Consider the following 144,179-nt stretch of genomic DNA (forward strand, 5'->3'; position numbering starts at 1 on the left):
TATATAAAATGTGGTACATTTACATAATGGAGTACTACCCTATGGTAAAAAAACAATGACATCTTGAAATTTGCAGGCAAATGGACAGATCTAGAAAAATCCATCCTGAGTGAGGTAACCCAGAAAGACAAATATGTTATGTACCCCCTCATAAGTGGAGTTTGGACTGTTTAAGAGACAGTATTGTTGTTTTTCAAGAGAACTTTGACTTTTAAAGTGTTGAAGTCTTTATAAAGTTATGCTTTGTCTTGTGTTGTGACATTAATATTAACATGGATCCTTGGGGACAAACAAGAAAGGAAAGTTTATGGTGTAATAGTGATGTGGTGGGTGTTAAGCTGAGAAAGAAGGAGTCAATTGTGTTGGTTAATATTTTGTCAGTTCCACACAAAGTCATCTGGAAAGAAATCTTAACTGAGAAAATGCATCCATCAGACTGGCCTATAGACAACTAGGTGGGGCATTTTCTTGATTGATGTGGACGATGCCATCCATGGGCAAGTGGTCCTAGAGTGTGTAAGACAGCAAACTGAGCAAGCTAGGAGGAGCAAGCAAGTAAGCAGTGCTCCTCCATGGCTTTTGATTCAGTTCCTGCCCTGGTTTCCCTTTATAGTGGAGGACTACAGTTGTGTACAAACACTGCAGGTGACAACATCCACTTTGGGTGTGTGATTGGGGTAGGCTATGGAGGAGCACATGGATGGGCACCATCAGAGCCCTCATGTGAGGGCTGAGGACAGTGATGGTAGAGTACATCATGTGCATGCCTGGTGCCCGAGGATGCTAGAAAAGGGCATCAGATTCCCTGGAACTGGAGTTAACAGGCGGTTGTGAGCTGTCATGTGAATGTTGGGAACCAAACTGGAGGAACGGCTAGTGCTCTTAATTGCTGAGCATTCTTTATAGCCCCCTCAGTCTCTTAGTACATTTCTACAGTGACTACACAGAAAGCCCCAGAGTTCTGCCTTTCCCTCTCTGCCACTGGGAATACAAGTGTGGGTCACTACTGGCTTTTCTGTGCATTCTGAGGATGGAACCCATATTTTTTTTTATCTTGTGTGGCAACCATTTTTTCCAACTGAGTCATTTCTCCAGCCCAGGCCTGTGATTTGTTTTCTTGTGTGTGTGGTGGGGAGGGACAGGATGAGCAGGATGAGGTTGGTAAGGTTGTCCTGGTACAACTGAGCAGGCCCTGAATCCTGCCTGACTTTATCACAGGTACTGGGGATCTAAAATCTGGTGTCTTGCATTCACAGCAAGCACTCTTAACCCACTGAGCCACCCACCCCAAGCCCAGTGTTTAGTCGGAGGCGTAAATAAAGAAACAGGAGAAAATGAAGAACACTGTATTAATGTTTATTTCTAATAACAAGAAACAGAACATCAGTCCCTTATTTGTACAAAAATACCTGAAAGTTTACAATTAGGTTCACGAGCCAAAGAGCTATTGTAGCACAGAGTGAAGCAAAGCACGCGGAATAAAGGTTTTGTCTGTCAATCAACACCCTCTGCATTCCCTGAAAACGTTTACAAGTCAGGTTGTTTTTCCGGTCACTGCGGTTTGCACTATGACATCACAAATCTACGATGAGCTAGTTGCGCTCTCGGAGGCGCAGTGATCGGACAGACTTCAGGTATTTAAGTGCACAAAGGGGAGACAAAACATCTAAGCTGAGGCACATTATTTCTTCAAAGTTTAAGCAAACAAAAAATAAAAGAGAACACGTTCAGAAACTCTTAACACCTAATAATATAACAGAGCCTACTTATTAAAACTCTAAAAACCCAAAGCATTTGGCATTTTCCTTCTCAACTTAGTCCAGGTGGCTATGGAGTTTTCATTTGGAAAAGAAAATCACAGGCAGAGATTACAAAGTCAAACAGGCTCCAAAACAACCCTGAGCTGTCCCCTTTACATTCATGTCAATTAAATACAAAAATAAAAGTCAAATGTCCTTCAGTCTCTGGCTAGGGGGGCTGGGTACCCACTACCCCAGGGACTAGCTGTTTCTGGTGGAATTCCCAGCTGCCTGTGCAAAGGCTGGCGAGCTCGGGGCCACTGAAGTCTGCTACACTCAAGGCGGGTTGCAGCCTTCAACAATTCACTTCGGCTAGGGAAGTACAAAATCTACGTCAAACCAGCTACGTACAAAATTGTGAACCAGAGTCAAGCCTATACTTCCTTTTAAATAAAATGCGTACTCATAAATATGAGATATACTTCCTAGCTGTCTACTGTAGAGGCAAAAGAAAATGATTATGCGTTGTGGGGACTGGTCTGTGTAAACTGGAGAAAGAAACCCTAGAGTTGCTTGTTGTCTGTTTTAAAAAGGTCTGACCTTAAGTCAGCAAAGATAAATGAATATGGTAAAACTGAAAATGTCCGTTATCTGTCCCTAAGGGGAAGATCAGTGGAAACCTGCTGCCAGGCATGAACTTGAGAATTATCTCATTGTCAACTGAATGATTAACTAGCTGCGAAAGAAAGAGAAATGCAATTGAGCATTTATGCTTAAGAAAAATGTTTACTAAAAAAAACGATAAAAGATAAAAAGATAAAAAGATAAAAAGAAAAAAAAATTCTTCATTTGCTGTAATAAACATCTCGTGGAAACACGGTTGCGTGGTCTGTGAACTACAGTGTTTCTATACTGTGGACCAGCTTGCAGCTGACCTGTTTACAAAGCGCTGTTACATCTATCTTCCACTATGCCGTCAACCGCAGGCAATCAGAAGTGCTCCCTGGGGAGCACTTCGGTAAATCGGGACTGGCAATCTAGTGGCTAGCTCAGGTTCAAAGGGCCAGTCAGGTGTGGTGTCAGGAAAGGATACCTGTCCACCACGGTTGTCTGTGTGTTTCTCAAGGGAGTCCTGCCTGCCACCCTCATGCCTGATAAAAATCATTAAGGGGACAACAGAGGGTCCTCCATGGGGGCTCAGGGGAGCCAATGACAACTCCAGCCACCTTCCATCTCCTCTCTTGGAGGAGGAAGCAAATATCATGCTGCTAAAAAAAAAAAATCTGTCCAATGTTCACAACCACTGTGAGGTACTTCTCACCCGAAGCCAGCAGAGGCAGAACCTCTGCATACCCTGCTCCTGCTGGCTTAGGGGGTTTTCAGTAGGGTGCAGAGGCCACCAAGCAAAGACTCAAAGCCAGCCTATGCTGTTGCCCTCTACAGTGTTTCCATATCTTTATCACCATAGATGCTCAGGGTGACAGAGCACAAGGCCAACAAGTTGACATTTTCTCTTTAGATCGCTTCACCCCACTACCCCACCCCGCCCCACCCCTGTGGGAGAACTGAAATGACTGAGGCTACTGCAGAGGGTAAAGGCAGCAATTATTCTACAACAGTGGGTGGCTATGAAAATGTGAGGCACAGGGCACCCCAGATGGACTATGTGGCATCCACAATGAATGCCAATGTGTTCCAAGAAGGCTTGCTGACATCAGTCTACAGCTGAGGTCATGCAGTTGTGCTGTGCTGGGGAACAGTGAGTTTTCCAAAGTAATGAGGTCTCCGGCACTGTGGAGAACGAGACACACTAATAATAAATGACCAAACGTCAGCACAACAACGATTATGACCAGACTGTGGTAGCTTGACTGAGTCCACAAAACATGCTTGGTGTCAACTGCGGTTGACACCTTTTATTTCATAATTTTTTTCTTTTTTTTTTGAAGAAAGCTTTTCAAGTATAATGGGAAGGACTGGGGTGTCTATAATGTAGGAGCCAAACCCACACTGTGGCAACCTGTGGAAAGCAGGATGCCCGAGAAAGCTTTGGGGATTCATTTTTCAGGCTGAAGTCTGCCAATTCAAAATTCTTTGTCTCATCTGGGTTGCAAAGCCACATCCTCTCCTACCATATAGGCTGAGTACAACATTGACAACGAAGAAGGAGTGCAAAAGTGATCAATACAAAAAGTAAACATCGCGGTTTTAATTGTCAAGATTATTCCAGGGCAAGAGTTCATTTCCAATCATTTCTCTGCGGTTTTCACCCTACGTGGCCTAATCAAAATCGTCATTCCAGTTTCTTCCCACACTTGCACTGGATCTCATCCCTCCCCCAATTTAAATGACTGATGCAGAGGGAGGTGGTCCTGCTTGATCCGCAGCGGCAAATCTTTGTGAAGTCCAATAACTAATTGATGTTGGTCGGTTGGCACCGATCAAAAAGACATGATGTTGAGTCCTTGGGTGGGAGTAGGTGTGTGTTCTCACCCTCATGCAGGCCTCTCTTCTCCGTTCCAGTGTTGCTGCCTCCAGCCTCTGTGATAGGGCAAGGAGGTCATAAGGCCACACGGATGCAGTGGTGCTTCAGCTTGCAGGGCAGAACACCTTTGTTGAGCTGGTAGAAGTCGACCAGCTGGATCAGATCGGAGAACTTGGTGTTCCCATCATCCAGAGTGAAGAAGGTCTGCCCATCATCCTCGCACTGCAGAGACATAGAAAGTACTTGCCGAATTAGAAAGTGTGACTTTGGGGGACACCCCACAGCCTGTGGTCAGGAGCAAATTTGCCTGCTCATGATTCTGTTCCTGAGAGCCATACATAAAGTTGGCAAAGTCAGTCAGAAGACACGGTGGTGGGTTAAGGAGCCATTATCTGTGCCCGGTGCTGGAACCACACCATATGATATTGGGAGGGGGACAAAGGCCACTTGGCATGGCTTTCTGAGGTTCAGTCACATTTTAAAACTACTCCTAGCTCACCAGATTTGGGAAGCTAAGTTCACCAAACCCACTTGGGTTATCTACTACACATAGCACACTCCAGTTATTCTTGTCAAAGGGTTGAGTCAATCTCCGTAACAGCCTATTATAAGAGCCTAAGGATCATTGGGTGGCTGTTTCTATGAAATTAGATGATATCATAGTTAAGTTTCATTGAGAAAGAACTAAACACCTGACATCTTTTGTAATTCACTGAGTCCAGTGACAGCAGTACAGGGAAGAATGGTAAAGCCACACTGCCTGGTTCATATGGATGACAGAAACTGTAAACCTTGGCTGATGAACAAACACAGCCACTTCTGACACAGTGTGATGGGCCTATGGTAGAACTGTTTCATGATCCGATGACCAAGTGGACACAGGAGCACAAGTTCTCAGGGGTCACTTAACTCTCATTGATTTCCTCTGTAATTCTGAGTGGTCAGGAGATATACTGGCTCAATTCAGACTATTCCTTCACTGGAAACAGCCAAGGTCAAACTTGTTGGAAGTGTCTAGTAGACCCAGAATCTCCTGGTTAGTTACATATAAGCTGGGAGGTCTCAAGGCAACAGCACCATGCTCAGCACCATTCCTTCTAGACTCTTGAGAGCTGCTTTCTGGGACTGGAAGCTGTCTGCTACTATCTATAGTTATGTTTAAGTTGGGAATTGCATTAGGAATGGAAGGACTGGTTAGAAGGTATTGGCACTTACGGGTAAGATCTGGAAGTTTTTAATCTTCTGGTGATGGCACAGTGTCAGTACGAACGCCTTTGGATTGCTCTGGCTGTCACGAAGGAGGAACAGCCTGTAGAGTGGGAAACCAGCAATTTATTATCAATTCTTTTTCAAATCCAAATTTCCCATGTATACATTTGCACACCACGTATACATTTGCACACCAGCTAGACCTGCCTGATAAAAATGGGCTTATAGACATGATACTTTCGTGTTTGGGAACCTGAGCGGCTTCTGGTGGCAATACCATTCAGAAGGTAGTTTAGGATGGCATTTGGCATTGGAAGGAACCAGGGGCCCTTGAGAACATGGCTGACTCTGGTAAGGCATGGAAACTACTAAGATGATGCTGAAATGGTCTGTGTTAGAGGGTCAGAGAGTGCTCACAGGCCAGATTTATAAGGAGAACATTATATTGGTTGCAAGATGTCACATGTTTCTCTCATGTGGGAATCCAGACTTAACAATATTATCTTTATCTGTATCTACAGTGATCCCATGAAATCAGTGTAAGCAGTAGGAGACCAATTTGGGGCAAGGAGAGGGGCCAGTGGAAGACCAAGGACAAGGGAAGGTAAGAAGTGAAAGATATAGAAAAAGTACCATGGCAGGTATGTATTAACAATCCATAATGAAGCCCATTGTTTTGTAAATCACATTTTGTTTTTTGAAGAGGGGGTGGAAGGACATCACCATGGATGCCACTGCAGGCAGGATGACATGGTGCCCTGGAAAGAACATGGTCACTCACTCACAGAAACCTGGGAGCTTCAAGTGTTCCTGTCTGATCAGGGGCAAGAAGGCTGACCCTGTGTCAGTCATTTATCTATCATTTCTTTTTGTAGATAGGGCGCTAGCGCAAGATGAAGGCAAAGGTGAACACTTGTCCTGGGCTGCTAGAGGTCACTGTGATAATAACAGCTGCTGTGACACAGCTTGTACTCCTGAGATCCAAACTCTCTTGCTGGCTCTGGTTACCATGTGATGTGAATGCTTGAAGGTCAACCTGCCACCAACATGCTTCCAGTCACTCTGGCCAATGGTTGCCATCATCCACTATACACGTATCAGTGAAGCCATCCTCTGTTGTCTGGCTCAGCCTAGCAGTGAGACAATCTACTTGAGCAGTCACAACTGTGAGAAGAAAGCCTCTTGTGGTATAACCCATAACAACCTGTTCTTAGTAAAAGACAAATTTTATAAGGTGTATAAATTAAGAGGTGTTCGTGATTTTTTTTTTCTTCCCTATTTGCTTACTGCCTTAGAAAGTAAAAGTAACTAGCCTTGTTCTTTTTTTATTTAAATTTCACTTAAGGGGTAAAGGGCACATCTGGACACATCCAGAACAGGAGAGTTCAGAATCGTCTCTGGCCTTAACTCAAAGGCAAGGCCAGCATACTTTGCCTTTGAGCTGGCTTATGCAGGACCCCATGAGCAGTGAGGTAGGAGCATGTGCTCAGCACAGTGAGCCTTCAATAGATGACAGCTTCAATTAGTGGAGTTTCCTTACCCGTCCACGAGACCTTGTTGTTTGATGATCCTGTGAGACTCCTCACGGGAGATACGTCCATGAAACCAATGCTGAGTCCTGTGAATCACTGTAGGGAAGATGGAGAAGAGGGTAAGACCTGGCTCCTCTGTAGAGACCCAAGAGCCCAGACAACAACACTTGACAACTTGGATCTCAGCTCCAGGCGCACTGTGCGCAGCTCAGTGAGGTTGTGGTTCCAGAGCAGGGCTCTGTTTTGCCATTACATACCACACAAAGCCATTAGCTGTGCTCACCTGAATTCAGGGTAGAAGGATGAAGGGGGCTTTGGCTGCTCAGAATATTCATGCGAGTGCTTCTCTTCTGCAAATGAAGTGCCCATGTTAGCAATGAGAAACTGATGTGCCAAGCCAACCACTGTCTAGGACAGGGTGGATAAGCAGTGTCCCCAAACCCTTAGACTTTGATGGCACTACCTGACTATGGAGAACACAGAGTTTCTTGGCAAAAATGGTAAAGAAAATGAAGTAATTGCATTTTGGTTATTTCTAGCCAACCCAGTACACTGAGGCAGCAATGTGTTTCTTACTCAGACTACCTATGAAGCAAACCCTGGAGTCTCAGCTTAAACTCTGGCAGTTCTCAGAACCCTGTTCTCCAGAGTCCTTGTGCTGAAGACTTTTGCCCTTTTCCCACACTGTGGCTACAGGACTGGGAATGTCTTCTAAGCAGAGCCCTGGGCAGGTGTTCTGCACATGGTCTTTAAATCTCAGGGAAACCTGAGCTGGGAGATAATCTTCCCATCTGCAGATTCAGCACTTGAGCTTTAGTGAGAGAACCGGTCCCTGTGGAGTCCTCATACGAATGTCTGGCCCCGTGCCCTCCACAAACAGCCACTAGTAATTTATCAGCAGGAACAGCTCAGGACAGAGTGCTGTGGAAGCCTGACAGCAAGGAGGGCTCCTGGGGCCAGCTGCTTCCTGTAGTTACTCCCATAACTCCCTCTCACCAACACCAGCAGAGCCCTTTTGGCAAAACCTGGGTGTTTGTGTGTAACTAGTTTCAACCAGAATGGGGCTAGAGCCTTACACGCCAGGCATGGCCTTCTTCCAGAGCAGCACTCTGGGCTTCAGCCGGATTATCGATCACTCTTCCGGTTTGTCCAGAAAAATCCATGGCCACCAGAGAATTCTCAGAGACACTGCGCTGTAAAGCAAAGGCCACAAATTCTAAGATGCAGAGAAATCAGCCAGGGTAGCATTACCCTATGGGACAATCATAAAGATGGTGCTACAGAGTTCCCTGTTTCAGGTTGAAAACTCAGTGATTTAAATGAAACCACACAAAAAATGGTAAAAATGACTTTGGGTTTTGCTCAAAAATAAAGGAAGGAGGGGGAAAAAAAGGGAGAATGGTTGGTCTATCTCCAATTCCTCATTGTGGACCATGTTTGGGGGCATTAGTTCAGGAAAGCAAACACTGGACTCTTCTATGACATGGCTTGCTCTCTCCTGGGAATAGATACCAGAGGATCTTTAAGATCACATTGATAATACAGTACATTTGTGTACTTTTGGGGAGCAGAGGTGGTTATACTCTCAATATCCTGACCAGGGAATGACTTCAACATTCATGGGTCCCATGACTTAACGGAACAAAAGCCAATGATGAGAAAGATGGCTTCTGGAGAGCTACAAGTGGCTGTTGCTATTTTTGGAATAGGTAAGGCATGCTGCAATGACGTTCCCACAAGACTTGACTGTCGAGGGTCCTCTACTTACCACGGGTGTATTGAAAGGAGAGAGCAAAGCCTTTCTCTGCTGTGGGATGCGATAGTTTTGGTACAGGAGCATTCCGTACTGGAGAGGAAAGACTAGAGTCAGTACCAGCACCCAAGAGCCCCCACAGCCCCAGCCCACAGCAAACCCCACAGCTGGGAGGGCAGGGCCGATACACAAGAGGCAACTACTCTTTGCCAAAGGCCCCCTGTGAGATGGCATGCTTCTGTTCAGTTCTGCCTCAGAACTTCTATCCTGGAAGAGAGGGGGTGCTGACTGGTCTGGGACTGTTGGAGAGGGAAACAAAGAGAGAGGGCAACAACACATATCACAATACCAAGGTCAAGAATAATTAGCTTTCCTGAGTTCTGCATGAGTCAAGTACTGTACTAAGTCATTTACCACTCCCCGTTTTTTATGATCTATGCACTATCATTAGTCCCATTTTACAGATAACAGAACTAAAACACAAAGAAACGAAGCAAGTATTCCAAAGTCACGAGAAGGTAAGAATTCACGACTCAAGTGCATATAGCTGGTTCTAAAGCCAGTCTCCAGAAGACAGAGGTCTCACACACTTTGAATAGCCAAAAACAAACAAACAAACTATTGATTCAAAACACCAAGTTGGAACAATATGTATGTATGTATGAGAGAGAGAGAGAGAGAGAGACAGAGAGACAGAGACAGAGAGAGAGGATATAAGAGTGAACACCAGGAAGAGGATAAAGTTCTGGAGTGGCTGCATCATCCTCATGTCCTTGCTTCACAATGTGAACTCTCTTGTAGCTCTTGGTCCTATAAACCACACTCCTTCCTAAAGTACAAACATGTACAACATGACAGGACTGTTTTCCATGAGTGTAAGTGCTCTCCTGTAAGAGGAGACGACAGATCAGGACAACTGTCTGAAATGAAAAATCAAAGAATTCCCCCATATTGAGAAGACATCAAACTGCACAGTCAAGAATACACAAAGCAGACACATTATGAGAAAACTGCTAAATAAAAATAAAAAAGAGACAAGGAGAAAACATCAAAAAGTTTCTTGGGTCCACGTGGCAAAGACTGCTAAGAGCTGAGTTCTTTTAGTCCCCCAGAGAAGAATGCATGTTTGGGAAAAATTATAGGGCAAATAAGCGGATGATTAAAATAAGCTTTGAGTATATGAAGCACAGCAGCAGCGCACTTTAGGGGGTTTTAATACACAGAGAATGATTATCCACAACAAGAACATGTCAGATAGGTGGGGAGGGAAACGAAGAAAGTCCTCTGTTAGACTGACTGTGGTGAAAGGACTGAATTACACGGCTTTTTAATACGTTAAAAAGATGCATGTTGTGGTGCTGTGGCAGCTACTGAAAAACAGAAAAATCAATGTATACAGGAAAATGTAAATGCTTCATGTGAAAGAGAAATTATGCAAACACTAATCTGATCATCTGAGGCAGCGATGATGTCTAGCATTAGACAGAGGAATTAAGACCTTAGGGCAAGAAACATCACTGGAAACAATGAACCATGTTTCACTATGACACAGACTGAGAAACCTGTTAGATATTAAGTATGCTACCTAATGCATACACTTAAAGTCAGTCATATATGTATGGTTTGTATATAGTCCTTCCTCAGTAGCTGTCAGGGGAACTGGTTCTGGGACACACTACAAGTAACAAAACAGTATTGGCATAGAACTTATGTACACCTTCCTGTAAACTGTACTAAGTCAAGGGTCTTCTATCATTGTCCACCTTATCTTTGGAGGTAGAGCCTCTCACTGAACCTGGACATTGCCATTTGGGCTAGAGCAGCTAGCTAGCAAGCCCCAGCTCATTATGTGGGTGCCAGGGCAAGGAAACTTAGTCCCTTAGAGTTGAATAACAAGTACTTTACCTACTGAGTATCTTCCCAATTCTCACATATAATTTTATTAAAGAGCATTTCTGATCTGTTTTGGTTGGTTCTGAGAATGTGGGGCCTGTGGCTAAGCCAGGCTGGCCGTACACATACAGGTATATGCTTGTGTGTGGTGTGTGGTCTCTGGGTGTCTATGTACATGTATGGGGAAGTCAGAAATCAATGTTGGGTGGTGTCTTCCTGCAACAGGGTTTCCAATTGACCAGCCAGGAGCCCCAGGGATCTTCTTCCCCCCACCCCACAGCACACTGGGGTTACAGAAACGTACTGCCACATCTAGCTGGTCCTGGTAATGGAGATTTGAATTCAGGTCCTTATGTTTTCATGGCAAGGACTTTACAACTAAGCCATCTTGCCAGTCAGACACATATGGGTTTTGGGTATGTAGATACATGGAGAGGTGGACATAATGGCTTAAGCTTGCCTGGGCTTCTGAAAGATGACCTCTCTGAGTCATTAGAATGGCCTGCCTGATATAAGCGCTGGCCAGACCACAGAGCCTATGTTAAGAGTGTGATTCGTGCTGGGCCTGGGGCCATGCTAGGGACTAAAGCCAGCCACGTAAATGACAGTTCTATATGGCCAACGATGCACGGAAATTGGGGTCCACACTAAGGCTTGGGTGAGCTTCCCTGGTCAGTAATGCTCTGGGTGTGTTACTGTACGTTTTTTGTTAGCAGATTCAAGTATGGTATACCTGACTCCTCTCTTCTGGATTACCTTCAGGCTATTCATTCACACCTCTCCCTTTTACTGTAAGAGTTTATAGCCCTAGTTCATGGGAGGGGGGGGGGAGAAGCTAAAGGGTCTCCCAAACTTGCCTGCATGCCTCTTCCCACTACACATAATGACACACCTAATAAATCTGAACTCTACAGTGTTCTAAAATCAAATCTTTTGATCAACAATGTAGCATCTCAAGTAGAAAATCCAACATTTGACTTTATATGATCTGTCACAGTTAAAACCCGGGCAAATGTATAAAATTACTTCAGGTTATGTGTAAAACATGTATATGAAACAAATGCATTGCATGTTTAGATATAGGTCCTGTCCCCATGACATCTCATTATGTTTACACAAATATTCCTGTGTCACAAAATGCCAAAATCCATAGTGCTTCTTATCCCCAGTGCTTTTGAGAAGGGTCACTGAATCTGGAATTAAACAAAGTTAGGAGTATATTACCCCTATATGCTCTTTTCCCTTTCAGTACCTCTGCTCTGTATTTGGCTCAACCTGAGTGCCTTTCTAGAATGTCTTTAAGTAGACACTTAGGTCACCGACTTTAAGCTTTACTTATTTTTTTTTTAACATGTATTTAACATTTTCCTTTGAAGTTCTCCTGTAACTTGTGGTACTTTTATAATTACTCAATTGGCATATCTTCTGATTTTGTTTTGCATTCTCTCCTTGGTCTATGAATTATTTTAAATAGATCATTTCTATAAGTAGGTATTTTGTACAACATTATACTTTATTTGCATAGTGTTTTAAATGATTTTTTTTTTAAGATCTCAGTTACTAAGGAAGTTGGCTGCTTTCATACTGTTTGTAGTTTAAAGACTAAAAGTTCACATGGTTTCTACTTAAAAATATGGGGACCTACATGGTAGTTACTTGTATTCATACAAAGTCTTGAAATTGTTAAGCCATTAGCCATTTATGTACCAGCTGGCTATAGAATTACTTTCTTTCATTTCTCTTTTTATTTTAGTTGACTGGGCTTTAAAGATACATGTATAGTCCAATTAATGTTATTTCCTTTGTAATTCCTTCTATTGCTTCAGAAAAAGAAAGTATGACCTAACGATGTTTCCTGCTTTACTGCAGTGTAGACTCTCACTTCCTATTCACATCAAATTAAATGTGGCTCTTCTAAACAGTAAAGGATTAAGGTAACAGTGGACTGTTTTGTTTCTTTGTGTAAAGAGACAACAGCATGTCTCCACATTCAGAACTTGTCATGTTAAGAAATATCCTTCTGGACTGGTGAAATGCCTCAGTGAGTAAAGGTGCTTGTCACTAAGCCTGAATTTGGTCCTTAGAGCCCACATGGAAGGAGAGAACTGACTCCCCCAAGCTGTCCTCTGACCTCTATACACATGCCCACACACATTCCCCTAAAGAAACTAATTAATAAATTAACATAATAAAGAACCATAAGCACATCAATAAAGTTCACAGGAGTTTAACATTACAAATGAGGTTGAGTTTGGGGATCTAATGAAAGGAATCCATTTGCTTTGTGAACCCATTGTGCATTGACAGATTTCCTTTATTACCTAGTTTTCATTCTGGCCATTAACCCTGGAAGACCCAACACGTTGAATAAAAGGACAGATCTTTCCCTAGTAACTTAGGGAGACATGTAAGTTCTTAAGTGAGGTAGTAAGCAAGTTTACTACTGTTTTGTGCGAAGATAGCAAAAAGGTTTAGAGTTATGGTGGAAGAATGCTTCAAAGACTATAGCTCAACTCCAGGAATACAAGACAAACTTAAAGAGATTTTCTTTCTTTTTTTTTTTTTTAAACAGGAAGGGAGCCGTAATCACATGGGAGCATACCCCATTTAGCACAGATGTTAATGAAAAGGAATCTATTAAGCCCAACTAGGCTGAACCTTCCAGAGGCCCAGTGATTTGATGGGCCATGTTCCTGGTTCAGAAGTGGCATAGGCCATTACAGTCTTGAGCATCTAACTGGGAAATGAGACTCTCCCTGCAAAATTCTAGCAGAAGTAAGTCTCTGCCATTATAACACTACAAGCTCCTGAGACTGTGGGATGTCTGCTAATCTAGAATACTCTAATATACTACATTTAAAAGAAAATCAAGTCCCCCCCCCCCCCCCCCCGGTCTGTCATACTGGGGAGTTACAGATTTTGTTATGAAACAGGGAAGAATTTTGCTATGAAAATCTTTGAAAACCACTTGATTTGACTTTAGGGAAAGACTGCAAGAAGTGTAAATCCACAATGCTTACATTTTAGATAGGACAAAGAAATAGATTTGGGGGAGGAGCAAAAAAAAAAAAAAAAAAAAAAAAAAAGTTCCAATTGCCTAAGGTTTGACATCTTTATCGAATTAGATTTTTTGCCATGAACAGGAGATGCCTCCTTCCAGTAACTGAGGACTGGCTGTGTGGAACCCTAGGTCTAAGTCTTGGTACCTAAAGTAGAACTTGGGAGGGAGTATTTGCACAGGGGTACATCTGTAGAGGAAAGGCTAAGAACACTGAGCCACCACCCAAGTCATTCCATGATTCCCAATCTGTTGCCCTCTCTGGCATGCCTAGGATCCATGAGGCGAAGCTTCTCTGACCTCATTACACCGGGTGCAGCCTTTTGTTCTGCATACCCTTCTCACTGCTGAGATGGCTTTGATCCCTGCATTTAGCTGCTTCACAGAACTGCAGTGAATTTCTTCTTTGTTTCCAATATGCTGGTCCTACTGTCAAAGTGCTTTTGCAGAGGAGGCTCCTCATGCCTCTTGGTGGTCTGCTGTCTTGCTGAACATGAACCTAATTGCCTTTTCAGGGTGGGGTAATTTAAAACCAAAGCAACCACAATGACAGGCTCTTGTGCTGACACAGCAAGACATTTTGTGGAGGGAATTTTTACATCAGTTTAAGAAATGTTTAGAAAAGCAGGGAGAATATGAGAAGTAGGTAACCGTTACGACTCTCTAACCCTTTGGCACAGCCCTGTGTCCAAGAATGACTCAATGATGCAATAGGAAAGGATGAAGACCACAGACTGACCCCATGTCCTGCACTGTCCACACTAGGTTAAGTCTGTAGCTGAACACAGCCATGCCTTTAGCAATCGTGCTTTTTTCCTCTTTCAAAGGCAGGCATACGTATGCAAGCACTTCATGGCCCTTGGTTATTTTTAAATAACAAAGTTTTCCTTCCCCAAAGCCCTAGGATAGCAACGTGACATAAATTACTGTTTCAACACTGCTGACGCCAAGTTCATGTTCACTAATCAGAATGGTAATGAGACAGGCTTAGGAATGCTGGGAGGTGACTTTTCAGGGTGATTTAGGATTCCAGGGTCTCTATGTTGACAGTTGTAATAAAGCAAGGAAACCTCTATGCTGAATTCACTTTTTCCAGATTCAAATCCAAACAAAACCCCAGCCCATTTCTGGCGGGTAAGAGTATCTGAGAGGATGAAGCTCAAGGACTTGCATTACAGACCAAGGCCTACTAATCCTGAGAAGACACAACTTGATATTTGGTTATCTGTGCTACTGTGAGCCTGCCATCTTTAGTTCAAACTCCCCATTTGGTGACTTTTCCCAGCAGCCTGAGGGAGACTTTGGCAATACCACAATACACAGATGCCATAGGCAAGGCATCAAGAAAGGGGAGCGTATACATGCGTGTAACCCCAGCTGAGGCAGGAGGATCAGTCAAGTCCTTCTTGAGTTACAGAGAAAGTTTAGGCAATCTACCCATACTGTGCCTAAAAATGTGTAAAGAGGCCTAGGGTTAGTGCTCAGTAGTACGGTGCTTGTCTAGCATGTGGGAGACCCTGGGCTTAATCCCTAACTCTGCAAAAGACAGACAGACAGACAGACAGACAGACAGACAGAAGGAATGGACAGACAGGCAAACGTACACACAGAGGCAGAAACATGAGTGTAAGATGGCATTTGCATGAGCCTTTATTATATCCTGAGGGCCTAGAAGTCCCTATCCTCAATGGGGATTTGGGAGGAGAGCCTGGAAAACATGGAAAACAAGCCCAGGAAGGTTGGGTCCATGGGTCCTGCCTAGTCTTGCTTTCTGCAGCCTGCAGGGATAAGAAACAGGAGAGGTTCTAGGTTTCCTGTGGCTCTGAACTTCCTATTCTGAAGGTAGTATGAAGCCGCACTACCACATGACCAGCCGAATCTTGTCTTCCAACTTTAACTAAGATGACTTCTACCAGGAGAATGTATGGAGGGGAGAAACAGCTTGGTGTATGGTAGGTAGTAATCACATAGCTGCTTAGGAATGACAATGATCTCGAAGCACAAGGAATTATGGCAGAAACAGAAAAATTCTACTGTAACCTCGTTGGAGACTGGCAACTCAGTAGGCTGTACCAAGGTATGGCACTGCCTCCTGTAAGAAGTGCCCTTCAAGATGTATCCTGAGACCTTTGGAATCAAATGATACCTGCACAGTAGCTGGGACACTAGAACTCAATGCAGAATCAGATCTATTCCAAAATACTGGGGAGGCTGAAGCAGGAAGATTTTGAGTTTGAGGCCAGCATGGCCCACATACAAACCCTCTATCAAAACAATAAATCAAACCAAACCAAAACAGGAAGTGGACATGCAACTGCCCAGGGCTCTCAGGGAGGGCGGCAAAGCACAGTACTTAGGAAGTGAGCTCAGGAGCCAGAATGCTGCTCTCAACCTGGCTCTGCCACACCCCAGCGGCCAGACCTCCAGCCTCAGTGTGGTTACCTGTGAATGAGACAATCATGACACAAAGCAGCCGTGAGGAGAACATGAGGTTGGGCACCGAGGCATGGATGTTCAGAACAGGCTAATGGTGTCATGTTAGCATTAATATGGTATAAGATCTCATGTATTTGCACTTCACGATAAAGCCAATTAGTGTTGTCACAACAGTTCTGCCCATTTCCTTTCCTGCAATTGTGTTACAGTTTTTACTCATGGTACAGTGGCTGAGAACTGGAGCCTACTAACTGGACTACATATCAACAGCTTAATAAAATGTATTGTTTTATAGTGTACAATGCTATTTTTTCTATTTCTTTTGTTGCCTTTTAAAAATACATTTTCAGATTAAAAAAAAAAAAATCAGACCTATATAGAAATGTAAAGGTCTGTGTCTAGCATGCGCCCCTCCTTGCATAGTGGGGCTATCTATCTCTCAGCAACCTTTCCTTTTCTGGTACCATAAAGTCAAATATAAATTTTGACTTTTGCCTCTCTCCCACACAAAAATGGAAGACATCCTAATATTGATATACACTTAATTTTTAATTAGTAGGTTTTCTAAAACATAGATCATCCTTTTATTTATTTATTATTATTTTTTACTCATTTATTTTTAACAAAGGGTCTCTGTATAAAGTCTAAGCTGGCCTCAAACTCAACAATCTTCTTGCCTCCATTTCCAGTTGCTAGGATTCTAGGTATGTGCACCACACCTAGAAATCTCATTATTTTAACATACAGAAAGTATTCCTTTCATGGCTGGCTTACATCCTGTCACTTGGATGATAGACTGCACAGGCTTAGAACTAGGAGTTGTCTACTGTGGGGAAATTCCTTATCCCTTGATGCTCAGGGATAGACATTTGGAAACGTCTAGAGGCATTTTTGGCTGATTCCACTGACTGGGGGCATCTGTGGGCAGATATCTATAATGCACAGGGCCTCCCCTTCTAGCTCACAAAGAATCAATTTCCACCAACCATTGGTGGTGCTCAGCTAGAAAACCTTGCTCTACCCCTTTCTCATGCTCTGAGATCTTATGTAGAAGAATGGACACTTGAGATCTTACACAGAAGAATGGACAACTACACGAGAAATAAATTCTGACAATAGTACAAACATCATAGCATTTTTGTGCCAGAATGGCCCCACATCCAGTTTGCTCTGTGTGAGAAACAGCCATTGCTACCACGAGTCACATACCTTGAGGAGTCTGAAGGCTGTCATCCAGCAAGTACGGATCTGGTCATCCTCGGCACAGAGCAGACGCAGTTCCTTTGTCTCGACTTTCGCTTTGTTTGGCTAGAAATGAAAACCCCACCAGTGCAACAGTGAGCAAGTATACACCCAGTGTTAGGGAAGGCTGCCCTCAAACCAGAGGCCATTTGCTGGATGTCACCTGAGCAAAGCAGAGCAAGAGGCACATGTGTCCCCTGTCCAGTTTACCCACCATCAGTCTGATGAGCCCTTATTTTATTAAGGACTAGTCATGGGCCAGTGTTCCCATATACACACAGAGGGTAGGCATAGTGTGGTCAATCCTTATGACCAGAAGCCCACACAAACAGTGTCAGTTCACTCAGTGTTACAGACAATTGGGTGTAAGGTTAGGAGTCCCCCCTCCTAGCCAGCTTCTGACTCTACCATGACCAGGTAAAAGCTTCACCCAGAGCAGGAGGCCAAGAGCTACCCCCCTTTTAAGCTGAGTCTACTGAGTGCTCCATTAGAGCATGTGCGATGATTTAAAGCCCACTAAGTCCTACGCACACAGTAAAGCCAGTGTAAAAACCATTTCTGTTTGAAGCAAAAGGATCCATGACCAAATACTGGGCAGAAGAAGAAAACCTGTGCACAGTTCTCAGCCCCAGGCCATGGGATGGGCAGCATCCTATGGAGTACCTTGATGCACATTCCATGGTCATTGGGTGCATTGTACTTCTTTCCAGAAATCAGATAGAAGATGCTGCTTTCCTCCAGGTCAGCCAGCAGCTGCAGGTGTCTGGGTTCCTGCAAAACAGCAGCCAAGCAAAGTGTGGGGTCATATTTACTGGAAAAAGTCTGCAGTGCTAAAAGCTCATTTTGAGGTCTGTAGTCACTCTGCAGCTCTCATCTTTCTACTGGTCCTACATGAAACTGAAATGAAAGCATGGAATTCTCACAACAGCATGAGCTAAAAATGTCAGCTACATGTTATCACAGATTTCACTTTGTTTTTATATGATCTGCGCAATTTTTAAAATTTGCTCCAGCAGAGCCAAAACTATACAGCTTGCTCATGAATACAGGACAACAACAATCCAGCACCTATCCTACAGCCAGCTTGGATTCAAGTTCCAAATTATGAAAACCAAACGTGTGTCTGCCTTGACTGAATCAGCCAGGAGGGTGTGTGCTCAACCCACAGTAGGGACCCAGGGCTGGGCATTCCAGAGGTGCAGGAGAGATGTGACAAGGGTGTTGCTGTGTGTGTGTGTGTGTGTGTGTGTACTGCCATTCAGTTTATGACAGACTAGTAGTCTACTGGTCCCTTTGGGTAGAGCCATTATACAAGTTGCTCATTAATAAGTTAATACTAGAATAAAAGAGGTTAAGGCACATTTAAAAATTAAGCTCAAGTTCACAGTAAGCATACCTAGGTCAGGGAGAAGTGAAATATTTTAAAACTTACCTTTGAAGTCCCCTTGGTGGAGTAATAAAGGCCAGATCTGCGCAGGCACACATACAGTTTCTTCCAGGACTTTCTTCCAACTTCCTTCACCTGCAGGAATCCTTGAATCTCAGGGCAGCTGCTTGTGTTCAGAAAATTCTATGAAGGAACACATTTTTAAAATTAGGAAATGTGCACATAATAAAATAATGGAAGCAGTTATGTTATTACACATAGCTGATATTTCCTGGATTATTAAAAATACTTTGGGGCAGGTTCTTAGGCAAAACTTTCTTCCTTTGAACACCTTGAAATCCCAGCAAAATTGGTATTGTTAATATTAAATTAACAATTTAATTAATATTAAAACAAAGAGCAGCAAATGGCTCCTACGACAAGGTGGACATAATATTGTAAATTTCCCCAGAAGATGGAGCATTTCGGGAATCTGCTCCTCACTTCAAATTTCCAGCAAGTCTATTTCAGCAAGAACTCAGTTTTTGCTTGGTACCTGCAGGAGCTGAGCCTGATTGCCATTGGGCTGCTGGCACCAAGTAACCATCTGATCCGGGAAGAAGTTCTGAGAGAGGAGAAAAAAAAAGCTTATTACATACAGCACACCTGCCAATATTAACAGTTCTCCAGATATGATTATGATTTGTATTTTAAACAACAGTCCTTCTCATTTTTTTTGTCAAAACCTATACAACCCCAGTACCAAAAGAAAAGCACAACCAATAATACAAGGAGTTGATGTCAGCATGCCAATCACTGACTGCTGTTCATATTCCAACATATAATCAAGAGAGTATCTGCTATTTGCAAAGATTAATGAGTAGCTCTTCTGTTGAATATTGGCTCAGTATGTTCCAGTGTGAATATCTTTACTCTCTGAGCAGAGAGACAGCCTCCTTCCCCAGTCTCAATGACATGTATGATGGTATTGTGTGTGAAGCCTGTTTCACTGACTGTTGACCCAGCTTCTTAAGCCCATGTATGCACAAGTCTCAGCTTGTCGGTCTGATAGGTTCTATTCAACCCAAGTACATATTCCAAGATTTCGAGAGGCCCCAGTGCTAATCCCAAGAGGATACTTACCACCGGATTTTTAAAGAACTCGTACTTCGCATAATTCTTTCTGAATAAGAATTTACTCTCACTTGGCATGGTGCTCTCCACTTGGACCACGATCTCATGGTCCTCCAGGCACCTCTCTGTAGGGAGAAGCATCACATGTGAGTGGGGACAGAAACATCGGGGCAACTATGCAAGGTCAATACTGTTCTTTAAGCACTGAGAATAAAAAATATATCAGGAACACTGAATTTAAGTCCTTTGTACACACTGATGGCTATCTAAAAAGGGACCTTAAAATTCAATATAATTCAACATTCAGGTTAGTGCTGATGAGTATGTGTTTCTTTTGCACTTGGTATCAATGCAACATTAATGAAAGGGTTGCAAATGATTTTGCCCTTATACTACAAAATTTCAACTCCTGCAGTGAATATACTCTTACAACTTGGAAAACACTCAAAAGCAAAGGAAAGGCAAAGATCCCAGGCAAGGAGGACTCACAACAGGCAGGGTATAAGAGCAGAGGGCATACAGGTACGAAGACCAGGGGAGCTGTGGACAGGACACTATAAGTCATGGGATGTACAAAGCACTCACCATTCACACCTAGCTAGTTAGCCACATCATGGGATGTATGCACCAGCTGCATTATATGTGAAGACAAAGAAAAGACCATTCTCCACAGAGCATTCACTGTGCATGGCATACTGGTGGGCACTCATGTGTACATACACACACACACCTCTTAGCACACCTTATGTAAGGACCTCTCCTTCGGTGTAGAGCATGGAGAACTCCTCGCTGATAGAAATAACATGCCCAGAGGGGCTGTGCTTTTCTGCCGTGGAATAGAGATCATAGCTCCTACCACAAAGCTCAGGAAAAGTCACATTGGAGGTGGTAGTGACAGAGAACTAACCACATCAGACAAGTAAGTCCACCCCAGGCTTAGTGTGAGACCTGATGCCAGCCAGGCATTAACTGGACACAGGGGCTGTATCCTAAATCCCTTGCATCTCTCATGCTGCCAGAGCTGAGTCCCGCCTGGGAAGGAAGGGAGACACTTAGGAAAAGCCACTTTAAGTTAAAAGGGTCACAGAATTGGGAGAAGGAATTTCTCCATATAGGAGAACTGTGGCCATGGGCACTTCTCTGTGAGGAACACCTCTGTTACCAAGAGCACATTCTGGGTTGACACATCCTTGGCCTCCATTTTGATACTGTAAGAAGGGGACATCTTGGTAAAAATATTTAAAACCAGAATTTGTTCTCATGGCAAATACAAAGCTCACAGACCATGAAAAGCCATGCTTGGTGCAAACATAGAATAGTTTCCATTTACCTCTATCTGGGAGAATTCTCCCCGTAACACACGAACGCTTATGTTTACACAAGGGTTATATTTCCTTGAGACACATGTGAACAACCACATACAAGCTGAGCATTGACTAAAACTGTGATGCATGGTTTGAAAAAACAGCCATGCTTAAGTTCATTCATTTTAAACAGACTTTCTAGTCTAAAAACAGATCAGCGAGTTCCATTAGGAGTTTTACTCGGAGAAAATATTCTAAACAAACTTAAAAACAAAACTCAACAACCCCATAGCCTGTGGGTGGCTGTTTTACAGAATAAATTATTTTTCCATTTAAAATACAGAGTAGAAAAGGGAGTGTAAGCCGTCTGAGTAAGGATGAAATGGCTAGCTCTTAAATCAAAGTATTCTGCTTCCCAGAGAACTTTAAGGAGCATGAAGGGCCCTGTGGGGAGCTCCCCAGCTAAGACTCATGCTATGTATGGTCTGCACAGCTCTGACCCACAACAGTAGCTGTCTGGGAGAGCTCCTGGCGAAGTTGCACACATACTGCACGTACACAAAGGGGAGGGCATGGTGCCTGGGGAAGGAGCAGGGGAAACTGGGCCTCACTGTGGTTTCAGGTAACCAGGGACTACCAAGCTGGCCCCTGCAGTCCTTAAAGGTTCACACTTTCTCCCCCCCACCCCCCGCCAGTCAGGTGACCCTAGAGGGGCCTCACTGTGGTTCTTCAGACATACAAACCAGCTGCAGTGTTAGCTTCTGTTCCCCCGCTAAACCTTTCTTCAGGCTGCCGTGGGATGACTCTAGGCACAGCCGTTGCCTACAACTTTTACCCTCAAGTGCCTGCTGTTCCTGAGTTCTGAGTAAACCTAGAGCAAGGCTGCTCTTCAGGACATGCCTAAAGTACCATGTGCTCATGAGGAAGAAGCAGGGACTCCTCAAATGCCATTTGTTATTTTTCAAATGTCTGCAACTATGGTCAGCATCTGTGTCAATATCTCACTTGGTGACTGAAAGGATTGACCGTCAGAAAACTCACAAAGGAAATTGTACCTCTTTGTTTTTTAAAGTACACAGCTACTTAGAGCCTCAGCAGAGACTTGACCAGCCCAGGTAGCAATTGTGGAGAGGTCATGCAGAACAGAGGGCAGAAGGAGGCTCAGTGCAGCCTTTCAGCGGGCTCAACCATCCTTCCCTAGCCCCTCCCACCCACTAGAAAGTCTCAGGCCTACATGTTGACTGCTGGAAATCATGGCGCTGGGCGAGAAAGCGTGTCCAACCCACCTCGACGACAAACCAGCCAGCATTTTTCCATCTATCCATCCATTTTAATGAGAAAAAGATATCACTCGGCGATTTCAAATTAACACTAATGGACTGCAGGCTCCTTCTGGGCAGCGAGGATTAAAGGGGGCTCTGTAGGTGTCAGTGTCTAAGGCACTGTGGCATTTGACTGTAAACTGCGCCTAGAAAGCCACTGCTCTTTCCTGGGGTGCCTGCCTAATTCCGACAAGCCACAGTACTCACTCCTCAGTCACTGAACTGTGTAGGACCCTCTCTTTCCTGTGCTTGCTGTCCCAGCTCTCCAGCTCTGGCACCAAGTGACCCCACACTGAATCCTATTTTCAAGTGCAGGGCAGGGAGCACCAAAATGCACCTTTGTACATTTAAAAGTGTGTTTTGAAAAATTTCTTTTTTAGTCATCCGTTTCTCTGTCACATGTGTGGGGGAACCATGTTCTGTCACCGTGTCCTCTTTGCAGGAAACTTTCCTGGTGGAGGAAGGGAGTCTAGAGACTTGTAGCTCACATGCCTGCAAAGATGGGACGTCTCCATCCAACCTATGCTAGCGCACTAGCCAGGATTTATCACCGACTACCCTCACCCACAAAGGCAAATACAGAATTCCCAGTAGGGAGGCCTTATGGAAAGTGCTCACCAGGAAGTTTCCAGCATTTTGGCTGCTAATATCAGCGCAGTTAGCGTTGCTTAAAAAACAAAACAAAACGAAAAAAAAAAAAAAAAAATCTTAATCTGAGCTCACATAGAAACCAAACATACCAGAGTGCTATCTGCACTGCAATTGTAACAGTTTTGTGTCGTAATCGGTTTTAGAATCTGCCTGAAAGACTTGCACATACAGTTTCCCTTTTGTGTGTCCTCCTCCCTAATAAGAAGACTCAATAGAGAATTGCCTCAGAGAGTCATTTCCATGGAGACAGCGATACCCAGGAATGTGGGGCAGGGTGGCTCCACACTGAGCATAGGTGAGGCCCCACTCTTCAGGCCAGGACCCAAAATACACACCCTAGAGCAACATCCATTACAAAGAGCCTCCCACAGGTCTGTGGTTCACTCATCCACAGCAGGGCAGGTTAATGCCCAGATGTGAACAGGGCTTTCTGAGAGAAACCACACAGCACCACAGTTTTCCAACAGTGGGACTCTGACAAGAGACCGCTGTGGAACCGTGGCAGAAACAGGATTTCCTTTTAAAGAGTTACAAAGCTGTGTTTTATCTTCCTCGTCTTTTTTTTTTTTTTTTAATTAAATGGTAGGTTTGAATAAAACAAAACACCGCGCGCGCACACACACACGCACGCGCACACACGCACACACAGTCTCCTCACAGGGAGGGAGGTGAAAGAACTGGAAGGAAGAGACTGAGCTTGTGTTGGGGTCGCCCACTTAAAGATGGTGAATCTTAAAAACTTTAAAAACTCACACAATCCTCTCTAAAACCTAGCCCGCTTGGAAAATGTGTTTCACTTCTCCCTACTAAGGGAGAAACTGGCGTTGAAAAGACACCTTTAACCAAAAATCTGGCAGGCTTCTTTACCTGAGATGAACCAGCTGAGCAAACATATATACAACACACTCATAGAGTTCTAGAAATAGTACGTGTTTTCAAATATTCTCTTGTGTAAAATTCGCTCTCGCTCCTTAGGCAGGGTACAGACACATACACAGCTGTGTGCATATGCACACGCAGTGTAGGCATCACCCCAGAAAGATGCCACACAGGCACTGTATTCCCACGAGACCCCTTTATAATGTATCCTGACTCCCTGTCCTTACCACAAGGGAACCATGGCCCCCTTCTTCTACTAGCAGGCTTGAGCTGCTTTGAGATGGGTAGCTGTAACTCAGTGGGTAAATAGAGCCTGGGGGGCTCAGAGCCCATTTATCACCAAGGATGAGCCTTTGGGAAGTTACTGTGCTTTGAGCGCCCGAGGTGGGATTCTCAGAGGGAGAGGACTGGGAAGGAAGGAGAGTGAAATTTAGGAGGAAGCATGGCCACAAGGCGTGAGGAACCTGCTCATGTGGCAGGAGATAGTGATGCATTTATAGCATTTACATTTGACTGTGGCATAGCCATCTGGTCACAAACTGAGGTCCCCAGGTGCTATTCCCAAGCCAGGTAACCAGTCCCCTACCTAATCCCAGTTGTGGGTGGTGCTCCACCAGAGTCCAGCTGTTGTCATCCACACAGTGACTTTTGTAAACCAGCAACTGGCACAGGTCCCTGGCAGTCATGTCAGTCAGAATCTCCACCACTTTGCTTGTACCATCTTCACTAAAGACTTTGACATCCTGCAACATACAAAAAGGCACAAGTACAGATGAAACAACTTTGCATTTACAAGAAAGAAAAGCAGACAAGATAAAACAAAAGTGAACACTTTAAGTGTCTCAACACATGGACAAGTGGTTTCTTGGGCTCCACAGACATAGGTCAGTGGCTATGGGACTCCCTTTCCTCTCTTCCGAGGGACCAGGGAACCTCATGGCGCAGACAGCACACAGCCAAGCCACCGGCCTGGATTAGGGAGTCACAGAACTCACTAAAACTCTGCGGTGGTTCCCCGTTAGACAGTTTACACTTGCACAAATGCAGCAAATGTCTGAGCTGACACTCTTCTTCCTCTAAACTGTGATGACCCCATTGTTTCTACTCCCCGAGTCCACAGGGCCTGCAGCGCCTGTTCCCTTGACGTTCTCCACAGTTCCCGAGGCACAGGAGGAAGCAGAGGTAAATATTTAGACCAAAGGAGAAGGGTACAGAAGAATATTCTCCTACAATACTGAAAACAAGCTACAGTTTCCAGGTCCCATTCGAATCTATGGGAACCAAACAGTTCCTAGGGAAAAGACATAGTAGAAATTTCTGAGATTAAAAATGCTACCTGCTCCAGTTGATGGGGATGCTGTTTGTAGGGGACGGTAAGATGTATTTAAACAGAAACAACAACTATAACAAAACCCCTCAACAACAAAACTCTACCCAGAATCTCACCTCAACGGCAGTCAGAGGGACATGGTGGCATTTTAAATTGTGATTGCCTCCTGCTTGGTAGTTTGTTCCTGGTGTTTCCCTACCTTCCCTGGGAGTTCAGGCTCACCATCCAGCAAGCACTACAGTCCTCAGCAGCTTTGGCCTGATCAAAGCTGCCTTTGTCTGCCTTCCTGCCATCTTACTCGTCCCTGAGGTAGGAATCCAAACACCCCAGCAACCCATTGTGCCCTTCTTAGGACTGATGTAACCACCCCACGGGCTCTTCAGGCTGATGACAATGGTGACAACATCAACAACACACAACATGATCGGCTGTAAAAAATCCCCAGGCAGTGAAACACCAACAGGCCACTCAGGCTGGGGCTCATGTGTGCTCTGGGTTCAGACCAGCCTCTTGCTAATCTTTGTCCAACTGCTGCCATCAGTGGCAACTTCAGTGCTGAGTCTGCCATCAGGCTCAACTGACCACTAGCTTGTTTTAACAAACTGTTTCTAGTGGCCCGGTTCTCTGCTCCTTTTCTAGCTCATGTGCTTAGGAGGGTGGCTCTAAGGAGGGGAGTCAATGCCAGTGCTGGGGAAGGCACTGTGGCCCTGGGGGTAGGAGCTATGCCCACAGCATCTTGTAGAGAAGGCTCCTGGTAATGAAGGACAAAGTAGCCCTGAGGCTGGGGGGGGGGGGGAGAGAGAGAGAGAGAGAGAGAGAGAGAGAGAGAGAGAGAGAGAGAGAGAGAGAGAGATTGATTATATTCCTCTGGTCTTTGAACTCCCAGATGGGGGCGGGGATGCTTCAGGGGTATCAGAAAGGATACTTCTTTATTCTAGACAAGTTGGGGGAACCCAAAGGGCCTTTCTACCCCTGATACTCCCCGACTCAGAAAAATATCAGGATTTGCTTTCAAACCCCGCTTTCACTTTTAAAGAAAAATACCCCTCCCTTTTCTGGAATTTATGTCTCACTCAGAGAAAGTTTGCCTCTACCAGCAAAGCAGATGCCTACACACGGCTCACTCACATGACTGACTCAGTCTAGGAACTAACACTTAATTCAAATCAAGAAAATATGTCTGTGGTCTCTAGGCAAGAACATTCTTTCTAAAACACTTTAACATAAAAGAAACAGAAATTTGGAAAGTATAAATGCATTTGATATTCTGGTTTTCAGTGTGCTGGGCCTCCTAAGTCTGTGAAGCTTTCCACTGCCCAGATCAGCCTCCTAACGCTCTTCCTTTCCTAAGCTTTGAAACATTTATGTGGTTACAGCAAACACTGTCTCCTCCAGGAAAGTTATGTGGCGGTGAAGTATGTGTTTCATGTCTCCCCAAGTCCACTCGCCACTCTTCCTGCCCAGATCAGCCATGGCTCCACGTTTCAAAGTCTGTTTTCAGCCCACTGCATTTTTCTTTAAACTCCCTCTTTTTCCCCTCAGATGCTCCAACAACCACCCCCCTCCCGCCCTGGCCTCCATCTATATATAGTCTGGGCAGTACCAGCTAACACGTACTCTGTCACAGGTTTATCTCCACTTCTTTGAGATTCCCACAAAAAGCCAGGTTGGCAGGACAGGGCAGTACGTGATGGGCAAAAGGCCTCCCCCCCCTCCCTGAACCCCAAAGCCTGTGAGACAGAACAGACAGAAAAGCACACACACCTCCCGTTATAGACTGTAACTGACACACCATTCTTTGGCTATTTCCCCAAACTCCACAGGGCCTGCTGCCCGCAAGCCAAACAACCTCCAAGACAGAACTCTGGAAAAACCATTACACATACCAGCAGTGTTGATCTGGGTAAATGTTGGAAACGACAGAAGGGACGTTTTGTAGCAAATATATAAGGCACAAAGCGAATACTGTGTGCAGCTCCAACCTCCTTCCACAGAATCTTTCAAAGGAGGGTTCTAGATGGAGCGTTTTATGCCACGCTGTCATCTGCCCCCTTAGCAGACCCCTCAGCTATGCGGGCCCCCATTAAGGAATCAAGGAAGGGTTGTATATTTCATAGGTCTGTGCAAGAACCTGGGCCAAGAGCTCCTGGGGGCAGCCTGGGCCTCCAAAGCACACTGAATGCTCTCATTTCTTTAGCAGGGTGGACACAGAAGGTTCTCTCAAGCACACCAGGGTTCTGGGCCCCCAGCAACCGACATTTCAGCAGGGTGAGACCAACGAACGGGCAGTTATTTTCCATGGGTGAACTGTGCAGGCACATACGAATCTGTGCCATACTGGAGGGAGACAGGGAAGCTGGAGACCCACAGTCCCACCCTGACACAGCAAGGTAGCTGCCCAAAGCTCATTCTCCTCATCTGAACCGTGTGGCCCTGTTTTGTCAATGGGAGGAATATACAAAGCCTGATGCTCCATGTACGTAACTTTGGCATTGGCTAGAAGATTTGACATGGCAGTTAGGGCTAGTTCTGGGAGGCAACTCTGGAATCAGAGGGAGCCATAACTCCCTTCATGATTTACCCGACTTTTCTGAGCCCGAGTTTCTCCATCTGTGAAGTGGGAACCCATGAGCGACAGTGGCCTCACAGTGTTGGTATGAAACCGGTTCTTGAGATGCCTCTGAAAATCTTTTCAGGCATCTTTGTGCACAGACCCAGGATGGGTGGGTTGGGTCAGCTGAATGCCTGGAGGCAACTTAGTAGACAGATGGGGAGGACTCTAAATGCCTGTTCACCAGCACTCCCAATTCTTAGAAAGCAGACCTCAACTGGTTAAGATGCAATGGGAAAGCATCACAAACCAACCAACCAAATAGCTAATTGCTTTAAAAATAAAACCGTAATATGAAAGAGAACAGGCACAATTACGTCAACAACATGAAACTCTCCTTCAGAGGGTAGGGGAGGGAGTGCTTTTTTTGCTGGACTGGACCATTACACACTCTGCTGTAAGGGCTCTGATGAGGTAATAAAATGTTCCATTGTTCCCAGACTTTCTGTTGTCATTTCCTATACATTCACCATATAGAGGAAGGAACAAAAGCCCCTTTCTTTGTAGCAAAAAGGAAGGTGTTTAAGAACAAGTGGTGCTGAGGCACATCTGCTCTGTGGCCCCAAGCTACGATCTGGGATGCCTGCCTTTTTGTCTTCATGGTCCCCGACAGGTGGACAGTATGGGGTCTTTGGGCCTCCCTGCTCCCAGCCTTGGCACACACACTCTTACCACAGCTTCCTGTAACAGTCAGACCTTGCTGCTGCTGGCTGGGGACTAAGGAATCTTGTTACTGAATTCAAAAGATCTTCTGACTCTGGCAGTGAAACTGTGCCAGAGGCTCACCTTATAAAAATAGAAAACGGGACACTCGAAGCTCTGTGCTTCCCTGGCCCCCCTCACCAGCTGTCTGCAGTGCAAGATTTGCCCATGTAGACTGCCTGGTCCCTGGGGTGCCCAGGCTGACGGCCCAGCATCACTAAGGTCTGCTCTTCCCAGACATTGCACAGTAACTGCGATGGTGGTGGGCGTCTGAAAGCAGAAGCCCCGGGACACTGAGTTGTCCTCATTCTTCATCCCTGTCTAAATAACTCCTTAGATCAAAGGATCTTGTAGGTGTAAGCTAGACTTTTTGCCGCTCTAGAGGCCTCACTTCTGGAGAGGCTGGCTACAATAACAGGACCAGAAGAGGCATGCGCTCGGGAAAGGCATGCATGGGATACTTAAGGGGTCCCACACCAAGTATCTCAGCAGGGATGTTTTATTCTGAAACTACAGGACCTAAACGGGCAAAGGCAGAAAAGTGATGCTGAGGGAGAAGGAGAGCTAGCCTCAAGGCAGACATTACATTAGCCCCATCAGCATAATGTCTGGAGGCAGCAGAACTTTCCCAGTTATAAGAACAGTCAGTCTTGGGGTGAGGGTTTGAGCCCAGGGCTCTCAGACCTAGCTGGCTCTTCCTCCTCTCCCCCCACCAACCAGCTGCCCCTCAGCACCTTGAATCCTTCCTGCCACAGAGGCTCCAATATTTTTGAGCTGAGAGGGTCCTCAAATAGAGGAATGGTGGGGTGCTTGAAGTCTAGGAGTTTCAGGATAAGTAAGATGGGCTAAATTAATTTTAGTAAAAACGAGTGAAATCCCACCAAGTCTTCTAAGCTTTGTTCTAAGTCATGGCACTGCTTTGTCTCTGACGAAGCATAGGACTCAACGCCATGACGTGGCTCTCCAACCATACGAATACACCACCCTGCTAAACCGACTTTGAAAAGTCTATAATTCAAAGTTCTATCAATTTCACTTTTCAGTTAGATTTTAAGCCCTTGAAAACTCCTTACAAACAAGGCTGTTCTATCACTAAAAACAGTTCTCAAAACTTGAACAGGGATCTGGAGCTGTGGCTAAGACTTCTCTACAGTGAAGGGTCCCTCACCAGCTGAAGCTGCCCCTAAACTATTTAAACAGAAAGGCTTATCTGGATGAGTGGATATTGTTTTACATATCTGTGCATGCATGTTTAACTAATCTGAGATGCATAAATTCTGTTATTTTGACAAAACTTATTTCTATAAATTGGCACCCCGTCATAGCAAATAAAATTGGAAGTTACTTAAAGAAAAAAAAAAAAACTGTTAGTGAATCAAAGAGGATTTAAAAAAATAAGGCCCCCTTACTCTTGGTGGGGGATTTGTTCAAGGACCCCAGAGCTGCCTGGAACAAAGGATAGTACTATACTCGACATGTGTTTTTCTATAACTGTGTGCCTATGATGAAGTTTAGTTTCAGACATGGCCGAAATTAACAGCTTATAATAACAAATTATAGTAACTCCTAATAAAATAAAAACAATTCTGAGGATGTACTGTGGTAAAAGTTACTCAAATAAGGCACTGCTTTCAAAACATTTGATTTACTCTTTACCCTTTTGGTTAAGTAACGTATTTTACAGCTTCATATTATTTCCAAGTGGCCATCATCACTGTTATTGAGTTTTAGAGCTCTTACTAAGTATCAAGGGCTGCTTGAACACAAGCATCGTGATATAATATACAATACCACATGTATGAAGATACACATAGGAACATGCCTATACAGTACCAACATGTACACATGCATCCAAATAAATACATCTGTATGTAGATGGTGTCTGAAGACACATACATATGTGAGCTTTATATAGAGATGATGTGATTCTCCTATCAAACTGGAAAAATACAGTAAGGAACAACGGGGACACAAACTGCTAATCACTGACAGTTCACAGACTCACTGTGACAGCATTCTTCTGTACAGATATATAGAAATAGAAACCCTGACAGAGCTGTAATCATACTGCACACACACTTCTAAGCTGGGCCGCGCTGCCTCACATTACATCATAAACACCTTACCATGTCATCGTGCTTCTCTGTTGTTTTAGAGCTTACAAGGCACCAAAGATGAAGGATTCTCCCACGCTGCCCACTGCCCCCCTTTCATTCTTATTATAGAATTATTTAAGATTATCTTCAAATATATATCTTAGTGCATATGTTTATTTTCTTAAGATGAATTGCTAGATACCATGCCTTTTTAAAATAACCCTCTACTAGGTTTAAACATTTCCCAAGAATGTAGTCTGCCAGACATTTCGGGAAAAATGCTCAAGTTGTTGAGGAACAAGAAAAAATCATGGACAAATGCAATCTGTCGTCTCCAGATTTTCAGGTCCCCCAATTTTCTGGGTAGATATTTCCCTGGTGTCCATTCCTTACACCCATAACTCTAGGGATAAATTGGGGTAGATAGCATAGACTTTTTAGTCCACATGTCCTAGGCTGGATGTTCCCAGCAGGAAAACAGGAGAGTTCTACAGGCTGAAGTGCCATGCACGGCAGTGTGTGAAAGTATCTAACCAAGAGTCTGTACTCAGGAAATAATTTCTGACAGACTCACTTTGCAGCTGAGTGTCAACAGGACATCATACACCTAGAGACAACTTGGAATACATCCATCAATTACCCCCCCCCATCTCCATACCACCGTGTTTCCAGTACTAAAAAATAAATAAATAAATAAATAAAAATCAGGCAACCCGAGCAACGAGCAAAACTTGCCAATGAGAACACCAATGGCAACTTGTGGCCTGCCGGGCAGAGATGTCCAATGTGTGTGCTAAGTCCTTTAAACCGAGGGAACAACGTTCTGTTGAGCAGAAGCTTAGAAAGGGATGAGGATCTGAAACTGATGGTATACATCCACCCCCTTTCTAACTGTGTGGTGCCCTCGAAGTCAAAGAGCTTCCCGGGACAGATATGAAAGCAGGCGACACTGCCTAAAATCTCTTGGTTTGTCCCTCTGTTCCAGTCAGGCTCAGTAAACATCTTCTAGGGTTTCTTGAAACTACAGACCCAACTAATCAACATGATGGATTGTCTGGTCCTCTGCCTTCACATCCTGGGCCACTGTCGCCCCAGAGTCCCAGTGATGTGAGGCCAGTGGTAGGAATCTAAAACCAGACTGCAACAAATCACAGAGCCAGGCCAGGGGCCAGTCCCACCAAACCACATGCCTTCACATTTCATTCCAAGGGACAGACTGTATTTGACACTATTTATAAAATGACTTTTTATATATATGTATGTATACTCATAAAACCATAAATAGTTTAGCACTGCACTGACACTATTAGGAATCTTTCCACCCCATCTATTAAGTGACCAGAGACATATGTAAAAGAATAGTCACTCAGCTTTGTTTATTACAGTAATAAGGATGGGATTACAAACAACAAAAATGTTAATCAGCAGGGCACTCAGTTAACATGAATCCTGATACCTCTGTGTGGCAGAACATATCAAAATGTGTTATCTATTCTATGAACACTACATGTGGATACAGCCCATACTGCTCACCTCTGGAAATGAGATTATACTTAGGAATTTATGGAGAGAATAATCTCATTTAACAATTGTGATAAAATACCTACAAAAGCAACTTAAGTGAGTAAGGGCTTATGTTGGCTCCCAGTTCCAGATTACAATACAGTGGCAGGAGCCTGAGGGAGCGGGTCATGCTACATCCATAAGCAGAAATAGACAGCAGTGATGAATGCAACCTAGAGTTTAGCTCACACACACCCTCTACTTTATACAGCACACGATTCCTTGCTCAGCAGATGGGCTTTCCCACCTCAGTGAAGAGTGAGATAAGACGATCCCCAGAGGCCCTAGGTGATTCTAGATTTTGTAAGCTAAAAAAGGTCCCATGTAGCCCATGCTGACCTTAAACTAACCAGGATGGCCATGAACTTTCTGATTCTTCTGGTTCTACCTCCCGAGAGCTGAATGACAGGCATATGCCACACACATGGGTTTTATGTAATGCTCAAACCCAGGGTTTCGCACACACTAGGCAAGCATTCTGTCAACTGAGCTACATCCCCATATCCCCATATACCCAATATACCCATATACCCAATATACCCTGTTGTAGTGTTTGATTTACCCCTCACATTTGTTGTGAACATTTATTATTTTTGTAATTTTAAAAAGTCTACTGTATTGCTGTTCCTTTTTTTTTTTTTTTTTGGTCGTCTATTGGCTGTACATAGATAGAAGCTATATGAAAAGAGCTAGACTCTATCGGAATTCTTTTATCGGAGGTTCTTTTTCTGTGAATAGGTGGCTCTTAAAAGACCCACAGATCATTCCTAAGTGTCATGTACAAATCCTTATCACATTGGGCTGCCGTGGGTTCCATTCCCACCCTGCTAGGGCACAGAGGGGCGGGTACTTTGGCTGAAGCAGGGCCTGGCCAATGTCAGCAGCACAGACATTTCTACAAAGGTGACAGGGTGGGGAAAGGGTGAATACGTCTGTGACTGGAAGACAGCTCTTTGCAACGAACAGTACAATTTAATACAGCTGCCTTTATTAATCTCAGCAAAAGAAAGGTAGTAAGAAATCATCTGATAACTTTCAACTGCTCACAATGCTTTTATAACTCAGGGATTCCAAAGTAATCAGCAATACGCAACTACAAGCAGGACTAACATTTTTTTTTTCTTCAAAAAGGGGTATTTTTTAAAATTGTATTTATCAGACCAAACCTAGAATGTAATTTATAATTTTATAAAACTTTAAGAAAATAATATAGAGACTATCTAGTTCTGGTGTGGAATGTGAAAACATTCAAAGATGCGGTCTTTAGAGAACTTTGGTGGTGTGCTCTGATGATTTCTGCCCCTCGTCACCTTGTGTGTACATAGGGCATATTTTTGGTTTTAGACAGAAGGCCTCTTGTTGTTTTTGGTTTAGCATCTTATTTTGTAATAATTTCACACTTGTACAAAATTTTTAAGTAGTACAGATTTTCTGTATGTTCTTCATCAGGGCTCCCCAAATAGCAACATCTGGCCCCATTTACTTGCTCATATTTCCATTCTCTGCTCTGTCTACTTGGGACTGCTAGACAAACTATGTGATTTTTCTTTTTTTTTCCCCTAAAAACTGAGAACATTCTTACATAACTGTAGTTCAATGATCAGAAGCAGGAAATTAACAGTGGCCCATGCCACTATGTGATTTATACACCCCACTTGGACTGAGCTGCACTCCCCATCACGGCTTGTACGCCCTAAAGGGGAGGTTTTGTTTTTTGGGACTTTTCTACAAACTGGAAAGCTCTGAAGGTTCTGGCTGTTCCGTAGAACATGCCCGGGACCTAGTTCAGGGCAGGAGTACCAGGTCACCAGGTCTGCAGGGTCAGTATGCTGTTCTGTGCCCCATTCCTGGAGATGTCTGCTGAGACTACTTGCCAGAAGCTTCCTGCTCTGCATCTCCCCCCACTCAAGTTACAATTTTAATTTTTTCTCTTCAAGCTGCCCCTACCTTGTAGTATGTCCCCTTTACTCTTTAGCCTTTTTGTTGGGGGACAGATATGTTAGAAACTGAAAGCCAAGACATACATGTTCCACCCTGGATAGCGGCACCTCCACCCCAACGAGGGCCACCTGATCCCTGATCTTGGACTGGCACCTCCGCAACTCCCAGGCAAAATAACCTTTTTTCTCTTTACAAGTTGGCACCTCAGGTATATTTTGCTGTATGGCAAGCTAACACATTTGTTGTTACATTCAATACTGTGACGGCTTGACAGTCAGGACTCAGATCACAGTCATATTTATATTCCAAAGTTGAATGAAAAAGAAAATAATGTTGCTTCTATTTTCTTCAAGTTATTTACGATATTCCTGCCACCGATCTGGTTCCTTTCCAGGGCTCGGAGGAGAAACCAGGGATGGTGTGAACAGAAACACTTCTAGGGAACAGAAGCCGAGGAATGCACTACTCATAAATGAATCTGAAATTCCAGGACACCATAGAGTCCTTAGAACCCACTGCTTTGATTGAGCACAGAATGTCTGCTGATGAAATCACAAGAAGGAAACTACTCTGAGGGAAGGTGAAAGATAAACAACTGGTCATTTGCATGTAGTTCGAGAGAACCAGGAGATATGTAATTATTAACCTTTCTAGACGAGGTCAACATCTGTGTTCTCTTTCCTAGAAACGTGGGGACTTGGCACCCATGGCCACGGGAGGATGTTTACCACATTCCCCCTGTTGAAGGCCCTCAAAACACCCTTGCTTGCTTCCCTCCAGGGATTCTTTATCATTTTTACATTTGTTAGGACTCCACTTGGGAGACTGAGGTGAAAGTCTGGGAGATGAGTACAAAGATGTGGAGGAAAGGAGGAGGTAGGAGCTATGTGATGGGCAGCTGCACTTAGGTAGGGCAAAAAAGAAGCCTCCCAGGGCAGGCGCAGAAATGAAGAAGGGAGACTCTCAGCCCAGCAATGCAGTTTTATATGTAGATTAATGTTCCCCACAAGAATGAAAAGGCTAAGATTTAACACTTGGTAATGGTGGAAGTGTCTCAGCCAAGACAAAAAGCAATGAGACTTTTCAACTTTGTTATTTCATGGGATACCTTTGTTCTAAACCAGGAGGAACCACCAGAGGCGCAGACTGTCTGAAGAGAAGCCTCTCTCAGTTGCTCATAGGCCAAGTGTGGCCTACCTGAAATGTTTATGACTTTGAGTTACTTCAATTGGGGGAATATTTGCCTATACATAATGAGGTTACCTGGAGAGGACACCCAAGCCTAAATGTAAAATTTATGTCTCAGGAGTAGACTAATCCTTAGGTTGAAGGTTACTTTTTATAATAAAACAATCACTTTAACATGTCAATAGCTTAATGAAGTAGCCCAGGTAGAATCTGGCACATTTCAGATTTCACTTTGGGATAAGAGATGCTCAGCCTGTATCTCTGAAGAGCAGGCTGCTTCTCTGCAGGAGAAACTGTGGGTTCTAATACAAACACAAGGAAGACGACAAGCCAAGCCATCACATAAGGTAAGCTTGCTTGTTTTCTGATGCGTGATAAAACACTGGCCAACAGCAACTCAGTGGGGGGAAAGGGCTACCCTACCGTTATGGAAGGTTAGGGCAGGAGTTCAATATAGGAACAGTAGAGGAAAACAGCTAGTTTACTCAGCTAGCTGTCCTTTTACAATTCAGACTCATTTGCTTAGGGACACGGCTGCTCAACCATGGGCTGGGCCCTTCTACATCAATCATCAGTCAGGACTATCTCTCACAGACATGGCTGCAGGCCAATCTGATGCAGGCAATCACTGAACTGAGCCTCCCTTCAGATGACTCTGGGCTCTGTCAAGTTGACAGCTGAGGCTAACTAGGACAGAAGCTAATCAGGTAAGAAGTTCACTAGCTGGCGACTTTCCCGTTTTCTAATGAAATTTAAAGTCAAAACATCAAGTAAGAATTCGCAAATCAATTTTCCCAGGAAAAGGATTTCTGGTTCCTAGCAGACCAAGAGGCTCTTTTTGGATTCACCAGCATGCGTTCCATTTGCTGGACCGTACGCAATTCTGCAGTAGGATCTTATCACATTGGTCCATATGCAGGCAAGGCATAGACTCATTCCTGTGGCTGAAGTGTGGTGGTTCTTTCCACAAAAAGATAAAATTTAAAGGCTCATGTTTGCAGTACTCTTTCACGATAAGAGAGATCTGAGGCTGGAGCAATCAGTCAGGCTTCTCAAATTTATAGAATTTATATAAGATATTTATAGTGAGGGAGAGACTAGGCTGGGATTTCACATGAGATTCCTGGGATGATTTCCTGTCTCATTTTTAGCCAAGCACATGGTCTGCTCCAGGTCATGACTCCCTGCTGTGATTGCATCATTTGTTCAGAGGCGAACAGAGACATGAAGGTACCTCACGTCGTCCAAGCAGTAGGGATTATTCTCTGGCTCCAGGGGCTGTAATGCTCAGGGCTCTGAGGCCTTAGCAACATCACCAATCAACTGTGACAGTTAGGGCAGCCCTCACCATTTTATCTTGGGCAATTCAGCACCATATCTAGAATAGGCTCAGTGAGAACTATTTTTATGTAAGTATTTTTAAAATATAGAATATTTAATAAATATTTTAAATATGTAAAGTGCTTTTGTTTGTTTTTTTTTTTTTAACCTCAAAAAGCTCTAGATTAACTTGAAGTTTCCCCTGATAAGGGCAGGAAATGTGGGAGAAAATATAAAATTCCCTAACTATGGAGTTACGTGTTTTCCAACCTAGAACCCTGCATTTACTAGATAAATGCTGTACCACAAAGTTAAATCCTTAGCCTGAGATGGCAGTTTCTGCCTGGTTGCTTTTGGTAAATTCGCACGGACACTCCTAATAAAACACTTTATTATGTTTAGTTTGCTCAGAGGTGTTTTTGCTACATGGGACCTGTTGTGGCACCTTGCTCTCACAAAGGTTTACATGTGAGTGGTCTTAGATATGAATTCTATTCTTTTGACGCTTTAGTTACTGACTATCCAAGGTGGCCTTGCCCTTTGTGGACCTTAGCTGACATTTGAGCATGGTTTTGGTGATCTGTTCTATTCCATAAGAGGAGATCAGGATGAAATAAGCACCCATAGTGGCAGCTGTGGTGTTAGGTATTTCTTAAATGCAGGAAGCAGCTGCACTGTGGTTACATTTTCCTATGTGTTGAATTAATGTCACGACTGGTCTGAGAGTCTAGGGTCAAGGACATCAGCCTCCCTTCAGAGGTGATGCTGCTCAGAAGGGGCCACCAGCCCTGTCCTAATGCACGAGCTAGGGCTCACCCTCCACGCACTGGACCTACAGAGAAGACAGGCCTTCAGGCAGAGCCTCCCTGGAGAGGTGTCAGAGGAAAGAGGAATGGGTGTGCCAAACAGAGAATTTTATCTTTGAACATGGGATGAGCTGATGTGTCTTATGCTAGGCTGTCATGTGATGTTAGCATTGTCTGTGTCACTTGGGATGGGCATCCCTGTCTCTGTTCCAAACCTGCTACAGACCATGGACTTCTTTAAGCAGCCACAATCTGCCTCAGGCAGGGGTCCCAGAACTAAAACTAAACTTAGAAGTCCTGACACTCCTGACCTCAGAAGGTACTAGACAAGATGACACTAAGACAGGAACACTAGTGAATGTATGGTCAAGTCCCTCAGGGAGTGACAGCTTACTCTTCACATGGTGGCCAGGGTTAGATTTAGCCTCAAAAGACCCCACTTTTTTGGTCATAAGTAAATGCAGAAGTGGAATCCTATGTAAGGCCATTAATTTAGTTCCAGAAAATTAATTTTTAAACTTAAGTAAAGAGAAAAGAACTGATTGGAGTTGAGACAATATTTATGCCCCATTAATGATGGGGCACAATATGAGACTAATTGTGTTTAAACAGCAAATGGAAAAACATGCTTGAACGAGTCATTATGTGGTCACAGGAAACTCTATTGGACTGAAGAAAGAGAAGCCTGCCATTGCTGAGCCTGTTATGAATTCAGCAAAGCTCCTGTCTACAGCACTAATTGGAACTAGCATGAATCAGATCTCATCCTCTGAGTTCCTGTGATCCCCCTATTGTTCATGTCCTTTATTCATTGGGGCACACTATATAGTAGATCTCAGTTTCCCCTTTCACCACTACATGTGTCAAAGCACTTGGTTCACTGACTGTGGTGGAAAAGGTTGTTGTTGAACGACAGTCTCAACTTTGGTCACACCAGTTCCAGCTGCAGAGACACTGTGCAAGTTCTACAACACGGAACATGGCCAAGGCAGCTTCGGCTTTCTGCCCCAGATATCCTATCCCAGGAAAGTTGTGTCCTCAAGAAGGAAGCCAGCCAGGTTTGGTTTTCTGTAGCTAAATATATCCTGACAGTGGCTCACACAGCTTGGAAATCCATAAACCCAGCAGCCATGTCACTACCACTATGATCTGTAACTATGGAAGTCCTCAGTGATATGGGTAGGAAGAATGTAAGAGAAGGAGGATGAGGGTCATCAGGATGCATTACAATACACGTATTTAGAGTGTAAAGAACAAAGTTAGCTAATAAAACAACAGAAGCCAAGCGAAGGTGAGGTAAGCATGCCACTTTCTTCAGTGGTGTAGACACTACTAAGTTGCCCATGCTCAGTGAATAACCTTGACCCTTAATAAAACTCAATGGGGGCAGAATGAAAACAAGAAGGCTCATGAGATGGCTCCATTGTAGGTAAAGGCACCTGTGGTCCAGTCTGAGGGGTGGGGTTTGAGCCATGGAATCTATACAAAGGAAGAGAACTGAGTCCTTCAAGTTGCCCTTTGATGCCTACACTCACTGAATTGTATAGTACATGTGTGCCCACCACTAACAAAATAAATGTAATAAAAAAAAATAACATCAATGAAAAGTCACGAAAGTAGAATGGGGCTTTGGGGGAAGGAGAGACTCAGAAAAGGTAGGAGGGATAATGATCAAAATACACAATTTACACGCATGGGGTTATCAAAGAATAAATACAAAATAAAAATGAAAACAGCCATGAAGAACAACGGCCTTCCACAAGTGAGAACCACCCTCCCTGCTCTGGCTGGTCCCAGTCGGCTTGAGGAATCTGACGACAAACACGCCAGCACACTGTTCTCATGAGGAGCCAACTCTGATCCCAAGAAAAACACAAGCAGGCAAAATTCCCGGGTTTCCTTATTCTTACAAATTTGGACAATCGGTGGGGAGGAGGCTCATTTTCTTGCCAGCCAAGGCGAGGGCCAGACAGTACTTTTGTGGTCTACTTCAGGACAGGAAACTTGTAAACAACCTCGGGGACAAACCATACACGCTCATCAGGATCCTTACTCAAGGCAGAAGGTCACCAGGGAGGTAGACAGCCCAGATGCACTTCAGCATGTGACCATGTGCGGAAGCCAGGACAGTGCTGGCTCCCAGACAAGGGACACTGACCTCACCTTCTAAGTCTGACAGTGCTGTAATGTGGGCGGCTTGAGAGGCGCTCGGGGGAGCAGTGTTCCAAAGCCAGTGAGTATTAGAAAAGAGCCTGGTGCTCAAGAGCCTGGTGCTGTATGCCACCGGGCTGCAGAGGATGGGGCTTGCTGGCTTCCCGTGACAGAGAACAGCAGAGCTGGACGAATGGAAGAGCACAGAATCCTCTAAACAGCATTTGTTTGGAAAAAGCAGTTAAGGTGGCAGGAAGCCTGTGAGGACTCTGGGCCTGGAAACCAGGTTAGACACAGCTCAATGCTCAGTGGCCTCAGTTTCCTCTACTTGTAGGAAACAGTGGCATTTAATCTGATTTCACAGGGGCAACCTGAGCAATATGTGAACACAGCAGTAGCATGTGCGCAGCTTAAAACAGAACCTCAGTGTAAGTTGCCGGCTCTGTTATATTCAACCCTAGCCATACTGCAGTGGGATGGGCTGCCTGCAGAACCCTGTGCTCAGGGAGTCTGAGATATTCAGATTCCCCTGCCAGTGTCTCTGATAAGCTAAGTGGCTGTCACTGGGCAGTTTCTCACACCAGTGGGGGTGGGGGGCAGTGGCTAGATCTGTCTTCCACAGTACCACTTCAAAAGAGAAACTTGAGTTTTTAAAAGGGCAGTAATTATCTCCTGGGTCAAGTGGCCATTCTTTGCCTATGAGCAAGCTTCATTCAAAGACCTTAAGATGGAAACTCTGACTGTACCCCATATGGAAGAGTAGGTTCACAGGAAGGTCCAACAGAAGGGCTATGCCAGAAGGGCTGGCAGACCAGGATGACCTGGTTGCATGATTTCTTTAACAAGAACTAAAATTCATCTACAAGCATCAAATCTTTAATTAAAGAGCAAAAAATACAGTTAGGACTCTAAAACACAGTGATGCATTCCTCAGCCTTGGATAACAAGCCTGAGGACCTGAGCTTGATCCTCCAGGACCCACATAGTGGAAGAAAAGAACTGTGACTCCACACATGGCGCCATAGCACACATGCTGCCCCCATAAACAAACAAACAAATCAATGAAATTTTACAAAACTATACCCACACATTCCTAATTTAGCACGTTGAATTTTGACCAATCAACTACAAGAACTCATGAGAAACAAGTTCAGTATCAAGCTAATGGAGCAATCTTAGAACTTCCCACCTTTTTCCACAAAGAAATGCATCACCATGCTGAAGCTAAGGACCACACTCACCTGCTTGGCCGGAGGCTGGTTTGGAGGAGGAGGAGGAGGAGGTGGCAAGGCATTCGGAGGAGCCACGGGAGGACTCCCAGGGCCACCAGAGAGCTCCGGAAATGGGTTAGGGATGGCCGGAAGAGATGAAGTTCTCAACTGTTGGTCTTCCTCCTGAAGACGCCTGTGAGGAAGGTGGCCAACACCAGTTAACATGCGCCATGCTAACACAACAGAGTACAGCTGCTGCTGCACTTATGCCCCAGAAAGTGGAATGTAGGATCTCTGTAGATGCTCACACACCCGGGTTCATTCACAATGGACAAAATTGGGAAGTAACCCATCTGTCCCACCATGTATGGATAGGATAGCAAAATGTGGTGTGTCTCTGTGACAGAATATCATATAGTCTTAAAAAGAGAATTAAAGAAAAATAATAGAGCAAGGATATTCTGACTTACACTATAAATCGAGTGAGCCTAAAGGAAATTATGCTGAGAGAAATAATGCAGAAAAAAGATACATACCAGAAGATTCCACTTGTGGTGGGCATACAAGTTAGTAGAATTCAGAAAATAGAATGGTAGTTGCCAGGGACAGAAGAGATGGGGAGCTGCTAGTTAGTGAATACAGTTTCTGTTCTATAAGATGAGAATATTGCAGAGACTGGCCATCAATTCTGAGTATTCAGACACTTTAAAAGTGGCAACTGCACTACCTATATTTTGCTGCTTGGTACATGATGTTCTGTTGGCCATCTGCTCAACATGCGCCCCATATATGTAAAAAGGTTTAGTGAGTAAAGGCAGCTTTATGAGAACAGAACTTCCCAAAATCTTTGAAATGAACACATAGCTATCTAATACTACTGGAGGCTTCATGTTTCTTCATCTGAATCATGGAAATGATAAAGTTGTATAGAAAGGTGGTTAGTACTGAACTAGAAATCAAAGTTTTATGTAGCTATCTTCTTGGAGTGTCCTTACCGATTCAACACCTCCTCTGTACTCCTTGGCACTTCTGCAGATTCACCTCTCCTTCCTTTCCTTCTTTGAAAGATCCAAAGCTCACTGGACACACCAATAGGCAATGGATGATGAATTGGGTATAATCAGAAAAATAGCATAAAAATGAAGCACAATGTCAGAGCTAAAACCAATGCAAAATGCCCAGTGCTTTTCTTTGTAGAATTCTTGCTAGTGACTTCCTGACCACATTTCCTGGGTTTTCCTGGAGACACACTTCATTCCATCCACCTATCCATCTTCCTACTTACCCCCATCCCCCCACTCATCCACCCCCCTACTGACCCCCATCCCCCCACTCATCCACCCCCACCCACCCCACCCATTCTTTCCCCCCCACCCACTCACTCTCCCCCTACTTACTCCTCCCCCTTACTCATCTACCTCTTGCCACAATGGAGGGGGCATGCTAATGTGTAGAGCCATTCTTTCAGGAGGGGCAGCGTCTGTCCCTCCTCTTATTTGGGGCTACCTTTGGTATATTATCTTCAAATAATTTTTGAATATTTCTACAATTTGATATAGTTATTTATCCATGTGCCTTCTTGGGTGAGCTGCTATTTGGAAATTCACTGTGTGACCACTGACCTTACCAACCAGTCACTGACTTAAAGGAAGATCTGTCTAGCCATTTTTTGTGGACTGGGAAATGATGCGCTGACTTTTAAGATACCAGATCTCCCGAGACAGGGAGGACATCTGTGTTGTGACACATGGGAAAGTCGTTCCTATACCAGCTTGATGATGTGGCAGGAAGCTTATTTTTACTGTTAACAAATCCTGCTCTTCCTGTAACAGCCTCAACCTCAGTGAATCTTTGATCTGCAGAACCAGCAAGGACTGTTTCTGATGTCCCAGCAGCTCACAAAAGCCTCCTTCTTATTAGGGTGTTTTGAAAATTTACAATTTCAACTTCTAACTTCATTAATTTTTTTTAACGCTATAACATTTCACAGATACTGCCCAGAAGCATAATTAAGGGGCATTATGCAAAGATGAAAGCAATCCCTGTTACAGGGGCCCACATTAAAAGAATATGCCCCTGAGGCTACAAGGCCAAAGTGTCTGTGGAGAGGCACTGAGATTCAAAACTGCCAGGCCTGGGAGGTTGGAGGTACTTCCAAAACCTTGCCTTGCTCACTACCTGAGAAATGTCCCTCACCTGAGCCCTCCCCTCCTGCTCCATCAATTAACCAGTGGGAGCCCATCCACAGTGTGCACCCAGCACCCATGATGACATTCCAGGGCAGCAGTTTTCAACTGGTGAATCATGTATCAGATACCCTGAGTATCAGATATTCACTTTACAATTCATGAAATTAGCAAAATTACAGTCATGAAGTCTCAACAAAATAATTTTATGGTTGAGGTCACCACAACACGAGGAACTGTATTAAAGTATTGCAGCCCTAGGAAGGTTGAGAACCAGTGCTCCAGGGCTTTCTAATGCAGGCTGGAGAGCAAACCCTCCCTCACCCTGTCACTAGCCCAGAACCCTACCTCTGCTGTGAGCCTGGGCTTTCAGACTGTCCCAAAGGGACAGCTTCAGAGACTTGGGTGAGAATGACTACAGTTAACTAAATGAGAAACATCATGGAGTCTGCTCCTCATCACTCAACAGATGTGTCACTTTATAGAGCATGCTCAATTCTGTTCTTACCATTTAAAACAAGTCTCACTTGATGGTAAGAGACAAGAGCAAGCAGCAGCAAGGAAGGAGGCTCCTGTCACCTTGCAATAGTCAGTGCCACTGTCACTGACTAGAGACACCAGTGGTAGCACAGAAATGGCAATTATAGAGCCTGAAATGCCGTGGGTAACATATGAACTCTCATTAGAGAGTTCTCCGATATTACCCTCCTCCTGACCCACCCTTGGGCCCTCTTATCCTCTGGGCAGTTAAGAAGGCTCCTTCATTCTGGGACACCCTCAAGACAGCTTTGGATGGATAGTCAGTAGACGCTTGAATCTGGGTAAACACAAAGAACTGAGTTTCCCTTCCAGACACAAAAGAAACCAGAAATGAGTGAGAGGGTCAGTTCACCCCATGAATATAACAAAAAACAGAGAGCCTGAAAGGCAGCTGACTAGGAGTCCAGCACACCTCACAAGCTCCTAGGGAAGAGGACCTAAGGGAAGATGGTTACTGGGGCTATAGAAAACTTAAGATGGCAGACCAGAAAGAACGCTTTTAGAAGTTTCTGGAAGCAGGGAGGAGTAGAACATTCCAGAATAGGCAGTGCTGAGAAAGTACATCCACTAGAATTCCAGCTGGACAGAGGCTGGGCACTAATCCCAAGCACAGTCCATTGCACACACATCTGTGAATTCCCAGAGAGACAGGCTTGTATTAAGAGCTCATCATCCTTGCTCGGTCATGCACGCCTGAAACTCATGGGAGTCCTGAGACTGGGCCAGGCAAAGGCAGTGCTCCTCAAGAGCTGTCTTCCTCAGCTTGGCTGGGTTTCATAAACCAGGAATGACTATAGGACTTTCCATCTTCTGAACATTCTAATTAACCTCCTTGCTTTTGCTCAACACAAAACCAGGCTACTCTCCACTCTTCCCTGTTCTTCAAGTTCACACAAAAGTCACATGCTTACAAAATAGGACTGCTTCTTGCTCAGCAGTACCCTCAACTAACTGTACCCTTCGCCATATGGGGACCCCACCACCTGCAGGCCTGTGGGGTCTTCAGGTGACCTTCATCCTGCTCTATAATCGTCAAAGCCAGAAATATATCCTCTCTTGTATATTCTAACCCTTCCTCTGTGCAGTTGCTGGGAAAGGCCTTTTAGAGCCTGCTCTTTGCTTCCACTTTCCAACCTTCCACTTTCTCATTAACTTGGATTCAGCTCAGAGACCTGTCACCTCCCAGGAAGTTCCCTCAAGGTCCCAGTCCTGTCTTCTTGCCAGCACAGACATGCTTTCCTGTTCAATCCCCTAGGGATAAGGCCAGAACAGAACCATAACTGAGGTTTGGAATTGGACTTTTTTTTTTTTTTTTTTTTTTTTTTTTGACTAGGCCCTGGAGGACACTGCAGCTGGTCTACAGATCCTACCCTGAAGGAACTTGGAGCATAGTCATGGTGTCTGCTGTGGAGCAGGAGCTTGGGAAAATGTACAGATGCTAAGTCAGGCAGCAAGTACACACCAAATACTGCAATGTTGCATAGTATACATAGGGCTATTGAGAGCTGCACTTTTGGTTCTTTGAAGTCAGCTGGTATAGGCATGATTTGAAAATTCTCATGACATATCTCTGGACTGTCAAAAGTAGTCTAGCAATATCATATAACACCTGTTCCACTTGCTTCCTTTTATCTTGTCACATTGTGCCATCTCACTATCAAAAGGGTAGGACCCCACTCATGTGACTTCCATTATTGTAATAACTGTTCTGTTTTACTATTAATTATTGTTGTATACCTTATGGTATCTAACTGATAATCTAGAATTCACTGTTGGTATGTATGTGTAGGGAAAACTAGAGTAAACAGGAGGCTCAGGACTGTGCTTTGGCTCTAGAGTTGTGGCTCATTTCTCCCAAGATTATAGGGTGACAACCATACTTGCTATCTACAGAATCCCATTTAACCCATCACCTTTTGAAGTAAGAAAGTAGAATCTCTGTACACAGTACCTTTTCTGGGCCCATCTGATCGGCAAAATGTGCACAGGTTGGGACCGTTGCACCTTTTGTTTTGGGGATGCCTGCGGCTGCAGGCTCCGCGAGCCAGATGCTGCTGGTTGGTTGCTGGCATGCTGGCCATTCTGAAGAAGGGGCACAGTGTCAGTGTCGGACTGCATGTTGCAAGCTGAGTTAAGGCTTTCCAAAGACGAGTTAATATCGTTCATTAGCAGTTGAAGGCCAAAACCATGCTCTGCACATAAAAAAAAGCAAGAGAAGAAAGAAATGTCAATGAGGGTGTAGAGTCCCACCAATATGCTCATCCTTTGGTGATCTAGCTCTCAAATCAAACAATATTTTAAAAATACTATGAAATCATGTTATTATATATTAATTATATACAATACATAAATCCATGTGTACACATCTACTTATACAGTTTAAAATGAAGTTATCTCACTTGAACTGACAATGCTGTTTACAAGAGCTAGAGAATAATAAAAACCCCAGTACCAGGCAGGAGAAACTCCCCTTTGAGCTGTCTGTTGGTCAGGGGAGTTCGAGACACCCTCAAGACAATAAAGACTATTGCAGTTGGTTTGGTTATATTCCGGAGGTCCAAGGTAAGTCCCTATTGCTAAAGATACCATGTAGTTCAGACATAAGACCTGGAGTACCGAAGCTGGATTTGACTTGAAAGTTTACTCCATTAGGATTACCTTTCATCATACCATACTTGGTAACTGTAAAAGTTACCAAGGGAAGAAAGTAACCAACAGTCATACTCAGCTGTAACACCTATAAATGGAACAACAATGTTCAGCATGGCAATATACAACAGTGCAATAGTGGTACCCATATCTTGGTGGCAACCAATAACTTCTATAATTTCACTTAGGGCCTGCCCAACAGGATGAAATCATGCTTAATACCAGAAACCTACCCAATTTCCCAGGGTTAGTGAGGTCATGGATCTTAGAGGAGAACTTTTTATCATCACTTTACTAAACTAGTATAATTTTTAATTGTAGTGTACTCATCCTTATATTCACAGTAACTGTAGCTCTTATTTCTTTGCAACAGGTGGAGACCATTGGAGAAAGCTTATCTAGTCAAAATATAGAGAACAACTAGTCATGGGGTGTCTAGCCCTTATGTATACACCTGCAATGTAACTACTTGTACTTAAGGGAACATCAAGGAAGAAGGGGTGGAAAGATGGTAAGAACCAGAATACCAGAAGTCTTTTGTGAAACAGTGTTCCCTAAAGTTGTCAATTCTTAACTACAGGGCAAGCAGTGATCTAGGCTGATTGCATTAACAGCACTTTACAAGACACGGCTTGGAATGACCCCCTCCCCCCCCCCGCACCCCCAGAGGGGCTATGAGTCACAGACATTCACCCTTACAGGTCATGGCTCCTGAGCACTGGAAGGAACAGAGAAGGCATTTGTGCTTACTATGCTTACTATGCCCAGCTTACTCCTACAGCTTCCGGGCCCAGGACAATAGACTGCAGCCTTCTGTTCTAAGTAGGTTCAAGTCTAACATAGAGTTAGTAAAGTATTCATTCCCTAGGGGACTGTAAGGATGAAATCAGGTATAATCTGTTTTATAATAGAGTCTGATACAGAATAAGTAGCTCAATTTCATTTGTTTTGTTTGTTTGTTTCTTTCTTTCATAAAAACAACACAAAACAGGCAACTGGTCTACCAGCAGAGGAAGCAGGTTTGAGGAATAAAGTCACTTGCTTCTTTTTCTAGAACACTTAAGTAGCAGAGAGCACCTTGAATTTGAAAATAAATACGGATGTTTGTTTCACCAGGAGTATGATCAATAAACGGGCTCAAAGATCTTTCTGGAGTACTGGGTCCTCCCTACCTCCCTCTCCCCACACTCATGTGGCAGGCTGGGCCAGGAGTTCTGTGGTAGAATGTGTGTCTAAAGTATATGTGCACCAGGATTTTGTTCCTTAGCACTACAGAGTCTTAGGTGGCCTTTCTTGGGTGCCTCTTGTTTCTCAAGAATAAAAGATGTGACCACAAAAGACACTAAAGGCCACCATTGTGTAGGGAATGGGAAAAATTGTGCACTCTAGAGATCAGTATCTTTCTGGGGGTGAGGGGACAGGGCACAATTATGGAAACATATGGGTAGAAGCAGAAGAACCTTCAGTCCCCCTGGCTTGATGCTGTAAGAGACCCTGATGGGAGCTGGATATCTGACATAAGACGTGGTGTGTCTAGGCAGTTTATGCTGCAGGGTCATCAGGAGAGACAGGACAGCAGGCTGCTGAAATAGCATTGATATGTCCTTGCTGTCTGAGTGGTGGAGTGAGAACAGAGGCAATGTACAAGAGATGCTGACAAGGGGTGACAATGGGTGGTGGGCCCAAGAGAGAAGCACTGAGGTGGACACAAGGATTCAGACTGTGAGTGAAATCTAGGAACTGTATATATAGGGAGAAGGGGAGGAGAAAGAGGATGTTGGTATAGCATATATTTTGAATGGTCAGAAAACAACCCTATTGTTAGATAGTAAATGGACAAGAGTGCTGAGGTGGTAATAATAACTCCAAAATTAAGGCATCATAAAGGGGATTGCTGATGGCCAAGACTGATTGTTGCACTTGCCCAGGCAGGGGTTGACTGACTAACAAAAAATCCAAGACTCTAGTGGGGTTAGATAGGGGTTACACCTTCAGGTCCTATTGTCCTCTGAAGGGACATGACTCTTAAAAAGCTCTCCAAATGATAAAGTATTCATGCTTTTACCCATGACTGAACATTTCTACCTTGATGGATCAATAGTGGTGGTAGGGTCCAGGCCAGCCCAAATTTACTGACTGAAGGAACCCCACATAAACCAAAATTTGCTACACGCAGAGCTGCTTCCTAAGTGTTTAAACGGAAAAGAGCATGTAAGACACTGAGCCCCTTTTCTACTGCTCTGGTCCTACCGATACCCAATGGCAACATGGTTCCTGGTCCAACAGCGCTCCCAACCTCTGAGAAGACGAAATGACTTGGTTCATGCTGGCAGATTTTCATTTGTAGCTATTTTTCCCTGCGCTTGCAGCAGCCTTTGGCTGTGCCGACCCCTGGTGGCAGTCCCTGGTGTCTCCTGTCCTTTTTATTTCTTTTGTTTTTTTCGTCAACAGGTAAATTTCTGGGTTGGTCCTCTGCAGTAAAGCCAAAGCAATTCTGATAGTGTATACAAATATTATTCATATAAAGCAGACAGATGCTAGGAGAGACAATACATGTCCAAATTACTATTCTCCTCTGAAGTGCCAACTTCTTTAACTGGATACCCTTTATTGGGTGGTCTTTGAAAGAATACCAGAATAATCTGATAACATCCAGTTACCAGGTTACAATCTTCACCAATCAAATACAGCTACCATACACCAGATGCTTCAAATCTTCAGGCTTTCTGTAGCCATCAGAATGAGAATAAAACTTCAAATTTCAAAAATGGCTTTCTCTACAACCAACTTTAATATATCCTATGAGAACAATTACTAACTTATATGTTTAGATTTATTTTAAAAATTACTGTGAAAGGACTTTATTTGAATGTCTCTGAATTCTAATGTAGACTAAAATAAAAATCTTCTAAACCATTTTTTTTTAAAAGTAGTTGATTTTTCAGGGTCTTCACCAATGTTATTTTTCAGTACTAGAGTAAGATATACTAAAATCATGGTAATTCTTTGTCTTTCTCCACTGACCTGTCTCACATTCCATTTTTGCACATACTATATAAGCTTATATTTTTCTCAGTGAGGACCTCATGTCTTTTCTGTCCATGTGGCCAATTGTTAAACTGTTTTGTAGTCCCAGGAACCTGAGTGGGTCTACAATAACCTGATTGTGAAAAGCTTTGTCAGTGAGCAGAAGTGGGAGAATGAGGCAAACTGATGTTTTTAGAAATGAATGTTCAGACTGTCTATTCAATGCTAACCTGATGAAACAGATTTTCCACAAGGGTACCCTTTCAGAAAGAATAGTAGGAAAGAAAAGAAATGACTTTGTCTATCTTTATATAAACAATTTCACCTAAGATGAATTTATAAGAATATGATTCCCGAGCAAACATGGCTGCCAATCAAGCCCTTAATATAAGTAGCTGTCTCCTACCCCTAAAGAGCTAGTCTCGAATAGGCATGGATTGTGCCCCAAATATTTGAAGTCATTTGATCTCAAATTCATATCTCTTCTTGCTTCACTGTCATTAGCAAACTCAAGGCTAGTTTCGTTTGGAAATACATATAAGTTCAGTTAAATAAAATCTCATTTGATTCATAAACCATGACTGGCAAATGTCTCTCACAAGCCAGGTGAAGTGTGCTTATCTGGGAAGGGCAAGGAGAGCGGAGAGGTGTTAGGCGAAGAGGGTTTCACTCTCGGGCGGGCGCACCTTAGCACCTTAACAAACAACACACTTCTTGGTTCACAGCACCATCTAGTGTCTTTTTTACGCGAACTGGAGATTAAGGTGGTTCTGCATTCTCTTCACTAAAATTATTCTGTCTCCTTAAAGGCATTTGCACTATGCATATGATGTGTTCATTATGACGGTCCCGTCTTCACAGACCCCCCCCACTAGTGACTGGGAACATTCTGTGCCTGCCTTGTTTGCCCTTAGTTTTTCATGGAAGGTACATCTGTTAGGAAATGATGAGCTGTAGGCAAGCTTGTATGACTGAATGACAGTGACTGAGTCTCTCTGAAGAAAAAAAATGAAACACTATTCTACCTGAGACGTTTCTGACTCTTCATTTTGGACAATGTCACCACTGCCATTTCTCCAGGATTGAGATCTTTATTGGAAAAGTAATTTAAGTCCCTTCAGCAGGGTCAGAGAGGCAGCATATACTTGGTCTTTTTGATTAAGTATGTGATCAACAATACTTGGTTAGCTGCACATGTTCTTTTCTAAGAACCTTCTCTTTCTAAAAAAGTTTTTCTTTTTAATTCAGTCAAAAATCAGTATATATGCTACTTTAGTTTGTGTTTTCTAATTTATCTTTATGGCAATTGCTTAAAAAGCCTGAAGACAGAAATGAGTATTAATGCTCTTTCAAAATATACTTGAATCTAAAAACAATGATCTAAGGAACAAAACTTCATTGTAAAAAAAAAATAGTTTCTGGTACTGAGCAACTATCACAGTTCATCCTCCAATCTGAGAGGGCAGAAATCAGCCAATTAAATATGGTACAAATTTATAACGGAACACTAATATTTTATTGTTAAGAATCTCCAGTAACTAGATGAAAGATGTTAAAATTCACTCTGGCTTTCCTATGTTTCATTTTTTAAAGAAGCAGATGAATGTACTGTTAGCCTTCTCTAAGGGTTCATATAGCTGTGGATTAAAAGAAATTAACAGCAAAAATATTTGAGGCAACAAAATCTATGCATCTACACTGAATATGAAAGTTGATTCTTGATATCCCTCTAAAATGACACAGTGTAGCCTATATTACTTATGCAGAATTGGTTGTTACAAATAATCAAGTAGTAATATACATGGTGAAATGTTTCTATTTTATATGCAAACCCAACATCATTTTACACATGGAACTCAAGCATCTGTGGCTTTTAGATTCTTTGGGCTCTTAGAAGTCCATCTGCACAAATGGGAAGAAATGCACATATCCAGAAAAAAAAATGAAGGGGTTGAACTGAGAGCAAAGGGAAATGCTGTCTATTTCTTAACTGAGTTTGCAGTAAGCATGGGGTCGGTCCTCTCCTTAAGAAAAATGAATCTTCAGTATAAATGTAATGCTCATTCATGTCTCAGGATAGTGGCAGGAAGCAGTTGTTCAACATGGTCATAGTACAATGGTGTCTCCAATGCTCTACTGCCAATGGAGCCTCAACAAACACAACTAAGGCAAACATAAAGTGTGTCTACTCTTACAGACAGCTGGGGCCCACAATACCCCCAGGGCTAGTGCCATAGGCTAAAATCTAGGACAAATGATAAAGTTGAAGGCAGATAACTTGGTGGCTAGGCAACTACACACCATCTCCACCCTCTAAAAACAACAACAAAAACCAGTAAGAAAATGATTAATTGCCTTGTACTTTGATTCCAGTGAGATTTATTTTTAAAAACTATGTTTCAGGGAACTGTACAATAATTCCATTTAAAAAACAAGGAAAGCTACTCATTTTACTCAATGATTCCATTCATTAAAACTAAAGAACTGGCACCCAGTGTTCAATGGCCACCCCATAGCAAAAGGGTGTAGTGTCTTTCCTCAGACTTTACAGATTCATCCCACAATGTGCAAGGAAGCACCTGGGCATTACTAAGTCTCTTCCCAGTTCTTTAAGATGACTTGGATTCTGCACCAAAGACTCATACAGCACAGAAATGGAATTTTCCACTACCAAAATGTTTCAGGCTGCCAAATGAGAACCAAAGACCTGAGCTGCAAATTATATTCTAAAAGCACAGGTTTAGCCATGAAATTTCTACTTTTACTTTTAGAAGATAGTCTACAAAATTACACTCAAAAAGGACAAAGATAAATTGTATCTTTCTCAAGTCTTCCTTAGCAATTTGATCTGTTTCTTTTCAACCTTGTAATTTCAATTCCTACTTTTTTTTCTATTACATCATAAATCAGGCAAAAGCTTGGGTACAAGTAACTATATAAATAACTTGTCACTTTAGTAGGTTCCCATTTTCCATCAACCCTAAAAATATTAGTCTAAGAACACTGGACTCGAAAAAGGAAAATCAAGGTGATGGTCCAAAAGTCTGTCACTCATGGGTATTGAGCACTCAAAAAGTCAATGTTTTCAAACCAAATGAGACACTGGGGAATCTTTATCATGATATTAAACAGAAACACTGTATGCTCATGAACTTAACTCCATAAATTCAAAATCTATTCACCTACCCAACATAGCCTCGTTCAATATACATTTGAGTACAAACTACCTACCCGACATCATTTAAGGTGCTAGAATACAGGAGTTAATAAAGTAGGCAAGCTTCCTGCCTCCATATTTGTAATTATTTGAGTACAATGTTTATTCTGACTTGAACATTATAAAACATATATGTACTAAAAACATTACATGGCACCTATAAATATGTGTAATGTATCAGTAAAAAAATATCCCTGTCACCAAATATAATGAAGACTTATGCAATAAGCTTTGGAAAAAGGTTATGAAGCTAAACATAAAAGTAGTAGGGAAGGATATGAAACTTTCTTTTAAAACTTCTGGAAAAGTAATTCTATGAAGTTAAAACCTATTCCAGTTTAAGTGGCACTGAACGTGGAGTAGCGTGTCCTGTAGGTATGTGATCATGGGCTCCCAACTGAGAGGGGTCAGATCAAGAAGGGATGGTTCTTGGTTCCCGCTTAAGGAGAAGTGGGAAGGTTCAGCAGGCTTGTGTCCTTAGATGAAGGGATTCTTGGCAGGGTGAAGTTCCTGGTCTATAAACACACTCCAGAGGCCAGTGCTCCTCCCAGCATGGGTCTGTTCAGTGCTTAAGAGAGAGCAGTTGACACCACCTCTGTTTACAGACAAGGCAGTTGTAGAAAGGGCACTCAGAAGAGCCTTAGCCCTAAGGCATCTCCATCCCAGGAGAACCCAGAATTCAAAAGGCTCAGAGGGTAGAATCTACCAGCCTGGGTTCAAGTCTAGCTCTGGCTCTCAAAAGGGTGGAGTCTGAACACTGCTCTGACCCCAGGCCTCTTTCCTACCTATAAATATGGCCCTAGTAACTACTCCTACCATGTAGGCTAGTGAGATGGAGTTGATGAACTAAAATATGAATAGAAAGTTCTTACTATTTCTAGAACCTATTTTTGGAACACAGAAGTCATATAAACACATAAGTAGAAGACAGAGCCAATAAGTCATGTCAAATCTAACAGTTTATAATTCTTCATACCATAGAACAATCATCATGACATACAAACAATATCTGATATGGCAAGAGCTTTTTACATTTGCCACAGTGAAGAAGGAATGCAGACATTAGAGATTTTGTGGGAAAAGAACTAGAGATGACTCTCCTACGTTTTAACATCCTAACAAAAGGTGCTTAGGCATTTGGATGGAAGTAATGAAAATTCCAGCAATTCCACTCCTAAGTATAAACCCACGGACTGGAAATCTAGAGATTTAGGCACTCACATGCTAATGATGGCAAGAGCCAAAGGAGGTGGCAAATCAAATAAATGTCCATCCAGAGCAAATGGAAGCCAACATAGCAGAGTATTATTTAGTAATAGAAGATGCAGGGCAATAATAGCTTATGGCTAACATAGACAAACCTTGGAATTCAGAAAGAGCATGTGAACTTGAGGTTACAAGCAGTAGGAGGACTCATTGCTTACTTGCCTCAGATTTCTGTGGTGTTAAGAAAGTTATGAAAATAGATAATGATGGTTGTACAACACTTTGAATAAAGTCGAATGACACACTTGTGGTGGTTAGAATGATAAGTTTATGTTATATATATTTCCACAATGAAAAAGTACTTCTTAGAAATTGTTGAGTATACTTTTAAGTATTAGAAAATAAGCCATTTTCAAAGGAAAGTGTAACCCTTCCTGTTGGTGCTGCTAAGAAATACATGGAGTGTTTTTAGCAACTGCCACATAAAAATAAGCAGCTTATGTTAGGAATGAGATAATCAAACAGGAACAACAAATCCTCTTTGCCAGAGAGAAGTAAGAGGTCAAGGAAAGGCACGGCTAATCTTCTATTCTATACATTAGGTCCCTTGTAAGGAACTGGCAACTTTGGATTCCACATATGTGCAATCCTAAAGTCTGTATCAGAAATTAGGAAGCAAGAAGGAACAGTATGGTATCTTGGCCCCATTCAGCCAAATAGTCCAAAAAGGCTTCTTAAAAATAACCTCATACATTGAACTTGGTTCAGGGCATATGGGAGGGGAAAGCCGATGGTTTGGGGGAAGGCAATGGGAAGGCCCCCTGCATGCTCCGGTGGGGCTTCATGCTTGCCTGAAGACAAGCTGACCCACTCTCTCCCAGGAAGGGAATGGCCTTTGTACTGCACTGCCAGGGAGCTGCACACCCCAGGCCTGCTCACCACAGACTCCCAAGAGCTGTGTGTGTGCCAAGAGGGAAGATGAACATTGCACTTGGACACACTTGAAAGAGGGACTGTGCCCTTGTGTTCCCCGAAACCTCCCTCAGAGCATCGGCTTCCTTGATTTCCACTCAGTTAGTTTCCTTAGTTTTCATGTGAAATGAGTGTCCAGAATCAGAAGGAAGACAGCATGCTCGATGTTTCTGCAAATCGCCTGTCTAGGCTTGTTGCTACCTTTGCTATTTGATTAAAAAAAAAAAAAAAAAAAAAAAAAAAAAACCCAGAATACAATAATACTATGCATGTTACATGCATTGTACCACCTCACCCCAGGCTAAAGTACCATTCAGTGTTTCATGTCATTTGCTATATTTATTTTCCTTTAGGGTTATGCAATGTCTTAGTAAAGAATTCTATCTTAGCCTGAAAGAATGAAGACTCTTACTTCTCATTTTTATTCTTGTCATTCAAATAAAGACTGCCCCCCCCCACTTTCAGTTACTTAATTGGCCTCAATTTGACTATAGGATAGAATGTATCATGGGATTCATCCTCTTTCACCAACTACAAGTATGGTCAGTTGTGACTGCAGGCATTTCCTTTCTGCCACAACTTTTCTCTGCTGTACTTAGTTGTGCATGGTTCATATCTAGGAGTTGTCTGCTCTGGTTCTATGTCTTCCTGCCTCGAATGAACCATTACTTCCTTTCTGTGAAGAATCCTTGCCATCTGACTGTATTGTTGAAGGCAGAATCTTGATCATTGGCTCCATTTCCTCCAGAGTTAAGATTTTTCTATTTCAGGTGTTAGGTTTCAGCTCAGTAGTGTAGTATTTTGCTAGTAGGCCTGGGGCCCAGGCTTCAACCCCCGCTCCCAGTACCACACATACACAAAAGATTTGTCCATTTCAAGAGCAGATATGCATTTACCTGTTGCAATACATTATATTCTCTCTATTTCCACATTCATGGCTCAAAGTTTTCTACTTTTTAAAACTCTAACCTGCTACTAACATGGTGTGCTTTCATACATGTCTGTGCACTGTGTTTTACGCTCTATGTATTCATTAACACAAAAGAATAGCTTTGGTTTCACTACTCTCTATTTTTATTTCAATGATTTCCTATATTAATTTTGTAATTGCTTTCTTTGAAATTGCTTAGATTTATTTAATTTACATACTTCTAGCTTCAATGACTCTTCTTCTTGGAGTTAAGTTCTATGAACCACTACAGCAGTAAGACATACTTTCTAGTTGCCAAGTATTCATGTCCATTCCAGTCTAAATTACTGGTATTTCCACCATGATTTCCTGTGTAGGCCATGAGTGAAGCTAGGGGTTTCTACAAACATATTTATGTGTTTTGTTTTGAACTTTTTCTGTTGATATTTGATTTAATCACACTAGGTCAAAGAAAAAGGCTTGCATGAAACGGATTGCTTAAAATTTACTACAACTTTCCATACATAGTCAACTTTTCAAAAAGAAGAATCTAGAGTGTCTGGCAGGTGTAAGGTTAGATGTGAATCTAGAATGTGAGTCTGTGTCTACTGTCATGGCTATGCTTGCAATTAACCTACTATCTTGAATATTCTGTATAACTTCATTTTTCCTTTCATGTCAAATTTTTCTTCTATATGACATTGTTTAACTTTTTAAAAATATATTCTTAAATATGTGTTCTTTTAGTAAGGATAGTCAACTTATAGCTCCATTTAATATTTTCTTCTATGTTAAGTTTATCTTTTCCACTGATCACAAGTTATCCCATGTTTCACTTCTCCACACTCAGCCCTTTCACGTTTGACTCACATTCCCCAAAGGCTCCCATCATCGGGGTGTGTGGTGTTCACTTAATCTCTATTTCAACCTTTTGCTTGGCACTGCACTCAACACCGTCTAGTTTCCCTCCAGTGCACTATCTCCTGTTCCCCTCAGTGTTTGTATTTCCCCTTCCTGAAGCACCACTTTTGATAACATTTTTCAATACTAGAAATCAAACCCAGGAGCTGTGCCAGCTCAGCAAGAGCTCTACCACTCAGTTACATTTCTCCAGCCCTGAATCGCTCTTTGAATGAAGCTTCCCTGTAATTCATTTTCTGAAAGACTAGTTGAAAAAGTTCCACTGTGCCTTTACTAGAAAGGATACATTCTAGATGGATAAAATTCTAGATGGATAGTTATCTAAGTGCTTTGAAAGTAAATCATATTATCTAACATTTATTGTACCCTAGTTGGTTATTAGTGTCATAGTGTGTTAAACATCTATTTCTTCCATTTAGAACGTTCTTAGTTTCCATTACTTTGAACTACTCTCTAGTTGTCTTTGTTGATTCTATGGCTGCACCGCCATGCCTGTTTTTGGTTTTCCTTTGTTTGTTTTTGTCCTATGGTACATGCTATGTGAAGAGAAGGACTAACAACAGCTTATGTCACAAGTGTGCTTGAAGGTTTAAACTCTCTCAGGGCAACAAACAGTTACATTAAATATGAATACATGATCCTTTCCCATTTAAGCCCTGTTTTTAGATGCTGTGACACATTGGAGTCTTAGCTTCTACTTGCTGCTATATAAGAGAAATGAAAAGAGCTCCCTTTAGAAAGTCATCTCTATCCATGGTCTATGGAGTACGTAAGATTACAATGTAAAGATAATGGATAAGAGATAAGCTTTTGAGAATTCTTTCAGTTTGATTACTGTTATATGATAAAAGGTTTAAGCACAGACTTCTATATGAATATTAATACAAAGACCTCGAGTATCTCCACTTCATTGAGATCATTTGTCAGCGGCATGGTGTATTCAGTTAAAATATTTCAAGTTAGTTCTAACAAACAGGTACTCTTTCATTTATATTACCTCACTGGAAACTTTTCTGAAGTGTGAACCTAAATTCATTACAGACAATCCTGGCTCTTTTATGAGCTGCCCAAAGCTTGAGAGAACACTTATTTGATTACACGATACACTTCAGTGTTTAGTTTTGTTAAATGTCATCCTCGTTTTCATTAAACATTAAAAAAAAAATCTGATCACTCTAATTACCAGCTCAAAAACATGATTTCTTGGGCTTACGCTGACTTACCAGTAGCCCAGCAATGGGCCTTTTCTCCAGTTTCATGTCAGAGCTGAGTCTTCATTCTTCATCACTTTTCATTTCTCAGATTAACTTACCAAGTTTAATTTTATATTCATGTACAGATATTTCCTTCTTCCCCACAGTGACCCTCTCAGATATTTAACAATATAGAAGGGATAAGATAATGGAAGGAGAGAGAGAGAAAAAAGAAAGAAAAGGAAAGAGAGATGCCCAGAGTACACACATGTAAAACTAGCATAACTAAAGATACAAAAATGTCCAAATATAAAGGATTCTGTTGTGGAGTTACTCAAAAGAAATTCACCAGTTCCCAGGGTGGAAGGACCCTCAAAATGTAAGAAGAGAGGAACCCCATGAAGAGGGACCTCATTAGGTAATGGTTAGTTGTCTTTATGTAGGATTCAAAGCCCTTGCAAAGTTAGAGGTGAATCCCAGATAATTCACACACAACAGAATTTAACTTTTGACTCACTGAAGTTTTTACATTGAAAGAAAATATATAATGATTTGTATGTTAGACCTTACTGACCGTAAGACAAAGAGAAGATGCTAGAATCTTATTTTATTGATGGCAAGAACATTTTTAAATACAGAGTTGGGTTTCTGTACCCTCAGGATTCACATTTATAGGTTGAACCAAGCACAGATCAAAAATACTGGGAAAAATTTCACCGGTATTAAACAGATACACATTTTTTTTTCTGTGTCACTGTGTCCCTATACAATACAGTGTGACAAGTGTTTTAATGGTGTCATACTCTATCATTCCTGATAAAGACTCTAACAATGATGTACAGTACATGGAGGATGAGCACAGGTTCCAGGTTTTAGTATATTTTATATTAAGGACTCAGTCACCTCCACAGTTTCCTATCTATGGGGGATCCTGGAATCTCATGGATCCCAAGGTCCACTATGAAGTTCTCGGGTAGCTGCACACAATTATAAACAGTTCTTACCTGGTTGGCTTCTTGATTGAGATGAAAACCCAGACCGGGTTGGGTCTTGCGGTTTAGAAGATGAGTGCCCCACTTTGTCCTAAAAAGAAAACACCAAGAGTGAAAGGAGGCACTGCACCCGCCACCATTTCCTCCGGCTCAGTTCCTTCTTCCCTTTCTATTTATTACTCCTTTTCTGTAGTTTTAAGTGACAGCTGAAAATGTGCCACGGAAGGGAAACCAATCAACGCGAATGGAAATCCGTTGTCAAGGGAGTGAGAAGGTGCCCCTTTTGTTTTTGTTGTAGATTTCCCCTGAACGATAATTTAAAAATGACAACTGCTGACTGCTCAGCTCCGGCAATGAATGTCAATAATCAACACTCTATGAAGCACATGGCACTTTCTAGAATTGCTAGGTAAGCAGTCTTGGACTTCCTGGGTAACAGAGAGGGATCATAATGAGTTCCTTGCAAACAAAGGATATGGAGCTCAATGCATGTCGAACGAAGACGACGTTTCAGGCAGAAATTCAAACAGCAGATCCAAAATTTGAGAAAAAACATTTTTAGAGAACCACCTCAAGCCAAATGAAGAGACATTAAAATATGGGTAGAAATATGCCAGTTTATATCCGCACGTTACCAAAAAAGAGCACCGGATTAACTCATGGTAGTAAGATGATAACAACCTCTTAGAAATCTGTGAACATTTTGGAAAACATATACAACTTCTGTAATTATAAAGGTTTTGAACTGTGCCCAAAGCACAGTGTATTCATTTAAGTCTACTTATTAATATATACAAGCAGAGCGCAGATTCCCTCTTACTTACAGTGAGATCATACCCCAATAAATTCACCATAAACGTACTGAGGTGAAAAGTGCATTGAACGCATCCAACTGACTCCACATTGTACTTGGGACATGGCGCACTATGGAGTACTTCTTGTTTCTCTTGTGACCATGAGGCTCAACTCAGCAGGAACTGCGACTCATAGTCACTATTGTGCATAGCAAGACGGTACCCCACTACATAGCATTAGTTCAGGAAAAGATCCAAGTTTAAAATTCAAAATGCCGGTGCTGAATGCATGTGTAATTGCCATTGGATGGATTTTTTAATAGATCCAGCATGCCCCACTGCATAGACATTAATTTATTTGGCCAATGTCCTACTGATGAACACACAGCCTTCTAAGAACACTTAAATCCAGTTTGTATCTAGAATGTGCCACAAAGGCCTATGTGTTGAAAGGGGGGTGATGTACTCTTTAGTAGGCAGGGCCTAGTGGAAAGTAGATTAAGTCACTGGGATATGCCTTTGCATGTGATTTTGGTATCCTGACTCTTCTAGTATGTGTTTCTGCTGTGAAGTACTGTGCTGCCACAAACTCAAAGAAATAGGGCAACTGACCATGGAGTGAAACCTCCGAAACCGTGAACCACAATAACTCCTTTTTTCTTATTAAGTTACTTCAGTAATTTTGTCATATTAACAGAAAACTGACTAACAAGTTTTTCTATTATATGAGACCTCCACAGACATTTCTCCCTAGGCCTGAACCCTAGAAGGCTCCACCTGCCCAACAGTGCCTCCCAGGAAGGCAAACCCTTAACATGGGCTTTAGGTCAATAAATAACTTGCTAACGACAGCACTATTTGTCACCCAATCCTTGCTTTTGACTGCTTGCTCTAGGTTGCTGTGCACACATTAATCCCTTCACATGCATACACACGCATGCACGCACGAGTGCACACACATACACACCACACGCCTCCTACTCAGTTCCGCACATCTGTCTGCTTTTGGGCTGACACCCTGCATTTTCCACTTGCACAGCCTGCCAACAGGTTTATCATCAGCAGATTATTTCCTTTCTCACTTCTTTTACACGAATATCTTAGTCATTTTCTTCCAAGCAAATGTCTGAGCCAGGAAAGATTTAATAAAGGTTTAGAAAAGTCACAGAACACAAAGCTTCAAGCTAGAAGCTGTACCATACAACTCAGGTATGTAGGAAACTCAATCAGTTAGCTTTGTATATAACTATACTCTAAGATGTGCACAATGATAACATTGCCTAAGAATTCATTTCTTAAAATGCTTCCACAACATGACTTTAATTTTTAAGGTTTGCTTAAAATATTAAAATATCTCATCTGAAATATGTCTTTGAATGAGTGAGTACTTCTATCACTCATGGAAATACCGCTATTGGACCATTAGCCTGGAAGCAGTTCACATGGACACTGGGAAACGTTTAACAAGATATATAAACCTATTGTTTCTAAGAGTAGAAGGGATGGGTTCTAGTGGCACAGATCTCATACAGTTTAGCTGATTAAATAAATATATGCCTTCACAATGGACATGGCCCTACCTGACAGCATCTGGTTATGTCCTGTGACTCATTCATGCACTTAAAACACCATTTTCCCTGACAAATATCAGAAATCACAAGCAAATTGGGTTATACCTTCTTAAAAGATAAGTATCTTGCAAACAGAACTATGGTAAATAGTCTAAAGTATAACTATGAATAAAAATACACCATGTCATTATATCTGTTTCAGATAGAAAATTACTATTTTGGTGTAAATATGCAACAAAGTATTACATAGGACTTAACCTAAACATCTGTAGCTTATCTACAGCCTCACTGCACAGTCTCTACTTTTATCTGGCAACACTCATGCATATGTCTCAAGCACTGTTTAAAATGTGATGCAATCACAAAATCTCACTAAGAAGTGCATGTGTTTGTAAAATCCCCAGATGAAAAAAAAAAGGAAAGTCACTTTAAAAAATTTAACAGGTTAGAACTTTAGAACTTAAGATAAGAATTCTGTTCCCATGAGAAGCCAAGAAGGCTTGACTCAAGATGAATGACCCTTAGCTGAAATGCGTGCATGGATATTTCGATAGATCTTAGGGATGTAATTCGGGTTCAAACATGCACTCAGTTACGTTTCACACATGTGTTGTTCTCACAGTAACCTTAATGCAGTATTTTTTGTTACTTGTATACAGGATCAAGGAGCAGATTTTCTAATTGCAGTCTTATTTTTTTTTTTAAACGCTAAAGTTTTAAATTTTAGAGTAATTCAGATTTCAGGATTTTCAATTATGACAGTCAACCTGTTGTTAAAAACCATGGCATTAGTAAAATGAAATCAACCCCCAAAGGCAGCAGAGTAAAGTTACCTACTGGCTGCAGCATTGACACTCAGAAGGTCAAAAGCAAACGTCTGTCCGCCATCCCGAGGCAAACAATGTCATGCTGCCAGAAGCAAGGGAATGAACGGGGAGGCCAGACTAAAGGTTTCCTCTTCAGGTTAGTTTCTGTTTATCTGTGTGTCTGCTTCCTAGCCTCCTGGCCTCCATGAAGATAGAACTGGGCAGAGGAGAGAGAGGGTGGCCTTGTGGTCACAGCTTCTCTCCCTCATAAGTAAGAGGCCTGGGGGCTTGAGAGGAAAGCCAAAATTCTTCTTTGAAGGACAGGCTAACAGCAAACACTTTTTAGACTATGGTTCTTAATTACTATGCTGTCTGCCTCCAGAAAAAAAATGGGAGGGTTGGAAGTGTGTTCTAAAAGTTCTTTACCTGAAGCCATCCAGGGCACTTTCTTAGTTAATGCTGGACCTTCTCAGATGTATGTGGTTTTTGGAAGTACTTGCTAAAGTCCAAGTCTGACCTGCCAAGCAGATCGGAGTAGAAACATGCCTTTGTGAAAATGGAACAGGAAAAGCCCACCCTCTCTTGGGTGGCCCAATCTGGGACACTGCACTAAATGGTGGAATGGGACTCCCACAGAACCCTGAAATTGGTGAAAGGGACAGTGAAGATGGTCAGCTCCATTTTGTCTCTGCATTAAGACTGCCTAGGCTGTCCCATCAGATCCCTGGATCTTCAGCTTCAAAATGGTGGCCAACGGAGCAAGGCTGACCAGGGTGGGACAAGGACTGGTTGGGGGCTTGGTTGTCTTGATTAACTGTATGTTTCATAAACCATATATTAGTTTGTTATGTGAAAGCCCCTTTGGGATTCTTGTTGACCATAGGTGGGGGTCCACCCGCACTCAGCACACTGCTGAGACCCTGTCTGGCCTAGTGAGCAGATAGCTTAGCTTCTATTCTGATTAAGAGCCCTAGTATTCCACATTCAGCATTTCTGGAACATAGCTACCTCCAAAGGAGGCTGTTTTTGACACCAGGAAAAGCAACTTTGAATTGCTTAACTTTAACACCCATTCTGCAAACACATATACACACAGACCAGATTGAGTTATTCATGGTAGAGTTTGTCAATGTTTCATATTTTAAGACACCTACGCTGAGATGTTACATATCGCATGCTTCCTCTGTTGAATGTGTACAATTCAGTTGAGTGCTGGTATCAAGACAGAGTACAACCCTCACCATGTTCTAATTTTAGAATATTTCCATCACCCTCCAAAGAAACCTCGTGTCCGGGGCCTGTCAATCTTGACAAATGGTTTTCCCAAAATAAAATGTCTTTGCCAAGTCAGTTTTATTCCCGGTTTTAGATCCGGCATTCCCATATCAAGGAGGCAGCTTGGCTTTAAGGTGAAGGACACTGGCTCTAGAGAAATTCTGCAGAGAAGCAGCTAACTACCTGACCTTGGGGAAGACTCCACAGCCTCAAAGGCTGTTGTGTGATCATGCCCATAAAAGTTCCTCAAAGCAAATGTTAGCGGCTGCTTTTACTAGAACCACTGGTGTACCACGTCTCCCTCCTCTACCTCACTTCTTCACTGGCACCTCACCTACAAAACCTCTATCACACTTCAGTCCACCTCTTCCTCCACCCCTCTCTCCACAGCCTCCCCATCCCCCCACTTATTACCCAGTCACTTTCTTCTATTATCTTGTCCACTTCTATCATTGCTTCTGCCTCCTCCTTCCTGTCATCTACTAGCACTACTGCATTGGGACTCAGCTTCTACCACACCTTCCAATGAGCTCTATAGCACCTCTCCTCCACTAGTTCAACCACCATCAACCCACAATTGCTGTGATTTTTGTCTTTCCTGACCACCTCCTCCTATACCCTTAACAAACCACTTCCCTTATGAGAAGACAAGTAAAAGGGCACCTCCACCTTTGGTCATGTAAGGCTGATTTGTTAGAATTGGTCATCAGGGAGCACCCTAATCTACTGTGAGCTCTACAGTAACCTCAGGGAGCAACAAGAAGCTCTACCTGTAAAATCTCTGCCCATAAATATCCAATCAGTAAGATGAACAACTATGCCCTTTACAGTATATAAGACTATCAGTCAAGGCATAAATTGGGGCATGAATGTAATTGGAAAACAACACATTTCTAAACTGAATAAAAAATATTTTGATTCTGACCTCAAGAAGTTCTGGCCCCATGACTTATAAGTTTTGGAAAAGGGGGAAATTCCAGGTTTTATTCTCTGAATATTTTCCCCTATCACTTTCTTCTCTTCTGTCATAGAAAATTATTACATATAATGAGTTCCAGGGATCCTTGAAGAACCAGGCTAAAAGGTCAACAAGAGATTGAGTCCTTTGGAACTCAAGAATTACCCAGCTACATATACACTCACAGACCTCTAGATAAAAAGGAGCAGATGCCAGTTAATAAAAAGGTAATGTGGCATGTTAACAAGTAGAGTTCAAACTTGGAAAGACAACATTCGACATTCTAGTCTGCTACTTTTAGGGACAATCCCTAAGCATCTCAGAGCTTCAGCTGCCTTGTCTAAAACAGGAATCACAACAAAGACATTGTCACTGAAGAACCTAGATTCTTCAATTCCATGCTTTGTATTCTTTATGTTCTCTCTTGCTTCCATAACTCCTGTAACATCTATACTAAAACCAGATCCCCTAAACATACATTTAGAACAATTAACTGGATGGAGTGGCTAAGTCCATAGCACAATATACTTGCATGCACCCCTTTCCTTGAACTTGCTCAACAATAATCTCAGAACTTGGAAAGGGCCTTCACTGTCCTGGCTGACCGGGAAAAGGCCTTAGGGTTGAGTGTGATGTAATCCTTGGTAGTGGTTCTTCCTCATCTCTAACTAAATAATGTAAGTTAACACTACACTGTATGGGCCATTTCCTCTTCTTGAAAACAGGACCAGTAAATTCTCTTTCAGTTCTAAGGCTGGACTTGCACATTTTATAAGGATATTCCCGAGAGACTCTATTCCTAGAACTATGGTCAAAATAGTATTATGAGCTGAGTATAAGTAGTGTATGCCTATAATTCTAATGCTGGAGAGATTCAGGAAGGATCAGTAGTTCAAAGCCAGCCTGGGATACACAGTTGGACCCTGTCTCAACTTGCCTAGGAAGGCAAGAACAATGACCTGAGCCCCATCAGTTACCATTGCATTTCTTGCAGATTTTTTAAGCTGCAGTGGCCCATTAGAGGAAAGCTGTGGAGACCAGCCCCAAGCATGACTTCTACCCTGCCTTCTTACCATCTGGTATGAGCTAAGAGAGCTAAGCATTGCCTTTATCGTCTTCATCAGCATCCTCAATAGTTGGACTATGAAACCAAACCAACCCAGATTGAGTAAGAAGTTGATATCTTCATGTTTTCAGCTACTTGTTCTGACTCAGTGAGTCCTGAAAAAGTCTAGGAACTCCAGTTTCATTTGTAGACCTGTTCAGACTGTAACATTAATAATTATGCCTATTCCAAAGAGTTTGTTGGGAAGGCAGTGAGATGACGGATAAACAGTTCAGTCACAAAACACAGGCCAGTTTCTCTTGGCCATCCTGCAGGAGATGGCCTCCAACTCTATCATAGCCTAATATGAGCTGGGGGAGAGGTGGTGATGGGTGAGGGGCCGAAGAGAAAAACATGGAGGCCTTCACTGTTCATTTTAGTAAGCCATGTACATACTATTCCATGCCTGAATAGTGGTTATAAATGGCAACAGCCTGGCTATTCATAGGGCCACTCCACTTCAACAGACAGCAAGAAGGAAGAGCCAGCTGGCCTCCATTACAGGAGCCCAGCTGCCAGGCTGTGCACTCCCAATACTGTCAACAAATGGAATGACACTTGGAAGAAAAAATGGAGGACTGTGGGAATGAGTGTATGCAACATGGATGTGGTGTGCATGAGTGCTGCATTTAAACTAATCACAGATACAGATCACCTGTAGCTATCATAAACCTTTGCCTTTTCCACTATTAAAGTTGAAAACATTTCTCTACCCAGAGATTTTCCCTCTGTAATATGAACTGATTTTACACCAGGACATAAATGGCAGTCTTGCTTACCTACTTACTTGTTACCAGCTACACTCAAAATGTCTTCCTTTTCCATCTCTCTCTCTCTCTCTCTCTCTCTCTCTCTCTCTCTCTCTCTCTCTCTCGAATGGGGTTCAAAGGCTAAGGGGTCCTTAGCTACATATCTGTTAACTTTATTCTGAGACCAGTATGAGGAGGGACCTGTGAAGAGTGACACTAAAGCCATGGCCACATTTCCCAAGCTGCCCAATATGGGACATTTGAGAACAGAGGAGGCCACATTTAAATTCCCTAGAACCCTGCCTGCTCAAATATTTCCAGCCCAAGGGTCCAAGTTCTAACATGCAAGTTGTGGTGGGTATTTCCAAAGAGAAACTTAGTGGTTCACACAACCGAGTTCCTGTGGGAGCAATGAAGAAGACAGGATGGGGAATGAGAGCATGGGAGTGGAGCCTCAGTTTTTCAGAGTTGGACCCTTTGTGACCAGGAAGAGGGGAAGCAACACAGCAGGAGATAATGAAAAGAGGCCAGCATGGAGGCAAGAGCTATGTAGAGCCCTGCTCAAGTTACATGCCACACCCCATACAGGAAGCTCAGCAAAAGTGCTACTTGTTCAGGGAGAAACAAATTACAGTAAGCATGAAGAGATTCACACATGCAATTAGAAAGCCCTATGTGACAGTGGTATAGGAACATACAAATGGCACTGAAACAGTTACTAAGTTAAACGCCAAACACTTACATAGGAAATTAAACAAACTCATGTTTAAATTATTCTTCTGCTTTAATAAACAGAGTAATTTGCAGTCCCTCTTAAAATGTATCATTTAAAAATAATCAGTTGTAAACTGCCTAATTTATTGTCAATCGATACATAATTATTGCCTATTTAAAACATATCATTTTTTTGGGGGGAAGTCTGGCTATCCAAAGCCCTGAGAGTAATTATCCAGGCATTTCTCCCACTTCTGCATCTCAGTGAGTGAGAATATTTTACAGCACCCAAATCCGGGCAATGAGATTGTCAAAATAAACCAAAACAAACATATGCTTCATCTAGGTGCCAGAGAAGAGGGATGCTCCAATTCATTCAAGTGTCACAAACCATTAACACAGATGCCATGTGTATTGCTTGCCACACTTGAAGAATCACAGCATAGTCAAGGTACCCAACCAGGAATCTATTTTAAACTTTCTCGGAATACAGAAATTACTGCAGGCCTCTGTGCGCAGCTGGCTCTGCACATCACCAAGAGCCAGCCACTCCCCACCTTCCTAAGCAGGGAACAGACCTAGGTTGGGGCCCCCAGTGCAGCGCCAAGCTGGTTGAAGACAGGGCTCAGGGTGTACGTGCAGAAGGATGAAATGGCCAGTACTCCTGTCCACGCCCTCAATAGGTTATTTTTAATTCCTCTTTACTCATCTGAGGTAAAGACAGATCCCAGAGGATCAAGTTATTTCTCTAGATTCTCCGACATTTACCATGGCACAGTCTAAAAAGGCCACATTCCGACTCTGTGGAGGTGGAATAATACACGTATCCCTCAGATATTAAGAGCCCAATCCAAAGACTAATGGGAAGACATTTGTACGTTGGCAATAAGGGACATTCATACAAAACCCACTTTTCTTTTAGCAAAGTTCTAAAGAAAAGGTAAATGATAACCTGTAAGTACACTGAAGTAGAAAAGAACCAAACTGACTTCTATTCTCAGCCAAGAGAAAAGCATCTTTATTAACAATGCCCCCAAATTTCATTTCTCCATCCACAGGTAACTTGGGTCTTTCCCTCCCTATTGTACCCTTGGGAGAACCTCATATGTCAACTCACTCATCAGGGCTTTCAGGAATAAGTTTCTCTTGGTCTGTAACTTCTATACGTTCCTGAGCCTTAAGCTATGCTACAAACATACTGGTGTTTCCAGAACGGACAACCACTGTGAAAACTTTAACAGTCCCTAATTGCTCAAAGAACAGCAACAACAAATGTTCTGGCTAGGGTTGGGGCAAATGCCTTTAATCCTAGTTAGTACTCAAGAGGCAGAGGCAGGAGGATCTCCGGGTACAAGGCCAGCCTGGTCTACACAGTGAGGCTCTGTCTTAAAAAAAAAAAAAAAAAAAAAAAGAGGAAGAAATGAAGAATGAAGGGAGAGAGGAAGGAGTGGAGGGAGAAGATGTTTAAAAATAGCTTGGGTGAACCTTAAAACTAAAGTGGATTTAAGCTGAGGTCTAGAAATGCCTCCTTGTCCACAAACCCTCTGCCAACAATGAACAGAAAATATTACAAATACCCATGGACCATTGTATATTCACCAAGTTTTGTCGATCACCACCCCCAACCCCTTCTTGAAACCAGATGGTTGCATCTTCAGTTCTATGGTCTCAATATTTATAATGTCCCTATAAAGACCAAAATATCTACTGGCAGAAGGTCGTCCCTGCCCCATGTGACTGAAGGTGGGCAGGTGGGCAGTATGTAAGGAAGTTTAGACAGGCAGGTGGATAGCAGACAGGCCACTAGGAGCTAGCTCAGTGGACAGAGCAAAGCAGGTATGACTTCTTATGTGATGTAGCTCCTTACACAGTTACTCTCCCACCATAGACAGGTATCATAGGTACTTAAGAGTTTGACAGACACCATATTCTCATTGATAGAACATGATTTCTGCCAACTGTTTCTTTGCACAGGATCATCATTTGATGACTCGGCAAGATAGCCTATTCATCTATAGTTAGTAAAAAATGGGCTTGCCATATACTTATTTGATCTCACCAAGACAAGAGAACTATGAAGTACCAAAATTAAAGGTAGAGTCTAGGATTTCTATGTAAAACAAGTTATCCTCTGCCTGCTAGTGCCCTGCCCTACAACTCAATTACTACCTCTACCACTCAAGCAGAAAGAGGGTCATTAGATGCATGCAACAATTTTGGAGCTTCTGTATGTATAAAAAATTTACCTATCAGTGACTCATTGACTGAATTACATATCTGATCCAAGCCACAGTTATTAGTGAACATAGCTAGAATTGGAAAATTATTTGTATATTGAAGATTTTTAAGAAGATTTTTTTCCTCTATAAAACCCTAGAGATTTATCTAATTGCTGTAATTGCAGATTGCTCAAGACTGGAACCCACTGTAAATCATCCTGTTTTCTGAGAAATTCTGGAACTGTCATCTAATTTTCCAGGAACACTGAATACATACTGCCAAGTCTTGCTGCTGGATTTTTATAGGAGTAGACAGTGCCTTCAAAAGCCACTGAACAGCATTGAGCATGTCCTTAAAATATGACAGAGAAGAGTGGAGAATAGTCAGCATTGGTGCGTTCCTGGTGTCCTGGCTCCTGGGGAAGCAGCCTTGGGCACAGCAGCATCAAGGACAAACACCCAGCAAGTCTACAAAGTAAGGCATTGATTGGAGTCTGTGCTGCTGCCATTTCTGTATGTACCAGCAGGAAATGGAAAACGCCAGGGGGAGGTGATTGAAAAGTAAGAGAGTCTTTGTTGTGTCTTTACCCTTCCCTGGGCCATTATTTGGCCCTCAAAGTCTATCCTGTACCCAGCTGACAATGACATGAGGTCTCTCCCTTAGGAGAGCTTCTCCCTTAGGATGCCATCCTCTGTGTCCCCTGCTGTGTTCTCTTGGGAAGAAGGGATGAAGGGCCACACAGCATGCAAAGGGAGGGACTGCTGTATGAGCCATGGATGTAGCATAGAGCTTCCATCAGCCACAGCCTCTTTAAGAACAAGGAAATCAGTATGTATGAGACAGAGGGAACTGGATTTCTGCACAAGAACTTACCCGCTAAATGGACCTGTAGGTTGCCGCCAACCTTCACAGTTGGCTACAGTTTTCATCTCCTTTTCTGGCATGAAACTGACTTTGGCTTTACATCAGACTCAATGATTGGTATGAATGGTATTCCTAATCTTCAACTTTCTCTATAGATTTGATCCACTTGGGAGAGCAAAAAATGAATGAAAAAGATTTCACTCTGCTGCTATGGCACTGTGGGCAAATTCTTATAAAAAAGAGACTTCACATACTAATGGAGAAGAAATACATTCAAAGACAAAAAAGGCTGATCAACGCCTTTAAAACCAAGGTCTCAACTAGGTAGAGGGATGAAGGACCAAGAGAGATGGTACAGGACTTCAAGTGACGTGAGTACTGAAGGCATACATATACACTCAAGTCTAAAGAGTCAAGAACCAACACTCAAGACTCTATCCCTCTATATAGTAAAGTAAAAGTTGAAGCTAAGATCTGTTTCAGAAGTTGAAGGACACTGAAGGTGGAATTTTTTTCTGGAAGTTCAGGGAAAGAAACTGGAGAAATGGGAGAAACAGGGATGAAATTCTCCCCTAAAGATCTACCTTAGGCCTCCAGGAAGAGAAAGTCAAATCTTGGAAAGGAACCCAACTAGACAGGAAGCTAGCAACCAAGCCAAGATGCCACTTATTAAGAAACTATGTGTCCCTTTCACATTTTCTCCTCCATTGTCTTTTGGAATGTCCTAAAAGGTGCCAACATTCCGGCACACCACTTGGAGTCTTTGAACAATGAAGGTAAAAACACCCACTTCATTTGAATACCTGATTTCAGGAATCAGTGCACACATCTGTGCTATGACAGAGCTCTTGTTAGAAAAAAGATGGAGTGATCCCTTACAGAGGAAAACAAGGATGGGCTAAGTTTATCTGCACTGTGGGGCCTTTTACTTTCTCGAGCATTCCCGTGGTAATTTACTAGTAAAGGAAATGCCAGATAGTGCAGAAAGTAATCTGGGCAGCCAGCTAAAAGGATTGGTTCCCTTTGTCTTCTTCAAATTACATGTACTGCATTGTGGAACCTGGAGCAAAGACGAAGCCATGCACCTTCTTCCCAAGTAAGTCATTGCTTACATTTGGTTCTTTTGTCGTACACCAGCGCACATAACAAGTGACTTCATGTGCAAGTGTAGACACGCTGCCTGCTTAAAGAATGCTAGCTTCTTCCTTATAAAAGCAGACTATTGCCGCCAAGTATGGAACATGGAGGAGACATCTTTGTGCTTTTGAGAGTATGACATCCAGAAGGGCGAGGGAGAGATCAGATCTGCTAATTTGTGTATTTCATCACTCTCAGTAAATGTTGTGGTTGCTGTTGTCTGCAACCTCACAAAAAGCAAAACACTGAATTAATATATAAAATATCATTCCATGCTCTTAGACACTGAGGAGATGTCTCAAAAGCAAATTAGTTTCTTTAATGACACCAGGATTTCTCATTAACAGCTGTAGAATGGCTATAGACGTGTGCCAATAACTGATGTCCATTTGTCTTCCTTGATTTGAGGGCCTACTGGCCAATTTTTCTGTCTTGATTTCATGTGTCCACTTAATGTTAAACTCTTCTTTGCAGACTGTCATTATAAATAATGCATGACAGTCTGTTGATCTATGCTGAGTGGTGACCTCATAAGTACTTAAATAATCATTATAAAGTTTATTTTTCTTTATTAAAACTATAGCTCTGAAATACAGTCAAGACAAAGTCAAGAGTTGGATGATACTAAAGTCAATATTTTTTCTTTGAAAAGTCAATATTTATACTTCTGGATACCACAAATGATGTTGAATATGCCTTTGTTCTTTTGATATTATGTTTTGTTTTATTTTTCTATTTGAAGGGTCATTCATATCAATTATTTTCATAAGGTTTAATAATGTTATACCTAGTAACATATTTATGAAAACAATGTTGGACATTCCTTAGACTGGTACAAATCAGGTGACATTTAAGCTCTAGCTATCACAGTTAATTGAAAATCCTGTTCAAGGTGGACTTGAACTGTAGGGTATACATACTCCCTCCCACTCTACTGTTGGTCAATCTGACAAACCAAAGGCAAAGCAAGCAAGCAGATAATTAAAGGGCACTCTGTGACCAAGCCAGATTTACCTCACTTGTCTTTTAAGGCAGGTAGCATATGACATTTGCCAATATGTTCAGTGCATGGTAAAAAAAATCTGTGTGATCAAGCCTGAAGTTTTCTATTTTAGAAGGCTTTCATGACCTATCAGCTCCCTTCCACAGTGGCAAATCCAAAAACTGGTCCCTGAATTCCACTGGACTTGCTATCCCTTCTCCTTTCTTGGTTGGTTCAGGCACTCACTGTGTTCCCAGCCACACAGTGCCCATCATGACTGTCTCTTCTTTCGTCTGACCTCCTCTTTTAGAAAATGTGTCACATCTCCTTAAGCAAGGGGAAACAGGTTGGGGGGAGTCACATAAAGACACTTTTTGAATATATCATAATAGCATTTAAAACAGTATGTTCTAACTTTAAATTTTTTTCTTAAAAAGTAAATTTTAAAAAATGGCTGTTTACATGAGAAAAAGGGTAAAGTGATCGAATACGTCTTGGAGGCAGGCTCAGAAGAGACCTGGGGTGACCTTCCTGAATGGCACATAGTAATGGGACTCAGGATAATTTGCTAATAGCTGTGTTTTGGTCTTTTTGTTGTTATTTTCTTTTTAAGATGTTTCTGGTACCCAGGGTGCCCTCAAATTTGTGATGGAGCATCTGATGATGACCTTAACTTTTGATTCTCCTGCCTCCACTCCCAAAGTGCTAGGATTACAGGCTTGTGTCAGCATACCAAGCTTTAAATAGTGTAATTGTTGAAGGCAGCTTAAGTAATACAATTTAGCTTAAAAATTAAAATTAAAATGAAGTTTAAGTCTTAAATTACTACCACAAAAAGGTTTTACCTTCCATAAAAGCTGAGAAATTCTATTCTTTATGAAGAGAATTGAGCAATGTTCATGATCTATTAAGATAATCACATTCAGAACAAACAACAGAACATTTGCATTCTCAATCTTAATGAAAGGATAAAACGAAATGAATACTTTAAACATCAAAGGGAAAATAGAGAACAGACAAATGAAGAAACATTTAAAGCAGAGACAATTTATGATAGAAGATAGATGGCTTGTGGCAATGAATGTCAACTGCCCAATTATCTCTTGTTAAAGACATTATTCACAAATATTCTAACATTGAAAAAAATATTCAAGGCAAACAGAAATAGCAAAGTTTTAAAGAGACAGAAACAGAACAGATACAAAAGCCAAGTGGGACTGCACAGGGAAAGGTCAAGAAAAATAATTCAAATTTTAAAATGATATACTGATATTGGGTAACATTTTAACTTTAAAGAAAAACTACAATATTAGATCTTTATCCTTACAACGTTCAAAACTCAATACTGGAGAGGTTAAGAACACTGGCTGCTCTCATAGAGGACTGGATTTAGTTTCTAGCACACACCTGGAGGCTTCAAACCATCTGTAACTTCAGTCCCAGGGTGTTCTAGTCCTCTTCTGGCTTCTGTGGGCATTGCATGCACATGGTGCATATACATACATGTAGACAAACCATATATAATACAGTAGAAAAAATAAACCTATTAAAAAGTGAAGTATATGAAATTTTAAGAATGATGTTGAGTGTTGTGGTGCATTCCTTTATTCCCCAGCACTCAGGAGGCAGAAACAGGAGAAGCTCTGAGTTTGAGGCCAGCCTGGTCTATATAGCAAATTATAGGCCAGCCCAGGCTACTTACAGAAACATTGTTCTTAAAAATAAATAAGAGGAACAAAAGTAGAATGAGTGTTATACTTCAACAGAAGGATTACAAATAAACAAAAATAACTACCTATAATACCTACAAGGAGAAACTGAGGAAAAATATACCCATTGTTGGAGGAGAATGGAAGTGTAAGAAACAGTAAATATTAGTCTCTTCAGCCTGAACTTGATTATGACAATGAATTCTAATCCTTTTTACCACCTCTATTCAAGTACCAACTCTATGGGATGATGCTACCCACATTCATTTTTTGTATCACACATGTTCTCAGGCTACAGTGACAATTACAGAGTCACTGATACTATGGCCTGCAAAACCAAAATATTTTTTCAATAAAACTCTTAGCAGAATACAATTACTGGTTCTGCTCCAGTCATTCACTATCCATGCTATATCTCCAGCTCTGGGAATGTAAGGACTCACTCTTTCTTGCTCTGAACTTCTTTATATCTGATTACTCTCTCCTCACCACTTCCTTCCCTTGGATCTTTGAACATTTTCCCTATCAGGAAGGCTATATGAAGTATCTGTGCCCTTCCAATGACAATACTTCATTATAATGCACAGAGCTTAGAATCTTAAATCGAGTCTCTCAAGACAGTAAAACCCCCAATGGAGTCCGTTCCAAATTTCTTCATAACTTCTTCTCACGGTCTCTGTAGCATTCCCATCTACCCCTGCCTGGCAGGTAATCTCCTAGGTTTATAACTATAAATCTTAAATGTGGTCTTCCTCAAGGTTTTGTGTGTGGGATTCTATACTAGAAAGATTAGAACTGGGATAAACAGGGACTTTGTTTTAAAACAGTTGTAGTAAGTCACAGAGAGATTCCAAAGCATTTAGAGATTTCAGTGGTCTTGTCTCTCTAGGTCACTGGTGGTGGGTGAAGCTGGGGGATGGATGAGGAATCCTCTTCAAGCCAGACATAGCAGGTACAGAATTTAAGCCTCAAAGTTGGCTGGGGCACATGTTCTTGATGAAGAAAAAAGCAGAGCACAGCAGAAGTCTGGAGAAAGTTCCTACATTCCTTCCAAATCCACAAAACAGACAAGGCTTTATAGTTTGGGTTTTACACAAAGCCAAATGCTTGGCTTTCCCCTAATATGTCTTCGAGCCTTTAATCTAGTAAGGCAGCTCTCTAAAGCAAGGTGAAAGGAAGCACTTTTCCCAACTTGCCTCCTAGGCTTTGTGCTTTCTTTCCCCACTCCTTTTAACCCTGCCCGTCTACCCTCTCTCTCTTCATACCCTTCCCCATACAGAAGAGTTGGCTGGGCCAGTGGGGTGGAGAACCTATTGTGAGGACTCTGTCCATTCAGAATCACCACAAATATATGAGTTGGGAAGTCAGTGGGGCCAGGCAGGTCCCCATCTTACAGGGTCACTCTGGTTCTTGTGTAGAGGACACATTATAGAGGACCTATACAGGGAGAAAGGCAAGGCATCAGCTGAAACCTTTTGCCTGGATCCCAGAGGATGTAGTCTGAGAGGATAAAGACCTTATATCAACTTAAAGATACATATGAAGAATGCTGGGTATGAACACTCAAGAGGTCATTTCTATTGAGAAGCATAGGAAAGTTTGGAAAAAGGTAGAACGGTGAGGTCAATCTCAGTGGAGGGGTCTCACTTAGCAAAACCTCAGCTGATATGATCTTTCTGCTCCCTGCATAGTAATATTAGTAATATTCTTTCTTCAGTGGATTGGGAGGGTTAGATCTGCTTTATATATTACACTTTGTGAGGAGGTGGTAGAACCTCTAAGAGGTTGGTCTAGGGAGAAATATTCAGGCTGTGAAGGCACTCCTTTTCTTGTAAGAGTCTGGAAGATGAGAAAGCCAGGAGAAATGCAGATAGTGGATGCCTGGCTCATAAGATATCAGAAGAAGCAAAGACTTAGGTGAGAAAGGGGCCACCCTTGCTGGTAAAACAAAACAAAAAGAACTTGGCTATATTCTTCCCCTGTCCTGAGAACTTGTAGACTAATTTCTTTAAGAGGCAATTTTAAGAGAGCATGGTTGACACTCAACCTGTGGCATGGTTAGTAGTCACCATTCTTATTCACAGTGAGAGAAAAGAACAAGTTGAACAAAAATATGAAGTTTGGTGAGGAAGGTATGTGAGAAAGCTTAAAGTTTCAAACAAGAGTACAGATGACAAAGTGTCTTCATTGAAACAATAGGAAAGCTACCTGAAAGCCTAAACCTAGACCTGCCACTGCAGGAGCTACCTGCTCCAACTCTTTAGGGAAGTGTACCCCAAAGAAAGCACAAGTGAGTAGATTTCTAATTCTTCATGGTAGTTTGCCTCTGAAAGTCACCATGAGCATCATGGCTGTGAAACCTGTTGTTCATGTATGCATGAAATATACAGTTAGGATTATGTGAGCTTCTGGCTGTATTTTTTTTTTTTTTTTGACAACTGAGAAATATAGAAGCTTGTCTGATATATGTTTCTGCTTAACGATATTTTACAAACAACTCCCTCCAAACAACAACAAAACACCTGACAGTGACTAGGCCATAGTACAAATATTGGTTTTGAGTACAGAATCCCTATCTGAGCTCCACTGGAATGCATGTTTCTTATTCCTGCGTGTGTGTCTATAGATAACCACAGAAGTCTACAAAATAATAGATTTGGGAGCTTCAGTAAGTAGTCACATTTATAAACCAGAAATTCCAAATATTAAGTATCAAGAGCATCTAGCTTCTGAATGTCTTGGTACTGCCACCTCTCCACTGTGTCAGTCCTTGGGTGCTCAAACAGACCGGTCTCTTGAATGTATGAAGCAAAGCACGTTTGAATTTGTGTGCTACTGCTAAGCTTATTAACCTTATCTGGTCTCTGTACCCATAACAACAGCTACTCTACTCTCTGTCTGACACGTACTCTGTGTTGTTATCTACTTCCCAACACACCACTCCCAACATCTGTGTATGTTCCAAGGACCAGACCACACTGTATGACATCAGGAGCTACAGAGATTGTGCTTGAACTGAGACTGCTAGATTTTGATCTCTGTAACTTATCTTAAGTGCCACATTAACTGCTTCTTGACTTGCAGTATACTCTGTTCTACTGCATTACTGGCCTCATCGCTGCTTAAAAACTCTATGCTTAAGCCTTGTCCCTAATGATCCAACACTCTATAGTACCAGAAATGTATCAATAATCATGAATATTTCAATATGATTTCATTCTCTGGAGAAACTCTCGGTGTATAGACTCACTGGAAGTCACCAAAATTAAAGCACCATGACTTCATGGTTAGCAATCAGGTGTAATAATAGCGAGAATTACCATTTGTTTCTGAATCCTGAGAATGATGGCAAAGAGATGGGAAGGCAACTCAAGAAGAGAGAGAAGATAAACAGACCACCAGACTTCCAGGTCACTGAGCTTTGGCCCTTCGGATTCAGGAAAGTGCAGTAGCTTTTAAAATACCCACAGATTTGACTTCTAGAAGGTACCGTGAGAATTCTGACAATTATTTTCAATTTCTGGCTGAACCTCAGAAGGGCCAAATAACAAATCCCTAAACATTGACCTAAAATGCACCAGCCATGTGGGAATGAAAATGTTTAAATAGGAAACTAAAAACCAAAGTAGGACTGGTTATAGCGGTGGTGCGTGCCTGAAATTCCAGCACTAGGGAGGTGAAGTAGGAAGACCATGGGTTTGAGGCCAATCTGGACAGCACAGCAAAACCCATTGGAAAAAACAGGGGAAAGCCAAAGTAGTTTCTAATTCTCCCAAGATGGTGCAGTGCCATTCCTCTCAGGCCTTCCTACTATCACTACACGCTCTAAATCTAAGCAGCAGGTAAAGGAAGACCCTAGCAAAAGTCAGGAAGAGGGTGGGTTTCTTAGGACCTCTAACACAGCAAGAACCCCAGACAAGGTACTGTGTAACACCAAACCAGAACTGCATAGGTTTCAGGAAAGATATCCTGCTTCACAGACCATAGGAACATCATGTAAGAGGGTGCCCAAGAGAACCAGGGCTTTTTTAACAGCACCCACTAGCCAAGCACTAAGAGAAAAAGATAGTCCCCTACCACCAATTTAATGAGACATAGGGAGTTAGTGTCCTACTTCCCTCAGATTCTGATATGGCTCAAACAGTAACATGCCAATCCTCAGGACTGTGTCTGCTGCCAAATGGGAACTAAACCAGTTCTCACTTGGTGAAAGTAGATAATGAACTGATTCTTCTATAGGGGGTCAAGCTAATAAGGGCTAATGGGAGCTAACTCTCTCCACCCCATTACCAGTGAGAAGAACAAGGGGCTGGAGGTATCTGTTTTTCCTCATGGGGAAAGCAGTGTCTGTGAGACCCACAGGGACCCACATACCACCTTGCTATGATGAGACAATGCATGTGGCCTCTTTTCTTCCTCATCCCTTACCCACTGCTGTGTACAAAGCATCCACTGCACTCTACAGGTTAACAGGGAAACTACTCGCTAAGAGGAAGGTTAGTCAGAATCCAGAGACACAGGATACAATGCCTAAAACACAATGGGAGAACAACTGGTCAGATCAGGAATGAGGAAAATGACAGGGTAACCGAGAAAAGACAACAGATAACAACATCAAGATGACTCAGATTTAGAAGAAGCTACTTAAAAATGTTTCTATAAGAATTGCAAACACTCTTTTAAACAAAAACAAACAAGAGCTAAAAAAGTGCTGTGATTCAAGAGCAGAGTGACAGATTATCTTGTTGGCTGATCAGGGATGGCAAGGCAAATGACAGATGATCTAGTGTGATCTGTGAGAGACAAGGCACACAGAAAACCACCAAGTCAGGGCCAGCTGAGTAAAAATGGTGAGGCAAAAGGAAAGAGTATAAGGGGATCCCACAGAAGACGCCTCCCTAAAAAAGTAAGAATGCTTGCTGTTTTTTGCCGGGTGCTATCAGTTCATGGTTTACTGCCTCCATCCTACTGGGCCTCTGAGGACATCATGGTAGCAAGAGTATATGACAGAGCAGGCTTGCTTCAGGGTGTCTGGGAAGCAGAGTGAGACACGAAGGGGCCTAGTTATAGCTTTCCAGGGCATACTTTTCAGTGATCTGTCTCATCTAAGGCAAAGCCCACTTCTTCTGAGTACCATGAACCCATCAAGGGAATAATCTATCAACTCAGTCAGAACCCTCACAATGCAATTACTTCCCCAAAGCCTGTCACCTGACAGCCAAGCCTGCAACACATGAGCCTTCAGAGGACATCTCAGTTCAAACCACAGGCCTTGCCCACACCAGGCCTGAATGCCCTGGTCTGACACCGCAAAGCCACTCCTGGCTGACAACAATCTGCCTCTGCCACAAACCCTGATTCTATTTTATGTCATGCTCCTGAAATGCCAAGGGATTGGGCTTCAATCAAAGCTTAAGTTCTGAATAGATTTTTTTTTCTATTCAAAGTATCCCTATATAAGAATGGACTGTAGAACTCAAGACAGGACTTTATACCAAGAGAATGCCTATTACAAACGTGGAATTAAAAAAAAAAAAGTTAGGAAAGTGAGAACAAATCCACTAACAGTTTCAAATACACTCAGAGCACACCTATTCAATCAGTCTAGTTTCAAGTCAGATCACCCCTTAAAAAAATGGGCTCAAATGTATTGAGGAACTCTGTTGGCATCCCTGGTGTGATAATACTGTCTACAGGCTTCCCACCCTGGACTTAGCCTAAAGAAAATACAACAATCAGAGCTATCTCAGTGAGTATAGTGTGTGTGGGGTGGCACTTCAGACCATATGTTCTCAGTTCAGTTAGTGAGGCTCATATTTGACAGTTATGGGAGTTTTGTAAGTTGGGCATGGTAGTACATACCTGTAATTATAGCATTCAAGAGGCAGGAGCAGGAAAAATCAAGAGAGCAAATCTATCTCTATCTTTGCCAATGCAGTTAAGTTCAAGGCCAGTTTGGGCTCAATAGATGGTCTCAAAACAATAAACAGCTCCGCCACAAATAAAAGCAAAAAACAAAAAACTGATAATTTCCAGCTGATAAAGCCCTGGAAATTATATCCTTGGAGCAATATTTGGTGCGACACACCCTACTCACTACTCACTGACACCTGTGAGGACTTAAAGTTGTCAATCAGAGCAATGAGGTTCAGGCAGGGTGTGTCACGGGTAGAATGCTTGCTTAGTGTATGTGAGGTCTACGGTTCAATCCCCAAGACCAGAAAAACCAAATAAAATAAACATAGCAATGGGTATCTGCAGACCCAGCTCTTGGAACCTAGATGAAAGGTGGGTCTGCCACAGCACAAGGCCGTTCCTGCCAGGAGGCCCCATTACTTAAGCTGCTATTGATAACCACATTTCAAGCCAGAAAGGCCAACTGTGAAATGAGTCTTCATTTCCATGCCATGTCCACATCAAGCAGTCCTGATCAGGCTATTGGAATGCAGAGGCTTTGAGGAAGAGCTCCATTTGAATGATGTAACCAGAAAAGAAAAACACAGGAGATGCAACTTGGTCAGATGATCCCAGTGGGGCCAGGAGTGGTTAGAGATGGCCTTCTGCCTATTTCAGATGTGTCTCTTCAACCCTGCAAAGGCATGCCAGGGACAAAAATAGACCTACACCTCAAGGAACCTCAGTGTTGCTCACAATAAATTCTTGTTGTGGAGAAAGACTCTCTGGGGCAGAGAGATCCAAGGGGGCTTTTACTACTGGAGTACCAGTTGTGGCCCACCAACTTAGGACCATCCTCCCTAGGTGTACACCATCTGGAAGCTGCAGGCACTACAGACACCATCTATAATGACCAACTACCAACTGAAAGCTAAGACAGCCACCTATAACTGTCCCAGGGTTTCAGACAACAAAGGCTTAACATCCATACTCATCTGTGCCATGAGGAAGAGGGCCTCTGTCTTGCAAAAACTAGTCTGTCCCACCACAGGCTGTCCACCAGGATAGCAATTCCGAACATTTGTGATTAGTCAGTTCATTCCTGGGTGGGAGTTCATGGGGTTCCCCAGATCCTTCCCAACACCCCTGTCCCAGTACCCAGAGATCTATGAAGAACATTGGACTCTCAAGCTCTCATGTTATGTCTGGAGAGAAGCAAGAAATGTCTATTCATGATCTTGTAGGATTTAGAACACATTGTGTAAAATAACAACTCCCCATATGGTTACACATGGGAAGGAAGGGAAATCACCTCAGAATACTCTATCAAAGGCTGTGGATACCAGCAAAGGCAACTGATGGACTGCAGTTCCCTAGCCCCACATGAGCCCTTCAATCAAGATCTTCTCTGTGATGGGCCAACCTGTATTCCTAGAACATTCATATGCTGAAGTCTTAACTCTGATACTTTAAAGTGTGACTATACTTGGAGATGGGTCATAAAGGGGTAACTAAGTTAAAGTGAGGTCATGAGGATGGCCCTAGTCCAATATGACTCATGTCACACCCTTAGAAGAGGAGGTTAAAATACAGACATACACAGAGAAAAATGTATGTCAAGAGAGTGACACCTCTGGGAACCTTGAAATAAAGGACCCAGAGTGAGTCTCTACTGACAGTGATGCACATCTACTGACCTTGCCTTGATCATTTAACAGAAGACTCCCTGCCTAGGAAAGGATCCATCTACATATACCTGGTAGCTCAATGGCTTTGTCTGCTGAGGTGGCCATCTAGACTTCACTGAGGACCAAAGTGAGGACCTTACTGATTACTAGCCCTCTGTTCCCCAACATTGCCTCTACCCATTCAGTATCAAAGTCAGCTCCAAAACTGGAAAATCAAAGCATCCATCATTGAACTTGCTGCAAACTCATACAGAATGTACAATCTGAACACACCCAGGACTAAAAACTGCTGAACATATAAAAGAATGTTTTTCCTCCCGAGAAGATTGTTTGACTTTCCAGGAACAAAACATGAAAGTAAATTCAGACAAGAAGTAGGTCTCCACTATCATGTCTACTAATTTTAGGGATGAATGCCTATGCCTACATATACCAATGGCTCCCAGCTTACTGCTTGGGTGTCTTCCTTATCCCAAAAGCAAGTGACCCTCAAGGATACAGAGTATGGAACTCTGCCCTCCTAAGAGGCAAAAGTTTACCTAGAATTTAAGTTCTGAGCCTGGCTCAAATCTCACATCATGTTCAGAGTTCCCCTAGGCTACATTCATACTCTTAACCTACTCCAGAGATATGCCTGTTTCTCAGATCAGGTACAGCTCATAGCTGGGCATAGTTCTTGGGGACCCTTTGCTCAGAGAACATTATGAATAGTATATGGACTTCCTTTCAGGAGAGTGCAGAGGAGGAAGGCCCCATGACTTACTCTGATTTACATATTCAAGTCTTATATGTCACAATAGCTCTTACTCTGAGCATGGGAAGGTAGCAACAAACCCTTGCCTTGCAGGGGATATCACTGTGCATCTTAATCAACTGTATTAGGATGCCACTAGATTTCAATATTTCTACAGGATGCAAACAGTAACTAACTTGATAGAATGATAGCATGGAACAAGGGTGTAATCAGAGAATCACTCATGGCTGCTGCCTTTGCACTGCTCTACCTATGATGTGGGTCCTTTGAACACGTAACTCAATGAAGGACACATCAACAAACTTTTCCTAATTGTTAAGGGTGAAAAGAAGACTCTTGCTACCTCTTACCTATCAGTCGGTCCTCTTTGGCATGCTGTTATGAATCCAGGCATGGGACTCATCAAGCCCTAGTTTGTCTCCTGACATTACCCTGACTCAGCAGGCTACATCTGGGCAAATTACTTGCCTCGCTGAGCTTCAGTGTCCCTAGTTACAAAACAAATATAAAGTAGATCTTCCTTATAGGGTTTCTGTGAGGATTAATGCACATAAAGACTGAGGACAAGCTCTAACCATACAGTAAACATTAAATAAATACCTGCTGCCACCATCTGTGACATACCAAATGGTCCCCCATTATCAGATGAAAAGTTGTTAGCTTTGAAATTGTCCTGGAAAACAGATTTAAAGCTGCCAGAGAGACAGCTCATAGATCACATTTAATGCTCATATTTGGAGATTTCCACCTCTGTTGGATCTAATCTTTTCCTAGATTCTGGTTGAATGCCCCTGGGCTACTTTCCATTGCCTCTGCCACATATGTGCCTTCAGATTTAGAGGATGGCTTTTAAAGAGCACAATAAGTCAATCTCTAAAGTAAAATTAAAAAATTTAGAAAGCTCACCACATCAACCATTTCTGTCTGTTTTCAAGAAAACAGATGTTAAACTTTGTAGTTGGAAAAACAAACAAAGCACCTTTTAAGTCTTACAAAATGAACCGAGTAATATACAACCCACCACAATGACCTCAGGGTTGTTCCACAGCCACAGAACCTGTACAAACACCTCTTCTGGGCATTGCTTACCATGACCCCAGACAGCACCTACAGCAGACGCTGGTAATATTCCAAAGCAGAACAACATGTCATGGCCATGAGCTGACCTTGACCATCCTGTGGGAGACAGGCACCTACTGAGTCCAAATGAAACTCCTGTCTGCCTTCCTTTTGATCAAGAAAACATGTTTCGTGTAGCTGTATAGTTAGACATAGCAAAAACTTGAGATCTTATTAAGGGAGATACTAACTTGAACTGAAGAGATGTCTTAGCTTACTCCAAGATTTTCCAGAAACAAGGTACCTCTTGATTCTTGTTTGGTATCTTTGGTATCTTCCAAAAATTCCTGAGCTAACATAAAGTGTTCATTCTGTCTAGCTTTCACACACTAAATATTTAGAGTAATAACAGTGACTATTTAGACACACAACAAATTCCAACTTTCACAACAAAGATATTCAACCTGGTTGGCCACAGGGTAGCCTAGGCCTTCTTGAAAGGGGACAGAATAAATTTTAAAAAGCAAATTCCATATTGGAAAGATACCAAAATCTACTATGTTTTCACAAAGTAAGGTACTTAAAAGGATAAATTAAATAAGAATGGAAGGAAAGGAAAATTTCTAAAAAAGCAATCATAAAGTTTCAGAATGCTATGGTTAAAACATGGGCAGCTTCAAAGTGAGTCAACCATTAAATACAGGAGATGCAGTATAGCTCAGTGGTAATGCAGTTAGCCAGACGGTGTAGAGCCCTGTGTTTGAAAACTAGTATCTTTAAAACAAAGAGAAAAGTGGTCTGGGCAGAAAACTCTATTGGTAAAATACTGCTGTGTAATCATATGGATCTGGTTTGGATCCTCAGAACCCATGTAAAGGGCCAGGCATGGGAGCTGCAGATTCAGGGAGAGATCCTGTCTCACAAACTAAAAGGTGAAGTACATGTGTGTGGTATAAGAACAAGTATATGCTCATTTGTGTGTGCATACATATGTTCACGTGGAAAACAGGTTAATGTCAGATGTCTTTTAACAATTGCTCTCTCTCTATTTCACTTTTGGAGGCAGGGTCTCTCACTATGGTGGAATAAATGAAAATTGTCCCCCATAGGCTCATGTATTTGTATATTTGGTGCCCAATTGGTGTCTCTGTTTTGGAGCTTTCTGGATGCATGCTTTCCTGGAGGAAGAATGTCATGGGGGGTATGGGTTTAAGAGTATAGCCTTGCTCTACTTCACTCTCTTGGATTCCTGTGAGAAGAGTGATCAGCTAGCTTCCCGTTTCAGCCATTTGCTTCAATGCCTTCCATACCACCATTATGGACTCTTCCTCTGGAACCATAAGCCAAAATAGACTCTTCCTTTTGTTTCTGGCTATGATATTTTATCACAGAACAGAAAAGTGGCTAATAACACTCAGTGAATCTGGAGCTCAGCAGTTCATCTAGACTGTCTAGACAGAAAGCACCAGGGATCCTCCTGTCTCTGTCTCCCTAACACTGGGATTACACATGTGTATGGTCATGCCTGCTTTTTTATGTGAGTGCTGAAGGTCCAACCCATTCTTGAAGAACAAGAATTTTATTGACTAAGTCATGTGCCTAGCCTTATTATTATTATTTTTAAAGAAAAAAAAAAAACATGGTTAAGAGAGAAAGCCTAAAATCCAAAGCACAGTTGGCAAGAAAAACAAATCCCCTGCTTGCTTAAGAACTTTGATGATAAAGTATGGAACAATAAATATTCCTAACTTTATACATGATAATATGCTAGAAACTTCTAGCAAACACGTAGCATACCTCCCCCCCCATACACACAAAAAGGGAAAAAAAAAGAGCAAAACAAGGCCATTTCTAATACATCAAAGGCAAGAGCCCACACACATCATGAAACCTTACTATCCCAGGGGCCAAAGATCACATGGTGAAATAATAAACAGAAATGCAAAGGGAATGCTGAATAGGAAAACAGATTTTGAAAAAGAAATCATTGTTATTTACAGATGAAATGAAGGACGATCAATTAGAACCAAGGTGAACACTCAAAAAAAGTTACAATCTGTGGGGGCTGCAACCATTTTCTATCTCTCACTAGCAAAAGGGTAATTAGAAAATGTGATGGCAAAAAAATTATTTCATTTCCAAAAGCATTAAAATAATATACTTCAGACAGAAACAATCATGGGATTCTTTGAAGAGAATGGAAGGCTTTTATGGAGGAACCTGAGAGAGCAGATGCAAAAAAACCTCCCTTTACCTGGAGGGAAATACTTCTATTATCATTCCAATGGGACAGGGCAACACAGCTCAATTCACACCCAATCTACAGAGAGTTCTCTTGCTGCTAAACCTTGCTGAAGAGGCACTCATGTCCACAGAACACACAGAAAACTCTGAACAACCTAAACTAACCTGCTGAAATTCTCCCCTCCCTCAATTCTGATCACACAACGGGCACCCACCAAAGTATATACCCTTCTCATTCCTACATACCTTTAACCTAATTCACCAGTCTAACTAACTTTGGCAATTGAGAGCCATCCACTTCCACCTCTACGGCCGCCAATGGCTGCCCCCTTTTCTTCAGACATAGGAACTTGTTTCATTTCTCAGCATCCTTGTTACCTACCCATCCCCCAGCGCTGCAGAGTCCATGAGCTAAGCACCAGCCACATGCCATCCTTACCCATCTTCTGCTGAGATATCAAAATATCTGAGCCTAGATAATTTATAAATAGAAGTTTATTTGCTCATGGTTCTAGATGCTGCCAAGTCCAAGTGCATGGCCCTGGCATCTGCTTGGCATCTGGTAAAGGGCTTCTTGGTTCATCAGAAAACATGGTGGAATTAATGCATGGTGAAACTCAACAAATATCCTAGTCTGCATCTAACCTCTTCTTATAAACTCACTAACCATCATGGGGATCTCTTATAACTCACCTAAACCTTATTACCCATTCAAAGGCCTTAGACCTCTATAGACTACTGACATGTGAACTTGGAGATTCAGCTCTCAACAACCATGCAAAGGTTAATTCTAATCATAATACTTACTGTACTTTGAATTTACCCAAATGTTCATTCAATGGATGTTGCCAGGCCTACTCCATGGTGCTCCCCTCTCTGCTTTAGGCTACCTAAAAATGGATGGCCTTCAAATGACCAGCCTTGTCCATCATCGTCTTCAGCCATGCCTGTTCCCTGTAGCCTTGGCATATTCTGTCCTCCAAAAATTCTTCCTACCATCTACTTTTACTGCCTGCAACCTCACTGCAGAGGCAAAGCTCCCATTTGCCTTGACCTGTGATACTAAAGCAGTCTACACACTCCTAACACATTGCACACCAGGTCTGGTACTCAGCAACCTCACTTCCTCTTCCTCACCCCCTCCCCCCAAAGCAGGATTGCTGCTCTTCCCATGGAATCATTGTGTGGTGATTTCTTCATTAAGAAGCCACTTTCATGTCAGAACAAAAGCTTAAATTCTGAGTACATAAAAAAAGGCCACCAGAGGGGTCTAATCCAGTATAATATAGTAGAGAACTCGTGGATGGTGGGTAGCCACCCAAAACACACACAACAGAAGAGGCACAGTGCAAAGGCCTTTGACAGGCGGTCATGGAAGTGGATGGGAAACCAACCTCTGTAGGCAAAGGAGGTAACCTCTCTGTCTTGATTTCCTTCCTTCCACACTGAAATGAGAAGGCAACACTGTGAAAAGACACAGTTGCTTACAGATGCCTGACATTGGTTGGCTGAAGGCAACCAAGTTCTAGGGGTGGGAAAGAGCTAAGGGGCAGAAATAAGAGGGATCATGTTTAAAAAGAAAAACTGGTATGTAGCCATGTCTACAACTACTACACAGGGAAACATTCAAAGACCCCAAACAACACTGGCCTGTATGGCCACTACTCAGAAGAGACAACAGGCAGAAAGTTTTAAAATAAAGACCAGGGTGACTTACCTAATTTTAAAATCCTGCTAAGTAAGAGGGGTTTTAGTCAAGTTTAAAATGAATGGTCTTTACCTCTTCTGTCTTCCCAGCCTTCCCTTGCAACTGGCAGGAAGAGCCCCATCTGCTTCTGTCCTTGAGTAGCTCTCCCTCCCTCCTCACACCTAAACACAATGGGCCTATTAAGTGCTTCAGTCCAAGTCACATGAACATTGACTACACAGACCCTGCTCTGTGTGTTGCTTCCAGAAACCCGGAAGAACTTAGCCCTCTATTTTCTTGTCTTTTTTGTTCATCCCTTTTCTTTCTTTGTCTGACTTTACTAAAGGGTTTTTCCCCTAAAGAAAAGTACTCAAAGGGAAAATGATGAAGGGTAGCAGCACTGGAGACAGCTATAGTTTGAGAGGCAGCAGGGAGGGTAGAGGGTTAAGACTGTTCCTCCTTCCATCTGTCTGTCTCCTCTTCTTCCTCCTCTGGGGGATTATCTCTGGAGAGATGCAGTCATAGCTCTCTGGGTACTTTATCAGCTTACTATCAACAGTGGTCATGTCACCCCACATTCCTCAAAGTACTAGCACCACTGTTATTTTAAACTTTATCACATCTTTTCATTCAGCATACTCCACATGTAACTAGAATGGACAAAACAGGTTTCTAGAATCAAGTATAAATATGCAAGTGTGAGGAAATCTTGTCTCTCAATGGATCAAGATTTCTGCAAAGACAATGGGGGGCGTAGAATAGCAAGAAAACTATCATCAATGACTCTGAAATGCACTGTACTGTACTGAGCAAGTCCTAATAAGACATAGGGAATAGACATACGAACTTCACTTAACAACACAACCTATTTGTATCATTTAGAAAAACACAATAATCTTTAAGTTGGCTTTCTCGATGCTGAGATGTTGCAGTAGCTTACTGAGTTTCCATTGCCTTGCAAGGAAGAAAATATCTAGAGACAAGAATGTCAAGCTGTGGACCCTTCTACTCTTTGTCCTACAATACTAAAGGTGACACTTAGCTCCTAAGGATCCAGATCAGGCAGTGTACAGTGTAAGTAACTGACTGAAGGAGGAATCATTTATAATTTTCCACCTCAAAATATAGACCACTTGGTGGCCTATCTTAAACTCTCCTCTGGTGCCAAGGAATCTCTTTAGAAACACACAGGCATGACTAGCAAAGACCCCCAATTCTCAGTCCCATGTTCTGTGTTAGATTCCTGAGTCAGGGTGTGGCAGCCCCTGCATACCAACAGCTTAAGAGGTGCAGGGGCAGCTGAGTCTCCAGTATATGCTCAGAGGCCCAGAGAGGCCCTTTGATCTCTCCACCCAGTTTGGTTTGGATGATGGGTATATCCTTTGGAATTCAAGTGTCGAAAGAAATAATCTTCAAATTCATGTTAATGGACTTGGAAGTGGAGTCTCTGGGAGTAGGAAATGTGGTTTTATGAGAGTAAAGAAGACTTGGATGAGTACACTTGCTCTATCTCCCCATGTGACACCCTCAGTGGCTTAGAACTCTGCAAGAAGGCCTTCCCTACTCCATAACTGTGAGTGAATGAGTGAAGTAAACAACCACCAATAACCTGAGTTGGGATATTTTGTTACAGTAAAAGTAACAGACTAAAACATAGTATCTTTCTTTACTAGAGTGGCTCATGGTGAGAATGAGACTCCTGTCTTCTCCACATCCCCCCATTTTAGGCATGGGCTGTGGTTGGGCTAGCACAGCAGTCTCCTTGTTTCCATCTTAGTATCCACCCATTCCCCCAAACCATTATCACAATGACCTGTTCTGTCCCGCAGCTAGACCAGGTGATGCCTATCACCCTAGGCTCCTCATCACTGCTGAAGACCTGGGTTCTAATCTGATTCCTATCTCAGACCCTGAGGGAGAGCTGTCCTAGCATTAGTTACATTCAACCACAGACTCCCAGGCCTGCAGTCTGCTCCCCACTCAGGAGTGATGCAAATAGTATGTAGCAGTCATGAAGTAGAAAGCTGACCCTTTGATTAAGACTAAATGAAGACACAATTATCATGTTACATCCTGGAAAAACAATGTAGGGGCCCGAATACCGGACTCTGCTTTATTCTATAGCTGACTGACAATTTTGTTAGAAAAGGCAAAAATCCCATGTTTGTCTCCTTCAATGTCTCCCAAGTGACTTTCAATATCAGAATTAACTGTCCTAAAGGGACTGCCTTATCACTTCTCCTTCTTTTTAGAACCCTTGGGCTAATGGCTAGCATCTATGTAGTTTGCACCTCATATAACATTTTGTTACAGTAACAGTAATAGACTGAGAAATCACAATCCCCGTTTAGATTGGATCTAGCAGGGAATGAATAAACCTACCAGGATGAGGGTTATTATGTTAAGCTGTGGAATTCATTATTCTCTCATTACTGAACAAATAAATAAATAGATTATTGAGTTAATATTTTCTGGGTGCTCATCATATTCTCAGACTTAACACCCTTTGTTATTTCTCCAATATGGGCCCTAACTTTGCTTCCATAGGCCTAGGGATACAAGCCATATGTAGTGGCGCCAACTCTTATCATTGCTCAAGACCCAGGAATGAAGAGTCCGGAAAGACAAACAGCTTGCGGCATGCATGGTCAGCCATTATTTTTATCAGTTCTGCAAAAACTGCACGTAAGCAAGTGTTTAAACATGTTCTGACTGAGCTTACCCTCAGGGGGTATGGAAGGGGACCTTAAGCTGCTGACCTTTGCTCTTCAGGCAACAAAGCCCTCTCTCTGATGTGATGTTCTACAGCCATATCTCTGTGGCCCTGAAAGACTGCCACAGACAAGATCCATCTAGGGAAAGCTGCTTTCTCTGCAAATGCCTTTCTTCTAGACCCCTTACAGCCTTGTATATACCAAGCACAAAAGGCCAACCTACAACTCGCTAGTCACCTCACCACTGCTAAGTAGCTCTACTTTGCTCTAAAGTACTCTTGGATGGCATGGGAATGATACTCTATTGCTTTTGTTGACTCCCAACTGGTAAGAGCAACTGAAGACAGAGCTTGTCTGTCAGTAGACCTGTTCAGCTCAGAGTTTACTGCATAAGCTCAACAAATAGGGGGCAGGGAAGAAGGAGCTGCCTGAGTTCACTAGTCAAGTCCCTCAGACTTGAATAAGGTAGAGCTTCTTCATCCCTCAGACTCCAGGAACTGACTACCCTGCCTTATGTACTGGGGCAAGAACCCTCCAGGATTTCAGGAGACCAGAACTATGTTTAAGAGACTACAATGCAATCCTTTCCTGTTTCCCTCTCATTCTTTCCTAGGTAGAGGCTGAATTTTCTGGATTCATAGGGCATGTGACTGACATTTTCGCTGCTTTCTTATAAACTAGGCACTAAAAGGACTTAGGAAAAGGGCAGCAGTCTCTCTTTAGATTTTTTTTTAAATCCACTTCCCATAAGTGATGTTATACTTATGTTGTTTTAAAGGGAGGGAAATTTTAAAATGTTTGCTTTGACATCTCAAATATCAAATACTGGCAGATATAGCTCATTTGGTAGTGTCTATCTACCATGCATGGCTCTGAATTTATTATCCAGTACCTCATGAAAAAAAAAAAAAAAAAAAACAACTGGATGTGCCTGTAATGCTAGCACTGTGGAGACAGAGGCAGGAAGAACAGAAGTTCAGGGGCATTCTTAACTAAATAGCAAGATTACTTGAAAATAGGGAGGGGATGAATATCAATATATGCACCCATTTAACCACAGTTCTTGGAATCTAAAACTTGCAAAAAAAAAAAAAAAAAAAGTTTCACACACAGTGTCCTTTGATTCCATAGTCTTCAAACCTGAAGTAGCTCCTCTGGGAACCAAGACCTCACCCATCATGCAGAACTTCAATGTACACCTTAGGGCGGTCTGAAGGAAGTCAAACCTTCACCCTTTAACTCAACCTTTCAAGTCAGCACTGACAGAAGAGTTTCATGGAATAAGACCCCTTTCAAGATTACTTCTTCAAGCATGCCAAGTTTCATAAATTTTCACTTGAGACCCAGCTGTAAATACGAACATCCCTGGCCAGACTATGTGCAGCATATGGCCAACGGCACAGGGTGTGACAATTTCTTCCATTTTGTTCTCTGTCAGTGGCCCCCAGAGGTCAGCACCTTGAAAAGTGGCTCAGCTATGCTCACTGAACCCCTGCCGGCATGTTGATTCTGGCAGGATGCACAGCCCCACCATGGAGAACTCTCTATAACTGCCTTCTGGACAAGTCACACACATTGGGAGAGACAGAAGGAAAATGTCACACTTCCAGTATTTCCAGTTTCCAAGAAAATTCTAGCCCTGCCTCCGGGTGAAATGCAGCCCTGATGACAGACAGCCTCTTTGGGGTGGCCAACACCCAGAGGTGGCCAGAGCTCGTCCATCTTCCCTTTGTCTATGTGAACTCAGAGGCTCAAAAACATTCATCAGAACCCCAGATCAGATCTTCCTAGCTAGAGAGGAGTAACACTGCCCAGCTTATACTGACACACACTATCTGTGTCCATCTGTTCCAAATGTGTGACGTTAAGAGACCAGAATTTGCTGCCTGGGAGGAATGAACTGTGAGGCTCCAGTGAACAACTGTGCATCCAAGGCCTCCCACCGGGTTGGAACATCCAACCACGTTCTGCCTGTGGTCAGGCCACCACATCCAGGACTTAGCATAGCTCTTCAAGGATCTATTTCTGACCTGGGAACATGAGGCACTTTCCAAATGGGGCAAGGGCCTTATCACACCTCTTACTTCTCCTGAGGACTTGGTATATAGTACAGTTGTCCCTGAGTGAGTGTTACAAACTCAATTTGATTTTAGTATCATATGGGTATACTGATCTGATAGTATACTAAGAATGGTTTAGAGACTTGATGGTGGTGTGCATGTTCAGACAATCTTACTTTCCACCATCACCATCTCTATGGCCTCAGAAATGAAAAAAAAGAATAGAGCAAGGAATGTTGCAAATCATGGCATATGTGTTTCAAAAGGCCACAGTGACAAGCACCCAACAAAAACATCTGACAGGGAACCACACTATTAACCAATATGGATTCTTCTTTGAAAACTATCCTGAGGGGGAGCTGAATATCTTCTACCCAATATCGTGCTAGTACTGGGAAAAGCCCACAAATGATGTCACACTCCATAGTGGAAAAGTGAAATCCTCCTAAGATGGAGAACAAGACATGTCCTCCCCTTTGCTGCTTTCATGCAGCACAATTTAGTTTGAAAGTCCCAATCAGGACAAGCAAGAGAAAAAAGTAGGGACAATAACTGGAAAGACAAAATAAAGTTACCTTTATTAGACTCTGAGACAAAAGTACAGGAAAACAAAACAAAACAGAAGACCTCTTCATGATAGGATTTGATAATGGTCCCCTCAGATATGACACCAGAAGAGTTAGTGAAAGATTAAAAAGAAATTTAATGTCATCAAAAAAGAGGGACTTGGGAATATAGTTCAGTGGTAGACTACTTGCCTAGCATGCCTGCAGCTCTAAGTTAAGGCCCCACTGTGGGGGGGGGGGGGGAGAAAAACATTGTACAGTATAGGACACTTATGCAGATAAAACCCTAAGCAAAGTACACCCACGTGACTGACCTGCAGTGTCCGTGAGATCCTGCCGTTCAACACCAAACTGCAACTCAAGACATCAGTAAGACACCACTTCATACACTGAGATGAACAGTGACAAAATGGTGGAGGTGAACTCTTACATAGTGCTGGTTACAATGTAAAATGGTTTGGCCACTGAGGAAAGTCTGACAATCCCTCAAAAACACATCACAGTGGAGTGGATGCAAAAATCTGACATCAAGGCACCATTGGCTCTGCTGTCTTCCCTGCTTCTGGCTTCCAAGATGGCACCCCGCTGCTCTACCCACCACAGGGACAAACATCTCTACATGTACTAAGAGCAGAGGAGAGCAGGTCTACTCACTCAATCCTGTTCATTAAAGTCCTAATCCCATTCAGCAGGTCTTTGACCTCGACTCACCTATCTCCTAAGAACCCCAACTTTTAAGGCTACTGCACTAATAAGGAAGTTGCAACACAAGAATCTGGGGGCATACATTCAGGCCACAGTGGTGCACTCATCTACAAATATACTAATTGAAATTAAGTTGAACCCTTTGAGTGGGTAAATTTCATGGCGTGTAAATTATACCTCAGTTAAGTCTGACTGTGTAAAAGAGAAGGGAAGAGAACACTACAAAAGGCTACTGTCATGAAGTAGTGGGGCAAAACAGGGAGTTCTGTGTCACATAACTTCAAGCCACCATAATCACTCCTCCCCTCGGGGTATCACAGTACACTGAAGCACAGTGAATTTTCTGGAAAGCTCTATCACAAAGAATCTGCATTAGCCCACTGTTTCTCAGTTTACTGGGCCATGAACCTTCAGGAAAGTTGCCCAATATCTCAACATGACCAGGATGATTCTTGATAAAAAGGTGACAAGGAATGGGGCCCAAAGTCCAATGGGCTCTATTAATACATCCATTGAGCAACTAGAATAGGCAAGAATACAAGAATTCCGTAGTGCTTTTATTATCCAGGGAGGTATTTTGGTGTGAGATTTTTTTTAAAGGTAGCAATAAAAAGTAGTAGAGTGGATTAATGAATACAAAACGTAGAGTCACATGTATAAGAAAGATGAAAACTAATTTATGTCATTTCCCCTAACAGAGTTAATAATGAGACAACTCAGACCTACCTACCTTTCAGGATACAGCAGACTTCATGCTGACAGAAGACACCGCAAGAGCGCAGTCTGCAGCCTCACCAGGACAGCTTTGTTGTCTTGGTTGACACTGTGAAAGGCCCTTCCTAGTCCTTACCTGGTACTAAGAGGTGAAGGCATGGGCCCCTGGAGAAGCAAGGTGTTAAGTATACAAGTGCAAAGTGAGCTACTTAGTGGTAGAGTAGCTTAGGTACTGTGCCCAAGGCCTGTGTTCAATCCCTAGCATGGCACGGAAGACAGAGAAAACATCAGCTCGGCGGATAAAGGCATAAACCACTTAAGATTCAAAAGGTTTACCAATTTTCTAAGAGTCGCACTGTTCTAAATGAGGGAGAGCTACTACACAAGACCTACGGGAATACAAGAGTCCAACAGGACACTCCAAGTGGAAAGACTGATTTATAATTGAGCACATTTAAGAGTGTTTGTTACTTATGGCATTACAGGGCTAATCACAGCAAAAGTTTTGGCAAATATTCCCGGGTTAAAAGTACTATTAACGATAGTTCTTAAAGAGTGAAGTACTTTTAATAGAAACTTTCTAGAGAAAGCGGGCATTGGACGGAAACACACTAAGGTCTTACTGCACAAAGCCTGGTCACTGTGGAAGGGCACGGATATCAAGCAACGCTGATCAGAAAATCAGACATGGGCCCCACTCCACGCCTACTGCAGCAGATTTTAACAGGGCTCTCAGAGACTTATGCATACTAACCTTAAGGAGTATTACTTTCAAACAGTGAAACAGTGTTAAATATTAACAGTTAACAGTATTAACATTTAACTTGTCAGAACTGAAACTTGCTAGCTCCCTTCAAGACAATAAATAAATATTAATAGCAAGCCTCCCTCCTTTCTTGTAGCTTTAATTTCTGTGGTTTCAGCTACCTGTGGTCAACCAACATCTGACATTAAATGGAAAAATTTCAGAAATAAGTAAACTGTGCCTAATTTATAAATAAAACCTTATCACAGATACGAACAGTATTGCCATAATTTAGGTCTAAATGTCTTTCAAAGAACCACAGATAAAAGAGTTGGTCTTTACCTTGGAGCTATAGAAGATGGCTGCAACCTTTAAGATTTGGGCCTACAGGGGGATTTTAGCCTTTGAAGGGGCTCTGAAATGTCTTCTCCTTTTCTCTCTCTATTCTCCTTGGCAATCACAAGGTGAGCACTTCACCCTGGGACACATTTCTCCCACCATGGTGTACTTCGTTTCCATAGACCCAAAAGAATGGAGACAAGCAACTATGGAAGGAAACCTCTGAATCCATGAGCTAAATAAAATAAGACTTTATTCTTTTTTAACTTATTCTCCCAAGTATTTGTGAACAGTGATAGAAAGTGAAACTCAGCTACTATCTATAACTCAACTATCCTCTGGGGATCTTGGGTTGCACTCTTGTGGATGAGAAGGACTCTCGGACTCCTTGAGACATCCTGGCTATCCCCTTCCCTCTCCCTCTCTCTTTTTTTTTTCCCATCCTTTCATTTATTTTTTTCATTATCTCATCAGTTACTTTTCTCTTACATTTGTTACAGTTGCTGTGACAAAATGTCCGCCAAAGCCACTCAGAAAAGAAAGGATTTATTCTTGGCTTATGGCTACAGAGGATAAAATATAGTCCATCACCAAAGAGAAGGTACAGTAGGAGAACAGCTCCATGCTATAAGGGCATGAGGCAGCTGGTTATATCAGCAGGAACCAAATCTACACACTAACTCATAAGGCCTACCTGCTACCTGTAACCCTACTTCCTGTTTCTGGAAGGTTCCACACTTTCTCAATGCAATGGCACCAACTAGTGACCATGTGCTCAAACACATGAGCCAAATCATAGCCATTAGACATACATTGGGGAGAACACACCAAGAAAATAGGCCAATTCCTTAAACGATGGTTGAATGGGACAAGAGAGGGTCCTGTCAAAAGCCATCAAGGCATTTATTGCAATTCTCGATCCACTTATGCGCTACACAACTTCTTGAGCTTGTATTAGCTATCATGGCCATGATTAGCACCAAAATGGAAAGAAATCATGTGTAGGTGACTTAAAGTCCCATTTATACCACCAGGATTTTCTTTCCTCCCTGATATCAGGTTTCAGTTTGAAGCATCCTGAGTTCACCCCTGATGCCCGAGGGCAGCTCTTCACAGACTAGGAATGTTCCTAAAGAAGTCCCTGCCAAAAAAGGAGCAGGACGGCAGACCTCCAAAAATGTCAACTAGCCACCTCCCAACCCAAACCCAACCTTTTCTTACCATTTAACTCCCACTAACCTCAAGGAACAAAGCCCATTTAGTTAGAAACAAGAAAGGAAGAAAACTGTTGAAAAAATTTCAAACCTCCATATTAAGGGTTCAGGCACTGATGGCTTCTGGAATAAGACAAGACATTGTGTCATTTCCACCTGCATACACAATACTTGACTTAAAATGGCTTGTAAATTTAAAACACTGTACTTGAACAGCATGTAATGCACCCGCTCACTCTTCAGAGCATCACTGCAATTCAGTACATTGTGGAATGTTAGCCTTATTTTCTCACGGCTGTGCTTGCTGCCTCAGCCCAGAAACATGACAGAATATGATAGGACATCAGTAACCTAGGAAACATTCAAGATTCAAAGTAGGGTTCAGAAGAACTCAATGTACACTGTTTACATACTATCATAAAGCTGAAAACTTAAAAGTCTTGAGTTAGGAATGATAAACGCAGTACTCACTCCTGAAAATTCTCAAAAAAAAAAAATAAATTAAAAAAATTGAGCTAAGCCATCATATCATGTGCCCTCTATAGTGTATTCTATGGATTATAAGCAAATCAGACTATCAAAACAAATTTGGATGCTCTGAGTGGCCACACCAACTGTCTGATTTGCCTTTCAGTGCCCTGCACTGTTTGAAGCTGGAATCCTGGGGCCTAGGCCAACTCCTTTTTTAAAATATGATGAAATAGAGAACAAGATGGCTCATACAAAGGCCTCTTATGACACACTCTCCCAGACCTCCCAGAGTCCAAAGGGCTCAGACTGCTTCCACACCACCCCTCATTTTGCTGTTGTCCCTCTAGTTAGGCAGTAACTCCATCAGATGAAGGCTGCCAACCTTTTGCCCTAATATCCCAAAGCCCACGTGGTTACAAGGCTCAGGCACAGCATCTCTTCTCTAGCTTCATGTCCATTAAGAATCAACCACGGGAGCTGGTGAGATGATTCATCAAATAAAGGCACTTGCCACCCAGCATAGCAACCTGCGTTCAATCCACAGGTCCCTCCCACACAGTGAAAGAAAAAGACTTACATGTCCTGTGACTATCACACACTCTGTACCCCAAACCCACAAATAACATTTATAAATTGATTAACAATCTTAAAAGAATCCATAATGAGCCTCACCGTGATGGTGGATTCCATTTCTCAGATTCAGCAAGAGCCCGATGGTGTCTGAAGATATGGACTGATAATTATGTCACACCCTGGGCCTCCCCCCCCATTTCCTGTCATCTTGGGTATCATTAGACCTCAGTCTCTCAAGTCTAAGATGGAGTGTGCAACTGTGCTAGTCCAAGAAAGCTCCCTAAGACATTCTTTCTAAGTCACAAGTATGAAACTGTCTGGTTTTTGTGGAACCACAAGGGTTGAAAGTCAGTGAATTCAGACTGTCGCCTAAATGTCACCTAATTCTAAAATTCAAAAGATGCACTGTTCTCTGAAATTTTAGAAGCCCAGCTCTGGGTGGTAATTACATGACTGTGAGAAGAGTGACTGGTGATGGAAATCCTTAAGAGTGGGTTTAGGAGCAAAAATAACTCACATTTTAATTCTACCAATCTGGCACTTCTCCACCCCTTCAAACTGGTAGTGAAATTGCCATTAACTCCATCTGCTGCCTTCATTTAACCATCACTGAACAATTCTCAACACTGCCAGGCAGGATCTATAATCCCTGTTTTCTAGCCCAGACATAGGGAGGGGCTAGAAACACAACAAGAATTAACCCTGAGTCCAAACAGGGGCCTCACACCTACCCCCACAATTAAGTGCACAGTTGTATGGAACCCTAAATAGGAAGAGTCACTTACCACCTTTCTTCTCAGGACTGAAAGGAAAACCCCAGTAATCCCACCCCCCCAGCCTACCATCACTCCACCCTCACCCCATCTGCTAAACACAGAGGACCTGGGCTAAAAAGGAATGCATAGGGTCATTACCAAAACCAACCAACCAACCAACCAACCAACCAACCAACCAACCAACCAACCAACCAACCAATCCCCCTCCCAAAAAAAAAAAAAAAAAAAAAAAAACCAACCAACCAAACAAACAAACAAAAAAACCCCAACCAAACAAAAAAACAAAATCCAGCCCAGCCAACACTCCTGAAGGAAAAGAAACAGAAACATGCAGAAAATCAAGGCCTGAGGGCTCTGGCTACCAACAGGTCAAAATCCCTGCAGTCATTACATTCCAGATTCAGACTGAACAAAAATGAAAAACACTCACTTTTTACCCACTGGTCCAGGAATGAAACTATTTGCTAATTCGAACAGCAATGTTCCCAGCCAGTAGCTGCTTAGCTGAATGTTCGGTCTCTTATCAATACACTGGCAGTGGCTGTCGCCATCAGCAGAAAAATGGCAGCTGATGAGAAGGGCAGTCAAAATGTAAACAGGTGATCTGGCTGTTTCTCTGAAGAGCTACGTCAAGGGATAACGAATGGCCGCCACGGTCATGTGAACAATTTGTTGAACTCAATCAAAAACATAAAACCGGCCAGAAAACCTCTATCACTCAATTTTAATTAATTGCTATTTTCTTTCAGTGAAATGAGAGGTTTTATGGATAGATACACAGGGAAAATATGTATTTATCCCAGGCTCCTAAACTACTCTCCATCGAGGTTTAAAAAGAGGACCAGGCCGACCTTAGATCCTATTTTTAACAGAGAAAAAAGGTCCAGTTACCCCAGATGCCCGCGTCTGCTCACAGACCAAGCTGGTTCGTACAACCACTGCCCACCACTTGGCTGAGAGCAGACGCTACGTCTCCACGTTCCAGTTACAGGTTTACGTGGGTACAGTTACTACTTGTTACATAATATTAAAAAAAACGAGATTAAAAATGGTTACATAAGACTATCCTACAGCTACGGTCCACCCAAGCTCGCGCGATCCCGGACCGTAGGCGAGCCGGTAAGCGAGCCGGCAAGCGATCTAGCAGCTACAAGCGCAACAGCGCGCCGAGCCCGCGGCCATTCGTGCTCGCGAGCTCGCCGTAGTGCTCACCACTCGGACCTTTGCACGTCTCGGAAGGCGAACCCTTTCCAAACGACCACCGTGACTTCAGCACGTCTCCTCTTACCCCCAGACCCCCGGAACGGGAACGTTGCCGATGAAGGAGCCCACCTGCGTACCTGGAGAGCCGGCTACCACAGCCTTCACCGCACGGGGTCGCTGCGTGCGCGCTACCGGCCGGCGGACAGCTCCCGAACCCGGCAGTGCCCAGCGCGTGGACAGCGCTCCGCATGGACAGCGCTCGGCCGCGCGGCTCGCTCGGGTTCGCCACGGCTCCGCCCCAGCTAAGGGCCTACAGCGCAGAAGGACGACTCCGGGGCCTGAGAAGCGCAGAGGCCGGGCAGGCGCGCGCCGATACGCGGCAACACGCGCCAACACACGGCAACACGCGCCGACACGCAAGCTACATGCGCCAACACAAGCCGACAGGCGCTAACGTAAACCAACACAACCAGCCGACAGGCTCCTGTGCGAACCAACAGGGCCGGCAAGCTCGGATAAGAAGGAACGCGGCCGGCACGCGCCGACACAAGCCGGCACGCGCCAACCCGAGCCGGCACGCGCCAACACGCGCCGGCACGCGCCAACACGCGCCGGCACGCGCCAACACGCGCCGGCACGCGCCAGCAAGCGCCGGCACGCGCCAGCAAGCGCCAGCAAGCGCCGGCACGCGCCAGCAAGCGCCGGCACGCGCCAACACGGCTGACACGCGCCCACACGCATAGAGACACACACAGACACGGGCCAACACGCTAAGCAAAGCAACGCAGTCTCCCAGGAGGCCATCCCGGCAAGGATGCCATACCTCCCCGCCCCCCCAAACATGCCCGCCTGGACCCACCCCCATCACTGCACAGGTGCTGCGAGGCCTGTCCAGCCGCTGTTCCCTGGTCCTCCAATGTTCTCCTCAGCTTCCAGGGGACTGACTGAGCACCCCTGACGACCGGGAGGACGAGGGACGCGGCTGGTCCTTGCGCACTACGGGAACCCCAGGAACAAACCCATGTGACGCAGCCACGCCCCGAGGCCCAGCGGGGGCCCTCTGCTGCCCAATCCCCGTATCCCTGGTTCTCATGGCAACCCTGAAGAACCTCTTGCTCCCAGCTTCTCGTCTTCCCCTCCCCCACATCCCCTTCGCTCTGATGGGCAAGAACAGGAACGCCGCGCACAGATTTCATGACGCCAAAAGTCCACCATGTCCACCAGTTAAACCACATACAGAGCTTAGAAATGGGTGGTGAGCCCACCAGAAGTCAGTAATGCCACCAGCAACACCATTTTCTTGACCTGCGAGAGGAGGGGAGTTCTGAGTGACTACAGCCAGACAACCTCGGTTTCCAGAATAATTTTCATCTCAAATCCTTCCTCAAAATGTCAAAGCAAAAATACTGGAAAGGAGAGAGGCTCCTTTCGGAAACAACAAACATATCATTATTATATATTAGTGAGAAAGTCTGGCTCCGTATAGATAACTAAGAAAATATTCTATAGCAAACATCTGCTTGTACTAGTCTCTCTCTCTCTCATGGCTGCAACAAAGAATGCAACAGTAAGGTTAGGAAATGCTTATGGATTTACACACACACACACACACACACACACACACCCCTTCTTAGTATCCTCAGGAGATTGGCTCTAGAGCCCTACAAGTATCAAAATCCCCAGAGGCTCAACTCCTCTCTATAAAATAATTTTTACATATAGCCTATGAACATCCTCCCCATGTACTTTAAATCACCCCTAGATTTATAAGGTCTGACACAATATAAATGCCTAAAAATAGTTACTATAGTATATTATTTATACATAATGACATGAAAAATGTCTGAGCATGTTCAACAGAAGTAATTTTCTGAATATTTTTGAATCAGTGTTGACTCAATTTGTGGGATGCAGAACCCATACAAAGCAACACACATACACACGGGGGGGGGGGTCACAATAAAGCAAAAGAGAAGGTCAGGAGAAATTCTGACTCTTATGAAAGTACAGAGCTAGTACATTCCCCTCTAACAGATAACATGGACAGATAGAAAACTGTAGGTGTCAATAAAAACAGTGGCATTCAAGAGATTTGGAAACTGAGGTATACTATACAGTCTTCACAGCTACAAAGGGAGCAGGAAGCTTTGAAAACTCTATCTAGGCACTTTTCTGAGGCAGAACAGAAAAAGTTATACCAAGGCAAGCAGCCTTGGAGGTCAGCTCAGGTCCCTAAGTACCACAGAAAGAGTATGGGGAAACTGAAGATGCTCCCTAGGGAACAGACTTCAAGGTAGCGATGCTACAGAATTCTTTTACTATAAAGCCAATTGAACAAAAGCAGGTTTGAGGCAGTTCTGCGAATGGCCACCAGCAGTGCTAAGCCCAAATCAAAGACAACAAGCCCTTTAGCCTGGCCCGATCTAGAAAGCCAGCTATTTCAAACTGGCTATAGCCTAGACTAGGTACTTCTTTAGCGGAGGTGCTGAGCAAAGCAAACACCAGGCACAAAATGACAATCAGAAGCCAGCCTTGGGATTGCTGAAGTCAAGCACAAGCGCAGAAAGATCAAAGGACACACTTAAGCTCATGCCTAGGCTTAGAGTGCAGTTCAGGGAGGGAAAATCTGGGTTCCAGGATTATGTCCAGTTTGGATAGTCAACTCACACAGGTGTTCTGGGCCTCCCTGATTGGCTGCTCAAAGTCAGGGGTGGGGGATGGGGGGTGTGGGGGGGATGGACAGACACACTTCTTTGCCTGAACATGACACCTAACCTACAGCCTCCTAGTCTAGTAGAGCATGTCACATAGGACAAAGAGCTCAATCCCCACTCTTCTTGGTCAAGAATTTTTTTTTTTTTAAAAGCAAAGGTGAAATGGTTCAAGGATGAGTAAATAAGAACCCAGAAGTCAGGCCTGTGCCTTCTAACCTACTGGACACCTGTTTTTGCTCAGTTGTGACATCATAACCAGTTGATAAGAAGTAACTGACTTATCACATGCTTAAGAGCTGAAATGTAACTGGAGAAACAGATTAAATCTGATGTATGCACTCCAAAAACTCAAGAAGCATCATTGCTTCTGCAGAGAAAAGGCAACCATCTTAAGGAAGTTAGCCCCTTCTCAACAGACCACCAGAAGCAATGGGGCAAGTCACTGGACAGGGGTCAGCAGGCTTAGGCAAGCCTTTGGACTGATACTAAAATAATGGGTCTAGTGAAAGCGCCCAAAAACCATTCCCTACAGAGCTATGAAGAACTCTGAAGACATGGGCATTAGGGGTGCTTCACATACTGGGACAGAGGCTCAGTTGAAGCCACCATTCCCACTGGGATCCACAGGGTTCTCAGCCACATGCTTCTCAAGCAGAACAGAAAGGGCCTCAGAGGTCCATACAAAGCCTCTAAAATGGGAAAGAGGGCCCTTCAGCAGAGACAGAAGCCAGCTATGGGCCTTCCTATCTATGGGCCTTAGCCTTCCTGGGACCTGTCCACCATTTTGCCCAACCATCACTGCTCCAGACCTCCTTCCTTCACTATCCTGGTGCCCTACAGCATGCACACGAACCATTGTCCTATCTACTCAGTCCTTATAAGCATCAGTGGAGCACTAACAGGCCAACAGCAAGAACTACCAATCAGAGAGAAAACCTTGGACTCCAGCTTCCCCAGCTTCATAGTCAGTCCAAGTCAGTGCCATGCTGCTGTTGCCCTCAGCTCTACTCAGGTTCACATGGTGGCTCATTAGGCCCCCTGCTTCCTACCCTTCTCTCCAGGCTGACACTACTTCCCACGAAAAGTTAGATACAAATAAGTCAAACAAAACAAAATGACATAAAAATGTAAATTAGAAGAAATTATGCATGAAAAATAGCTTCTAAATGAGATTAAAAAAATATTGCACGATGACAATAGAATGCTGTGCTCTTATTTTAAAAGAACACTTGCTCCCTCCGGTGAACTCAAATCTATCGCTCTGCTGTGGGATTTGGTACCATGGCAGATGCTGGGAAGAGGTGGACTAGCATGAGAGATCATGAAAAAAAGCCAGGTCCACTGCCTTCAAGTATACTTGAACCTAAGACTGCTCTAAATACTACTGTAAAACACAATCAGAGAGCTGAGGGGATAGCATGCCCTAAGTCCTGAATTCAATTATCAATACAAAAACAGATAAAAGAAAAAAATAAAGTCCTTCAAAGTTAAAAATGAAAATATGAACAAAAGCTAATAGGAAAATTAAAGGTAAAATTAAGGCTATCATAACCTAAAACCACACAACAGATATAGAATTGGAAATCAAAACTTTATTAGAGAGTACTTACCTCTCATGAGGGAGGCCTTGGGTTCAGTCACCTGAGATCAAATTCAGAAGGCTAAAAAACTAAATAAATAACCAGACTTGGAAAATAAAGTAATAGAATTTATTCAATTGTTGCTTCCTGCTTGAAAGAGTCCTCAACTTACCCTACTAGATATATGCTGATCTCACCAGGTCACATCTCCAAAGAAATTCATCAAATACAAAGAGAATCCCTAAAAGTTTCCAGACACAACAAGAATGAAGCCAAACCACCACCATCCCCCAAGACAAACACTTTGGTATTCTTTCATATAAAAAAAAAAAAGTCAAATGAGCTTCATTCGCAGCTTCTGGGTGCCCTAAAACAATAGCTGGGTTCAACTCTTGGAGGGAAAACTGACATTGAGAAATTCACTCAACAAATGGGGCCAGAAAAAGGGCATTTCACACGTTCAAGGTACCTTGTTTGAGAAAGGCTGATACATAGTGCTCTCCATTAGATTTAATAAATTAAGAAGCTAAAAAAAAAATGTTGTGCTATCCATGAGAAAAGCAAAGGCCATGTGAAGCAGGGAGTCTTCAGTGATGGTAGGCATGGGCAAAAGCTACCTATGAGATTGCTTGCAAAAGAATACTGAGAGATCACCTATTGCAACTGACAAGTACAATTTGTGGCGTTTGGGGGAAGTATAGGTGATAATGACAAAAAAAAAGAAAAAAAAAAAACCTAGACAAAACAACTGCAGCAAAAAAGTAAAATGTCCTTTGAGTTTATAATAAAGCTTACACTGTAGATTACATTGGCAGAGATGTGAGAGGCACTTAAGGGACTATTCCCACTCTGCCTACTTTTTAATCTGGCCAAAAAGAAACAATAAGGAGACCAGAGTATTCAGGACATAACAAGACAAAATCTTCACCTTCTGCAGCAAAGGAGACCTGAAAACTTGAGCTCCAAGAGGCAGATAGTAGATGGGAGGTAGACTGCAAGGGATTTCTATGTATTATTTAGCCTCTGTTTATGAAGGTAAATGTTGGGGACTGAAGCTAAGCCTAGCTTTCTGAATATCAATTTAACTCTCTGCTTAAACTACTAATAGCTTACCTGTCATTCTGATAACACACACACACACACACACACACACACACACACACACACACACACACACACACACCCTCACTGCTCTGATAACTGAGGAGCCTGTGTCCCTCCACACAACACTCCAGGGTGCCAGGGGACAGTGTCCCAGCCTGTGTCCACTTGCAGCCCTGCAGGCTACAAAGTGTAGAGAAGGGTCAGGCACAATCTGTTATCTAGGGATCATCCAGCAAAGAAAGGAGGCACTCCTTTTTATCACCATCTCCTTCCTCCTGTGCTAAATCACCACAATAAGGAGGTGTACTGCACAGAGCACAGTGTTCCCATCTCTCTAGGAACATCCTGGAGTGGTTTCTGTAAGATCCACACAATTTTCATAGAAAGAGAGCAAGCAGCTCCCTAGAACTGGCAACCAGTAGGCTCTCAGGGAAAAGAACACCACAGCCTGTGCTGGCCCCTTAGATGCCAAGGTGGAAAGATGTGGGCACTACAGGCTTTGGGTGAAGCCAGCCCACAGAGACACTCAGAAGGCTCCAGGCTCACCCTGCTCTGCCTCCTATCCAGTACCCCAACACAAAGACCTCCTTGGTAGCAGTACTTCTAAGCAGGCACCAGACTCAGTGCAAGACATTGTCCTTAGTTATGAGGCTACTGTGCAAACATCTAAATTTAAAAGTTGCTCAACACATACTAGCTTTTGGTTATTATAAGTTTCCTGGAGCAGAGGATCCTAAAAGTATTGCTGCAGGTTTTAAATTTAGTAGACAGGGGATTATTTATTTGTTTATTTGGCTTTGGATTTTAAAATAGTTATACACAGATGGGCTATGAGATATTGAGGGATGAGACACAAGTCTACACATGAAATGAATTTGTTTTTTTATACACTGTATACACATGGCTTGAAGACAATTTTATACCACACTTTTAGTAATGCCATGCCTAAAATAAATTTCATGGGGGTAGGAATGAATGTCCATTTGTTACAGTATTAAGTTGCTACTCAAAAACCTTCACATTTGTGATTTCTGAGTTTTAGATTATGGGTGGTCAACCAGTATTACATAGAAAACTTTTATACTGAAAAGTATCTTAATTGGAAACTTGCTCATGAGGTCCCAGAGTTGATACAAAAAATATTAAAGAAGGTCTAGGGCTCTAGCTCCATGGTAGAGCACGTGTTTAACACGTACCAGGTCCTGAGTTTGATCCCCAGCACTTGGAGAGAAACGGAAAAATAAGCAAGCCAAAGTCCCTACAAATCCCAAAAGTGAAGGCAGCCTTTCCTGCTCATATCTGTAGGCTCCCATGGGACAGGAGGGGAAGGGAGGAAGGGCCTGCAGGTACCTGGCATGGTTTTCTATTGTCAGGGGCTTAGGCAGAGTCACCAGAGAGCATACCTGATCAGACTGGGTTAGCAGAGAGCCTTTCACACTGCAGCTCTACCTGCTTTGGAAGACCAAGTGAGAATCCCAGGCCTGCAACTGAGCATTAGCTGTGGTGACAATGATGGCAGGGTGATAAGGACCAACAGAGCTCTTTCTGTGCCATGTGCTTTAGGAGCGCCTTGTTAATGGCAGTTACCCAGGCCTAATTACTTGGCTCAAAACCCTGCAAGGAAGTCAGTGAGGGGTGGGGCTGCCCACCAGCACAGCCCTGGAATGGGGCTGCAGCCACTCCCCGGGGGGACGTGGTCAGCATGTCCAGGATGAGTGTACGTGCTCATTTCAGCCCCGGCTGGGATAAAAGCCTCCATGGAGTCTGAAGACAAATGTCGCAGGCTTCCTGTGCCTGCAAACCAGAGACTGCTTTATGCACCAAGTTTCAGCCCATCTGAGCTTGTACCTTGGGAGTTGAAGCTATTTCACAAACTTCCATTCTACAAATGGTGTTAACTTGCTCAGGCTGACAAAGGTAGCAAGTTAGGACCAAGACACACAAAGGAATTGCCTGTCAAGAAAAAGTGAGAAAGGCAATTCCTCTAAGTGCGTGTTCCTACTGCTGCAGTTACTGTGACTGAGCAACAAGAAGTCCTGTTTTCCAGGGCTCAGATCAAATAACAAGCACCTCTAATTTAGGATCTGAACAATCAAGGAAAAGTCTTTCCAAAATCTAATGAGAAGTAAATGGCTAAAAATAAAGAATATTCTAGCACTGGGGGCGGGGGGGGGGGGGGGGGGAAAAAAAAAAAAAAAGAAATCTCCTAATTGTCCACCTCCAAGGCAGAGAACAGAGGCACCCATTTCTATCTCTGAGATGCTTTTTGATAACTCTAGAAAATGGCTTTTGTGGTTGATATCTCAAAGGACAATCATGCCATTTTCATTCCATTTTTATAAATGATCTATCAATCTGCCTTTTCATTAGTGTAAAAACCCCGAAGAACATAGCCCAAATCCCAAAGTACCTATTTGCCAAGCCCTACCAGGTAATTTGATTTGACTGCCTCAATCTCCCCCCCATAATCTCCCATATTTCTGAACTGGATTTTACAAGAAAATAATGACTACAATAGAAAACTTTGTAGGATGCAGCCAAAACAGTGCTTACAGGGAAACACCTAGCTTTAAATCTCTGCATTAAAAAATGAGATATAAAATCTGTGCTCTAAGATTTTTTATAAGAAAAATTTTTAAGAAATCAAGAATTTTACAGCTTTAGGATGAAACTGAAGGCACAACAGATGTCTTTGTTGAAGCAGAGTTCAGTTTCTGAACACTGTAACGTCTGTGCCTTTGATGGAACATTGAAATCCAAAAGCCAAAAAAAGGAGAAAAATAAACTTCTACAGGCATGTGAAAAATAAAATGAAGGCTAAACCACCCCACCTCCCCCCAAAAAAGAAAAAAGAGGACCCCCCAAAAAATTCAAGAACAGCTTCACTAACGGAAAAGATTTATTTAAATTTAAACATGTGACCAACTACCTAAATGAAAAGCAAGTCAGATTTTCTCCTCCCAAACAGCTCCATACTGCTGTAGGTTTTTGTGAGGGGAATTTCTGCAGGGAGGAGGATTTGGCACTGGAGTTAAAGCCAAGGCCCCATCATGGCTTCTCCGCTGGGCTGCTTCGCCTGCCCTCCATGTTGTTTGAACAGACTGAGAAACAGACACTGGATTATGTACAGGCTTCCCTCCCATGAAGGTGCCAGGACTGAAATGTCCGGCCGTTAGGGCTGAGTCTTCATAGATGGACAATCTCACCCTGAATGCACATATTTGCAAATACACTCTACTATCCTGTAGTTTCTTACAATCACACGTTGAACAAAATTTTAAGCAAATACTTTCTCTAAATTATATCATCTATAAAACTTTAGTTTTTTAAAAGATATACCAACCAAGACTTAGTCCATCCAGCTCTAAAATGAGCTAAAGGCACATGGATGTCTTGGTTCAACCAAAGTTTGGCTTCCAAACACTGCAAAGCCTCTGACCCAGCGGATTCAGCAACATCCTAAATTTTGAGCTGGATCTTTGGTTCTGACTTTGTTCTTGTTGTTGCCCAGTGGAGGCTGACTGGACAGGAACAGCTGCTCTGGCTTCCAACCATAGCAGTCACCACCACACAAAGTCCTAGACAATTAGCCACCAAAAAGCTGCCCTGCTTTCTGGTTTTCTGGTCCACTAACAAAATCCACTTTGACCAACCCAACACAGCTTCAAAAGCAATACAGGCTACAAGCAATTTGCAATAAGTGATTTAGGTGAAACACATTTTTTTTGAAAAAATTTTTTAATTATAATGAACATAGTTACATACATTTCATGAATATTGAAGTTTCTTCTCAAAATCAGTGAGTATGCAAGTCTAAAAAAATAAACAGTGATAATTGCTTGGCCTACGTGGCATTAATCTTGGAAGGCTGGAAGCGACTGGACTAAGAAACTAGGCCCCAGCCTCCATTTGCTGAGCTGTGTGTCGGGCAGGGTGCCCCTCCTCCACACCATTTCTTCCAGAAGTGGATGTGCTTTTGCAGACCTGTAAAGCTCAGGAGGTCTCCAAGAGCTTTGTCCTTTGTTAGAGCTGGTATGGCCTCAGGCATACCAGTTAACCTCCTGAGCCTTGGTTTCCAGACCTGTAAAATGGGGACCGTGGGGGCTACGAAGTGGATAAAAAGCAACAGGGCTTCTGAAAGTGCCTTGTAAACTGGGAAATGCTACCTAAGTATCAGTGGCTACACTTCTCAGTTACTGCAATTCCTGCTGGGCTGTAACTCTGTCTGTCCTCAAATTCCCTCCCTGTAATGTGGAGACTGGCCTGCGCAGCCCTCTTTCAAAAGTTCCCAGTAAAACTCAAAAAAAAAAAAAAAAAAAAAAGAATGTTCAGTAATCCTAGTTTTGATTTTTAACATACAAAAAAATTGGTAGGCAAGAATCATTTCTGGGACCACATTTGATCGAAGTGCTGTTGGAAAAAAAAAAAAGAAAGAAAGAAAGAAAAAACTCTCAAGACTCTTCATCCATCGCCTTACACAATTCCCTCTGCTGCAAAAATCCAGAACTTGAGGTTCACTTCTGTACAATAGGAACCTCACTAAAGTGTAAGCCCCAGTCCGTGCCACTGGGGAGCTAACGACTGGAGTTCTGGTAAAGCAGAGAGAAATGTTAAATTGAGCACCATTTCTGAAACTCAGGGGCTCCAAATGGCTGAATCAGCATTTTCTGAAACAAAGTCTTCTGGGCCTGGCCTTTTAAACAGCCGCAAAGAGAAAGTTGTGCAATAACACATATTTACTCACGAATGCTACTTGTTTTGGACTTTTTCTTTGCATCTCTTGAATGAAACAGTTATAAGAAAAGAGTTTTTTATTTATTTATTTATTTTTTAAACATCCTAAAGAACTAGGGCCTTGTAAAAATCACCTGTGGCTCCCCTACTTTACCCAGTTTCGGTCAAAGCAAACGAAAAGAAGTTCGCGGGGTTTCTTCCAATTCCAAGAAAAGACAAATACCATTAAAAAAAAGTAGAGAATACCCTAATTTCCATAACGCACATGCTGCAGGCCCTCGCCAGGCAGGCGTTTGGAGAGGCAATCAGCAAAGGCGAAGAGTTGCATCAGAAATTTCCTTCTGCAAACGGTACCGCTCTTATCACGTTTCCACCGCTGGCGGGCTGCTAGTTCGCGAGCCCTCAAAACTTGGTGTTAGGCCCCAGCGACGGGTAGCAGGGCCACTAACAGGACCAAAGAAAGAAAGGGGTGGGGGTGGGGGGGGAGGGAAAGATCCTCGGTCCGCGGCCGGGCCACGCTCGCTTGGGACTTGGGAGTGTCTGGCACCGCTGCCCGGCCCGCCTGGCGCGCGCGGCGAGGCCCGAGGCGCAGCAGAGGCACCCGCCGCTCCAGCGGCGCCCGGGCGCCCACCGTGCAGGGCGGTGGCCCCCGGGAGCGGGCGGCCCCCGAAGCGCGGCCTTGACCGCAGCCCCCGCCCGAGCCCCCGAGCCGCCGCCGTCTGACAAGACGGGTCAAGAATGCGCTGCCCGGGCCCCGCACCTCCCCCCAGGGGCTGGAGCGCAGGGGAGCGCCCCGTGGGGCGCCCGCACCATGCACCCGCCGTCCCGTCCCGTCCCGTCCCGCCATCCCACGCCGCCCGCCCGCCCGCCCTCCCGCCGTGGGCCTGGGGCGCCGTAGCCCCCAGCCCCGCGGCGACGCCCTTCCGCCCGCCGCGCCTCGCGGGGCCCCGCGTCCCGGGCCGCGGGCGGCCAGAGCGCAGACAATGACGGCGCGGGGACCCGCCCGGCCGCCGGGCCCCGCGAGGCGCGGACCACAAAGTAACTTGCCGCCGCTCCCCGCCCAACTCCTACCTGCCGCGCTGCTCCCCGCCGCCTCCGCGTGGCCGCCGGCCACACTTCGCACGGTCTTTAGCGGAGTACCCGAAGGCAAAGACGGACACTGGACGGTCCCGAACGCTGTGCGCGCGAGGGTGCGAGGAAAGTTCGTGCTCCCGAGGGTCTCGGAACGCGAATCCTGCCCGCCACTAGCCGCAGCGCCCTTCCCTTCCTGCCGCCTCCCCGCTCCCCACCCCCTCGATGGGCTTTAAACTCTCCGGGCCCCGCCCGCCCTCCCCGCCCCCGCCGCCGCCTCCGCCTCCGCCTCCTCCCCCGGCCGCTTTTCCTGCTCCTCCTCCCGCCGCCGCCCGGACCGCTCGGCGGCCGCCAGCGCGGGAGGAGCCGCGGCCTGGGCGCAGGGCGTGGCGCGGGGGGCGCGGGCCCAGCGGCCGCGGGGTTGGCGTGGCGCGATGCTCCCGCCCGGGCCAGCGCGCGCCCACCATGCTCCCGGCCCGCGGGACCCCCCGGCGCCACGCCACCGCCCGGGTGCGGGGCCGCGCCGGCGGAAGAGCAACCGGACCTGTCCCGAAGGGCCGTTCGTAAGCGAATTGTTCGAAACTCAGAAAGTACTCCCCAACCGCACAGTTCCAATTCTTCCTGGGCTGCGGCCGCCCGACACCGTCGTGGGCAGTCCCGGTCCCGGACAAGGAAACTCGGGCTTGCTCACGGCGGGTCGGGTCCGAGCCTCACCTTTCTCAGCCTCAGTTTCGCCAGCTGCGTGTGAGTAGCCCAAGGAGGGAAGCCTGAGAGGCCCTTCATTGTTTTCTTGAGGCAGCCGAGCAAGCCTCGTGTCGTGTCCTTTACCTCTGAAGTGGGGGCCCTCCTGAAAGTCGTGCCCAGACGGGCCATACCCAGTTTCTAAAGTGACCGCCGAAAACGGGGTTAAAGTGAATCAGACCCTTCGAAATAATTCGTAAAATGTCTGGGTTATGTCGGGTTTTTAGAACAGATAGGATACCAATAATTACACCTTTTTCTTGGGTCTTGGCGTTGTAAAAGCAGCTCCAACCGTAAATCACCGTCGTTGAGAAGACACGTGGTGTGAAACATTCATGAGTCCTCCCTACTTCTCCCTCACTCTGGCCTCTGAGGTTGGTTGTTCCTGGAACAACTGTAGAGAATAGAGAGACTGAATCTCTAAGAAGTAACTTTCAGAAGAAGGTCGAGGCGCTGGGAGTGAGCACGGGGCAAGGATTTGAAAGTTGTCTGTATTGTCCCAACGCTCTTTTTGAGCACCGTTTTCTACCTCCTGCTTCTAATAGTGGTTTTTCCGACCTCAGACTGATGTAATCAATGAAAAGTTTTTCCTTTCCTATAACCCAACACTCAGTCTTGTTTCTGGCCATCGGTCCAAACTCAGAAACCCACAACACCCAGAGAAAATGATGTGAATAAATCTTAGATTCCTGGGGAAAGGAACACAAGAACTCTTTTGTAGACAAAGGATTCAAAAGCAAACCGAAGCGGAGGAAACTGGGCTAACTTCTCCCGAGTTGATTTGCTCCAAACTTTGCAGTTTTCCTGCAGGCTCTCATGAGCGATCCATACTGCACCGGACACAAAGCCTGGCAGGTCGTAGAACTTTTACAGACGTTTGAAAGTTTCTACATGCTTTCGCAATACTTTTTTTTTTTTAATCGATTTGTTGGTAAGTTCCAAACACCGTGGACCCTTCAGTCCTCTGTACATTGATGTGGCCTTCCCAGGAATAGAGGCAGTGTTTTATATAACTGCCATGCTTTTCTGAGAGTCACAGATTTATATAGATAAAAAAACACGTAGCTAATCTAGGTTCATATTCTAGTTTTGTCAGTTTAGCTGATCATTCGGAGCATTCTTTTTCCTTACAAGACCAGTGCAGTGATCTAGGCAAAAAGTTGAATTTCGTTGTCCCTAAACATCTGTGTTTTCAGGCATTACTACTCACTGGAATGGTATGTCGATAAATATCAAGCATTTTCTTGTTGGTGTCAAAGCCTGGACAGGCCCTCCTGCTCACATTTCCTGGTTCCCCGTAGACCTCACCAGGCAGGGCACACATAGCACCTTTCTGAACCAAGGTTATGGCCTTGCCATCTTTGCTGTGGAACTGGGGCTACAGTTAGCCCCAGTGGGGAAATCCTGGCCAGTATTGTGAGCACACTACGTTAGTACCTTCTCATCTCCAGACTATCAGCATCCCCTGCCCACATTTTCCCCTTACAGAATGAAGACAGACACACATGTTGTAAGGCTATGTAGTGTACAAATGAGCCTGGAGAATCCAGCCTCCTGGGGCAAGACAGGATGGCTTTGTGGCTCACAAACTTCCCAAAGGGGTAATATATGAACTAGACTAGGGTGTCGAGGCAGGAAACAGGATTCCCTGGTAGTGAGGAATTCCATTAGCCAAACATGAGCTTCAGGAGGCTCCTTCAGTTGAAAGTAGAGAATGTGATAAACTCTAATTTTAAATTAGTAATGAATTGATTAACATCTGTCTCCCTTGCTGATTGTAGGAATAGTCTCAGTGGTAACTATGTACTTTTGCTAGTGTTGTGTGTGCAAGGGGTGGAGGTTGCCCTAAGTGGAATAAGCCATTGGAAAGATAACAGACAAATGAATGTCTCCGAAGTGTAAATGAAGGGAGTAAAGGAGTGATCTCTCAGCCCCAGGCATCTTCTCAAATGTTGCCAGTAGCTTTGGCAGAGGGAAAGCGTGGAGGGCAAATGGCATCCTGACAGATGCTAGTCATGCCGCTCCTTCCCCACTGCACATGGTGCATTCTGGCATAACTTAGAAGGCAGAGCTGGGAAGCAGAGACCAGCCAGTCTGAGGACAGTCCAACAGAACACCCTGGTGGGTCAGCGGGTGATCTGCAGTCAGAGTGAAATCACAGTATGTTATGATTCGGACATGAAATGCCATTCACAGTCTTGTCTTTCTTGTAGGCTCCTGAACTCAGCTCTGATCTTCTACAGTGGTGCCCTTTCAGGAGGTGGCGGACACTCAGGAGGGGGAACCTGGATGGATTCAGAAGTGGGTCTCTTGAAATAGAACTTTAAAGGTAATATCTCGTTCTCATTCCAGCCTCTTTTTTTTTTTCTGACCCCCATGATAGGAACTTGCATAGATAGAATCCTTTGAAGTCATGAACTCAAAACCAAAAAAATCCAAACCAAAACAAACCAACAAAAACCCTTCCTTTGTTTTTCTAAAGTGTTTAAAAACACAGGGACACAAATTCTGACAGTGGATGCCCCAGAACCCCAGGAGACTATTTACACTACTGCTTCCTACATTCATTTAGGTGGCACAGCAGTCACCTTCATGGGTTTGTCCTGTTTCGGGATCCTCCTGCCTCAGTGTCTGTAGTACTGAGGTTACAGACATGAGTCTCAAGTCCCATATTGAGCTCATTTTTAATCTAATGATGTGTGTACTTGCACACGAGTAGTCCAAATATGTCAGCTCTCTGAACCATTAAAGCCAGAGAGTTAAAGCCTTCCTCAGAGTCTACAGGAGAATGATCTGGCGACTCACAGTTTTTATGGCTGTGGCAGCAACCCCAAAGAGTCCTAGAATCTCAAATTTGGAAGGTGTGGCAAAGAAGCTAAAAAGGCCTTTGGACCCAGGGAGAGGCATGTATCTCAGAACTGTGCAGAGAGAGAGAGAGAGAGAGAGATCCTGGCTTCTTTGGGGAGAGGTACCCGGTAGTGTCATTTGCTCACAGAATGTGGGAACTGGAGGAGGGGAGGATGCGGTTGGGTCAGGATAGTCGAGGCTGGAGGGGTAAGCAGTGCCTTACTCATCAGGGTCAGGCATTTTTTTTTTTATTTGCACTTAACCTAAGTAGAAGAGTGTGTGTTACGAACTTTCCCTAACAATCCTGGCTTTCTTGATCTCCAACAGATTAGGATAACACCTGAAGCAAGGGCTCCATTTCCTAGGTAGGTTAGCCAGTCAGCAGAGTGGTGAGCGGAATAGGCAGGTGATACACCTGGGCTTATGGAATTGAAGCATCGATAGGGGTCAGGACAAAGGACACCAAGTGAAGAATGGGGCTTGGTAGTCCCAAAAATAATCCCCATCTTCTAGGCTTGGTATAGTATGATGTTCTTTGGACTGCCTGGATAATTCTGTTTTCTGACATCTTGATATAAACTCTTTTTTCTTTCTTTTTTTCCTTTTTTGAATTGCTAGAATCAGGAGGACTTTTCAAAGCAAAATGGGGGCTCACTGGAAAATATTCCCTGAGTTTCACCTATTGAAATACTTTGCCAATAGGGGAACTCAGTCTTTGAAAAAAAAAAAAAAAGTACGTGTTGTTGAGTTTAGAATGGTACACAGTTGTGTAACCAGTAAAGATACCGGACAGTATTGACCCCGAAAGGTTGCTTCATACCCCACCCTTGCAGTCAACCTCCACCCTACCCCACCCCCTGGGCCCCACATCAGGCAACCACCCACCTGGTTTCTGACCTTGTGATTTTGCTGTTGGAGTGTATGGAATAGCACAGAAAGTAACTCAACTCGGCACAAATGTACTTTACCTGTGTTATTCCCCAAACTTATACCTTGCTCCTTTTAAATTCAGTTTAGGATCCCACTGCATGGGTGTTTATTAGTTTTGTTCACTTGTTTGCTGGTGACAAGAAATTTGGGTCAGTCTCAGTTTTGGGCAATTATGAAAAAAATAAAATTGCTAGAATTCTTTGTGAGGAGTTTTTTTTTTTTTTTTTTTTTTTGTGTGTGTGTGTGTGTGTGGAAATGCAAGTTTTCATTTCCCTTGGGTAAACAGCTAAGCAAAGCAGAGAGGTCTTGTGGTATTCTTTATCAGAAACTGCCAAATTGTGTTCAAAGTAATTATATCATTTGCATTTGCACCCAAAATCATGACTGTTCCAGCTGCTCCCCATCCTCCAGATTTGTTTGCCAGTCCTCTCGGTTGTAGCTGTCCATATTAGCGTTCGTTGTGGTATGTATGCCTTTTCTGATTTTAATTTGCATTTCCTCATAGTTAGTGTATTAAGCACTTTCTCATGTGCTACTTTGCAGGGTCTGCCCATTATTTTGTGAAGCATCTGTTCAAATCCCGACTCTTTTGGGCTGTTTTCATGTTATTACATTTTAGAGTTTCGTTAATATGGGTGCATGCTTTGCTTATTCTCCCCCCTTCTCTTTCCTCCCCCCACCCCGCCCCATTATTTCAAGCATCAAAGAGAAATTTTTGTATTTTTGGAGGATAAGCCATCAATTTATTTGTTCATGGTGGGTTTTCAGTCCTGTTTCAGAAATCCTTGCCTCATTCGATACTGAAACAATGTTCTTCTATGTTTCCTTTTAGAAGTTTTGTAGTTTTAACTCTGACATTTACATTATTATCCAATTTGGCTTTAAGTTTTGATGAGTGGTTTGAAGGAATTAGATAACTCCAGGTGTTTTTTAAAAATCCCATCTGATTCCTCAACAGATTGGAAAGAATAACAGGGACACTGATGGACAATGTAAGGACACTGGTGTACTATGAAAGGGATGGACAGCATTCTCATGCGGTAACAGTTCTCTGAAGCTTGATGGCTGAGGTAACTTCACCCACACATCAATTCACACAGGAGCATGCATGTAAACACCAAGTAGCTTTAAGGCAGAGCTTGGAACCTTTCTGCTGGAGGCCAGTGGCCTTGCCACAGGGGACAGGCAGCAGGACCTAGGCTCAGTTAGCTGGGATCCAGGCTCTGTGTCTTTGGGGCAAGGCTCTGAGGATGAGCTCTATGTTTTTTGAGGTTGACTTTTCCATATAAAAATGGGGATTACAGAGATTTGCCCTTTTGATTCTTCAGGGCATGGAAGACATCACAGAGCTCACAGGGCAGCCACTACAAGGCCTGATGCAGATAGGGAAAGGTTGCAAGGGGCATGGTGCAGGCTACTGTAGGAAGATCTCACTGTGGAGCAGTGGTAGGATCTGGCCAGGGCTGGTGCCCCACAAGACATCTCCATCCAAGCTGGGAAACTGAGCATCCATTTGCGATTTAGACTACAAGGCTCTCTAGTCCAAATCCCAGGTACTTCCAGTTTTGCCAGATCAACTTCAGGGTGCTAGCTTCACCTTAATGTTTGTCCCCAGTAATAGAGACATGGCTCCAAAAATCAGTTACCCTAGTGACTGTGTCCAAGAGACCAAGGGAACATCACTCCTCTGCTCATGCTAGAAACCTCTAGGAAATTCCTTCTTACAGCTTGTCGGGACAAGGTCCCAGCCAATATCCCTGTGTGTAGGAAGATAAGATGAGAGCATATGGCATTTTAAACTTTGATACAGCCCGAAAGAAGGTTCAGAGAGTGTGTTGCTGGTAACTAGACAACCAGGAAGACCTAAACAAACATGTATGGCCCTTACAGCCGTATAAAAAATATACGGCTCCATCTTACTTAAAGGTAGTATTCTAATAAAATTATGCATGAAGTTAGAATGTGAGGGTTAGCATGTAATTAGAAACTCTGAGTTAGGCTTAGTTGTGCCTCTAAAATGTGAGGTTCTTTTTTAGCCTAAGAAAAAAAAATCTCAGCCCCTTATTTCAATTATGAGTTAATTAACCACTAATATCATAAAACTTTGCTTAATGAAATATATTTCCATCCAATGCATTTCATGGTTATAATAACATACGTTTTAGGGCTAATGGAAGGATCCCAAATAAAGGTGAAATTACTTGAGTGGTTAAAATTTATGCAGAGCTAGGAGGGACTTTATATAAGCATACCTTTCACAATGTGCGAGGCAGTAAGGGAGAGTATGCTGTTAAAGTGGGAACTTATAATCTGTCAAAATTCTTAATACCAGAAACTCCTGTTAGACATTATAAACTCATGAGGAGGATTCATCTATCTGACAATTAGAGAAGATAGCCCTGGAAATGTGCTCGATAAAAGGTAGCATGGTTGGACTGAGACACATGAACTGTCCTCTCAGGTGGAGAGCAGTGCTTAGAGGGTCTATGTCCTTTGGGAGCCTTATGCCCTCTATTGGCCAGGGACCATGTTGGTTGTACAGCAAATTACGCTTTATGGTCAAGGGTATGTTCTCTTTCCTTTGTCCATGTGTAGGTGTAACTCAGGATTCTTATGATTGATAGCCTATCTGAATCAAAGATGCATTGGCTGTATATGGAAGATTTCTCTAGGAAAAATTATATTTTCACATCTTCTACCTACTTTTTATTCCACTTTCTCCGTTTTCCTCTTCTGTATTCCCAAAACACGCATATTTTAAGCATCTGCCTCATCATACAAATGGACATATATTTCATGTGTGATTCTCTATGCATGTCTCAGTTAATACTTACAATACACTGTGATGTAAATCCTACAGTCTTAGCTTATAGCCCAGAAAGTTAGCTCAGAGAAATAAGATGTCTCAACGCTACTTAACTGTAAGCTTCTGTAACCCATTTCACTATCTCTGCATCCACCCATATTTTTCTCCACTCAAAGCTATCTTTTGTTATTTCCTTGCCATTTTGTTATTTTTATTTTATAATCAGTTATTTCAACATATAACCTCACAAGGTATCTTTTGTGCATGATTCTGGGTTAAGATTTTAATATCACTAATATTTCCTTTTTTTAGGAAAGGTGTTCTTGTTTACTTTCAGATGATACTATGTGTCTTGGATCCAAGGTGGGAAAAAGGGATAGCCATGGAAAGAAAATATTAAATCCATCATTGAGCAGGGTTTTACCTTGTCTCCCCCTCTCTCTTGATTTCTTGCTTTTAGAGAATTTGAGGAGTTGGCTTTGAATGCCATCTTGGGAATTCTGACCTCTCAGATATCAGAGATACCCACAGGTTGGAGACTGTACCTTATTAGGTAGCTTAAAAGCCATCCAAAATACTATGGGAGGAGGGCAGTGAGTATGCAGCTAAGCAGTGTATTCAAAAAATTCAAAAGAGGAAGGTGTCTTAAAGATGGGTCTTGAGACACCAGGTGAATTCAAAACTATAATGTAGGCTAAGTGGATGGAGGCAGCTACTAAGGGGAGCAATTTATGGATTGGCTTTTATATGGCAGAGTGGCTCAGGTTGGGTGAGTGCAGCTGTTGCTTTTCCCATCATGGCAGAGCAGGATGCAGGGTGTGAGAACAGAAGCAGCATGGGAGAAACTCTCCATGACCCATCTCCATTAACCAGACCTCACCATCTCCCCACACAGCTCTACTGACTGTACCAAACCCCACTGTGTGAGTCCATTAGTGGAAGGGGATACCTGAGGCTGAATAACTATAGAGAAAAGAAGTTTATTCAGCTCACCATTCTGTAGCATAAAGGGCATAGTGTGGTATCAGCCCAGTGTAGTGAGGACCTCAAGCAATAGTGTCAGAATAGCAGTTGGAATGAATGTAAGGGGGAAAGCTCCTGTGACCATGTTTACTGTTTCTGTGCGAACTAACATTTCTGGGACCTAACTTAATCCCTTTGGGGCTTCTTGTGACTTCCCATTAGGTTCTACCTTGGACAGGTACCACCATGTTGAGGAACAAGCCTTCAGTACATCAACCCTGGGAGGACAGACCACATTTAAATCACTTCCAAGGGCCAGCAAAATGACTCAACAGATAAAGACAGTGTGAAGCCTGGTGACCTGAGTTCAAGCCCCTGGCATCCACATGGTAGGAGGAAAGATCTGTCTCTGAAGGTTGTACCACACACATGCTCTGGTGTGCCTGACACCCCCTCCCATGAAAACATTAACCCACTTCCAAGCCAGTGTACTTGCTCAAGCTGAAGACTCAGGATATGGTCTCAGGCACTAAGCATTAAGAATTCTCAGTTACAATGTGGGTAGTACTAAGTTAGTGGGTCAGGTGACTGTTTAAAGCACCTCAGACGATCGCAGCACTATAGCTGGTACTCAGAGTAGGGGTTTTATCATGACCAAAGTCAGCTCAATTTCTGTATAGCCTCTTGGTAGTGTACCAGTTCTGCCTTTTTTTCTGGTCTGTGACCTGGGGAAATAGCAATTCCAGCTTTCTAAGGCAGTATCTTGGGATTTATGAAGTACAGGCACATGCGATTCTCAATGTGCCCACATCAGGAAATGGTGGGGAAAATTATGATCTGTTCTCATCAAAATTCATGTTGAAACTTGATCCCAGGTGGAAGAAAAGCCAGCAGATCATCAGTGTCCCCATTCTCCACCTCCTGACCCGTGACGATATGAGCTCCTCTGCTCTGCCATGCACTACCTGCCACGATGGACTGAGCCCTTTGAAGTCATGAATGAAGTAAGTCTTTTCTCACTTAAGTTGTTTCTGTCAGGCATTTCTCAGAGCAATGAACAAAATAATGCAAATGGGGGCAGATTAGTTGAAGAGTTGGCCATCAAGAAAAGAGCAAGCTTCTCTCCTGCTCAGGCTCTTCTTTCCTCTCTTTCATGTGACTGCTCTCACCTTTCCCCTCTCACTGGTAGACACCACCTGATGTGTGACGCAACCAGGGGCCCTCACCAAATATTGCTCCATGCTGTTTGAACCTTCTAGTCATCAGAATCCTGGGGCAGGCTCCCTTTTCTTCATACATTACCTAGCATAAGACATTTAGTCAGAGAAGTGACAAATTCCAGGACCATTTTTGTTTGGGATTACTTTTCCAGGAAGGGAACTTGATCTGTGAGTCTCTTAGTGGTTTTCTTGCTGGGGAATAGGAGGCTCAGAGCAACAGCCTAATCAGTCAGATGACAATGGCCAAAGAATGCATACCTGAATCTCCTGCATGGTACAGGACACCCTGTCCCCATCCCCACCTTGTTCCATTGACGGCTGCTTTGAAGGGCTGAGTGGGTGGCCTGCAAGGTGAGCTTTGAGCTGGGCTGCCTGATCCCCTCTTTATCTCAGAAGCACTCTCTACACCCATCCTGGGGGTGAACGCCCAGCCCTGATGACATACGTAAAGTTCAGCAGTAAGCAATGAACTCCATGGTGGCTTTGTTCCAAAGAGAGAAAGTAGAAAGTGATGCCATGTGGCTCAGAGCATCTCTTTATAACCACCCGTGGAAAGATACATTTCCCTCATATTCACTAGCTGACAGGAAGAGGTAAAAAATACTTGAAGTGTCAACTATTTCTATAACTTTTGGCTTTTTCCCAATACTATGATGTGCATGCTTCCATCTCAACACAGGAGGAGTGAGTTTCCTGTTTTGTTTTGGTTTCAGCTGCCTCCAGGCACCCCTTTCTATGAATTGGCACCCTCCACATGCTTGTTTGTTGGGCATTTGGCCTATTTCCAGTTTATAACTGCTTTGAATAGCATTGCAATAAACACCCATGGGCAAGCTGTGTGTTTTTTTTTCTCTTCTAAAAAACATATCCCCCTAGATCACTGATAGTTTGCTTTCCTCCTTTTAGTGGAGTCAAGAAAAATGCTCAAGTTTCCTTGGAGTCTAAGGCTTAGACATAAAGGGCTCATCATGGGCAACTGCCTATGGCATAAGCTTAATGTTGCTGGTGGGCCACATGCTGCTGGTACTCTTTACTTCTCCTCGTCCCTTCTTTTGTTGGCTGGTCCTATTCACAGGTGTGAGATGTCCCTTTTATACCTTGCTTTTCATAGACATGATGTCTCCTTCCATATTGACCACACAATTTCCCCACAACTTCAGTGTCCATTTCCAGAAGGCTCCATGTACACATGCCAGAGTTAATGTTCCTAAACAAGGCCATCTCTTTAGGTTAACGTAGATTTCACACAAGGCTAGGTGGTAAGGTAGAGCCTCTGATGAGACAGTAGGGCTGTATCCCAAATGGAAGTGAGTTTAGTTTGCTCTTATTTCCAAATGGAATCTCACAAGCCACTCTCAAGTCCTAGTGACTATTAAGGTTGAAATGTGAAATGCCCTTCACAGGCTCATGACTCTATAGCCTGGAGTACTATATTATACAGGCTTTGGGTGTTGAGAAGCTCTGGCAGCTGGCAGCTATGGATGTGATTTTGAAGATTACACATGCCCCTGGTTCTGGTCTCATGAGCCCTGTTTTGCCTCTTCCTAAGTCCATCATGGTTTGAAGAGACTCTACTACACCTGCTTTCCCTCTACCATGAACTCTGCTCTGTCTTGCCTGCAATGATGGGCTTTGTCCTCTAAGACCACATGTCAAAATAAATTCTTTCTGTCTTAAGTTGCTTCTTTCCAGTATTGTGGTCACAGCAACACAAAATGTAATTGATAAAATGACTTAAGACCAACACCCTGATCTTTGCAGTTCCTAATGGATCAGTGATCATATCATCCTTGCCTGGGTTTCCTCATGCTATAGACAAAGAGTGAGGTGGACTAGGGGTTGCTGTGGACAGGGGAGTGTTAACACCCTGCTTTCCCACTGAACACTGCATGAAATGGGAAATCTATCACAAACTCTGTAATTTCACATTATCTTTTTTTTTCCATTTCATGTATTAGTTACTATGTGAATAACAGTGACACAGATCTTGCCCTGCCCCTTCAACACTTGTATCACAGATGTGACAGTAGGTCAGCCTGTAAGCAGGATATTGTTGGGGGAGGGTTGATTAGTGTGAAAGACATTTACTTGGGACACTTGTGAAAGAGAAGGGAGAAAGCAGGATTGGATGGGAGAGAAGTTGAAGGCAAGGAAGCCATGAAGGGCACACTCAACACCACTCTTTTCCATTGATTGTACATTGAACAGTGTTGCTTCCAGCAGGGGACTGGGCATAGGAGCAATCTTGAAATTCCAGTGGTTCTGTCACCTACATGAGCAAAAGCTAGGAGAACTAGCCTTGCTAGGTGAACAAAAATGGTGGGGAGTGTACCAGGTTGTCTGGCACTTGCATGCTGTCACAGAATATGTGAACCCAGGTACTTTATAAACAAAGAGTTGACCTTACAGTTTTGGATACTTAAAGTTCAGGTTAGACAACCTCATATTTAGTCTCTGGTGAGAGCCTCCTTGGATGTGTCACATGATAGCAAAAGGAATCTTGGTGTGTGTGTGTGTGTGTGTGTGTGTGTGTGTGTGTGATTACACAGTGAGATGGGAAGCCAGACAACAGAAGGAAGAAATCACTCTCATGAGATCTCACCTGTACCAGGGGCCTATGAAGGATAAACAGCATTCATCCTTTCTAAGAACAATACCACCAGTTACCTAATTACCTACTCTAGGCCCTATTCCTTAAAGGGCCCACCACCTCTTGTTATTGCCACATTAGGAACCAGACTTCCAACATAAACCTCCGGGGGGGGGGCGGTGATACACTGGAACCACATCCAAACCATAGCACACTTTAATTAGCGGTCACTCAGCTTTCACTAGTATGTGAACTTGAAGGCATTTACACAAGCACTGGATGCACAGCCCACACAGTGCCCACAGAAGAAGCATGTCACTGGAAGGCATGCTGATGTTTGTCTAATCCAGTACTACCAACTGGTGAGAACTGATCCAGAGTTCTCTGTGGGACCCTCCAATTTTATATAAATATCAAATTATTCTATATCAAGCATCCATCTCTAAGTTTCATGCTGTTTCCTCTGTCTGCTGTAGTACCTTTGATAGATGGCCTCACAGGCACCCCAACCTCAGAGCAGGCTGACCACTTCCACAATTCATAAACCACTTCTCAGTCTAGGACTTCCTGTTATAGGTTATTCATGTCAATGACAGAAAGCCTCAAAGTTTACTCTTGAAATGGGGGTCCACACACAGGTATAACTGATGAGCCCCTCCCTGCCACCTGTCTCTATCCAAGTCTTTTAAGCTCAGTAAACTTATACAGCCTAATAAAGTCCCACAGATTTGGTGACATACACAAGGGATATTTATTTTCTCATAATGAAAGAGGTTGAACATATTAGTCAGGGTGCCAGGCAATGCTGGTTCCTCCTGTGGCCATTTTCCTTGGAAATGACCATCTTCTGAAAGCATGTCTACAGGGTCTTCCTTCCTTATAGGTCAGTGTCTGTCCTAATCTCTTATGATGACACTAATCCTATTGGACAAAGCCTGACTACTGGCCCCATCTACCTTCCTCACCTGTTTTGGAATTGGATGACAGGACTTAGCTATGGGCACCCTCATCCCAATGCTTCCATACATATCTCCTTCCAGTGGGTGGGTGTCAGACTTGGCTATAGCACAGCTCTTTCTTTTCCTTTCTACATGATTCCTTTTTGTTGTGGTGGTTGAGGACTTCAAACATGACTATCTCACTCTTTGCCCTTTCAGTGCTGTCCAGACTCACTCTCAAATTCATGACCTCTTCTTTTTTAGTGTGTGTGTGTGTGTGTGTGTACAAGTGCATGTGAGTATAAATTGTACTTGGTCCATTTAACACTCCACATATATAACTATGTGTTGTTTAGGGCTGACCTCTTGGGATTGGATAACCTCTCTGAGGGTTTGTCCCTGGAGAAGATGGTTCTTCTCTCAGCAAATATAACCTACCAGCAACTTAGCAGCTCTTCAGTCTTCATTTCATTTTTTTGGGGTCTGTGTGTGCCTTGTAATATTTTCCTCACCATCCATGTTGACATGTTGACTGATATGGTCTTTTGTGGATCTTGCATAGGCAACCATGTTGTGGGTGCAACTTTCCTATCATGTCTAGGATACACTATCCATCCATAGTCATTCTAGGGCTCTTTGTATCTTTCCTTCCCCTCTTTCACGTCATTCCCTGAGCCTTAGGTGTAGGAATAATGTTTTAGATGTTCCATATGAAGCTGGAAACCTCATGTCCACTCATTCTCTACATGTTAACTACTTGTAGATCTCTACAGTAGCCCCTGTTTTCTGCAAAAAAGAAGCTTCTCTGATGAGGGTTGAGAGCTGCACTTATCTCTGGTTATAAAGATAGGTATTTAGAATGCAGTTGGGAATTATATTGGTTTAGGAAAGTTAGGTTCTTCTCTAAGGCCCATGACATCATCAGGGAGCAGAATTGAATATTGTATTAGAGTTCTTTAGAGGAACAATCAGTATGTTGTATATATTCATATACATATATCCATGTGTTTATGTGTGTGTGTGTGCGTGCGCGTGCGTGCGTGCACATGCATGTGCATATACACACATACATACTGTGTGTGTATGTATGGTGTATATAATTTTAAGATAGTTTATTGGATTGGTATATATGATAGGTTGGAGGCTGGACCATCCAGCAGATCATTTCTGCATGCTGATGAGCCAGAGAACCTGGTTGTTTCTCAGTTCAAGAAGCTGCAAATCTCACAACAAAGGGAATCAATGATGTCACCATTCCTAACACAAAAGCTCCTGGAAGATGTGCTTATGTGAGACTCATGGAAAGGCTTCTTCAGAAGATGGAGTCAGTGTTAAAGGGTAATGGTAGCCACAGTAGACATACTTTCTCAGAACAAATGGAGCCTATGTAGACTTTATTCTCTTTATTCTTCCACTTTAACTCTATCTTAGCCTCAGCCTATTGGATGGAGCCACCTGCATTTAGGGAGGGTCTTTCTCCCTCAGTTGCTTTCCCACATCTCTGCCATGTTCTCAGAAGCACACCAAGAAACGTTCTTTCCTGGTTTGCTAGGCATCTCTAAATCCAGCCAAGTTGACAATTATGATTAATCTTCACAAATACAAAGAAGGGACTGGAATAATGAGATTTAAGAACAGCTTTCCCCTTCATTAAAATAAATGTACCTGGTCTAATAGTATTATGTTTTTTAAAATGGCCATTTGTTGAAAAGATCTCTTAAATGGTTCATTGGGAGCCACATCAGACAGAAGTGTTCAGTCACAAAACTACCAACCCCAGCTCTCTGTAGGGCAAGCCTTCCACCCTGCTTTTGTATGCATCTTTTCTCTTTTATCATTTCATCTGGTTCTAAGCTGGTTTCCCTTCCCCTTACCTCAGATCAGTTTTCCCTACCAGGACACAAGGCTGATACCTTCTACAGAAGACTATGGAACTAGTCAGGAACCAACACAGCCTGGATGAGCAATGCTTATAGGACCATATTATCCATGAGCAAAGAAAGATTGTAAAAAGTTAAAAAATGAGGGTGCCTTACAAAGTCCACAGAATATACATGTTGTGAATGCTTAGAGGATCAGCATTGTAAATTACAGAAGACACATTGTAAAATGTGTATCTGTGAAAAAAGAAGTAAAGAGCAAGGATAGAATGTGTGTGTGTGTGTGTGTGTGTGTGTGTGTGAGAGAGAGAGAGAGAGACAGACAGACAGACAGACAGACAGACAGAGAAAAAGAGGATAGAAGAAAGAAGGGAAGGAGAGTAAGTGAGTATGTGAGGGGTATATCTCCTCCTTATCTATCCCATATCTACCTCTGGAGCCACATCACTTCCTTATCCATTGACAACTACCACCAATATATTCCCTGAACTCCAGACTTTCCTTCTCAATCATCAGACAATGGTGCCAGTCTGCCCTGCACAATTGGAAGACCCAACCTGCTTCTTTCTTCTTATTTCCCATGTAGAACCCGGAACAAGACAGAGAACACACTGTTCCAAGCCATGAAGAAGAAAAAGGTTACCCAGTGTGTACTCTACAGACTGACAGCATCCACAAATTATGCAGCTGACTTTCTTGTGTTTGGAGAATTCACGGGTCAACATCCCTAGAGTGCAATTGATGAGCCTCACCTTAGGAAAATCACCCTCGTGATCATGAGATCTCCCCTGCCAGGTAAGTATGTATCCACACCTCTAGTAAGCTTGCTAGAAATGCATACTCTCAGGAACCACCCAGGTATACAGAATCAGTCATTTCTAGGGCTTGTAGCTCTGATCTGCTTGAATAGGTTCTGACATGCTGGTCTGAGAAACACTGGCTGAAAAACAAGACTCAGCTTCTATCTAGATACTACTGGGCCTGCCTGGTCACACAGTGCCTAGGTCTCTTGTATTTGTGCCATTAGCAGTGCAGTGGATCCTGTTCAGTGTCTACCTTCTCTGAGCTCTGGGGACCTTGATTCAATCTTATTTACTTTGCAAACTAACACCGGTGCTGTGTCTGGCATTGAGCGGAGGCTCAAATGCTTTTGAACTGCAATCGTGAAGTTGGTTCAAATGATTAACTTAGTGCCAGAGATGTCCCTACCTATGCAACAAATGACACCACTAACTTGAGTGGACTCCACACCTAAAAGTAAGGGAAGGGAATAACACACTGCACCTTTTCAAGAGAACAACTCCAGGAAGAATTATTACCTCCTTAACAAACCAAGTGAAATCCCTGATAGCGGATTCTCATTGTCTTTGGTATGTTCTTCAGCCAGGGTTTTTACACATGTTTAAGCTTGAGGTGTGCAATTCATGCTGGCCCCCAAGAAAAATTTTTTTTTTGTTGCACCCACACCCCACTGAAGGAATAATGTTGAGCTCCAGTTCTCCATGTTGGAAAAGTACCTGGAAGCTTTTACATACTGAGCTCAGTAAAACATCAGAAAGCAGGTTGCATCCACACAATGGCTTAAAGAAAATAGATATTACTTAGCTAGAACAAGATTCATGTGGAATCTTTCAACTTTTTCCTTATTTCAAAGTCATAATAACCTAATGAACAAAGTTATTTTTCACCTACTTTGCTATGTTTTATAGAAGAAACCACACCCTGTTCCTTTCTGTAGCTGATTGGGCTGCTGGAATCACCCAAGATTACTATCTAGTGGGAACACAACAAAAGAGATCAAGGGGACAGTTATTCAGCATGAATATTTCTTGCTTCAAGCATCCATTTGGGGAGTATGGAGATACCAACGTCATTCACAGAAAAGGTGCTGGGAGAGTTCAAACCAGGAGCTCACTTTAATGAGCAGTGGAAACTTGAACACCAGAGGGAAGCAAATGTGCTAAGTGGTACAAGATCCATAGAGAAGTGTCCCCATGAGGGACAGGAAGGATGGCTGCTGGAACACCCATGGGCAGCTTTCCAGGCTCATTCACAAAGTTTTCCATTTTTCAAGGTGCATGTGAGAGGTTCTCTATGTCTTGCAACTTAAAGAAATTGGGCTGAGTGTAGTCTGCAAATTTAGGTTCATTGTCAGGAGTGTTTTGGGAGTGACAGGCATTTTATTGTGATCAAGCCATTATTTGTCATTTGTAGGAGGATCAACAGCATGGCATAAAGCTAACCATGATCCTGGGAGTCAGACTGCCTGGGCTCAAACATGACTTTGTATTTCCAGAGAATTCATCCACCCTAGGTAGGTTGCTTTTCTGAACCAATGTTTGCCTAGTGCCTGGAATAAAAACCGTGCTTAGTAAATATGAGCTACTCACAATCCACACTCTTTCCACTGTCTCACAGTAGTCTGAATGTTAGTCACAGTGTTGTTGAAATCCAGTTCAAACATAAAATGTTTAGCTCCTTGGACTTGGGGAGAAGGAGTGCATGGAAAAATGTTTAGCTCCTTGGACTTGTGGAGAAGGAGTGCATGGAAAAATGTTTAGCTCCTTGGACTTGGGGAGAAGGAGTGCATGGGAAGACTTTGTAAATTGTAAAAGACAGCTGGGTCTCTGTGGCTATTAAACGTTTTTTGGATATACTGAAAGTATGGAGGATGCAGGCACCGACCACATGTATCTTATTTAGATGACTTTAGTACCTTCAGGTTTATTATAGTCAGGAGATTTCAAATTCCCCTGTAGATTCTGAGGGCTAGATATACTTCTTCAGGACCAGCATTATTTGGGATCACCTTAGAGAAACACATTCCTCAGGTGACTGGCCCAGAAACTCAGCCAGGCAGTTGACCTTAGGCAATTCCTATAAACAAAGAATCCGCCCCCAACACCACCCCTGCAGACAAGCAAGTTCTAGCCACTGGCCCTAGAAGAGCACACAAATAAAGATCCAGTCCCAAAGAGTCAACTTCCAGTAAGTTACCAAGGCCAAATCACTTATCTGTACATCGTATGGGACATAGCAACGGGAAGCCCGTGGCCCCTACCCCACATTCCTTGGTTTTGATTCAGAGTGACAGCTGACTAGTGCTTCTCCTCAGCCTACCTGTATTCATTTGTTCAACCTTTAACACGAGAAAGGAGCAAGACCTCGAAGTGTCCTACAGTGATAAAACAAACAATAAACATAAACCAGCCTTCGTTATTACCTTACCTCATCACCAAGCTGCAGCACTCTTGAGGGTCACCTCAGTATCCCAGATGAGAGAATCAGCTGGTACATCTTGCACTCAGGAGTTACAGGACGTCCTCTTACCCCACTCTAGTCTCCCTACCACCTGAAGGCCCTACCATGGTTCCTGCTTCTTTTTCATGGTCTTCCTCAAGCTTAGAAGGACTTACACCCACCTGGCCCGGATCATAGCAATTTCAGCTTGAAATGCCTCTCAGTGAAATAACCTGCAGCAGCAAGGAGGCAACTTCTTTTGACTATGCATTTGGGGAAGCAAGGATGTCACTGACTGGATTCTCATTTTATGCAAGAGTTTTAATATCTGAAGGGCACATACTACTGGTTGGGATTTCTGATGTTTTAGAAAAGGGGAGCAAAATAGAAACTTTTAAATGTTAAGTAGCATGTTTACACAAATCCCGATGCCTTACAGTCTTATCAAAAAATAATAAAATGAAACTGTTCCATTTTAATAATTACAAACCATAACGATAAAGAAGAAACAGTTTCTTTTTTCTTGGTTCTAATGAAATACTTTATATTAGCACTGCGTTCAGTGTTTTTTGTTTGTTTATTTGTTTGTTTTAAAGTGCCTGCTCAGGCCAGGTGTGGTGGCATTTTTCTGTAATTCTAGCATTTAGGAGGATGATCCCAGAGGAGTGGGAGTTTAAGGCTAGCCTCTGCTATGTAGCAAGTTCAAGAACAGATTAGGCTGCATAGTCAGACTGTGTCTAAAATGTCAACAAAATGTGTCTGCATGCTTATACATTCTATGAAATCTTTACCCAGTTGATTCTAGATTTTTATAATAATTCTAGATCTTATGTGTTATGCAGGAAGCTACTAAATTTTGATTTAGTAGCTTTGAGTTGGAGCCTGAATTTGAAAAAAAATTTTAAAGTTTCATTGACCACATATTGAGAAACAATGTAAAAAATATTGGTTTTCCTAGATGCTATGATTTTAATGTGATGGCTGCATTAATGACTTAATATTTGGAGGAGAGACCTTTGACAGGTGTATCAGACAGGCAAAAATGAAAAAAAAAAGGTATCTAGAGAGAACGGCACTTCTTAAATAAGTTGTTTTCAGAGCAATATCCCCCCCACAAACAGCAGGGACAGCATTATTTGAGACTACTTTAGAAAAACAGGTTCCTCAGGTGACTGGCGCAGAAAGGCAGTTTTGTGTGTGTGTGTGTGTGTGTGTGTGTGTGTATTCATATATGTGTATATGTGTATGATAAATACAAATATTTACATATGTGCTGTGTCTGTGTGTCTAACAAAAGAGGGAATGGGGACTTGTTAGACTGGCTTACATTAGAGGTCTAGGTGGTCCAACAATTGTCTGTATGCTGAGGGCCTGAGAATCCAGCAGGCACTCAGCTCAGGGAGCTAACTGAATGTCTTTGCAGTTCTAACCTGGCACCAAAGTCCTTGGAAACTCCTGGAGGATCATTGGTCTTCTTCAGTGCATTCTGGAAAGCCAAAGGAGCTGGGGTATGATGTCAGCAGAGGACAGAAGTGACAGCCACAGAGAGATGCTCAGGAAGAAGTCAGCAGGCATACAGGCAGTGCTGAATACATGGAAGCCACAGGTTGGAAGATGTCACTCACTCCGCAGGAGGGTCTTTCCCCCTCAGTTCATCCTTTCTGGAAATCCCCTTGCTGACATGTCCACACATATATTTCCTGGTTGATTGGGAGGGGGTCCACTCAATTTGACAATCAAGATTAGCTATCACAGTAGGTGTGATGATTAGCCCTAACTGTGAATTTGATAGGATCTGGAATTATCTGGGAAAAGGGCCTCTGGTCATGCCTATAGGAGATTATCTTGATTTGTTAATTGATGTGGGGATCCTTATCTGAATTGTTGGTGGGACAGTTCCCTGCGCAGGGAATCCAGGCTGTATGAAGAGGAAAGAGCAAGCTGAAAACTAGCTTAAGGTCATCTCTCTGTTTCCTCCCAGATATGCTACCAAGGCTTCCCTGCTGGGATGGTTTGCACCTTAAACCGTGAGTTACAATAAACCATTTTCCCCTTAAGTTGCTTTTCTCACAACAATAAACCATTTTCCCCTTAAGTTGCTTTTCTCACAACTACAGAAAGGGAACTAAGATGGTAGGCCATAAGGATTAGTTGAGTTCATGAAAGTGGGATCTCATGATGGCATCAGGGACCTTATAAGAGAAAAAGACCTGAATCTGTCTTGCTGTGTGACACCTTCTGTCCTGTTATGCAGTAAGAAAGCCCTGTGTACATTCCAGCATCCTGCTTTTGGACTTCTCCAGACCCATGAGACAGATAAACTTCTGTTCTTTGTAAGTAACGAGACTCTAACATTTTGTTATAGCATAAAAAAGAAAAAGAAAAAACAACAACAACAAAATACCCTAAGATACAGATTTATAGATGAGTAAAATCTGGTTCAGAGATGTTGAGCCGTTTACCCCGTCTCTCAAGACAACACAAGGCATCACAGTTTCAGGCTGGCTCCTCTTCCTGGAAGTACATAGGTGTGATGTGTGGCATTGCGGAGTACTGTCCCACTTTGTGCAGATAACGAAGACTCTGCAGCCATGAACTTTCCCCCTCCTGGCCTTTGCTCTGTTGTCACACTCTTACTTTTAAATACATTTTAACCTGTGTAACATTTTTATTTGTTCAGAAATGGGCAATCAATTAACTTTCAGTGTATTTTTAGAAAAAAAGAGAGGAAAAACACTTAGCGGTTACCACGTCCGTTGTTGGATCTGAAACTCCTCATCCCTGGCAGTGGGATACATGTTCCCTTTGTGCTGTAGCTGCTGCTGATCACTGCCTTGATGATTTAATGTCAGGGGGAAAAAAAAGGTTGGCTTGGTTAAATTTCTGGAAATTGTTTTCTTTAGACATGTGGTTCTCTGGAGAGTTTTATCTTCATTTCAGTGCTTCTGGATTGTGTGTTTGCGACCCAAAGGTGGTGGCAGCAGCTGCTCCTCCTGTCTACAGTTTCAGTTGCCTGGGACAGGAACTAAAGACATTGTTTTCATCTTAAGGAGAAATTTCAAACCTCTCCTTCATGGAGGATGCATGGCCAGCATCCTCCATGTCATTCATTGATCCTCCATGTCAGTCATTGATGCTCAAGGTGACATTTTCTCTGAAGTCTTTGCTGGAATATTAGAGCATTGGTTGGGTCATACAGATGCAGGAGAGATGGGTGAGAGCCCTTTGTTGTTATTCATGGTGAAGATGCAGGATGCAGGACTTGTGTGGTGATGTCTAGCTCTTCTTGGCATATTGTTCATCATAGTTTAAACATGAAATGCCCTTCAAAAGCCATATTTGAACTCTTAGTCCCCAGCTGGTAACATTAGGAAAGTTATCAAACCATTATGGTATTGCTGGAAGATGTACATCACTGGGCTTTGCATTTTGTATCTATCTCTACTTTATATTCTCTAATCTCTGCTTCCTTTGTGTGGATGAATGTGTTCACTGTGCTTCCTGGCCACCAAGCCAGCCTCACGCTCCTGCTGGCATGCCTTCCCGGCTATGATGGACTATACCCTGTCTGGAACTCTGAGCCAAAGTAAATCCTTTCTCCAGGAAGCTACCTTTGTCACAGTATTCTATCACAGAATCAGAAAAGTAACTAATGTGCTCCCGCCTCAACATACTCAGCTTACCAGTAGTGGAGGTTTGTATGTGGCAGGGTATTAACTCTTCATCATGTTGTTCTTTAGCCATGATGATGCCATCTAGTCAGACAGCTCAAGATGCCCAACTTCCTCATCCATGCGAAACAGATGCTCAACATCATGAATGCATAAGGCTTAGAAAAGGCAAGAAGCAGCAGAACTCTTGAAAATCATTAACTCCATGAAAGTAGAAGATACTATTTAACTTAAATCTTATTTGAGCATGTCTAACAGTGTTGGGCTTTGCTTTGGAATGTAAAAACAAACCTCTGATTTAGAAATAGGAGCTAGAGTGGTATAGAGTTAACCTGTTCAAGGTGTGGCACATTCAAGTTCTTACACAGTTGTCCTACCTCATAATGTTTCCTCCATCTCATGCAGTATACCATCTCTCAGTACTAGACCTCAGCTAGGGACGTTAGTCAGGGGACAAACTCTGTTGTCCTTTGAATGAAACATGGTCTCTGAGTGATTGCTGTATGGTCTGCTCTGTGTGGCAATGCCCATGCAGTCTACAGCTGGGCTGTGCTCTTTGAAAACAGGCAGCTCCCTGGCCCCCTCTCCTCTGTCCATCGATCTACATAACTTCTAAAGAAGTGGACATGTGGACAGTGTGGCATGTGACACTGGCCACACAAACAGAGACTGCTTTGATGAAAGGGACATTCTGCTCATGTTTTTCTGAACAGAATTTGTAATTTTTGTGTTGTTATTTACTCAACAGTTTAGATTTATATCTCCTGTTGTCCTGTAGCTGCCATAAGAAAGCACCATCTGCAGAGCTCATTTTCCCCAATCTCTCACTTCCCCTCTCCAGATCTGCCCCTGCCCTGAGCTCCTGTTTCCCCTCTGTTAGTTTAAGCTTCTCTTCCAGTTTTTGAGGCAGGATTTCACTTTGTAGTTCAGATTTAGGCCTGAAATTCACTGTGTCTCTGGACTCTAACTCTTCCCTTATCACCCTTGTTTTGATTTTATGTGTTTTATATGGTTGCTTGATTTATTTATTTTTAATGAATAGGAAGCAGTGGCTTCAAGTCTTACACTTCTAATGTGGTTCCCTTTGTCCATATGATAGAGAGCCCCTATGGCAGGCTTTGTAAATTTGATGCCTTATTATTTGATGCATATGTGTCCATCATAGCTGGATCTTATTTTGTATTGTACCTTGTGTCACTGGAAAGTAACCTTCTTCATATCATGTAGTACTTCTTGGTGACATTTCTGTATGTTTGAAAAACTTTTAGATTAGAAATAATTGTTGAATGGGGAGGGACAAACCTGAGACAAACTAAAACTTTACTTCAGATTGTGAAACTACCTATTGCCATAAGCATAAAAAAGTTTACTTTTCCACTGAGCAGCTGGTCAGTAAACACTTGTGACCCCAGTCCATCCTAGCCCAGCAATCCAGGCCCTCTGTAGCTTTACCTGGGCTCCGGCTTCCCAGCCAGGTCCTAGAGTCAGAAGACTATTGACTGCTGTCTGTCCATCTTGTCCTATATACTTTTTTTTTTTTAACTACTTTGCTTTTTGTCCCATGTCTTAATATTCTAAAAGTATAAATGAAACACTGCATTTATCATGTAAATAGCTACATATTTTATACTTACAATGTAGATATATCTGTTTCTTTTTTTCATGGATTTTAAATAAAATGACTTTCAAACAGAAAAAAAGTAATCCTTTTTAAAAATTTTTTTATTTAGTATTTTTTTCTTATTTTACATATCAATCCCATTTCCCTCTTCCTGCCCCCAAAGCCCCCTATCCCACTCCCCATCCACTCCCCAGGGAGGGTGAGACCTTACATGAGGGATCATCAAAATCTGTCATATCATTTGGGGTAGGGCCTAGGCCCTCCCCCATGTTTCTAGGCTAAGGGAATAACCCTCCATGGGGAATGGGCTCACGAAGTCTGTTAGTGTACTAAGGATATATTGTGGTTGCATTGTCAGAGGTCCCATAGATTTCCCAGATTTTATAGATTTAAATAAATATATTTTATTTAAAATATATATTCAAGGGGTCTGGGTCGGTGCAATGCTGGTTTCCCAACTATCAGTTTGGGGTACATGAGTCCCCCTTGTTCAGGTCAGCTGTCTCTGGGTTTCTCCAGCCTGGTCTTGACCCCTTTGCTCATCACTCCTCATTCTCTGCAACTGGATTCTAGGAATTTGGCTCAGTGTCTGCTTCTGCTTCCATCAGCTACTGAATGAAGGCTCTAGGGTAGCATGTAAGCTCATCATCAATCTCATTATCAGGGAAGGACATTTAAGGTAGCTTCCCACTATTGCTTAGATTGTTAGTTGGGGCCATCCTTGTAGGTCTCTGGACATTTCACTAGTGCCAGATTTTTCTTTAAACCTATAATGGCTCTCTCTATTATGGTATCTCTTTTCTTGTTCTCCTCTATTCTTCCCCTGACTCAATCTTCCTTCTCCCTCATGTTCTCCTCTCCCCTTATATTCTTCCCTTCTCTTTCTCCTAACTCCCTCCCCCGCCCCTACCCCCAATTTGCTCAGAAGATCTTGTCTCTTTCCCCTTCTTTGGGAGACCATGTATGCCTCTCTTAGGGTCCTTCTTGTTCTTAGCTTCTCTTGGAAGTGTGGATTGTAGGCTGATAATCCTTTGCTCTATGTCTAAAATCCATATATGAGTGAGTACATACTGTGTTTGTCTTTTTGTGACTGGGTTACCTCACTCAGGATGGTTTCTTCAAGTTACAGCCATTTTCTTGGGAATTTCAAGATTCTATTGGTTTTTCCAATGAGTAGTACTCCATTGTGTAAATGTACCATATTTTCTTTATTCATTCTTCAGTTGAGGGGCATCTGGGTTGCTTCCAGGTACAAGTAATGCTGCTGTGAACATAGTTGAACAGATGTTCATCTTTTGGGTATATTCCTAAGAGTGGAATTGTTGGATCTTGAGGTAGACTAATTCCCATTTTTCTGAAGAACCACCATACTTATTGCCAAAGTGGCCATACAAATTTGTACCCCCACCAGCAGTGGAGAGGTGTTCTCCTTTCTGCACATCCTCTCCAGCATAAACTGTCAACTGTTGTTGATTTTTAACCATTCTGACAGGAGTAAGATGGTATCTCAGAGTTGTTTGGATTTGTATTTCCCTGATGGCTAAGGATGTTGAGCACTTTCTTAAGTGTCTTTCAGCCATTTTAGATTTCTCTATTGAGAATTCTCTATTTAGCTTTGTACCCTGCTTTTAAATTGGATGATTTGGTGTTTTGGTGACTAGCTTCTTGAGTGTTTTGTATATTATGGAGATCAGCCCTATTTCAGATGTGGGGTTGGTGAGGATTTTTTCCCATTCTGTGGGCTGCCCTTTTGTCTTGATAACTGTGTCCTTTGCCTTACAGAAGCTTCTCAGTTTGAGGAGGTCCCATTTATTAATTGTCGATCTCGTGTCTATGCTATTGGTGTTATGTTCAGGAAGCAGTCTCCTGTACCAGTTCGTTCAAAGGTGTCTCCCACTTTCTCTTCTAAGAGGTTAAGTGTGGCTGGACTTAAGTTGAGGTCTTTCTTTGATCCATTTGGATTTAAGTTTTGTGCATGGTGACAGATATGGATCTATCTCCAGTCTTCTAAAAGTCAACATCCAGTTGTGTCAGCACCATTGTTGAAGATGCTTTCTTTTTTCCATTGTATAGTTTTAGCTGCTTTGTCACAAATCAGGTGTTCATAGGTGTGTGGGTTAATAAGAGGGTTTTCAATTCTATTCCATTGGTCTACCTATCTTTTTTTTGTGCCATTACCATGCTGTTTTCAGGACTGTAGCTTTATAATGTAGCTTGAAGTCCAGGATGGTGATGCCTCTGGAAGTTTCTTTATTATACAGTGTTGTTTTGGCTAACCTAGGTCTTTTGTTTTTTCATATTAAGTTGAGGATTGTTCTTTCAAGGTCTGTGAAGAATTGCGCTGGGATTTTGATGGGGGATTGCATTGAATCTGTAGATTGCTTTTGGCAAGACTGCCATTTTTACTATTTTGATCCTACCTATCCAAGAGCATGGGAGATCTTTCTATTTTCTGGGATCTTCTTTAATTTCTTTCTTTATAAGACTCAAAATTCTTACTATACAGATCTTTCACTTGTTTGGTTAGCGCTGCCCCAAGATATTTTATGTTGTTTGTGGCTAATGTAAAGGGTGATGTTTCTCTTATTTCTTTCTCAGCCCCTTTGTTAACTAAATATAGTAGGGCTACTGATTTTTTTTGAGTTAATCTTGTATCCTGCTAGTTTGATGAAGGTGTTTTATCAGCTGTAGGAGTTCCTTGGTAGAGTTTTTTGGGTCACTTAATGTAAACGATCATATCATCTGCAAATAGTGAGACTTTAACATCTTCCTTTCCAATTTGTATCCACTTGATCTCCTTTTGTTGTCTTATTTATTGCTCTAGCTAGAACTTCAAGTATAATATTGAAGAGATATGGAGAGAGTGGACAACCTTGTCTTGTTCCTGATTTTAGAGGAATGACATTGAGTTTCTCTCCATTTAGTTTGATGTTTACTATTGGTTTACTGTATATTGCTTTTATTATGTTTAGGTATGTTCCTATTATTCTTGATCTCTCCAAGACATTTATCATGAAGGGGTGTTGGATTTTGTTAAAAGTTTTTCAGCATCTAGTGAGATGATCATAGGATTTTTCTTTCAGTTTGTTTATATGGTGGATTACATTGATAGATTTTGGTATGTTGAACCATCCCTGCATCCCTGGGTGAAGCCTACTTGGTCATAGTGGATGATTTCTCTGATGTGTTCTTGGATACGATTTGCCAGTACTTTATTGAATATTTTTGCATCAATGTTCATGAGGGATATTAGTCTCTAGTTCTCTTAATTCTTGAAAAAAACAAAATAAAAACAATTGTTGAAATCAGTTGAAAGACATTTAGGTATTAATTGTTGTATTCTTTTAGCTTTTCCAAAGGCCTAGAAAATGTCAAACTGAAAAGCTAGGATAGGATAGTAATGTGAAAGCCATGCAGAGTTTATCTCACACATGGTTGTGTTTGAGGGATAGGAAGTGAACAATTTCAATCTCAAAAGACAGATGTAAACCTGGACCAAGAGCTAGAAAGATGCCTCAGGAGCTAAGAGTATTTGCTGTTCTTGCATTGTATCTGGATTTATTTCCCAGTACAGGCAGTGAGTGGCTCACAACCACCTGTAGCTGCAGATCCAGGGGACCTGATGATCTCTTGTTGCTTCTAGACACACTATTCACCTGTGCAAACTTAAAAATATCAAAATAAAATACAATCTTTAAGTCCGAGATAAACCAGGAGCATTCAGTGCCCTGACACTCAAGTTCCCCATCATGAAATAGGAACAAACACACCTACATTTGCAGCAACATATGTAAAAATGGAAGAAATGTGGAGTGCTCAGTATAAGTGTTGTTAGCATCTTAGGATGCTACTATAAAAGTTCTACCAGTATTTTTATAGTCAAGAGTTCTGATTTTTGATTTTTTTTAATTTGTACAATAATGTATGTCTTAGAAATTGTTATGATTAGATATACGAAGTAATTGTTTATGTTTAATTTAAAAATCTCACTCTCATTACAAAATACTGGTGTTATGTTTTTATCCCTTACTGAAAGCCAGATGTTATTCTAAGTATATTTCAAATATTAAATCGATTCATTCTCATAACAATCTTATTTATTTCTACAATCTTATGAGATCTCTATAACTAGAAATCTCAGTGTAACTTGTGAGGAAATATGCACAAAGAGATATTCACTTTGTCCAACGTGACACAGTTAGTATATAGGAGAAGTTGGATTCAACTCCAGACATTTTGGCTCCAAAATCCGTACTTTGATCTGTAACATCATCTCAATATAAATATTAAAAAACAGTTTTCTATTATTGGGAGGTTACTAATTTGATTGACTGGGGTCATTTTGACATAATACAAAAGTATATATTAGATTTTTTTCCAGAATATTCCATCTGTGATTTAGCTCTCTAGAAGTTTTACTGACTAAATAAGTTGAGTAAATAAACATGGTCTCAAATAAAAAAAAACACACAATTAAATAAATAGCAGCAATAAACCTGCCTGGTAGGCAAAAATCTACATACAATGCAGCTAAATGTTATCTTCCTAAAATTTTAATTTGGTGGGAAGTTTCAGGTGGTAAGGACCTTAACAGATTCATTTGTTGCCATTTTGGAAGAGAAAGAGGTCTTTGAAAGGCAGGAAAGAGGCTATTATAGACTCAGAGGACTTTTCTCCATGAATCAGCTCCCATAGTCTCAGGTGAAGTAAGTGTGTCACACCTAAGCCAGGGACTAACATGTTCACTCACTCCTTAAAGGAGAAGAGATACCATATGCTCAGAAGTGTTGGTGTATACATGCTGATAAACTGTCAGCCTACTGCTATGACTTAAATATGTCCCCCAATGCAATGTGTTGGAAGCCTAATCTTCAATTTTATATGCTCATGTGTTTGGAATTGGGGCCCTTAGGAGGCAATGAGCATCAGTAGAAGTTGCCAGGGTGCAGTTCCCATGATGTCTTTAGTTGCTTTATAAAATGAGAGAGACTAAGTTGGCATCTGTTACATTACGATGCAGCAGGAAGGCTATCCCCAGCAGCAGAGCAGATCCCAGGACCATGCTTTTGTGTTTCCAGACCTTTAGCCATGAAGCAAAATCAGTGGTTCCCTGCTTAAAAAAAAGTAAATAAATTATCCAGTCTCAGCTTTTTCTTTTCTAGAACAGAACACAGATCTCAAAGATTGTGATAGAAGGGGATTGCCTGTAACATCAAACAGGAAAATGCCTTTGAAGAGGATGAGTCATCCGTGGTTGCCAGCATCATGTCACGTCCAGCTAGATGGGAAAACCGCTTTGGCTGCTCACACATACACTGTCGTTTTGAAAGGTGACAGACTATTTGACCAACAAACACTAAAAAGAGATTTTGAGCTTCTGTGAAGTTAGTATGAGGTCACTCACTGTTAAAGTATAATAGGGCAGCTTAGATAATGCCTTCACTGACAGGCACACAAATGACCAGTATCACATATCACCTTTATTTGCAGACAGGCCTGTCCCTTAGCCTGTTCTGGCCAATGTCTGATGTTAGCATTGGGATCAGCTTTAGAAAGACCTGGACTGAGGAGAAGATTCATTGGTTCAACTATTGAAAGGAAGACAAAAAGGTCCAGAGTCTGTAATTTCCCCACCCACATTAAGTTATTTGGATAAAACTCTGCTGTCATAATGGGACTGAACTCACTAAAAATAAAATATGTCTGAGACTACTTTCTCAGGTTTGACTACTCTGTCTGTGAGAAAAAACAGAGAAATTTGGGGGCCTCTGCAAAATGCAGCCCTGTATCAGAAAGTGTTGGCTTTTGTTGAAATTTATTGCTGGAGATTTATCGACTTGGGAGATAAATATTGACCAAGTCAAAGTCAAGGTTATTACTTATCTTCAGGAATAATAAATCTTAGTGTTTTCAGTGACACAAAGTCAATATGTACTTTGCTGCATAAAGTCCAAATGAAGAGTTTCATCGAAACATCTGTAAATCTCTCCATCATGACCACAATGGTAGCTTTAAAATTTTTATTATTAAAGAAAGAATGGTATAGAGGCCTGGTGGGAAGATATGCTGCTCACTGCTATGAAGGTAGCCAGGTAGCCCCATTTTCAGGATGAAGGAACACTTATTGGCTCTATGGTTGTTAATTGGTTCCTGTTGTCCCCCATTCCAAGTCAGAAGAATCAAAATTTTCTTACCCTACATAGGAGGTAGAGTGAACTATAGATTCCTGGCCACTGGTACATTTCAGGGCAAAATATTGTAACTTTCTAGTACATGCAGTAAGTGGATTCTGACAAAAATGATTTACCTTCTCAGTTCACTCAGTCTACATCACTCAGCAGTCATAGGGTAGTTAGCTCTATACAAGCCTTTCTGTAAAAATAGTTATGGATGCAGAAATAATGGAAAAAAACGTTAGTTCTTCCCTTGGAAAGTTCTTCTCCAGGGAGCCATATGTGGGGTGACTAGCTGACTGATGTCCCTTATGTCAGGGGTTGCAGTTACAATAGGCTGCCTTCACCTGAGTCCCCCAGGCATGTAGATGGGTCCAACTGTGTGGCTGTTTCAGATGTCATGCTTGGCTATCATTGCAGGAGCTCAGCCTCAAAACGGGAGTCCAGCTCCCTGGAACTGTTTACTGCCACCTCTCTTCTGCAGTACTAGCTGTCCTTTAGTTCCTATTTATTTGTTTATTTTCTGGGATGGTGATTAAGCTCATAGCCCTTGTGCATGTGAGGCAAAGATCTTACCACTAAGCTACAGTCCTAGCCCTTGCAGTCAACTTTCAAACCAGTAGCCACAGATTTATCCACAGTTTTAGCCATACACACTTATGTTTAAACCCTTGAGGATGGCTTATATGTGTGTTAGTTTCTTTGGAGCTAAGACAATAAGTTATAGTATGCCTTTTGTAACTGCAGATTCTATGCCTACAGATTGAACTATTGTGGCTTAGAAATATTTTGAAACTAATATTAGAAATTTTCTTTTATTGATAGTGTGTGTGTGTGTGTGTGTGTGTGTGTGTGTGTGTGTGTGTGTGTATGTGTGTGAGTGGAGAACAGAGGACAACCTGTAGAAGTCAGTTCTCCCTTTCTACCATGTAGATTCCAGGGAAGTGAACTCAGGTCATCAGGTTTATTTGTAAATACCTGTGTGCAAACAAAATCGTTTTGTTGACTCAAATTCCGGAAAGTTTCAAAAGTCAAAACTTAAATTTGCTGTCTATATTCAGGTGAAAGGCAGAAAATTCTATCTTGTCTACTGTGTTTGTATTTATACTGGACATAGACAGACTTATTTTTTTATTATTACCCTCAAGAAATATATATATATTTTACACATTGTATTAACTTTTGTGAAGAATTTGGAGATGACAAAGTCCACAGGGGAATGTGGATGTGTTGTGTAAAAATATGATTTTGTATAAAGACCATACCGTTTTGTAGTAAGGGTTGGGCACCTTTCGGTTCTGGAATCTACAGAGGTCCTGGAACCAGTGCTTTGCAGATGGCAAGGAACAACTCTCACACAAACCAGGGATCTTAAAACAACAGCGATTTTTCTTTTTTGAGGTTTCAGGCATGAGTCTCAAATCAAGGAATCTTCATGGCTGTGCTCCTGTGACGATCCTTCTCCGTCTCTCCCAGTTTCCAGTGCTTGTGCACACACTTGGCATTCTGTGGTGTGCAGCTGCACCACTCTTATTTCTGCTTCTGTTGTCTCACAGCACTCCTCCGTGTGAGAATCTGTGTGTACTCTCTCTTTTCCAGAATGCCAGCCGTTGGACTAGGGCCTATTATATTGCAATAGACCTTCATCTCAGTTTATTCTTAAAAGACCCCCTACCCCTGCACTGCCTGGTGTGGTGGCACATGTCTTTAATCCCAGCACTCCAGTGACAGGCAGATCTCTGTAAGTTTGAGGCCAGCCTGGTATACAAAGCAAGTTCCAGGATAGCCAGGGATGTTACACAGAGAAACTGTCTTTTACCCTAACCACCGGAGAGAGAAAAACTGTAGATATATATGTAGATATCTATAGAGAGAGATATGAAGGGAAGGAGGAAGGGAGGGAGAGAGGGATGGAGGGATGGAGAGATAAGATCCCTCTACTCCAATAAGCTCCTATTCAAAGGCACCGAATGTTAGAACTCAGTCTGTCTTTTGGGAGACACTGCCCCTCCTACCACCTCTTCCCCAAAATAAAACTTGATCAATGGACTTTTGACCTTAATGGTCTCACCTCCTCTGACTACTTGCTTTTGCCCAAAACCAGCTCTAACACTGTCTTATCTCTTCCATTTCCTGAATCTATATGGAGTCTTTCTCCATCACTCTTCCCTCTGTTTGGAATCTGTTCCTTTGTAGTAGACTTTCTTTCCTTCAAACCTGTACTCAGAGAACCTTCTTTGGTCACTCAGTGTAAGTCTACTAATCTTTGCTGTGTTTTGTGTTTCCCTCACAGTCATCACCAACTGTAACGGACTTTCTACTTCAGGCTTCTCTCCCGCATGAAGAGCAGGTGCCTTGCCTGACTTGTTTGTGCCTTGTAAGCCCTTGCTGGGACAGAGTGGACCCTTACCCAAGATCTGTTGGTGAATGAATAGTAAGTTTCCTCTGGCACAGCCTTGCAGAAGGTTGGTCTGGGGCCATATGTTATCTAAAGATTTGTCTCTCGCTCTGGGTGACCTTTCCTTGGTTTTTAAAATCTGCCACACACATAGCCTATGTCTACCACACCAAACAGGTTTAGCCTCTCTGGAGTGTTATTATTTGCAGGTTTAAAGGAAGCTGGGAAGGACTTTACATATCTGTATCTTGGCATTAAATTTGTGTCTTTATACTGAAAAGAAAATGTGGCTTTAACTTGCTTTTACTTAGGACAGTTTAGAGTTTATTTCACTTAATGCTTCTATGAGTCCTATACCTTTCTGGAGTTTTCATGCTTCCAGTTATACCACAAAAGACCCAGGAGATACAGCAACTCAGTAAAACAAAAAAGGCTTTCCTGAATCTAGTTTCTTTGGGATACCTTGCATTTCCTAGAGGGTGGGCTTAGTAGAACAGTTGGGGTTTGACGGGTACACATTAGAAGAATAGAAGCAATATGAGCTCAATGTCAATTATCCTCAGCACAGCCCAGAATGACATGGAAGCCAAGGACATCAACTTCCCAGAAGCAGGAGTGCTCAACAGTCTCTTTGGGATCCTTATAAGTAAGTGAAAATTTTAGTCTCTCTGGGCCTTGTGATCTGTGTTCATACCTGGGGTGCTGTGATTGGGGGCATTGTTGGTCTTCTGTGAGACTCGTTGGTATTTGACTGGACTCTCCTTTGGGAGATGATTAGCTCATTAGGAGGGAACAGTACTTTCCCACTGGTGTGCAACTTTGTGGCAATAGATTGCTATAAAGCAAGGCTTCCCCTTGTGATATTGCAGCCTCCTGCACCCATTTGCTCTTTTAACATCTGCACACTGCAAAGCAGTCGAAAACCATCACCAGATACGGGTCTTGATCTTGGAATCCCAAGCCTTTAGAACTGTTATATCAAAGAAACTTCCTTCTTCCCTTTATAAGTTACTGACTTGGGTGCCTTCTATTCATATGGGAAATGGGCTAAGATAGAGGTAGTCTTAACTTCTATGTAAAAAAGTAGTATACCTTCAGCTTTTCAAGCTATACAGACACAGTCACCAGAGTGAGATAAACTGGAGATAACATGCAAATGAATGGGCAAAGCCATCATTCAATTAAACTTTACAGATACTAAAATTAGAATTAGGTCTAATTTTCTTTTTCTTTAAGGGATTTAAAAATTTTTTTATATATTTTTCTTATTTTTACATATAAATCCTAGTTCCTTCCCATCCTCCCATGACCCTGACCTACCATCCCATTCCCCATTCACTCCCCAGGGAGGACAAGTCCTTCCAGGAGGGATCATCAAAATCTTTTGTCGTTTGGAGTAGGGCCTAGGCCCTCCCTCATGTCTCTAGGTTAAGGGAGTATCCCTCCATGGGGAATGTGCTCCCAAAGTCCTTTTGTGCACCAGAGATACATCCTAGTTCCACTGTCAGAGGTCCCTTAGACTGCCCAGGCCTTATAACTGAGACCCATGTTCAGGGGTTCTGGGTCTGTCCAATGCTGGTTTCCCAGCTATCAGTCTGGGGTGCATGAGCTCCCCGTTGTTCAAGTCAGCTGTCTCTGTGGATTTCTCCAGCCTGGTCTTGACCCCTTTGCTCATCACTTCTCCCACTCTGCAACTAGATTCAGGAGTTCAACTCAATGTTTAGCTGTGGGTGTCTGCTTCTGTTGCCACCAGCTACTGGATGAAGGGTCTAGGATGGCATATAATCTCATTATCAGGGAAGGGCATTTAAGGTAGCCTCTCCACTATTGCTTAGATTGTTAGTTGGGGTCATCCTCATATATCTCTGAACATTTCCCTAGTGCCAGATTTCTCTTCAGACCTATAATGGCTCCCTCTATTATGGTATCTTT

At 42.9% G+C, this 144,179-nt stretch overlaps 1 protein-coding gene and 1 non-coding gene across 2 annotated transcripts; both read right to left on the reverse strand.

Moving 5' to 3' along the window:
• Positions 1-1,342: 1,342 nt before the first annotated feature.
• Grb10 (growth factor receptor bound protein 10) lies at positions 1,343-100,039 on the reverse strand. The gene is made up of 17 exons (XM_051200699.1): positions 99,886-100,039; positions 58,748-58,826; positions 45,600-45,840; positions 41,918-42,001; positions 40,953-41,115; positions 24,590-24,746; positions 19,857-19,972; positions 19,270-19,338; positions 18,780-18,917; positions 18,011-18,118; positions 17,315-17,413; positions 8,734-8,811; positions 8,042-8,158; positions 7,249-7,315; positions 6,974-7,061; positions 5,440-5,533; positions 1,343-4,446 (listed from the first exon to the last, which is right to left on the reverse strand). Exons 1-17 carry the CDS (start codon positions 99,889-99,891, stop codon positions 4,300-4,302), a joined length of 1,851 nt encoding a protein of 616 aa, XP_051056656.1. The 5' UTR covers positions 99,892-100,039; the 3' UTR covers positions 1,343-4,299.
• A 25,746-nt stretch (positions 100,040-125,785) lies between these two features.
• Positions 125,786-125,947, reverse strand: LOC127233993 (U1 spliceosomal RNA). Its single transcript, XR_007835539.1, has one exon. It is a non-coding gene; the product is annotated as a U1 spliceosomal RNA (small nuclear RNA).
• Between the last annotated feature and the right edge of the window lie 18,232 nt (positions 125,948-144,179).

The sequence above is a fragment of the Phodopus roborovskii genome, unplaced genomic scaffold (genome assembly GCF_943737965.1).
Source record: "Phodopus roborovskii unplaced genomic scaffold, PHOROB, whole genome shotgun sequence".
NCBI classification, from domain to species: Eukaryota; Metazoa; Chordata; class Mammalia; order Rodentia; family Cricetidae; genus Phodopus; species Phodopus roborovskii.

Bases quoted from the DNA above. Each gene is read 5' to 3' on its own strand.
- Grb10 (XM_051200699.1), bottom strand. The intron at 45,841-58,747 runs GTAAGAACTGTT...TTTTATGTGCAG, and splicing joins TCAATCAAGAAGCCAACCAG to AGCATGGTTTTGGCCTTCAA. The intron at 7,062-7,248 runs GTGAGCACAGCT...TCTTCCCTACAG, and splicing joins TCCTTCTACCCTGAATTCAG to TGATTCACAGGACTCAGCAT.